Source organism: Coregonus clupeaformis, chromosome 18 (genome assembly GCF_020615455.1).
Source record: "Coregonus clupeaformis isolate EN_2021a chromosome 18, ASM2061545v1, whole genome shotgun sequence".
NCBI classification, from domain to species: domain Eukaryota; kingdom Metazoa; phylum Chordata; class Actinopteri; order Salmoniformes; family Salmonidae; genus Coregonus; species Coregonus clupeaformis.
In genome coordinates this window covers 41165394-41309572 of record NC_059209.1, presented here as the reverse complement: position 1 = coordinate 41309572, position 144179 = coordinate 41165394, and the positions used below count along the sequence as shown (strand labels likewise).

At 44.9% G+C, this 144179-nt stretch overlaps 2 protein-coding genes across 2 annotated transcripts in view; both read right to left on the bottom strand.

Moving 5' to 3' along the window:
* LOC121530792 (E3 ubiquitin-protein ligase znrf3-like) overlaps window positions 1–15458 on the bottom strand; it is a 140155-nt gene extending 124697 nt beyond the window's left edge. The window contains exon 1 of the mRNA XM_041836028.2: window positions 14983–15458. Coding sequence (XP_041691962.1) covers window positions 14983–15213 — 231 coding nt within the window. The 5' untranslated portion in view covers window positions 15214–15458. The remainder of the gene's footprint in view (window positions 1–14982) is intronic.
* Window positions 15459–38284: 22826 nt separating this feature from the next.
* LOC121530793 (kremen protein 1-like) lies at window positions 38285–132671 on the bottom strand. Its single transcript, XM_041836030.2, has 11 exons — window positions 132281–132671; window positions 86001–86163; window positions 71374–71465; window positions 56540–56664; window positions 52580–52733; window positions 51568–51677; window positions 51279–51374; window positions 50990–51116; window positions 44371–44586; window positions 40648–40732; window positions 38285–40256 (listed from the first exon to the last, which is right to left on the bottom strand). The coding sequence occupies exons 1-11, from the start codon at window positions 132360–132362 to the stop codon at window positions 40097–40099; spliced, it is 1410 nt and encodes a 469-aa protein (XP_041691964.2). The 5' UTR covers window positions 132363–132671; the 3' UTR covers window positions 38285–40096.
* Window positions 132672–144179: the final 11508 nt, after the last annotated feature.

Genomic DNA, 144179 nt, shown 5'->3' with positions numbered 1-144179 from the left:
ATACTTTCTGCTCAGGCAGTACATTCATGTGGTTTACACCCGCAGCACAGCCAGACAGCAGCCTTTCACCCTCCCACCCTGCCCTGCCTGCCACAGGCCCTGCCCTGTTCAGGGTCCAAAACTGGAAAAGCAGGCAGGCAGGCAGGCAGGCAGGTAGGCAGGCAGGTAGGTAGGCAGGCAGGTAAAAAAAAATGTTTTTTAAATATTGTAAAGTGGTTATCCCACTGGCTATAAGGTGAATGCACCAATTTGTAAGTCGCTCTGGATAAGAGAGTCTGCTAAATGATGAAAATGTAAATGTAAAATGTAGGTAGGCAGGCAGGCAGGCAGGCAGGCAGGCAGGTAGGCAGGTAGGTAGGTAGGTAGGCAGGCAGGCAGGCAGGCAGGCAGGCAGGCAGGCAGGCAGGTAGGCAGGTAGGTAGGTAGGCAGGCAGGCAGGCAGGTAGGCAGGTAGGTAGGTAGGTAGGTAGGCAGGCAGGCAGGCAGGCAGGCAGGCAGGCAGGCAGGCAGGTAGGCAGGAAGTGGGGCTTTAGTGTGGAGTAGTATTTGTTGGGGTGAGAGGGGAGGGGAAGAGCAGTAGAATCACACACATAATCAAAGGCGCTTCATCGAAGCCTATCGGGCAGTAAATGTGGGGGATTGTGGGAAGGCGGTCATGGGGAGTAGAGGATGTCAGAAAACCTCATGTCTCTTAGGTATTCATCTGAAGAGAGAAAACCTATTGGTCTGTCACAGGGGTTTTAACACAATGACAGATGTGTGAAGCCAACAGACGTATATTCAAACTGAACTAAAAAAATATTTTTTTCCCAGATGAGTAGTCTAATTTCTCACTCTCAAGATCTGGGACACGTCACTAACATGAGCTCCTAGGAGGAGGTGGAGAGGAGGAGGTTGGGGTGGGGGAGGAGAGGAGAGGAGGATGAAGTAGGAGAGGAAGAGAAGGGGTGGGGGAGGAGAGGAGAGGAGAGGAGGATGAAGTAGGAGAGGAAGAGAAGGGGTGGGGGAGGAGAGGAGAGGAGAGGAGGATGAAGTAGGAGAGGAAGAGAATGGGTGGGGGAGGAGAGGAGGAGGACGGAGAACAAGGAGGAAGAGGAAATATCTTCCTCCTGTTCTCAGGGGAGACAGATTAGGACAGAAAACAAATGAAGCATCAGCAACTCAACCCAGTCTGGTCTAACCAGCAAGCCCCAATCCATCATCCCTCTGGCCCCATTGTGGAAGAGCCTCCCTGGCTGGGTCCCACTCATTACTGGAACCACCACCACCACCAGCCCCTAGCTCAGATAATATCAGTATCGAGGGCTTCCTCCACCAAATAATCCCAGATAATTCCATCTGGCAGGCCTGTAGATGAGCCTTACACCATGGTAGTGTGTGGGAGAGAGAGAACAATGTCCAAGCTGTGACAGAGGATGTGTCAGCCTTTTGGTTAGTGCAGATCCTATTAATACCAGGGGTGAAAGTAAGGCGGTACAGTAAAGAGTGGAGGTACGGCGTACCAGTAAAACATGAGCCTATCACAATAATGAAAACAACATTTAAAGAAAACTATAGGATATAACACTTTTTTTATCAGAGACATGAAAAATGAGCGAATGGACTTGAAAACAGGTGGTCTAGCCTACGCTCCAAAATGCGATGTGGTTCGACGAGAACACTGACATGTTGCCGAAGGCAAAGATGAATGGCCGACAACGAGACACGTGCGGATAGCAGTGGACGCATAAATTCTAGCCTAATGACAATCGCTAAATGTCATTACACTTTTTGGTGTTTTGTGTAACAGATGTCTCTTTCCATTCACCACTGTTTGGAGGCTGGAAATATGTTGCAACTGGATGAACATGCGCAGGTAGCCTAGTATAGGATCCCTTTAAAGGGATTGTTTGACAATCAGATGAAAACATCATGACTGGTTGTGTTCATGCCACAATAAAAAGGTAACACAATTAAATAACAAATCGTTACAACTAGGCTCACAGAGATCCTATTGAATTTTAATAGGGATTCTATAAATGTATACGTAATTCTATGATTAGGACCATAACCATTTTTGGTGCACTCGTACCGGGAAGAAATTAATTATAATTTCAACCCTGAATAGCACTATGATACTTTAATCTGGGGAAGGATGGATGGAGGCACAAAGCCAAATCATTCCTTCCACTGAAAAATAACTATAGAATACTAATAACAGTCCCGTGTAGCTCAGTTGGTAGAGCGTGGCGCTTGCAACGCCAGGGTTGTGGGTTCGTTTCCCACGGGGGACCAGTATGAAAAAAATGTATGCACTCACTAACTGTAAGTCGCTCTGGATAAGAGCGTCTCCTAAATGACTAACATGTAAATGTAATAAGCCTGGAACACAGAAATAGCATCAAGGGACTTCCGTTAGCCAAACTGGCTTACTATAATAAACTGATATGACAGAGCAGGGAGTAACAATAGAGATATGTGTTGTGATGATGATATTGTAATAAGTTCTTCTCCTTACACAGCGAGTAGAGGTTAATGTAGATCAAAGGAAAGCAGTGGTGAAAACCTCAGAAACCTAAGGCCCTATTCCAACTATGACATATGTAGGAGAGTCTGAAGAGCGGGGTGGCGAAAGAAAATCTAACTTTTTCATTGACATTACATCCTTCCCTTCCCTTAAGTCGTGGCTGGCAACACGACATTCTTGGTCCGCAGCTCAAATTGACCGTAAATATCACAGTAAGCACAAAACTATTCAACAATGACAGATGAAAAGGCCTACACCATGAAACCCTGCATACAGAGTTGGTTAGGTTAGCCTGCTACCAGATCAGGGAAAAACTCTGTGCCCCAGATAATTTTTTAAAAACAATTTCTCCCCCACCACTCTAGGACCTGTGTACCACCTCTGAAACTACCACACAATGTTAAAAATGAAAAAAACATCCTATTTGTATGATCTACATTTTACATGTTTGTGGTGGTGGAGGATGGGCCTCCATACTTTTACATGGCTCAGTGCAGCCGGCAGCTACTGCGACAATTTCAGAATGTAACAGGATGCTACTGCAATCTCAGGTAAAAACTCAATAAAACAAGTCTCAAATGTTAGGAAAATGTCTATACATTTCAGCTGTTTCAAAAACATTGCTCTGCTATTACCATTGATACCGTAGGAGTGTTGGCTCAATGAGACAATTCTGTTCACACTACCCTGCTTCAAGGGGGGCAACTGTCGGGCGAGTGTCGTGTACTACCTCCGAAGGTAGCGATCGAGACGTAGCAAGTACACGAGTTTACACTTGAGTAATATGTGTAGCAGACAGTATTTTTAGGGAAAGCGTTGTAAGTGTGAAGGGGCTCTAATAGGTTGGTGTAAAGGATGTAATGATGTACACAAAGATAGACCTTTGAACCCCGTGTTCTTGAACCCGAGAAAGTGGGACAGATTTGTGATAAGGCTTCACCGCTCATGAAAAATGTGAGCAAATCAGGGTAATGTGCGCAAAGTGCATGTGCGTGTGTGTGTGTGTGTGTGTGTGTGTGTGTGTGTGTGTGTGTGTGTGTGTGTGTGTGTGCCTGCTGCACACAATGAGAGTGTTTGTACATAGACACAGCCAGACAGACAGAGCAGCAACTCTACACGTGTCACAGCTACCTTCCCTTCCCCAGTAAGTCCACAGTCTATCAGTCTATCTATCTACCGGTGGGTAGGAGCATAACTAATGGAGGGCTGTTATGGACCTTCCTCCATTAGTCAGCACATTCCTGACCAACAGAAAAGCCTGTCTCTACCTCCGCTCTACCTGGGCCAGCCACGGAGCAGAGGGAGAGTATTGTCATCTCCCTACTAACCCCAACTCTTGTCCCCTCGTAGCCCCCCAGCCTTTGTTTTCCAGCTAGACCCTGTGTCAGTGGATAGAAATGTGGGCTGTGAGGCAGGCAGGCATGCGATGGTCTGGCCCTCTCAGCACGCCAGTCATCAAAAGACCCAATGATGGGGCTTTTCAGAAGTTAATACCACCCAGTCCCCAGTCTCAGTCAGCTCGCTGTGGTTCTGACTCAAAACATCTGCATTTCAATCATAATAAAAGTAGAGGGTAATGTAAGCTGCCAGCCTGACACACATATTTGAATATATATTGTGTGTAACTGTTGATTATTTTGTTCTTATGCGTTATGTGCATGAGTGACTCAAATCAGGATGGAGTATCCAATACCAGAATGCCATCTATAGGCGGAAGGTAGCTTAGTGGGTAATAGCGTTGTGCCAGTAACAGAAAGGTCGCTGGTTCTAATCCCCGAGCCGACTAGGTGAAAAAAATCTGTCGATGTGCCCTTAAGCAAGGCACTTAACCCTAATTGCTCCTGTAAGAGCGTCTGCTAAATGACAAAAATGTCAATGTATTTTCTGTGGCTGGCTTATTCACTGGTCTCTAAATCACACAGCATGTCATCTTCTTCACAGTTCCTTGACAAGGCATAAACACCTCCTGTAACATCAGCAGCGTGTCAAAGATAGGAGGACACAGAGCCGAGCACTTCATCATACAAATCAGACAGAAAAAATACTCGATCATGGTTCAAGGAGAGAGCAACGCAGGAGATGTGAAACCTCTGGGAGAGGCCTTAGAGGAGGAGAGAGAAGCCAGAGCTGCTAAGCTACTATATAGACACTCTCTCAAATAGCTGCTGGGGCCACCAGTACCAACATGCACTTATTCCAGGTGGTGTACACATGTGTATATACAAATACTGTACACACATACACCGAGAGACAGAAGGTGAGAAAGAGGTGAACAGAGAAACGAAGAGGGTGATTTTGGAAGATACACAGAAAGTGAAAGAGAGAGGAAGAACCAGAAATGTCCCCCAGGTTAGGTTGTTGGTTAGAGGGAGGAAGAAAGAGAAATGTGAAAAAGGAGAGACACAGAGAGGAGGCAGAACAGGAGGGTGAGAACAGGAGGAACCAGAAATGTCCCCCAGGTTATGTTGTTGGTTAGAGGGAGTCGGCAGATGAAGGACAGAGCGGAAGGTATCAGCACACCCAACAAGAAATGAGCAGTTGGACTGATTTAGGACATCATGACACCTTAGACATCCATCACAAGCCCAAGGTGCTTTGGGACAGGCCATGATGTAACATACAGATACGGAGTCCTGATTTGTGACATGGAAAATGTACCAGTACACGTTTGTTGTGAGGATAAGGCAGAGTTATGTCCTGGTTCATAGTCTGTGTGTATGAGCCAACTCTAAGTCAAAGTCATGAGCCAACTCTAAGTCAAAGTCAGAGAGAGAGAGAGAGAGAGAGAGAGAGAAACAGAGAGCAAGAAAGAAAGACGCAGCCTCAAATGACTTTGGCTGGAAGTTGAAAGTGGAGCAGGGTGGCGGTTAAAGAGACGATAGCACTTAAAATACAGCTGCCACCGTGAAACCAATAAATGGAGAAAGTAGACGAGCAGGGCAGGGTTAACCTTTTAAACCCTATAGCTGAACAGAGCTAGCTTCTTTTGTACTGCTACTGTTGCTTGGCGGCAGGTGGGGCGGTAGGGCGGCCGGCACGGGGCTGGGAGGGGTCCTGTGTGTTCCGGGCACCTCCCGTCCCGTCCTGTCTGGGCCCCTCTTGGGGTTTCCAACAGAGACAAGCGCTGCCTGGATCCCTCAACCATGCCAAGCTCTCATTATAGTCTGAATGCAGCAGGACATAACTCCAACTCCAGCTCCAGCCTGCCTGGCCTGCTCTCTCACTTTCTCTGTCTCTGAGTTGAGAAGACAGTAGGTATAGGGTCCAGTATATCGGCTTGGGATCTTCATTTTCTGACTTAGTTGGTAAGCTACTGTATAGACATCATGAAGGTCAGACTAATATACTGTATAGACATCATGAAGGTCAGACTAAGATACTGTATAGACATCATGAAGGTCAGACTAAGATACTGTATAGACATCATGAAGGTCAGACTAAGCTACTGTATAGACATCATGAAGGTCAGATTAAGATACTGTATAGTCATCATGAACGTCAGACTAAGCTACTGTATAGACATCATGAAGGTCAGACTAAGATACTGTATAGACATCATGAACGTCAGACTAAGCTACTGTATAGACATCATGAAGGTCAGACTAAGATACTGTATAGACATCATGAAGGTCAGACTAAGATACTGTATAGTCATCATGAAGGTCAGATTAAGCTACTGTATAGTCATCATGAAGGTCAGACTAAGATACTGTATAGACATCATGAAGGTCAGACTAAGATACTGTATAGACATCATGAAGGTCAGACTAAGATACTGTATAGACATCATGAAGGTCAGACTAAGCTACTGTATAGACATCATGAAGGTCAGACTAAGCTACTGTATAGACATCATGAAGGTCAGACTAAGATACTGTATAGTCATCATGAAGGTCAGACTAAGATACTGTATAGACATCATGAAGGTCAGACTAAGCTACTGTATAGACATCATGAAGGTCAGACTAAGATACTGTATAGACATCATGAAGGTCAGACTAAGCTACTGTATAGACATCATGAAGGTCAGACTAAGATACTGTATAGACATCATGAAGGTCAGACTAAGATACTGTATAGACATCATGAAGGTCAGACTAAGATACTGTATAGTCATCATGAAGGTCAGACTAAGATACTGTATAGTCATCATGAAGGTCAGATTAAGCTACTGTATAGTCATCATGAAGGTCAGACTAAGATACTGTATAACCCAGGGGTACTCAACTCTTACCCTACGACAGGGTTCTTCAATTCCGGTCCTGGAGGGCCGAAACACTTCTGTTTTTTATTTCTACCTGGTAGTTAATTGCACTCACCTGGTGTCCCAGGTCTTAATTAGCCCCTGATTAGAAGGAGAGGATGAAAAACAGAGGTGTTTCGGCCCTCCAGGACCGGAATTGAAGAACCCTGCCCTACGATGTCCGGAGCCTGCTGGTTTTCTGTTCTACCTGATAATTAGTGCCACCTGGTGTTCCAGGTCTAAATCAGTCCCTAATTAGAGGGGAGAATGAACAAAAGAAGTGGAACTGGCTTCGAGATCCAGGGTTGAGTTTGAAGGGTGTAGGTTATCCACATCCAAAGAAATGACTCCCTCAATGTAGAAATATCATATCAACAACAGTGGTTGATATTTGATGCGGTATAATGTAATACAGAGCCCTAGATTCTCAGCTGTCTTTCTTTCCTGTCACTTTATTTCACGGGAAGTTTGAGTCTTTCCAAGGAGGAAGTGAGACGAAAGTCACATATTCTCTCTGGTTCTGGTTTGAAGACACTAGGAGTTCCATCTGGGACCGACGGACGCTGCCGCTAACACTGCCATGTCCCAGCCTGCCTCGGTTCTTGCCTCAGTCCCTGTCTCAGCCTCTGACTGACTGTCTCTGCCTCAGGCACTCTCCCTCTGCCTCTGGATCTGCCTCTTAACTCTGACTCTCCCTGTCCCCGTCTCAGCCTCTGTCCCTGCCTCTAACTCTCCCTAACTCAGCCTCTGTCCCTCTCTCTAACTCTGACTCTCCATCCCAGCCTCTTCCTCTAACTCTGACTCTCCCTGTCCCCAACTCTGACTCTGTCCCTGCCTCTACTTGTTCCTCCAGCTCCTCTCTCACACATGTTGCTGACAGCACAGCCCTGCTGCAGGGAAATCAGAGGCAGCTCTGCTCTGCTCAGGCCATGTGATGAGATGCAGGCGGCTTCCCTCGCTGGGCTAAAGGAACAGTCAACAGACAACTTGGCCTGGAGAGAGAAAATATGGAGTTGATAGGAGATACATATGGTGAGCAGATGCCTTCATTTCAACCTCCTCAGCACCAAGAGGCTTAATAAACAGGGAAAACCAATGGTGACACTGGTAACTGCAGGTATAATGCATTATTATGCAGTTATAATGCATTGTAAGACTTGTTATAAGCATATGACCCCCTTTATAATATTTTATTATCATCTCATAATGACTAAGGCCTGATCTGCATGGGAGGAGGAGCTACTGATCCTACTTCCTGGTTTGGGATGACATTTACTATAGGATGCACAAAGGGTTACTAGACCACCACCAGTCCCCATAGAGACACTTATATTTTTCCATGTCTGTCATGCCACTGCACTGACTGATTGATATTGTGCTGAATTAAAGTGTTGCTATGGGGACTGGTGGTGGTCTAGTAACCCTTTGTGCATCTTATAATAAATATCATCCGAAACCAGGAAGTAGGATCAGTAGCTCCTCCTCCCATGCAGATCAGGTCTTAGTCCAAAATGGCACCCTATTCACTACATAGTGTGCTACTTTAGACCAGGGCCCTGTGGTGGTGATGACTAATGATGATTCCATACAACTGTGTAAATATCGGTTGGCATGGCGATTGCAAACTGTCTGTCGCCTGGATCTTTCTTTCCACCTGGGAAAATCAGGCTGGGAGTTGGTAGTGGTGGGGGTTGTGGGGGTGGGGTGGTCATGCCATCATGGCACCGTGTCACGGTGTTAGCCATTGTCAACACTGCAGATGAAATGGAGCCGATGAAATGACACACTGCCACTTGTTTACACCACGGTTCGGAGTTACACGCCATCACATTCACATTCAGACAATGCCTCTTGTAGCAGGGTTCGATGTTATATACAAATTCATAACCCCACACCGTATTCAATGACAATGAAGACAACCATCGCAAACTAGTCAAAACTGCAAACCCAAAACATGAAGCGACAATGCCTTATAGCGACGTAGCTCTTCATTGTATAACAATGGCTCTGTCTACAGTAAACCCATTGTTTCACAACACTTCACACTAGTTGAAGTTGAGGAGGCAATGAGTATTTATTTATTTTTTATTTTTTATTTCACCTTTATTTAACCAGGTAAGCCAGTTGAGAACAAGTTCTCATTTACAACTGCGACCTGGCCAAGATAAAGCAAAGCAGTGCGATAAAAACAACAACACAGAGTTACATATGGGGTAAAACAAAACAAAGTCAAAAATACAACAGAAAAAAATATATATACAGTGTGTGCAAATGTAGCAAGTTATGGAGGTAAGGCAATATATATATATATTATATATTTAGAGTGTCCTAAATCCTACATTCTATGTTCTAATTCTATGTTCTACCTTCTAAAGTCAGTCAGCAGTCACAGGGGAGCTGCCCCGCTTGCAGAGAGAGAATAACCCATGCAGTTTGACTCGCTGACACAGAGGGTGATTTAAAGAGACATTGATTACCTCCCTATTATGTAGTCAAATTGCAGGCAATCAGGGGACTGGGAGCTGGACTGGCTGATGGGGAGGGAAGGAAAGGCTGAAGGTTCTGGCGTCCCGTCCACAGAGTCATCTCACTTCCCTATTAGCAGAGCAGAGCAATAAGCAAATTGATTTCATTTATTATTTTTGGCCCCTGGCGGCACATAACGTTTTTCTGCACTCTTCAGGCAGAGCTGAAGGGGTGTTCGCTTTGGGGAGCAGGGGAGTTGGTGGTGGTTGTGGTTATAGTACCTCGAGGTCTGGAGACCACTGTACATAAGAGGTAGAGTAGAGCAAGCCCCGAGGGGCCTATTCAAACCGCTGGAGCTGACTGTCTGGGCCTGCCTGCCTGCCCTGGCCGACTCAGCCCTCCAAACCTCTGGAAACCACCGCTCAGCTCAGACACATAGGCCTCCATTCACACTGACTGGGAGAAAGCTGAAGGTCAAGGCCTCCATTTACACTGACTGGGAGAAAGCTGAAGGTCAAGGCCTCCATTCACACTGACTGGGAGAAAGCTGAAGGTCAAGACCTCCATTCACACTGACTGAGAGAAACCTGAAGGTCAAGGCCTCCATTCACACTGACTGGGGGAAAGCTGAAGGTCAAGGCCTCCATTCACACTGACTGGGAGAAAGCTGAAGGTCAAGGCCTCCATTCACACTGACTGGGAGAAAGCTGAAGGTCAAGGCGTCCATTCACACTGACTGGGAGAAAGCTGAAGGTCAAGGCCTCCATTCACACTGACTGGGAGAAAGCTGAAGGCCCAAACACAGACAGTGGAGTGGCTACAGAGAGAGGGCACTGTGGCAAATGCACAACAGGGACAGTAGTGAAAGTATTTAGGAATGTTTATAACAAGTCTTACAATGCATTATAAGTGCATCGTAATGCATTAAACCTGTGGGTACATCTGCATTGCTTGTTCTTTGGGGTTTTAGGCTTGGTTTCTGTATAAGCACTTTGTGACATCTGCTGATGCAAAAAAGGGCTTTATAAATACATTTGATATGATCATGACAGAAACATAATTAGGCCTGGTGCACGCAACGCTTGTCCCATTGATGTACCTACATGAGTAGGGTTGAATGGCGGGAACCCGGTTACTGAGATTTACCGCCCAAAACCACTCCCTTTTCCCGGGATAAATAACTGTATGAAACCTTTAAATTATAATAAATTCTTTATATGAACAGCATCGTGTGAAATGGAACCGTTAAATGATATGCAATGTCTAAATCTGTCTTCTCTACGGCCTCTACATGATGAATCAATGCTCAGGGTGGGGACAGACAGCCCATCTCAGTATGGAGTGCAGTTCACAATGCATGTAGTGAAAGTATTTCACTTCATCATGGTAACTTATTTTCTTGTGACAGGTAGGTCTACATTTGCTGCAACATAGCCTATTCTACAGTAATATAAAGACCCAATGGCTTTCGGGGGTCACCTTGTTTCTTTTAAATTGTAAAGATTTGTATTTTTAATTGCAGCTGCAGAGTTTTTAAACAGCCTATCTCGAATATCATTGCTTTAAATCAGTGCACGCTCGAGCACTATCTCGCAGTCTCTCTCTCCATGAACTCCATTCAAATTGCATACACAATAGATAATCCTGTTCTAGATTGATATATAGGCCTATATATAGTTGTCCTAGCCTACCTCTTTCAGGTAATACATTCAATGCAGTATTAGCCTTATATTTAGCTAATTAATGATGGGTTATGCATAATACGCTAACTTATAGCCTCTGTCGCTTGGGCAATACGCAAGCACCTGTGCTCCGCTGTCCTCTCCTTAAAAAAACACTCCTTAGCTCTTGGAGTCCCATGCAGGAAAAGCTAGACTAGAATAGCTTGCTGGACAATTTATTTTAGCATTTCTTATACCAATAGACTATTCAAAAAGGGACGCAAGATCTTTTTTGATTAATGTTAAATATAGCAGCCAATAGAACTCACAGGTAGTTTGAAAGAAGAGCGAACGCCCGATGGCGGTAGGCTACAGCAGTTATTTATTCAGACCCATAACCATTCAGTCTTCGTGAAAAGAAGTGAAAGCCTTCTGCCTCTAATTCTAGTCCTATATTTTTCAAGGATGTCATTAGAATGAAGATACGGACAACAAAACATATTTAATGTAACTGTTGAAAGCGAGGAAGGAATGAAGCATCAATAGATAGAGAAAGAGGAGGTAGGCTAATAACATTAGGGAAAATATTATTAAAAAGGTGTATATGCTTCAGCCTACTAATTATAGAAATAGGCCCTATTAAATGTCAAAATGTAAATCTAATTCGCTAGCCTATACTTGTAACTTTGTAGGCCTCATGTGCTGCACTAGAATCACATGTTCTCTTCCTGCTTTATCATGGTTAGAACGAGGTGTGTAATTCCAGTCCATATAATACAGTATAATACAATACAGTACAGTAATAAAGTCCACACTCAAAAAGATTAGCCTACTGGAGCTAGTTTCATTTATTTACCCAAGAGAGCATATAGCTAGCTACATCTATGGGATTTTCTGTTTTTTCTGTTGTGCGTAATGTGCAGAAGCCTATATCATATACTGTATGTATTGGATAATGGCACAATCATTTGGTTTTTTGGGGGGCTTAGGTACATTACATTTCGTTAATATGGGGCTCATAAAATGTATTTAATATAGGGCTCTTCAGGCTCAGGTAGCATCAGGTTAGAATGTTCATGCTGATCAAAGCTTTAATCAAATCCAGACATTTATATGCTTTATAATGATTTAGAATGACACATAACAAATATAGTTTCAAATTCCATTACTTTTTCAATTAAAAAATACAATCACAGGGTTGCCATCTATTTTATTCAGAAAGATATACTAACAGCAACTAGTGAAAAAAAAAAAACTGTTTGGAAGTAGTGATTTTGTGTGTATTGGACAAACTGTCCCTCTTCTTTATATAGAAGGACAGAAAATAGGAGTGGTCAGAACACTATGTTAGCAAAGAAAGCAAATCTAAATAGATGTGGTTTTCAATGTAAAGCTGAGGTCTGACATTTCTGTGTGGTTAGCAAGCCAAGCCAAATGGCCAACCAACGCTTAGTGTATAAACAGCCAAACAGGATCCATTTCTGTGCTAAATATCCTCTCTCTTTTGATCCTGACTTTCTCCCGCAACATGCTACTTTCATTGTAAAATATGACAACTGGTTGCCATTTTTATGAAAATACACTTGTGAATGCACACGCGGACACACACACACGCACACGCGCACACTTCAATCAAGTTCTCCTCAGGAAAGCATTTACTCTCCTGTGGCTCTGTATTGTAATTTCACAGTATGCGTTAGAAAGCAGTACACGTCTTACTGACAGACGTCATTATAGATTCCTGTGACGATCCTAACAGGACCCAGATATGGTACAGCCTATATGAAGATGAATGTGCAAACAACTCACCCTGTTACTTCATTAAACATGTAGGTCAGCACAAAAAGAGTCATTATTGAATCATCTTCTCTGCCTAATCATGGTCATATGTACTGTAGCCGTGCTAATCACCACTAGGTTGAGGCCTAAGGTTTATTACTACACTATGAAATAATCCTATAGGTTTTGATCAATGTTAAAATATTATAAGTAGTAGTCTGTCATGTTGTTTTCTTTAATATAATGAACATTCATTCTATTCCACAATTACAAAAAAAAAAAGCACTGCCTCCTCCCACTCCAGACATTGAACAGAGTGTGATGGTCTCAGTCACTCCATTCGTTACCCAGGCCACACTTCAGCGGGCTTTTAGGCCAAGCTTGACAATTATCCCCACTAGCACTGGCCTTTTCAAACTTCATACAGTCACTGCATATTCGCCAGTTAACAAATTCAACTTTTATTTAGAAGATAACTGGTTCAGAGAAAGTTTCCTTCTCCCGGTATAGCTTTCAAAATCAGCACCGAGAGTAATAGACCACATTGCCCCGTTTTCATGTAGGCTAGAGCAGGGTTGGAGGGGGCCGTGGCATGGGCTAACATCACACGGCGTCAGGCTTGGACAGCCATCAAAGGCTTTAGTACACTTACCCGATGGTGCTTACGGGAAATGATTACGCACATGGTTAGTGAAGTAGCTGTGGACTCTAGAACAACCATACCTAAACTAAGTAGGTACTGGCTACACTAAAATGGTATATCCTTGTTATTCCAGAACGCTCAACATTCTACAAGTGAATGCCCCGGGATAGTTTGTAGCATTTTTATGTTGTTACAAAATATCCGCACACAATCACTAGCCTAGTCCTGCTTCAAAGACATTGTCTGTGTGGAAGATTGATACAACGTAACTTCACAGAGAGACTGGACCGTATCTGTACAGAGTTGTTTGAGTTCCATTGGTTGAACTGACGAAACTAATAAGTCAATTATGAAAACAAACAATCTTCCACCAACTAATTTGAGCCTGAAATGATCTATGTCACCTGAATCAAATCATGTAACGTTATTGGACATAAAGTTTCATGATTAGTTCCAGACAATATTTGATGGAGCTGTGACCAACTAACCATGATCTCTATCAAGTGTAACTCTGATCAGGTCATGATGATGTCGTAGTAAATATATTATGTTATAGCTTGGTCTGGCTAAAATTTTGTGCATGACCCATCTTGTGTTGGGCCTTCGGATTTAATACAATGGACAAAGACTTCTATCTTGTCGGCCTTGTCAGCAGGTGGCTAAGAACAACACCCACGCCATAGGTCTCTCAGTCCTTCCAACTCACGAGTTCTCCCATGACACACACAAACACAAACACACACACACACACACACATTATTACTGATAACACACGCACACACAAAATCCCCTCTTTCGGCTGAACATTTTCCCAAAACACACACACACACACACACACATTATTACACACACACACATTATTACTGATAACACACGCACACACAAAATCCCTTCTTTTAGGCTGAACATCTGAAGACAGACAACCCGACTCAGAGCCAATGCAATGGAAGTGACCTCGCCCAACTCATCAGGACCAATCAGAAGATCAGAACTCCTAGAATCAACCTACTTTATTTTATTGTATAAAATGTCAGCACACAATGTTTAGGGCGCGCTCTCAGATATCTCCCTACGAGATTGACGGACGGGTCCGTGCACGCTATTTACAGATATCTTTACCTCTGAATAAACTGCCTTATATTATACAATTATCCACCGTGTCCGAAAGTCTCTACTTGGTCTCCGTTCTCCAGTAAACTTGTTTTATCAACAATGAACAACTCGTATGCTTTTCCTGGGTAATAACTATATTAAAAAACATTATCCAAAAAAAAAAAAAAGGTTATTGAATGGATATGCCATGGCAGATTGGGGTTAAATGTGAGCTTTTATCCAGAAAAGTGCACTGTTAAAAAAATAAAAAAATAAAAGGTTATTGAATGGATATGCCATTGCAGATTGGGGTTAAATGTGAGCTTTTATCCAGAAAAGTGCACTGTGAATGAGTTCCACAAGATAGAAGCCATCTTGTAACCACACATGCTAGTACCAATCTCTCTCTCTCTCTCTCTCTCTCTCTCTCACACACACACACACACACACACACACAGTAAAGCTACAACTCACAAAGTTTTAGAGTAGAGCAAGAAAGTAGGATGAAAGCCCAGGCTCTGCCGAAAAGCATGCCGAGCTGCGGCAACATATTGGACATGTCATCCCCACAACTGAACTGAGTTTTACATACTTGTACAATCTCGCCCTCCGCGCTGATAGTTGCCCCTGCCTTTGAGAATCGTCCTTGCAACCCCGTCGTGTATGTAGTATAATCTCCATTTGGACTGGACTCAAACAGCACTACTTCCACAAAAGCCGTATCCTTGGTGAAAACCGTTCCAATAGAAGTGGTGACCACGATGATCACCAAGACCACAGAATCGGCTACACACTCTAATCTTCTCCTTGGTAAAATCATCATCTTGCCGGTTGGATATGCGCAGATCGGAACATAATTTCCAAGGGTGATTAGGTGATGGTGCTGAAATTGAATCTGAAGCGAGATCGATGCGTCAAAAGAGCGCCGTGTTTTCGCAACTGTGCAACGAAAGCTGTGCGTGTTTATTTCACCATTGCAGCCTTGTCAATTACATTGCTTGCTTCTTAACGCTCCCTCTCTTTTCGCCTCCCTCCCTCTCTCTCTATTTCTCACTCACCCCTCTCTCTCTCCAGCGCTACAAAGCCGATCTCCCTTTGATCTCCAAACACGTGATTTTTTGTGTGTTTTTTTTCAACCAAAAGGGTTATCCCCACCCACCAATGTTCCTGACCCTCTACTTTCCACTCCCTACTCTCAAGTGCCAGCACTCTGTTAAGGACGCACGGCGCATTCACTTGGGCTTTAGGCGGTATAAATCGAGAAGTAGGCTATACCTCGAATTGAAGCCAGGTAGCCAATCATTCTATCAAAAGTGGTACATTTGGGCAGATATAGCCTAATAGAGGTTTGCTTTAGCTATGGACGTGAGATGTAATAGCCAACATGGTTAAGCTATTCATAAACACTGTTAGGTTGTGTCTTGTTGAAGGGGTGATTCGCTCTTGACTGGCTATCGAAACTCCTTGCTTTCGCCAAACGCGACGCCACAGTTTAGGAAAGATTCGCTCAGGATCGAAGCTCTTGAAGATAGGAACGACCTTAAAAGAACCAGTACCCTAGTCAAAACACTTCATTATTTAACCCGGCTATTTTTTCTATCTCCAATCCGATATGTTTACCTCTCGGTTAGAACTGTATCTATTTGTGTCACCGGGCATTACATTAATGATCCATCTGCCCGTATTGTGAGATAAAGAAATTACAAAGTAGCCTGTTGTTTCCGGTGGGTTTTTGTTGTGAGGAATGGATGCAGCATGCTGGGTGTGGATGTTAGTATTTAATAAACAAAAAGCACAACTTAAGCCTACACTTTATGAATAAGCCTTTACAAATTCTTATAAATGTTTAAATGTTTTGATAAATTATTTTAAAAAAGTATTAATGCTAAGGATTATCATGCTAAATGTTTATACATGTTTACAAATAAAGAAATACACTGAGTTTACAAAACATTAGGAACAGGGATGCTGGTCCATGTTGACTCCAATGCTTCCCACAGTTGTGTCAAGTTGGCTGGATGTCCTTTGGGTGGTGACCATTCTTGATACACACGGGAAACTGTTGAGCGTGAAACATCCAACAGTGTTGCAGTTCTTGACACACTCAAACCAGTGCGTCTGGCATCTACTACCATACCCCGTTCAAAGGCACTTAAATCATTTGTCTTGCCCATTCACAAGTGGATTTAACAAGTGACATCAATAAGGGATAATAGCTTTCACCTGGATTCACCTGGTCAGTCTGTCATGGAAAGAGCAGGTATTCCTATCCTAATGTTTTGTACACTCAGTGTACGTAGTCTATTTATTAACGATTTACAAATAGTTTATTAATGCTAATTTCATGAAAAGTATTATAAAGTGTTAGGTATTTCACAAACTGGTGCGTTTCAATTAGCTTGTGCAGTAAACTGTTAAACAAACATTTTGTTATTTTGGCTTTATTAACGTAATGTGCATTACAAGTTCACAAATCCCCATGTTGTCAGTCTTTGGTCTAGCTGCATTCCTCTCATCTTCAAAGGGTTCTTAACCTCATTTATAAGACTGACACATGACAGGCTAATTACACATCATTTCAGTAATTCTGAGAAACAGCTGTCACAGGTGTTTAAAGCATCTTAACAGTCATTTGCAACTGAAATAGATGATTCTCTCTGTGTGTGTGTGTGTGTGTGTGTGTGTGTGTGTGTATGAGCGTGTTATTTGCAACATAAATACATAATCATTGGTTTGGTGCAGGAGAGATTTATGCACAATATTAAGAATGTAAAGGGTTTCGAGTTTTGCATAAAATGTTGTACACACTATTAACAATTGACGTGAGAAAAATATTGAAAACCATAACATATATATAACAACTATTACACAAAAATGGGTAGAGGCAAAGCATAAATAGGGAGTATTTAGTCAACAGTCAACAGTCAACCAGTCTGACAGAGAAGATTTGAATTAAAGAGTATTTTAAAATGACAAAGATATTTCTGTGAACAATATACACTGAGTGTACAAAACATTATTCGTCAGAGCATGGACTCTACAAGGTGTCGAAAACGTTCCACAGGGATGCTGGCCCATGTTGACTCCAATGCTTCCCACAATTGTGTCAAGTTGGCTGGATGTCCTTTTGGTGGTGGACCATTCTTGATAAACACGGGAAACTGTTGAGAGTGAAAAACCCAGCAGCGTTGCAGTTCTTGACACACTCAAACCAGTGCGCCTGACACCTACTATCATACCCTGTTGAAAGGCACTTCAATCTTTTATCTTGCCCATTCACTCGCTGAATGGCACACATACACAATCCATTTCTCAATAGTCTCAAGACTTAAAAATCCTTATTCCCCTTCATCTACACTGATTGAAGTGGATTCAACAAGTGACATCAATAAAGGATCATAGCTTTCACCTGGATTCGCCTGGTCAGTCTATATAATGGAAAGAGCAGGTGTTTCTAATGTTTTGTACACACATTGTATAATGGTGTTAACACAGAGGACCAGTAATTATCTGGTGTCTTGAATCCTTTATCCAGATAGACTTTGAGAGAGAGAGGTGTTTGTTTGTGTGCTACATGGGGCATGGCAGTGCCTGGGTGCTGGAGATACAAACACACAGAGAGAAGAGAAAATAGAGACAGAGAGAGACAGAGAGAGAGAGAGAGAGAGAGAGAGAGACAGAGAGAGAGAGAGAGAGAGAGAGAGAGAGACAGAGAGAGAGACAGAGAGAGAGAGAGAGAGAGAGAGAGAGAGAGAGAGAGACAGAGAGAGAGACAGAGAGAGAGAGAGAGATAGGTGTTTGTTTGTGTGCAATATGAGGCATGACAGTGACTGGGTGCAGGAAACACAGCCTGGGTCACAAAATAACACCCTATTCACTGGTCAAAGGTAGGACACTATCTAGGTAATAGGGTTCCATTTGGAACACAGAGAGGCTTGTTTTAAAACAGACAGATATCGTATGTATAATTTCAGTGTCTGAATCAGAGGAGTACTGTGCAGCATTGTGTTTTTTTCATTAAACAAAATAGAGGCCTACAAAGGTTACACTACTTATAACATAAAGATATTTACACATAAACCAAAGTCGTCGTTAGCTATTTTGTAGTACATCTGAAGTGGTCAAAATCACTTAATTATGAAATATTTATCTTCGTTCGAGAGCCCCTCAAAATATTTATATGATCTTTAAAGGAGGTTTAGCAGCATCCATCCACTACATGGATGGTCTGTGTCGATACAGTGTTTGAAGTGTTTCCCTCATATAAGTATTTGTGAAGACTGTTTTGATATACTCTGTCTGTCATGGATTGTATACATAACTGAAGTTATGGGAAATGTTCTCCTAAACAATACAGACGATGTAGGTAGCATGATCATTTTTGACAAGCTACCAATGATGCCATCAGATCACAACATTATCAATGAAAGAGTAGACAAGGGGAACTTGTTTTGTCAATAGAGATCGCTACTCATAAGGGTGGATTGGAGTTTTTATATCAAGCCTGCCCTCAGCTGGTTAGAAAAAAACCTGCAAGCACAATAAAATGAGCCCTTGGTTGCGCACAATAATCTCTCCTTCTCACTGAAGTGTGCACTTGTTCACCACTCCCCACAAATGTAAAAGCATTGGAATAGAGTTGGAATGGGCTAGTTTCCATATCTATACCAGTCATTTCCTTTCAAATCAATGAAGGGAAGTGAACAAGTGCACACTTAAGGAGAAAGGAAGCGCCTTTCCCCCTCAAGAGACTGAAAATATTTGACATGGGTCCCCAGATCCTCAAAAAGTTATACAGCTGCACCATCGAGAGCATCCTGACCGGTTGCATCACCGCCTGGTATGACAACTGCTCGGCATCTGACCGTAAGGAGCTACAGAGGGTGGTGCTTATGGCCCAGTACATCACTGGGCCAAGCTTCCTGCCATCCAGGACCTATATACTAGGCGGTGTCAGAGGAAGGCCCAAAACATTGTCAAAGACTCCAGTCACCCAAGTCATAGACTGTTCTCTCTGCTATCGCACGGCAAGCGGTACCGGAGCGCCAAGTCTAGGTTCAAAAGGCTCCTTAACAGCTTCTACCCCCAAGCCATAAGACTGCTGAACAATCAATCAAATGGCCACCCGGACTGTTTACATTGACCCCCTTTGTTTTTACACTGCCGCTACTCACTGTTTATTATCTATGTATAGTCACTTTACCCCTACCTACATGTACAAATTACCTCGACTAACCTGTACCCCCGCACATTGACTCGGTACCGGTACTTCCTGTATATAACCTCGTTATTGTTATTGTATTGTGTTTTTTTTTTTTTTTTTTACTTTAGTTTATTTAGTAAATATTTTCTTAACTCTATTTTCTTAAAACTGCATTGTTGGTTAAGGGCTTGTAAGTAAGCATTTCACGTTGAGGTCTACCTAAACCTGCTGTATTCGACGCATGTGACAAATACAATTTGATTTGATTTGATTTGAGGAACTATTATTGGAATGCACCCCTAAACTAATCCCCTAGGAAGTGAAGCTGAACAACTGTTATATAAAACCAATATGGCAGCTGCTCTAACATACTTTATACCTATCCAATCATGTCAGATCTACACAAGTGCTTCTTCTTCTTCTTCTTCTTCTTCTTCTTCTTCTTCTTCTTCTTCTTCTTCTTCTTCTTCTGTCCTCTCTCTCTCCATGGGCTGTGCTTGGGAATAAACTCCCCCTGCACCCTAACAGGAATCAGCTGGATCCTCCAATCAGCTCAGCTAACTGTGTTTACTGCAAATGTCACTGTCAGGAGAGATGGTTGGGTTGGTCGCTTAGAAACACTTGGCAGTCTATGGCCATGGTATATTTTACTAGCGCCACCCCGACCTATGGGCGGTAAATCATTGAATCTGATTCATTTGATTCAATGCAATTAAATCTTTGAGGACTGCAACCATAGAAATACAATTTATTTATGCTTATTAATAGGCCATTGTCAACTTCCCATCTATGGTTATTTTGCTCACAGCTGATTGCTCACTGTCAACCTGTTTACATATTAATACAACTTGGGTCATGTAAATTTATAAAAAGGTCCAGCTTGTTTCCATTGATCATCCTTGAGATGTTTCTACAACTTGATTGGAGTCCACCTGTGGTAAATTAAATTGATTGGACATGATTTGGAAAGGCACACACCTGTCTATATAAGGTCCCACGGTTGACAGTGCATGTCAGAGCAAAAACCAAGCCATGAGGTCAAAGGGATTGTCCGTAGAGCTCCGAGACAGGATTGTGTCGAGGCACAGATCTGGGGAAGGGTACCAAAAATGTCTGCAGCATTGAAGGTCCCCAAGAACACAGTGGCCTCCATCATTCTTAAATGGAAGAAGTTTGGAACCACCAAGACTCTTCCTAGAGCTTGCTGCCCGGCCAAACTGAGCAATCGGGGGAGAAGGGCCTTGCTCAGGAAGGTGACCAAGAACCTGATGGTCACTCTGACAGAGCTCTAGAGTTCCTCTGTGGAGATGCGAGAACCATCCAGAAGGACAACCATTTCTGCAGCACTCCACCAATTAGGCCTTTATGGTAGATGGGCCTGACGGAAGCCACTCCTCAATAAAAGGCACATGACGGCCCGCTTGGAGTTTGCCAAAAGGCACCTAAAGACTCTCAGACCATGAGAAACAAGATTCTCTGGTCTGATGAAACCAAGATTGAACTCTTTGGCCTGAATGCCAAGCGTCACATCTGGAGGAAACCTGGCACCATCCCTACGGTGAAGCATGGTGGCAGCATCATCATGCTGTGGGGATATTTTTTAGCGGCAGGGACTGGGAGACTAGTCAGGATCGAGGGAAAGATGAATGGAGCAAAGTACAGAGAGATCCTTGATGAAAACCTGCTCCAGAGCGCTCAGGACCAAAGACTGGGGCTAAGGTTCACCTTCCAACAGGACAACGACCCTAAGCACACAGCCAAGACAAGGCAGGTGTGGTTCAGGGAGAGAGAGAGATGGTGTGTGGTTCAGGGAGAGAGATGGTGTGTGGTTCAGGTAGAGAGAAAGATGGTGTGTGGTTCAGGTAGAGAGAGAGATGGGGGGGCTTTTACTCTCTCAGCTCTAGCTCTGCGTTGTATCTTTAAATGCATTTCACTTTTCAAACAATTCATAACCAAATATTTGAGATTTTGAAGTATTAAGCATTTTGAGATGGATCTGCCCCGGGGTGAACACTGACTTTGAAGTGTAGATTAAGGGGAGTTATTTCAATAGGCCCTAATTCCATAGTGAACACACACACTCACACACACACACACACTCACACACACACACACACACTCACACACACACACACACACGCTGTGGGACTAAAGTTGAAACTGTCTGGGGGGATGGTAGGAGGGAAGTGGAGTCTTCACTGTGTGTGTGTGTGTGTGTGTGTGTCACGATCGTCTAGAACAGGAGACCAATGCGCAGCGTTGCGAGTGAACATAGTATATTTATTAAATACTCACACGAGCAAAACAAACAAACAACGAATCCGTGACGTCTGTGGTACAACACGCACACACCGAACAAAATCCCACAACCCGAAAGGAAAACAGATAGATTAAATATGGTCTCTAATCAGAGACAAACAGCCGACAGCTGACAATTCGTTTGCCTCTGATTGGGAGTCACACCGGCAAACATAGAAAATAAACCACCTAGAACACCCACCAGAGAAACCGAAACACACAGAATGAACACACCCTGGTTCAACATAATGAGTCCCCGAACCAGGGTGTGACAGTACCCCCTAAAGGCGCGGACTGTGACCGCGCCTAAATACGAAACAAAACAGGGAGGGCTGGGTGGGCATTCTTCCTCGGGCTCCGGCTCCGGGCTTGATCCCCACTTCCTCTCCAACCCCCAAAGTACTCCTGGTCCTGTCCAGCCGCTGGCCGGAGCCGGACTGACGACACGCGCCCTGGCTTGGTGCGTGGAGCAGGAATGGACCGGAATGGGCTGGCGCACGCACACCACTGACTTGGTGCGGAGAGCAGGGACGAGCCGACAGGGCTGACGAGACGCACCACAGACTTGGTGCGGGAAGCTGGCGATGGGCCGGACTGCTGACGCCGCACCGTATCCGGTGCGAGTGGCCGAACAGGCCGGGTCGGCTGGCGACGCGCACCCATCCCTGTGGCAGTGCCGGAACCCAGGCCGGGTCGGGCTGGCGACGCCGCACCGTATCCCTGGTGCGAGTGGCCGAACAGGCCGGTCGGGCTGGCGACGCGCATCGGATCCTTGGTGCGAGTGGCCGGAACAGGCCGGGTCGGGCTGGCACACGCCACCGTATCCCTGGTGCGAGTGGCGGAACAGGCCGGGTCGGGCTGGCGACGCGCACCGTATCCTTGGTGCGGGGAGCAGGCACAGGCCGGGCTGGGCTGGGGACGCGCACCACAGGCTCCATGCGAGGAACAGGAACAGACAGGACCGCACTGAGGACACACCCCCGGCCCTACACGGGATCAGGAACGGGCCGGACCGGACTGGTAACACACCCCAGTACCCTTGGCCGTGCCTCTACACCTTCCTTCCCCTTCGTGACCAGTGGCCCCCTTAACCTGGCGGCCCTATCTGCCAACCTCCTGCACTCCTCCAACCCGTACACCTGCTGCCCCGACGTCGTGAGCCCCCCCCTAAAAATTTTCTGGGGGTCTCTCCTCCCCGCGGACCAGGCCTCCATCATTCTCGCCCAATTCTCGCTCCTCTGTTTCCAATTATCGCCCTTCAGCTCCTGGACACGCTGCTTGGTCTGGTCTTGGTGGGATTTTCTGTCACGATCGTCTAGAACAGGAGACCAATGCGCAGCGTTGCGAGTGAACATAGTATATTTATTAAATACTCACACGAGCAAAACAAACAAACAACGAATCCGTGACGTCTGTGGTACAACACGCACACACACCAACAAAATCCCACAACCCAAGGAAAACAGATAGATTAAATATGGCTCCCAATCAGAGACAAACAGCCGACAGCTGACACTCGTTTGCCTCTGATTGGGAGTCACACCGGCAAACATAGAAAATAAACCACCTAGAACACCCACCAGAGAAACCGAAAACATAGAATGAACACACCCTGGTTCAACATAATGAGTCCCCGAACCAGGGTGTGACAGTGTGTGTGTGTGTGTGTGTGTGTGTGTGTGTGTGTGTGTGTGTGTGTGTGTGTGTTCACAACAAACAGCAAGATAAAGTCAATGGGAAATATTTGCAACCTTATACCAGAATTACCTTTTTTCTAATTCCCCTGGTAAGTCTTTCTTCCTTTCCTGAGGTAACTTGAAGTGACAAGTAATCAGACATTATTGGATCCATTCACGCAATGTAGCACATTGAACATGATTCAAATCTGGCCTCATTCGGTCTTCACTGTGTCAGTCAGGTCTGCAGAGCTCTTTGTACTTATAACACCAAGAGGCTACTTAATAAGCTACTACTTTCTTGATTTGGACACAGACAACCGGCCAGTTACAGGGATTTGGACACAGACAACTGACCAATTACAGGGATTTGGACACAGACAACCAACCAGTTACAGGGATTTGGACACAGACAACTGACCAATTACAGGGATTTGGACACAGACAACTGACCAGTTACAGGGATTTGGACACAGACAACTGACCAGTTACAGGGATTTGGACACAGACAACTGACCAGTTACAGGGATTTGGACACAGACAACTGACCAGTTACAGGGATTTGGACACAGACAACTGACCAGTTACAGGGATTTGGACACAGACAACTGACCAGTTACAGGGATTTGGACACAGACAACTGACCAATTACAGGGATTTGGACACAGACAACTGACCAGTTACAGGGATTTGGACACAGACAACTGACCAGTTACAGGGATTTGGACACAGACAACTGACCAGTTACAGGGATTTGGACACAGACAACTGACCAGTTACAGGGATTTGGACACAGACAACTGACCAATTACAGGGATTTGGACACAGACAACTGACCAGTTACAGGGATTTGGACACAGACAACTGACCAGTTACAGGGATTTGGACACAGACAACTGACCAGTTACAGGGATTTGGACACAGACAACTGACCAATTACAGGGATTTGGACACAGACAACTGACCAGTTACAGGGATTTGGACACAGACAACTGACCAGTTACAGGGATTTGGACACAGACAACTGACCAGTTACAGGGATTTGGACACAGACAACTGACCAGTTACAGGGATTTGGGAACTGCACTACTACAGTTAAAAGGATTGGGGAGATTTCCTTACTCACCAAGAGTGTCAGAGGAATCCCAGGGAGCGAGGGAGGGAGCAAGGGAGGAAGGGGCCAGCCAGACCAGACAGACCTATAGGCTCTGGACCAATGAACACCACACTCCTCCCCTTTCTTCCACTGCCAGAGTAAACACTAAATTAATACCAGCAACATTTAGTTGTTTCCAACTGTGTGCTGGTGGTAATGATGGGGACAGGCAGGGACTGGGACTGGGCTGGGGATGGATGGGACAGGGCTGGGGATGGATGGGGCCGGGCTGGGGATGGATGGGACAGGGCTGGGGATGGATGGGTCCGGGCTGGGGATGGATGGGACAGGACTAGGGATGGATGGGACAGGACTAGGGATGGATGGGACAGGTCTGGGGATGGATGGGACAGGGCTGGGGATGGATGGGACAGGGCTGGGGATGGATGGGACAGAGCTGGGGGGCAGAGGAAAAGGTTCCAGTAATTTCAGAATTACAGTGTTCTAGAATTTTGGAATGGAGTCTTCACACCTCTATGTTACTCCGGAGAGGTGTTCTTTAACCCTGGTCTGGGACACCCATAGACTGTGCAGGCTTTTGTTCCAGCACAGCACTAACACACCTGGTTAAACTCATTAAGAAGTGTGTCAGAACGAAAGTCTGCACACCCTGTGGGTCTCCTTTCAGGAACTGAACAACATTCTGCTCTGAAGTCAATCCAGCCTGTAGGGTTGGAGATGATGAGAGGACATGACACAACAAATCAACTGTGGGATATCCTCCCTGTGACCTTTCCTCAGGCTTATAGGCCACAGCTTTGAGTTTGGACTTCTGGGGATATGCGATATCTACTGTTTTACGTGTAATATGTATGCATTATACCTGTCGACTCTAAGTAATCGTTACCAGATTTTAGGACTACTGTTTTAAGTGTGATATCTATATCCTATAGGGTGAATGGTAGCTTCCACGATCCCCTAAACTGGTGTCAACTTATTCCTCGGGGTGCCATTCATTGGATTTCAGAAACTACTGACAGCTAGGCTCATCTAGGATGATTTACTGTCAATTTAGCACATCTGAACCCCTGGTCTCCTGCAGGTTAGTAGTATTAAACCATTGATCTGCATGGAAGAGAAGACGCTTTTACTTTTTCAACTCATTATATTGTATAGGACTAATATACAGTACATCTTAGCACTGCGCTAATATGATACTCAAACTGACACTAAGCAATGTATTTCCACTGAACGACTGCACATTTTAAACAGCGGTATAAAAATGTAATACTGGCCTCAGGATCCTGTGATGAGCAGCCAGACGTGTTTTTTCTCTGGGTCTCTGAAGCCACTATCATCTTTAAGAAATATATATATTTTATTCATCTGTTGTCATTCTATTGTTTTCCTGTAAAGTGTATTGTGATTTTAAGCACGCTTTCAATAAAGTTTTATTTGATTGATCTGTACACAAAATGTGTGTGGCTCAGTGGTATTTCGGTCAAGTTTCGGCAGCAGGGGAACTTTTAACGTATCAACCCATAACTTTCAGAGTGATCATGTGCTCTGTAGTGATCAGAGTGTAGTTTCTCAGTTGACCAGATGTGGGCAGTATGACTCAACTCTTCAGACAGGAGGACTGGCTATCAAGATGGGGAGAAGAAACCATTCAGAATCTCTCCAAATCAGACATTTTAATATTTCTACTACCTAATTTGAGCAAGGGGTAAACAATATTGTGAACCATGAAAGAAGAATAACGTTTTCAGGCATTTGCTTTTTATTGTAAAAAAGGTTGACACTTATTACAAGAAATTATGATCTCTTCACTAAGTGCGTCCTATTTTAAGTGCTTCCTATTTGGCCTGTACATTCTAGAGGACCTGTGACCAAAGTTTGGGTTCATACTGTTGATTTCTTTAAACCCAAACCCCAAAATGAGAGAAACCTGCTATTTTTAATTGTTTTATTTTTAAAAAATTGTGTGTCGGCCAGTAATACAAATCTAAATTGTATCCATTTTAAATTCAGGCTGTAACACAACAAGATGTGCCTTCAGAAAGTATTCACTCCCCTTCACTTTTTCCACATCTTGTTGTGTTACAGCCTGAATTTAAAATGGATACCATTTAGATTTGTTTTACTGGCCTACACACATTTTTTACAAATGAATTAAAAATGAAAAGCTGAAATGTCTTGAGTCAATAAGTATTCAACCCCATTGTTATGGCAAGCCTAAATAAGTTAAGGAGTAAAAATGTGCTTAGCAAGTCACTGAATAAGTTACATGGACTAAGTCTGTGTGCAATAAGTGTTTAACATGATTTCTGAATGACTACCTCATCTCTGTACCCCACTCATACAATTATCTGTAAGGTCCCTCAGTCGAGCAGTGAATTTCAAACACAGATTCAACCACAAAGACCAGGGAGGTTTTCCAATGCCTCGCAAAGAAGGGCACCTATTGGTACATGGGTAAAAGCAGACATTGAATATCCCTTTGAGAAAGTTATTAATTACACTTTGGATGGTTTATCATCCTTCCTTGCTGGAGAGGAAGGAAACCGTTCAGGCCACCGCTTTCACCATGAGGCCAATGGTTACTTTAAAACAGTTACAGTTTAATGGCTGTGATAGGAGAAAACTGAGGATGGATCAACAACATTGTAGTTACTCCACAGTGCTAACCTAAATGACAGAGTGACAAGAAGGAAGCCTATACAGAATACAAATATTCCAAAACATGAATCCTGTTTGCAACAAGGCACTAAAGTAAAACTGCAAAAAATGTGGCAAAGAAATTAACTTTATGTCCTGAATAAAAAAGTGCTATGTTTGTGGCAAATCCAACACAACACGTCACTGAGTACCACTCCTCATATTTTCAAGCATGATGGTGGCTGCATCATGTTATGGGTATGCTTGTCATCGGCAAGGACTATGGAGTTTTTTAGGCAAAATTCTAGAGGAAAACCTGGTTCAGTCTACTTTCCAACAGACACTGGGAAACAAATTCCCCTTTCAGCATGACAATAACCTAAAACAAGGCCAAATATACACTGGAGTTGCTTACCAAGATGACAGTGAATGTTCCTGAGTGGCCTAGTTACAGTTTTGACTTCAATCGGCTTGAAAATCTATGGCAAGACTTGAAAATGGCTGTCTAGCAATGATCAAGAACCAACTTGACAGAGCTTGAAGAATTTAAAAAAGAATAATGTGCAAATATTGTACAATCCAGGTGTGGAAAGCTCTTAGAGACTTACCCAGAAAGACTCACAGCTGTAATCGCTGCCAAAGATGATTCTAACATGCATTGACTCGGGGGTGTGAATACTTATGTAAACAAATATGCAAACATTTCTAAAAACATGTTTTCACTTTGTCATTATGGGTGAGAAAAAAACAAAACAATTTAATCTATTTTGAATTCAGGCTGTAACAACAAAATGTGGAATAAGTCAAGGGGTATGAATACTTTCTGAAGGCACTGTAGATGTTCCATTGTACACACCTGACAGATACATAAATACAATAAACAAATCATTTAGTGGGTCAGCGTATCCAGTGGTGTAGTGGAGGGTAAACGCATGTAAAAGCTGTTTACCTACCTTTATTTTCTTTTGAGCGAGCGTTTACCTATTTATCGCAGGGAAATGCATTGTAAGTACAAGGAGTGTTACTTCCTTCACTGTGATCAGCGTTTACCCACCTTTGTTTTAACCACTACATCACTGAGGGTTTCGATATATTTTGCAGTGGAATCTGCTAGGGTTTCAAACCTCATTCATACACTGTCTCCCTGGGACTTCACTGGTCAGAGTTCTAGGGCACATTCAATAAGCAAACTGTGACATATAACTAATGCGATTCCTTCCTCTACATGTTAGTGAGGCACGTTTCTTCTAATATATTTATATCCGATTCCGAACGTTCCACATTATTGTACCTTGCTGCAAACAGGCCAGGGTCCATATATAAAGATGGAGTATCATTATAACAGCATTGTCCTGGTGGAGGAGTGAAGCGCTGTTCACCTCACAGCTTGAAGCCAGAGTGAAGGGCCACCACTCCCCCTGAAGCCAGAGTGAAGGGCCACCACTCCCCCTGAAGCCAGAGTGAAGGGCCACCACTCCCCCTGAAGCCAGAGTGAAGGGCCACCACTCCCCCTGAAGCCAGAGTGAAGGGCCACCACTCCCCCTGAAGCCAGAGTGAAGGGCCACCACTCCCCCTGAAGCCAGAGTGAAGGGCCACCACTCCCCCTGAAGCCAGAGTGAAGGGCCACCACTCCCCCTGTCAGGTTGTGGTAGCAGACAGAAAATAAGCCTGCCTCCTCGATCATCCCTTTGATCGTCCCCTGTAGGAGGGAGAGGAGTGAATTCAGTAAAACATACAGAAAATAAGCCTGCCTCCTCGATCATGCCTTTGAAAGCCTCCTGTAACAGGGAGAAAGGAGTAGGGGAAGGAGTTTAGTAAGCAGAGAGACGGACCAAGCAGAAAGCAGTCAGTGGCCATCTCATTGCCTGCAGTATCTGTGGTGTGTTCCAGGATCCACCTGCCTGGCGGACGACCGTCGTCAAACGTTTCACACTCTTAAGCCAACCTGAGCAGTAGAGTATTTCCATTTTCTTCCTGAACCTCTCCACCAGGTACCGGTAGGACTTCCAGTCGCCAGCAATCACCTCCGCTAGCACAGGGATCGTCTGAAAACTGTACGCATCATAGAGCCTGCATGGAGATGACATAGGTTAAAGTATTAAACAATGCTATATTTGAAATCAATGAGACTGGGTCATTTGCTAGCAGAAAATATACCAACAAGTTGAGACAGGCAAAACAGTTTAGTGACATTAAATAATGGTTGTCTCCGGTGTGTTTATTCAAAGACAACAATCCAATTAATTTCTTAGTTAGATACACTACATTCATGGTATCAGCGGTGCTTGACTTGGGCAGGAGTTGTTCGGAGCGCAATATCGGGACCAACAATTTTTTTATAAAACAAAGTAGCCTATCAGCCCGGATTCACACACAGCGGGGGAAAAAGGTTGATCAAAGCAGAATGAAGGCGGGATCTGCACTGAACAGCAATGGAGAGTTAATATCCTGATTCCACTTTGTTCCATAATTTTTTTGCCTGCTAGTCTGTGAATCCGATGTAGGCAGTGTGTGCCAGTTCAAAATTGAGCATGCGCAGATTAAGAATGTGCCAGCCTGAATGCGTAGGATGAGATGTTCCATGTCCAGGGTTCGTACGGTCATGGAAATCCTGGAAAAGTCATGGAATTCTAATATTGTGTTTTCCAGGCCTGGAAAAGGTTTTGGGAAAACACTAAAATCATAAAAGCTTTGGAAAAGTCAAGGACATTAGTTTAATACTTTTTGTTAATGTAATTCATGAAGGCACACTTCTTAAATATAGGCTATTATCAATCACGTAAAAATCTACAAATCAGCCATGATCAGAATGACTCTTCAGTCTCAGTGTGTGCCAGTGGGCCGTTGACTGAGGAAAGAGCGCTAGGCATTTCAGCAGCAGGTAGCCAATAATGATACAGACTAACTATATAACCAATTCAAAACATAACTAGCCAGGCTACAAGCTATCTCACTAGTGAACTATTTGTGAATTATTTGTGAATTTCTGTGAACATAGTCTAATGGACCGACTTGGAAAGACAGCTCCTGCACCTCTTTCATCCCAAGTCAAGCACTGGGTATCAGATAAATCATTTGAAAGCAGTTGGAAGCAAGTCCCCGCAGCAATGTTCCAACATCTAGTGGAAGCCTTCCCAGAAGAGTGGAGGCTGTTATAGCAGCAAAGGGCGGACCAACTCCATATTAATGCCACTAGATGTTGGAGCATTGCTTTGAGGACTTGCTTCTATTTAGCCACAAGCATTAGTGAGGTCGGGCACTGATGTTGGGCGATTAGGCCTGGCTCACAGTCGGCTTTCCAATTCATCCCAAAGGTGTTCGATGGAGTTGAGGTCATGGCTTTGTGCAGGCCTGTCAAGTTCTTCCACACCGATCTCGACAAACCATTTCTGTATGGACCTCGCTTTGTGCACTGGGGCATTGTCATGCTGAAACAGGAAAGGGCCTTCACCAAACTGTTGCCACAAAGTTGGAAGCACAAAATCATCATTGTATGATGTAGCATTAAGATTTCCCTTCACTGGAACTAAGGGGCCTAGCCCGAACCATGTAAAATAGCCCCAGACCATTATTCCTCCTCCATCAAACTTTACAGTTGGCACTATGAATTGTGGCAGGTAGCGTTCTCCTGGCATCCGTCAATCCCAGATTTGCCTAGACGTTTCCACTTCACAATAACAGCACTTACAGTTGACCGGGGCAGCTTTAGCAGGGCAGGAATTTGACGAACTGACTTGTTGGAAAGGTGGCATACTACGACAGTGCCACGTTGAAAGTCACTGAGCTCTTTAGTACGGGCCATTTTACTGCCACTGTTTGTCTATGGAGATTGCATGGCTGTGTGCTCGATTTTATACACCTGTCAGCAACGGGTGTGGCTGAAATAGCCGAATCCACTAATTTGAAGGGGTGTCCATATACTTCTGTATATATAGTGTATTTCTCAATTTGAATGACATTTATCAAAAACTCTTATACCAACAATACATTGCGGTGTTGACATCAAGAAAGGAACAGCCTGCTGGTGGCTTCAGTGATGGAGGCGAATCAGGTAAGTAGGTACTAAAGTGCCCAAAGAGTTTTGTCATGTCATGTTGCTAGTAGATGATTAAAAAACAAAGCTATCTAAGTACACCGGGCCATGCAAAAGGAACTGGCCCACTCGGATCTAGCATGGTGTTTGGGGATGGAATAAGCTCGCTAGCAAGCTACAAGAACTCCATCAACGCTGCACGTTTTGCAGAAAGATATTAATGGTCAAATGCCAATCGGATTAATGTAATTGTTTATTTCAAGGAATGTCTTTATTTTTGCTGAACTGCCTGATCTTCATTGGCCAATATAACTTGCAGGATGTCATGGTAGCCAATGTTTGCGTTAGCCATTGTACCTGGATTTACTGTTACTGCTGCTAGTAACGTTAGCATTCAGGTTAGCATGTGGATAGCTATAGCTACCATCGACCAACAACAGAGTTTTAGCATTTTGGTTATAGACGTTCCAATGTCTACTATGATGGTAAAGTTTTATCTTGATTTTGTGTAACAGTACGATAAATGCTGATGTGCTGAACTGCTAATAAGTGATGTTTTTCAAGGCTGCTTGTGGTTAGCTAGTAGGGGTAAGCCAGCAGGGGTGTAAAAGGGGCTATGCTAAAAGCTTGTGCCCTGTATAAGTGATCACAAATATTTTAGCTGATACAGAATAAAGAAATGACAAAATATTTTTTCAAAAGCAATGAGGACTCGGTATGATGTGGGTCTTTGCCGTCTTATGTGGACAGTGGCTTCACTCCTGCTGTGTGTCTCATGTGTTCTTCTTTTCACTTTTTCGAACGCTTTTCCGACATGACTTTGGTCAAATTCGGATAAAATATACATTTCTCCCAAAATACAAACTTAAAATGATGTCGTATTGGGACATTTAGTTGGAAGGATGAAACCAATCAGAATGTTTAACAGCAACCTAATTCTGCAATCTTCCCTTTAAATTAAATCTCCACCTACCACTACTGACGCCCATGCTCTCAGCTTTCTGTTTGCCCACTTTGAGCATCTCCTTGATGTCACAGACTCCGGCCCTGGACTCCCGGGCCTCTGCCTCTCTCCCCTCTGTGGGGGACATGTATGTAGCTGGTTGAGATCCTGCCACAGAGGGGTCTGGTTGGAGCTGGCCGCACGCACGCACGTACACACATGCACGCACAATTACACACACACATACACACGCACGCACAATACACACACACATGCACACGCACGCACGCACAATTACACACACGCACAATTACACACACACATGCACACGCACGCACAATACACACACACATGCACACGCACGCACGCACAATTACACACACGCACAATTACACGCACGCACCATTACACGCACGCACAATTACACACACGCACAATTACACGCACGCACCATTACACGCACGCACCATTACACGCACGCACAATTACACGCACGCACAATTACATGCACGCACAATTACACGCACACACAATTACACGCACGCACAATTACACGCACGCACAATTACATGCACGCACAATTACACACAAGTACAATTACACGCACGCACAATTACACACACGCACAATTACATGCACGCACAATTATACGCACGCACAATTACACGCACGCACAATTACACGCACGCACAATTACACTCAAGTACAATTACACGCACGCACAATTACACGCACGCACAATTATACGCACGCACAATTATACGCACGCACAATTACACGCACGCACAATTACACGCACGCACAATTACATGCACGCACAATTACACGCACACACAATTACACGCACGCACAATTACACGCACGCACAATTACATGCACGCACAATTACACGCACGCACAATTATACGCACGCACAATTACACGCACGCACAATTACACGCACGCACAATTATACGCACGCACAATTACACGCACGCACAATTACACGCACGCACAATTACACACACGCACAATTACACGCACGCACAATTACACGCACGCACAATTACACACAAGTACAATTACACGCACGCACAATTACACACACGCACAATTACATGCACGCACAACTACACGCACGCACAATTATACGCACGCACAATTACCCACACACACATTATGTTCTATCCTGAAGCGGACCTAAAATTAATTTCCATTCAAAATCCTATTTTCCCTAACCCCTAAACCTAAACCTAACCCTTACCATTACCCTAACCCTGACCTCAACCTGTAACCCAAAACCTTAACCAAAACCTAACTCCTAACCCTAACCCTAACCACTAACCCCTTACCCTAACTCCTAACCCTAACCCTAACCCTAACCCCTTACCCTAACCCTAATTGTAACCCTAACCCTAAACCTAACCCCTAAACTTAAAATAACCTTTGTCTTCATCGGGACGTGGGAAATATCCCCTTGAGGGAGAATTTTCCTTGTTTTACGATCCTTGTGGAGGCTTTTGGGGATTTTAGGTCCCCAAACGATAGAAAAACCAACACACACATACACACACACACACACACACACTGGTTTTATAACCCAGATCACTAGAAACATGCTGCGATTTCGTACGTTTGAAAAGTTCCTGAGAACGTCGATATATGCCTTCCTCTGCGCTCCCCCCACCCAAAATGAAAAACTATTGCCCAGCACTGGGACCGAATTAGTGACGCTCGGAGCCAGAGCGCGCTGCTTAAACCACTGCACTATGGCAATTCACAATACTCTAGCAAGCCGCAAGAATACTGTGAATACTGATTATACTTGACGGCAACACCACGTTGTTTATTCTTTTTTGTTTTAAGCCTTCCCCAAACCATGGCCCATAACCTTAAAGGGTTACTTTTAGGTATTGATTCTGAGTGGTTGTTTTAACCTTGTAACCACGCTGAATTAATTTGTCAAAAATAGAAACGAATCCATAATACCTTGAATTTATAAAGGAAACTAAGAGATCTTGTTGTTATAACCCTCCCACTCTGACTTCTTTCCCGCTTTATGTTTTAGTACTGGAAGTGGTTCATCTACAAACCCCTTTCCTCTTCTTCATGGTAACAGGACACCCGAGTCCATTGTCTCCATTGTTGGGTTAATTACAGGCTAGGTCTCAGGTTTAGAGGGAGAAGCTGGCACCAGTCTTGTCTCATGGCCTCTGCTACAGTGAAGGTGACGGGGAATATGAGGACAGGGCCATTGCCATCCCATAGGGATCCAGTGGAACCAGAGAGAGAGAGAGAGAGAGAGAGAGAGAGAGAGAGAGAGGGAGAGAGAGTCTCAGGATTTGTGTTACAGTCTAACAATAGCCAGCTAGCACCAATGGACCAGTGCAGAGATACAAGGCAAGGAGGGTGTCTGTAGTCTGGGACTGTGTGACAGCGAGGGGTTCAGTCTCTTTCACCTCTCCTTCTCCCTTTCTCCATCTCTCTCTTTTAATGAGAGGTCAGTGTCACAGACCCCCCATGCTATTCTGAGTTAATACAGCTTGCTACAGACTATTGTGTTCATTCTTCTGGGCCTACGGGGAGAGAGTGACAGAGAGAGAGAGAGAGAGAGATGTTTAAAACTTTAAGAAGAGGTACTTTATGATAGTAAAACGTCATTGAAGGTTTACTGTGGGTGTGTTCATGTTTATCTGCTACTATATTTCCCCCTTTGTCCATCATTTACTATCTCCACTGTTAGATTCTTATGTTTCTTTGCAGCTCTCTTTGCGTGTAGGCTACATAACCACGGCCTAGTTAAGTACATTGGTTGGAAATCCAGAGAGTGAACTAAAGACCCATATATTCTTTCTTCCTAAAATGAGTAGGGTGTGTCTTGTATGCTGGATTGATAGACCAAGGTCAAAAAATCAAGTCTCAACATTGGGATAAGAAACATGCATACAATATTTATTTAGAAACCACATTAAATTAAGACTACAAAGGTACTTCACTTATACAAAAGACTATATTCCAATTCACATACAAAATAACAATAATTTACTGTATAAATTTAAATTTCACTATTTAATTTACATTTTTCATGAAAACAATGTTTAGTATTCCCCCCAAAACCCATTTTTTCCCCCCATATCACATAGGACTGCTCGTTTCATGACCAGAGTACCGTGTAGGGTTACAAAATTCTGGTAACTTTCCCAAAATGTGCAGGTTTTCCAGAAATCATGGAGGATTCCGGATTTCCTGCTTACTCCCCCCTGATTCAGGGAATCTTCCAACCGGGATTTCTGGAAAACGTATGAATTTTGCAACCCTAGTACCGTGTAACATTTGGATGAACAACAGATAAAAAGAAGAGACAGCTTCCATTATTATTATAAGTTACTGTGGAATTGTCCAGTTGACTGGAGGACAGGGGAGAGAATGGAGTTGGTATTTTTCACCAGGCTATCCAAAAAGATATGGCCTTGTTAGATTTACACTGTCAGATTAGGTTACTTTCTATGTTTAACAAGGACTCCTCTCTCTGATCTCCCTCATACACACATTCACTCCTTCTCTTTCTCTCTCTCTCACACATACACACACACACACACACAAACACACACACACAAACACACCCTCAAACACAGTCTCCCTTCCCCTCTCTTCCGCCGTCTTTCTACCGCTCAGCATGAACTGCTCTGAACAGCACAGACCCAGGGGCATGTGCTCTTTCTTGTCTTGCTATAATTAACATGAGTTCCAGATGAGCAGACAGCCAGAGTAAAACATGAGGTCACCCAGCAGACAAACATCAGAGGAGAAAATCTGAAAAGTTCCCTGCATTGTGAGGCGAAGCCCTCTTATTAAATCACAGTCACACCTAGGCTAATCCTATCCCTCATTCCAATGTGTCAATGACTGCATCCCAAATGGCACCCTATTCCCTATATAGTCCCCTACTTTTGACCAGGGCCCATAGGGAATAGGGTGGTAGTGCACTATAGATGGAAAAGGGTGACATTTGGGGCACAACCACTACAGTTTTGCATATAAACTGTGACCCTTTTGTTGCAGCAAGTCCTCTAAATGTAACGTTTACATTTGCAGTTTGGTTTCCAGAACAACAGAACTGTGTAAGGTTTAAAATGGTTTTGGTTTCCAGAAGAGATAAGAGCCAAATTGGATGAAGTACTATTTATCTATCACTATACAACTAGAGGCAGATGCATGAACGTTTTGGACCATATTAATCAGCTTTGACTGTTTTTCTGATTGTTGGGAAACACAAACTGAAAAGTGCTCAACCCATAGAAATAGAATTCTAACATTATTAAAAATATAAAACACAACATAATATATATCTCATCTTTGTATGGTTTAACCTCCAAATTTGCTGTATGCCAGGGGCACATTAATGCATTGTGACCTTTCACGTGTCCTCAAAGGTCACAGAAACACACTGAACTGCAACAGTGACGTTAACCTGCTGTCTGCTAACACAGTGGACTATCAATGAGTGCTTTTATCCATTCATCCCATATTATTTGTGGTTTAGCTGAGAGTTGAGTGAGGTTGTTTGGGTCTGCTGTGCCCTCTGAATGTGGGAATCTGAAGCTGCTGACTATGGGGGAAATAACCCTCCAGCCGCCGAGGTAAGTTGCAGTTGATGAGTAAGTACAAAAACGACTGATGAATTTCGCCATTGCTTTGCTGAGACATGAAATGAAAAAGCAGGACATATGTCACATTGAATTGCACAATATAGAACAGGATTTACCCCCTCCTTGTAATCAAATGGCAACATTAGGAGAACAATATGTTCAGTAATGTCCAAGAGGACTACACACAAGAGCACATAGAAAAGAAAAGGGGGAGGGGGGCGGGGAATTAAGCAAACATTTATTTTCAGTCTCACCCATCCTACTGTAATTCCCATTGACATAGTCTGTCATAGGGTGACATAGTCTGTTATAGGGTAACATAGTCTATTTTAGGGTGACATAAGTCTGTCATAGGGTGACATAATCTGTCATAGGGTGACATAGTCTGTTATAGGGTGGACAAAGATCACAACTAATAGACTCAGAAACACAGGGAGGAGGGGGAGAGGGGGTAGAGGGAGTGGAGAGGGGAGGGAGAGAAGCCTACAGTAGCAGGCTTGTAGAAGATCCTTAAGGCACTTAAACACAGAGTCTATGTGTTCCAAATGGCACCCTACTCCCTATATATTACACTACTTTTGACCAGAGCCCTATGGACTATTTGGGACATAGCTAGTCAAACCAGATCAGAACCACCAGCTGAGCGGAAGAGAGAGAGAAAGAGAGAGAGAACCTCTGAGCGTTTCAAAAACTATTTTAAAGGTCACGAACAGTCAATATGATGTTTTTCATCAAATTTGATGATAATTGGATGAAACCAGATCAAAGTATGATGACCAGGGCCTCCCGAGTGGCGCAGTGGTCTAAGGCACTGAATCGCAGTGCTAGAGGCATCACTACAGACCCGGGTTCGATCCCGGGCTGTATCACAACCGGCCGTGATCGGGAGTCCCATAGGGCAGCGCACAATTGGCCCAGCATTGTCCGGGTTAGGGTAGGGTTTGGCCGGGGGGTGCTTTACTTGGCTCATCATGCTCTAGCGACTCCTTGTGGCGGGCCGGGCGCCTGCAAGCTGACCTCGGTTGTCAGTTGAACAGTGTTTTCTCCAACACATTGGTGGCTTCCGGGTTAAGCGGGCGGGTGTTAAGAAGCGCGGTTTGGCGGGTCATGTTTCGGAGGACGCATGACTCAACCTTCGCCTCCTGAGCCCGTTGGGGAGTTGCAGTGATGAGACAAGATCGAAATTGGGGAGAAAAATACTAAAGAAAAAACAAAAAAAGTATGATGACGAAGTATGAAAAACGACTGTTGCTTCTACATTGATCATAAAGTTACTGCTCCCCTCCCCATGTCAAACACTTGGATTCAGGAGGCGGGATTATTAAGGGAATAGGGTGACATCACCCTAACTCTCTCATTTTAATACACCAATGGTAACATGATATTCTCTTACCTAATTTAAATAAGTACCGCCTTGTAACCAACATCGGAGAAAGTGTGTTTGCAGAGGGGAATGGTTTATATAGCTAGATAGATACTCTACTGGAGCCATAATTTGACTGTAGGGTATCAGCAAATATAATTAAAAGTTTACCCTATTCATCTATGGAAAATATAATTATATGTCTCCCCTTTCATCTGTGTCTGGTGTTAGCTAATTACTGGCTAGCTAGGTCTTCAGCTAGCAGGGAATAAAAGGGGGGAGGGTCTTTCAAAACTCTGACGCAGTTGTCATGTCAACACATCCGTCAGTGCTGCTGTGAACCGCATCACAAGATACATGCCAAACGGGAGAGGTATAAACCATTTGACATCATTGATGCAATTTCAATGTTGTTTGAGTTGCTTTGTGTAACATCAAATTAGCTTGAGATGATTTTACTGCAACACTGTTCATTGCATTCAAGTTTCTTGACATAGGCGTTTCAAAGAGCTGTCAAGTCAAGGCGAGCTCATGAATATATGCTCCCCACCCACTCAGCCTTCCTCGTAGTTAGCCATCCACAAGCCTTTCTATCCCCACAAATATTATGGGTGATATTTTAGTCACTCAAAAGGCTATTTTACATGGGAATCAGAATGACTGTTCGGGACCTTTAAACAGCAGTTGTTAAATTACACCCCACCCTCCTCCCCTATCCTCTACCTTTCTACTCCCTCGGTTTCCCTCCTTCTTCCCTCTCCCCCCTCCATCCATCATGGGAGAGACTTCTGATATGGTTTCCTCCAGAGGCAGTGTGGGAGAGAGAGAGAGCGAGGGAGCGAGCAAGTGTTCTTTTTTTATCTTCATTTATCTCTCTTTTTTTGTTGTTGATTTGGTTATTCATGCCGGGCATATGCAGCAACCGCACACACTTTCTTTCTTTGTGACTTACTCATGGTATCGATTCTCCTGGCTCCAGATAGAACAGGTGTATCACCTCAGGAGGAGAGGGACTCTCTTCTCTCTATATATCTCAAACACAGAGCTGCTGGCTGGCCTACATAACACAACACGGTCACAGGTAACTCAATGCTATCTGAGAGGAGAGGGGGTTCCCTTTCAGGCTGTCTGGCTGTTGTGGTTCAATAACTGCCGATTGTCCATAGTGGTATTAATTGTACTGAGTTAGAGTTACATGTACTGTAATATGAAGGGGTTGGTGTCCTCGTCCCTTGATAATGATCAGGATTCAACCCCCTTTTTCTATGTGAGACACCAGTTACAGTCACTGATAGGGAATATGCATGGCTCCCTTTGTTGTTTGCAGATTATTAAAACAAGGAGAGATGAGTAGTCTGCCATTTTGTGCCCCACTGGGACACAGTTACAATGGAAGGCCTGCATTCTGGAGGAGTCCTGTGGAAACTGGAATCTGCTTTGGCCCCAGCCAACCACTGTCTCTAAAGGAGGACTTCAATGATCTCTCAGACATCCATGGAGGGACAATGGAAGTAGAACCCCAAGAAGATGAGTGCCCTGCAGTAAAATGTCCACCTTGAGCTGTTTGTACATCTACTCTCCTCTCCTGCCTTGTACACAGCAGACACAGACAGCCCTGTCTGGACCATTTGGTAGTAGTCACTCAGTGAGTCAGTGAATCAGTCATTAGTTAGCATGTTAGCTTTGTAGCTCAGTGCCCCATAGAGTCTCATTGGTTTGGGGCGGCTAGCTCTGTGGCTTGCTCTGGTAGGGTAGGCCCCGGTACAGGGTTTAGTACTGATGGCGGTAGTATACCAGGCTGCAGTTCCCTAGTTGCCCACCAGAGGGCTGAGGTCTCCGTGGTGGTTCTTTAGCTTCTTCTTGAAGAGAGAGATGGTGGAGGGCTGGTAAAGGATGATCCAGGGCTCAGACCCAGCACTCTGGCCGCTGCAGCTCTCTGAACCACTGATGGTCGGGATGTTGGGAGATCTGGGAGAGAGGAGGGGGAGAGAGGGGGGAGAGGAGGAGAGAGGGAGAGGGAAAAGGTGATGGGAGGGAAGGAGGGTGAAGGAGAGAGAGAGAGAGCAAGAGAGAGAGAGAGCAAGAGAGAGAGAGAGAGAGAGAGAGAGAGAGAGAGAGAGAGAGAGAGAGAGAGAGAGAGAGAGAGAGAGAGAGAGAGAGATAAATAAATAAATACATGTGGCACAGAGAATAGTAACATTAGGTTATAAATCCCACTAGCGTGTGGCTCTTACAGCCTTAAAAAGACATCACTTGGCATCAACTATACTTCTATTACACTCTGAGGCATTAGTACAATACAACTTTACAACTTTACAGCCCATAAGTTACAGTGAACAACAGGAAATGTAATCCTTACTTGACTGTGATATGCAGCAGTAGTTTGGTTACCATGACTATGACTGTCAGAGTCAGGAGAGCAGCCAGAGTGTAGATGGTCCACTCTGTCAACACAGAAACATAGAATTTGAGTTTGAGGAATACATACCAGTTAGGAAGAACCATATCAACCTCTAGAGAATCTGGAGGCATTTTATAGAACCTCAGATCAGAAAGATATACAAGGGGGCTATAAATCAAAAAACAGTCTGGCAGATCTAGACCATATGAGTTTGTACAGTCCTATAATGCTTGTACTGCCAGCACACATGTTATCCTAAAGACCTTTCTCAGAACATATTCCGACTGTAAAATATTAGCACACACGTTATTATATCAGCGTTATACAGTACCAGTCAAAAGTTTGAACACACCTACTCATTCAAGGGTTTTTCTTTATTTTTACTATTTTCTACATTATAGAATAATAGTGAAGACATCAAAACTATGAAATAACACATATGGAATCATGTAGTAACCAAAAAAGTGTTAAACAAATCAAAGTAAATGATATATTTGAGATTCTTCAAATAGCCACCCTTTGCCTTGATGACAGCTTTGCACAATCTTGGCATTCTCTCAACCAGCTTCATGAGGTAGTCACCTGTAATGCATTTCAATTAACAGGTGTGCCTTGTTAAAAGTTAATTTGTGGAATTTATTTCCTTCTTAATTCATTTGAGCCAATCAGTTGTGTTGTGACAAGGTTGGGGGGGGGGTATACAGAAGATAGCCCTATTTGATAAAATACCAAGTCCATATTATGGCAAGAACAGCTCAAATAAGCAAAGAGAAACTACAGTCCATCATTACTTTAAGACATGAAGGTCAGTCAATACGGAACATTTCAAGAACTTTTAAAGTTTCTTGAAGTGCAGTCGCAAAGACCATCAAGCGCTTTGATGAAACTGGCTCTCATGAGGACCGCCACAGGAATGGAAGACCCAGAGTTACCTCTGCCGCAGAGGATAAGTTCATTAGAGTTACCAGCCTCAGAAATTGCAGCCCAAATAAATGCTTCACAGAGTTCAAGTAACAGAGGGGACTGTGTGAATCAGGCCTTCATGGTCGAATTGCTGCAATGAAAACACAATTAAAGGACACCAATAAGAAGAAGAGACTTCCTTGGGCCAAGAAACACGAGCAATGGACATTAGACCGATAGTAATTTGTCCTTTGGTCTGGAGTCCAAATTTGAGATTTTGGGTTCCAACCACTGTGTCTTTGTGAGACGCGGTGTGGGTGAACGGATGATCTCCACATGTATATTTCCCACCGTAAAGCACGGAGGAGGAGGAGTTATGGTGTGGGGGTGCTTTTCTGGTGACACTGTCTGTGATTTATTTAGAATTCAAGGCACACTTATCCAGCATGGCTACCACAGCATTCTGCAGCGATACGCCATCCCATCTGGTTTGTGCTTAGTGGGACTATCATTTGTTCTTCAACAGGACAATGACCCAACACACCTCCAGGCTGTGTAAGGGCTATTTTACCAAGAAGGAGAGTGATGGAGTGCTGCATCAGATGACCTGGCCTTCACAATCCCCCGACCTCAACCCAATTGAGATGGTTTGGGATGAGTCGGACCGTAGAGTGAAGGAAAAGTAGCCAACAAGTGCTCAGCATATGTGGGAACTGTTGGAAAAGCATTCCAGGTGAAGCTGGTTGAGAGAATGCTAAGAGTGTGCAAAGCTATCATCAAGGCAAAGGGTGGCTATTTGAAGATTCTCAAATATAAAATATACTTTGATTTGTTTTTTGTTTACTAAATGATTCCATATGTGTTATTTCATAGTTTTGATGTCTTCACTATTATTCTACAATGTAAAAAATAGTAAAAATAAAGAATAACCCTTGAATGTCAATATATGGCTCAGGTCACACACCTCCTTCATAACACGTTATGTACATGGTGAACAATAACATGTTAAATACATCCATGCATATGTCATGAAAACATAGTGACACCACGTACAGTGCCTTGCATTTTTCCTATTTTGTTGCATTACAACCTGTAATTTAAATTGATTTTTATTTGGATTTCATGTAATGGACATACACAAAATAGTCCAAATTGGTGAAGTTAAGTGAAAAAAATAACTTGTTTCAAAAAAGAAAAGCCCCTAAATAAGATCTGGTGCAACCAATTACCTTTAGGAGTCACATAATTAGTTGAATAAAGTCCATGTCCATGTCACATGATCTCAGTATATATACACCTGTCCTGAAAGGCCCCAGAGTCTGTAACACCACTAAGCAAGGGGCACCACCAAGCAAGCGGCACCATGAAGACCAAGGAGCTCCCAAACAGGTCAGGGACAAAGTTGTGGAGAAGTACAGATCATGGTTGGGTTATAATTTTTTTTTTGGGAACATCCCACGGAGCACCATTAAATCCATTATTAAAAAATGGAAAGAATATGGCACCACAACAAACCTGCCAAGAGAGGGCCGCCCACCAAAACTCACGGACCAGGCAAGGAGGGCATTAATCAGAGAGGCAACAAAGAGACCAAAGATAACCCTGAAGGAGCTGCAAAGCTCCACAGCAGAGATTGGAGTATCTGTACATAGGACCACTTTAAGCCGTACACTCCACAGAGCTGGGCTTTACGGAAGAGTGGCCATAAAAAAGCCATTGCTTAAAGAAAAAAATAAGAAGACACGTTTGGTGTTCGCCAAAAGCCATGTGGGAGACTCCCCAAACATATGGAAGAAGGTACTCTGGTCAGATGAGACTAAAATTGAGCTTTTTGGCCATCAAGGAAAACGTTATGTCTGGCGCAAACCCAACACCTCTCATCAACCCGAGAACACCATCCCACAGTGAAGGATGGTGGTGGCAGGGACTGGGAAACTGGTCAGAATTGAAGGAATGATAGATGGTGCTAAATACAGGGAAATTCTTGACGGAAACCTGTTTCAGTCTTCCAGAGATTTGAGACTGGGACGGAGGTTCATCTTCCAGCAGGACAATGACCCTAAGCATACTGCTAAAGCAACACTCAAGTGGTTTAAGGAGAAACATTTAAATGTCTTGGAATGGCCTAGTCAAAGCCCAGACCTCAATCCAATTGAGAATCTGTGGTATGACTTAGAGATTGCTGTACACCAGTGGAACCCATCCAACTTGAAGGAGCTGGAGCAGTTTTGCTTTGAAGAATGGGCAAAAATCCCAGTGGCTAGATGTGCCAAGCTTATAGAGACATACCCCAAGAGACTTGCAGCTGTAATTGCTGCAAAAGGTGGCTCTACAAAGTATTGACTTTGTGTTATAGTGAATAGTTATGCACGCTCAAGTTTTCTATTTTTTTGTCTTATTTCTTGTTTGTTTCACAATAAAAAATATTTTGCATCTTAAAAGTGGTAGGCATGTTGTGTAAATCAAATGATACAAACCCCCAAAAAATCAATTTTAATTCCAGGTTGTAAGGCAACAAAATAGGAAAAATACCAAGGGGGAATACATTCACAAGCCACTGTAGCTATACCAGGGAACCCTATAGGAGAAAGCCTTCTGTTAATCTAAAAGACTACAGTAAGTATTACCAATGCACTTTGTTAATGTACAGCCCTATGACAGAAGCCTCTGTAGTAGAAATAGTACAAACCGCTATTAGAGAGATCCGAGAGGTAGAAAAGGTATGGTGAGAGAGAGAGACGGAGGGAAGGCTGGAGAGAGATGATGGTGTCTACATACTAGAGGTGTGTCCGTTGGTCCCGTTGGGTCCGACCCACTGACCTGGCATGTTGTGGTCCGATTTACCAGGACTGGATGTTATCACGTAGAGGATCTGTGAGGAGCGACCGTTAGTCTTCTCCGTTACTCCCCCAAGCTGAGGCTCCACCGTACTGGTGTCCTCTTCCTCCTCCTCCTCTTCCTCATCCATAGGTCTGGTGTCCAGGCTTCTCAGAGCTGAAACAACAACAAACATCAGAATGTTTCCATGTGTCTACCCGTGGCTGCTACTGTGTTTGTCTCCCAACCAGGAACACTTGGTTTTCTTCATGTCAAGACTTGGATGTCTAAATCAGGAAAATGTTGAGTCCTTGGCCTGACTTACCTCTACCATGACTGGTGGACTGACTGAATCTTTACCATGACTGGTGGTCTGACTGAATCTTTACCAGAAGTTAAAGTTTTCTTTATTTTTATCACACTACTTAAACAGAGTGATGTTTCCCACATTTGCTACAACAGAATGCCGCGTTGCCGCTGCTTCAAACCTCGGCTCGGCCGAACATTCTTCAGACGTAATCTGAGAGCGTTTATCCTCCTCAACAGAGGGGGAAATTACCATAGCACCACTCAGCACCCTATGGATGTAGTAACATACTGTTTGGAATTAACATTTATCCAGCTTAGCCTCAAGGGCAGTCTCTCTCTTTCTCTCTCTCTCTCTTGCTCTCTCTGTATATATCTCTCTCTCTGTAGCTCTCTCTCTGTAGCTCTCTCTCTCTGTATCTCTCTCTCTCTCTATGTATCAATTCAATTCAATTTCTATTTAAGGGGCTCTATTGGCATGGGAAACATATGTTAACATTGCCAAAGCAAGTGATGTAGATAATAAACAAAAGTGAAATAAACAATACAAAATGAACAGTAAACATTACACTCACATAAGTTCCAAAAGAATAAAGATATGTAAAGTGTCATATTATGTCTATATACAGTGCTCCCATCTCTCTCTCTCTCTCTCTCTCTCTCTCTCTCTCTCTCTCTCTCTCTCTCTCTCTCTCTCTCTCTCTCTCTCTCTCTCTCTCTCTCTCTCTCTCTCTCTCTCTCTCTCTCTCTCTCTCTCTCTCTCTCTCTCTCTCTCTCTCTCTCTCTCTCTCTCTCTCTCTCTCTCTCTCTCTCTCTCTCTCTCTCTCTCTCTCTCTCTCTCTCTCTCTCTCTCTCTCTCTCTCTCTCTCTCTCTTCTCTCTCTCTCTCTCTCTCTCTCTCTCTCTCTCTCTCTCTCTCTCTCTGCATGCTGGGAGTGTTTGGTGCATGCTTGGAATTGTATGAGCGAGTGTCTGGAGTTAGATCGACTGTGTTTTTTTTCTTGTTTCCTTTTCTTGGTGGTTTTCCTTTTTCTATGCATGATTAAGGTCATTATTTTTATGTTGGTAGAATTAGGTATATTGTATTTCTTGTTGGAATTGCCCTGGTTTTGGTGGGGATGGCGACCCACATGGGGATGCGGTCCCTGTCACTTCGGCATTGGCTTCAGGTGTGTTACTGAAACTACTGTCACTGTGGAGATGTTTCTGGTCGCTGTAGGAGAGAAGGTAGGCTATGAAAATGTTGCTTATGCGTCGCAGATTAATAAAGCCGTGGTGGTCTTTCATAAAGAAGAGCGTCTTGTCGATTGGATGGTTGAGCATGACGTACTTCTTAAAGGTATGTTTATTCAAGTTACGCCGCTTTTTTCTCCGTCAACAAGGGTAACGATTTCTCTATGAGCTATTGGAGTGCGAGTTATTGCAGTTTGGGAAGTTTAAAATCAAATCAAATTGTATTTGTCCATGCGCCGAATACAACAGGTGTAGACCTTACTGTGAAATGCTTACAAGCCCTTAACCAGTTTAAGAAAGAGTTAAGAAAATATTTACTAAATAAACTAAAGTAAAACAACATTTTCTTTAAAGAAATAAAAAGTAACACAATAAAATAACAATAACGAGGCTATATACAGGGGGTACCGGTACCGAGTCAATGTGCGGGGGTACAGGTTAGTCGAGGTTATTTGTACATGTAGGTAGGGGTAAAGTGACTATACATAGATAATAAACAGTGAGTAGCGGCAGTGTAAAAACAAAGGGGGTCAATGTAAATAGTCCGGGTGGCCATTTGATTAATTGTTCAGCAGTCTTATGGCTTGGGGGTAGAAGCTGTTAAGGAGCCTTTTGGTCCTAGACTTGGCGCTCCGGTACCGCTTGCCGTGGGGTAGCAGAGAACAGTCTATGACTTGGGTGACTGGAGTCTTTGACAATTTTTAGGGCCTTCCTCTGACACCGCCTTGTATATAGGTCCTGGATGGCAGGAAGCTTGGCCCCAGTGATGTACTGGGCCGTACGCACTACTCTCTGTAGCGCCTTACGGTTAGATGCCGAGCAGTTGCCATACCAGGCGGTGATGCAACCGGTCAGGATGCTCTTGATTGTGCAGCTGTAGAACCTTTTGAGGATCTGGGGACCCATGCCAAATCTTTTCAGTCTTCTGAGGGGGAAAAGGTCTTGTCGTGTCCTCTTCACGACTGTCTTGGTGTGTTTGGACCATGATAGTTTGTTGATAGTGTGGACACCAAGGAACTTGAAACTCTCGACCCGCTCCACTACAGCCCCGTCAATGTTAATGGGGGCGTGTTCGGCCCTCCTTTTCCTGTAGTCCACGATCAGCTCCTTTGTCTTGCTCACATTGAGGGAGAGGTTGTTATCCTAGCACCACACTGCCAGGTCTCTGACCTCCTCCCTATAGGTTGTCTCATCGTTGTCGGTGATCAGGCCTACCACTGTTGTCTCTTCAGCAAACGTAATGATGGTGTTGGAGTCATGTTTGGCCACGCAGTCGTGGGTGAACAGGGAGTACAGGAGCAGACTAAGCACGCATGTCTCATAATATTTACATTCATTCCCAACATGTCTGCTGTCTGAAACAAGTAAAGTCAGGATTGAGACACAAGCAGGAGGGGATTGGCTGCCAGTGTGGGGGTCAGACTCTGACCTTACAATATTGTTTTTAGCAGAACAAAATAAGAGAAGGATAGGAAGTATAGTTTTAGTGTGTGAGCGTGTATATGTGTATATGTGTGTGTGCGTGTGTGTGTGTATGTGCATGTCTCTGCAGGTGGTTCGGTGGGTGGTTGTGTGTGGGTGGTTGTGTGTGTGCATGTGTGTGCAGGTGGTTCGGTGGGTGGTTGTGTGTGTGTGTGCGTGCGTGTGTGTTTGTGTGTGTGTGTGCATGTCTGTGTGTGCAGGTAGTTCGGTGGGTGGTTGTGTGTGTGCGTGGGTGTGTGTCTGTGTGTGCAGGTGGTTCGGTGGGTGGTTGTGTGTGTGTGTGTGCGTGTGTGTTTGTGTGTGCATGTGTACGTGTGTATGACTTCCAGCCCTGTAGGCTCTTTAACGCTTTAATGTCAACCATATCAACTAACTCAGAGAGAGTAGTGCTGAGTGCTGATGCCTTAAAGGACCTGAAACAATAGTGGATGTTTACAACAGTTTGGTCTATACAGAGAATTGCTATTTATCCGTAAATACTTTGATTCTATTATGATGAGTGTGTAATAAAAAATTGGGTTCAGATTGAGAGGTGATGTGTACAACAATAGAGAATTGTCACGCCCTGGCTCTTGGGACGCTTGTATGTTGAGCCAGGGTGTGAGTTTTCTTTGTTTGTTCTAGTTTTGTATTTCTATGTTGGCCAGGGTGGCTCCCAATCGGAGACGGCTGTAGCTCGTTGTCTCTGATTGGGAGCCATACTTAGGTAGCCGTTTGGCATTGTTTTATGTGGGATCTTGTTCCAGTATAGGTTTGTGTTAGAACCGAGGACGTCACGTTATCGTTTTTGTTCGTGTGTTCATTCTAATAAAAATAAGTATGTTCGCAAATAACGCTGCGCATTGGTCCACTGTTTCCAACGATCGTGACAGAAGATCCCACCAAAACTGGACCAAGCAGCGTGTCCAGGAGCCATCGCCAGGGGAATCTCTAGCGGATCTCCTTTGCCACCTCGACTGGGTCAAGCCATGTGAGGAGGAGAGAGGCTGGACTTGGAAGCAGAAGGGTGAAAGTCTGGCGAGAGCTATGGAGGCCTGGCCCACAGGGAGGAGAGACGCCCAGAAATTTTTTAAGGGGGGGCTCACGCCGTGGGACGCACGGGGGCAGCAGGAGGCCGCCAGGTTACGGGAGTCACTGGTCACCAGGGGGAAGGAGGATGTAGAGGCACGGCGAGAGGCACTGGGGTGTGTTGCCAGTCCGGTCCGGCCCGTTCCTGATCCCCGCGTAGGGCCAGTGGTGTGTGTTCCCAGTGCGGTCCGGCTTGTTCCTGTCCCTCGCACCGAGCGGTGGTGCGCGTCGCCAGCCCGGTCCGGCCTGTTCCTGCCCCTCGCACCAAACCAGTGGTGCGCTTCGTCAGCCCGGTCCGGCCCGTTCCTGCTCCCGCACCAAGTCAGTGGTGTGCTTCGTCAGCCGGTCCGGCCCGTTCCTGCTCCCCGCACCAAGTCAGTGGTGCGCCCGTCAACCGGTCCAGCTTCGTTCCTGCTCCCCGCACCAAGTCAGTGGTGCGCTCGTCCAGCCCGGTCCGGCCCGTTCCTGCTCCCCGCACCAAGCCAGTGGTGCGTGTCGTCAGCCCGGTCCGGCCCGCTCCTGCTCCCCGCACCAAGTCAGTGGTGCGCCCGTCAGCCCGGTCCGGCCCGGTTCCTGCTCCCCCACACCAAGCCAGTGGTGTGCGTCGTCAGTCCGGGAACAGCCCGTGCCTGTTCCACCGGTGCCTGGTCCGGCACCGGTCAGCTGCTCCACGCCGGAGCTAGAGCAATCCGCTCCACCAGTGTTCAGCCCAGCTCCGGCCAGCAGGGCCAGACCGGACCAGGGGTACTTTGGGGGGTTAGAGAGGGAGTGGGGATCATGCCCGGAGCCGGATCCGCCGCCAAGGCGGAGTGCCCACCCGGTCCCTCCCCTGTGGTGTTTGGTTGGCGCGGTCGGAGTCCGCGCCTTTGGGGGGGGGGGGTACTGTCACGCCCTGGATCTGGGGACGCTTGTATGTTGAGCCAGGGTGTGAGTTTTCTTTGTTTGTTCTAGTTTTGTATTTCTATGTTGGCCAGGGTGGCTCCCAATCGGAGACGGCTGTAGCTCGTTGTCTCTGATTGGGAGCCATACTTAGGTAGCCGTTTGGCATTGTTTTATGTGGGATCTTGTTCCAGTATAGGTTTGTGTTAGAACCGAGGACGTCACGTTATCGTTTTTGTTCGTGTGTTCATTCTAATAAAAATAAGTACGTTCGCAAATAACGCTGCGCATTGGTCCACTGTTTCCAACGATCGTGACAAGAATAAAGATAATTATGTTGTATTGATTTTCACGGATGACAAACAAAAACATTACAAATGAATGGACAATAACAACATGTCTAGATAAAACCAATGCTTGATATGCAACGACACGCACCCTGTGACTAGAAAAACAAAACATTTAAATATGCAACACCAATATCACCTGCAGCTGTGAGGCATTGGCTAGCAAATGAGAAGAGAAAAGGTTCCTACCAGCATCTCCCCTGCCTGTCTCCCTCCCTCTACCTCTCTCACTGTGTGTGTGTGTGTGTGTGTGTGTGTGTGTGTGTGTGTGTGTGTATGTGTGGTGTACACGTGTGTGTGTGTGTGTGTGTGTGTGTGTGTGTGTGTGGTGTGAATGTGTGTGTGTGTGTGTGGTGTGTGTGTGTGTTTGTGTGGTGTGTGATGTGTGGTGTGTGATGTGTGTGTGTGTGTGTGTGTGTGTGTGTGTGTATGTGTGTGTGTGTGTGTGTGTGTGTGTGTGTGTGTGTGTGTGTGTGTGTGTATGGTTGTGTGTCTTCAGTAGAGCACAACATTAGTCTAGATGATTTAACAGCGGGCGGGTGGGTGGGTCGACGGACGGGCGGACGGACGGACGGACAGGTGGCGTGGTTGCTATGCAAAACCCTGCCATTGACCTAGGATACCAGGATGTGAGCCTGCACCTGTTCATGCAAATTATGGCTCCCAGAGATAAATGAGAAATGTGTGTCTTCATGTGGTTCAGTCGGTGTGCTGCTGGGATTGAAATCATTCAGAGAGAGAGAGATGTCTGGAAATGATTATCTCCTCTGCTATCTTAGCTACTATAACAACTTGCTTTGTTTTTGTACAACTGTTACAATTGTTTTGTGACAATTGTTTTGACAACCTCAAAACAACCTCTGTGTGGGTGATATCATGTTGATGACCAGATTTGAGAACAATACTTTAAACCTACTCCTGAACTGACAGGGAGTTTGAATAGAACTTCACCCTGGTGATTTTACTAGTAAAAGTCGACCGCAGAGTCCCTTCCTACAGTGTGTATGTGTGTGTGTGTGTGTGTGTATGTGTTTGTCTGTGTGTGTGTGTCTGTGTGTGTTTGTCTGTGTGTGTCTGTGTGTGTGGGTGTGTTTGTGTGTCTATGTGTGTCTGTGTGTGTGGGTGTGCGTGTGCGTGTGCGTGTGTGTGTGTGTGTGTGTGCGTGTGTCTGTGTGTGTGTGTGTGTGTGTGTGTGGGTGGGTGTGTGTGTGTCTGTGTGTGTGTGTGCGTGTGTGTGTGTGTGTGTGTGTGTGTGTGTAAACCCACCTTGATACGTGACAGCAAAGCCCTGTGCCTGGTTGGTTCGGTCTGAGTAGAAGTAGAGGACAACGAAGTCTCCAGTGACGTTGACCAGCTCCCGGGGAGGGGAGCGGCCGTCAAACCTCGCCACCACCTGATCAATCAATCAATCAAACGTTATTTTTTTAACGTATAGCACGTGTCATACAAGGTAGCAATACAACGTACTTCACAGCACAAATACATAAATGCAATGACTAATAGAGATAAATAAAACCTATAGGAGATAATAGAATGGAAGGTTTTACCAGCTGACCTGGTTGGTGTAGCCATTCAGTAGCTCCACCATATCCGTCTGGTCCGAGATGTCAAAGAAGGTGAAGTTGAACAGGATCACGGAGGCCCCAGGGACCTGATAACAAATCATATATATTATTAATGCAGCTTTATATCGTTATATAGCTTTTCTGAAACCCGAGGGACGATTTACAATTGGCAAGAAACTGAAAAACAGACGCAGCATTCAAAACAAAACAGCAAACTATTGGGATATTGGGCTAGGAGAGAGGCCAATGACAGTAGGAGAGTCAACAACCAAGATGTACCTGGACAGTCCAGTAGCAGACCCTCCCGGCCCCGTACTTATCAGGGAAGTCAGGGGAGTAGACCACCCCAGAGGGGGCAGAGTAGTTACCCCCACATGCCCCCACTCGAGCTGGAGGAGTTAATCAGAGGAAAATAATTTACTTAATAACGGTTTAATTAGTGACATTTGCATTGTGCAAGCTTTATAAGTCTCTCAGATAAGTGTGTTTATGTTGTTATAGTCTATAACTGTTATGTACTCTGTTGTGTATTTTATGTTTTGTGTGGACCCCAGGAAGAGTAGCTGCTGCATGTGCAACAGCTAATGGGGATCCTATTCGACTAAACTAAACCCTCTCATACAACTAACCCTATTGACTCATATGGTGTCCGAGTTATTATAGAAACCTTTCCATATAGAAACCACATACAACAGACTCTCTCAATGACACAGAGTGGAATGAAGAGTTTTCAACACATAGTGGAAAGATGAGGATCGAACAAGGCACATTTGATCATTGTTGTAATTATGTTCAGCTGTGAAATCAGTCTCTCATTATCTAACAGTTGTCTGCCATAAACCTGATGCTTGTGTAGCCTATTAAACAGAAATGTAGCATGTATTGTTTAGCCAAAATCAGCAAACCGTTTTATGACAACAAAGGGAGAGATGGAACATTCTCTTCACATGACTCTTCTAATAAGTACGTTTTGAGAGTGGTGATGTGATCCTTCCATATTGGGTTATTCACTTCTTTCCAACGCTGGTTCTGAGAGAATCCATTCAATGGTTTGTGGAGTATTGACATTTGTCAGTTTACTGGAGTGTCATCTTTTGAAAATACTGTTATTTTCTCCATGCACCTGCAAATACTCCACTTTGTACACATTAGGTGAAGCACCATATAACTATATTAAGCACCATAGAAGCACCGGTGGGAAGTTGTAGTTGGTTTAGATCATGTGTAGGGACCAGACCAGAGCAAACTGTCAAACATGTACATAGACCGAAGCAAATCATGTCCTACTCACTGTCGAAGATGATGACCCATCCATCTCCCCCACAAGGCTGGGTGTGGTCACCGAAACACACATGGTTGCATTCCATGCTGGGCGCCTCGCCATGGCGATGCAGGTCCAGGTCGTTGCCACAGAAACAGGCATAACCCGACTCCATTCCAGCAAGCTTTGGAACAGAGAGAGACATGCAAATCAATCAACAGATTAGAATTTAAAATCAAACTTGATTTGTTTAGCACTTGTGTAACTCTTTACAAGAGGGTCAGGCCTTCCCTTGACAAAGTGTAGTGCTGCACTGAGAAATAAATAAAGCAACAACAACAAAAAACTTGAGGAACCAGATTTTAGAGGGGAGCCTCAACCTCCATAGTCCAATCCTTATGGAATGATACTAGTGCCAACAGAAATGTCATGTGAATCCAATCACTCCATAAAGTCTGGATAGCAGATAAGCCGGAGCAAGACAGAGATGTCACATGATCACAGATACAGTACCATCTAATGTTAATAGGTTTTCAGAATGATTCCATAAAACTCCCCCCAAAAAGATTAGTTTTTTTTCTGTACAGAAATGAAGTGATTTTGAAGTGTCTATAACCATCAGGCGTTTGATGATAATAATGTGGTGCTGTTTAGTTCAGTGCTTCGGGACAAACAGAAACAGTCACCGACTTTGGATGTGTCCCAAAAGGCACCCACCCTATTTCCTACGTAGTTCACTACTTTTGACCAGGGCCCTATAGGTCAAAAGTAGTGCACTACATAGGGAATAGGGTGTTATCTGGGATGCAGATTGACTCTTTGAGTACCATCTAAACATCAAAGATCTATCTCCGTGGAGGGCTAAATAAACCAGCCTGAAATAGCATGGCCATCAAACCACTTCACCGTCATCTCTTAGTCAAACACAGTAAACATTTCCTTAAGCCGTGCTGCAGTGGGCTGCATTAGAATGAGGGAAAGAATTACAGGATACGTCCCCAATGGCACCCTATTCCCTTAGTGCACTACTATTGACCAGAGCCCTATGTGCCCTCCTCTCCCAGGGCCTTGGTAGTACGCTACAAAGGGAATAGCGTGCCATTTGGGACGCCCAAGAGACAAAACTCTTTAAACATGTTGAACTTCCTTTCAGAATTCAGATGTAACCTAGTCATGCTCAGCACAGAACACACACACACACACACACACACACACCACACACACACACACACACCACTGCTCCATTGTCTCCCATTAAAAGAGGACATTGTGTAATGAATTTATACGAAGGTACGGCATCACTTTCCCTCATTCTGAAAATGTTCTCATGAAGCTGGAATTTATATAGCCAGGCTCCTCTGTGTATGTAGCCATCCTCTCTTTCTGTGTGGTGTGTGTGTGTGTTTGTGTGTTTGTGTGTGTGTTTGTGTGTGTGTTTGTGAGTGTGTCAGTCCCTCTCCACAGATGACACTGATGTGATGTGATATGATGTGATGTGATGTCAACAGCCTGAGACCGTCACGTCTGCCTGTCTTAACTGACTACACTATGTCAAACAACCATATCGAATCATTTAAAACGCTGTGCTGTGTTCCAAACTGACTACACTATGACAAACAACCATATTAAATCATGAGTTAGTCAGACAGTCAGTGATTAAGAAGCCCCCTGCAAACATTTTCTGCTCGCTAACCAGAGGAATTCACGTTGGGTTTTCATCCGAAGTCGTTTCTCTTTTACCTGATAAGTATGTAATGATGAAGCAGTGATTCATGTCACACAGCCATTTGGTTTGGTTCGGTTGGCAGAGTTGGATACACACACACACACACACACACACACACACACACACACACACACACACACACACACACACACACACACACACACACACACACACACACAGGCAGGCACACACAGGCAGGCACACACAGGCAGGCACACATGTACGCACGAGACACACACACTTTGGAGAGGGACTGTCACTGCTCATCAGTGCAGAGGGGGTCTGAGAGCTGGGTCTGACGCAGATCCAACCGAATGTGTTCACACACAACACGAACACCTGCCTCTGTTCAGTGTAACCATGGTCAGTAGACAATAGAAGGCCAGTGTAACCACAGTCAGTAGACAATAGAAGGCCAGTGTAACCATGGTCAGTAGACAATAGAAGGCCAGTGTAACCACAGTCAGTAGACAATAGAAGGCCAGTGTAACCATGGTCAGTAGACAATAGAAGGCCAGTGTAACCATGGTCAGTAGACAATAGAAGGCCAGTGTAACCACAGTCAGTAGACAATAGAAGGCCAGTGTAACCACAGTCAGTAGACAATAGAAGGCCAGTGTAACCATGGTCAGAAGACAATAGAAGGCCAGTGTAACCACAGTCAGTAGACAATAGAAGACCAGTGTAACCATGGTCAGTAGACAATAGAAGGCCAGTGTAACCATGGTCAGTAGACAATAGAAGGCCAGTGTAACCATGGTCAGTAGACAATAGAAGGCCAGTGTAACCATGGTCAGTAGACAATAGAAGACCAGTGTAACCATGGTCAGTAGACAATAGAAGGCCAGTGTAACCACAGTCAGTACCCAATAGAAGGCCAGTGTAACCATGGTCAGTAGACAATAGAAGGCCAGTGTAACCACAGTCAGTAGACAATAGAAGGCCAGTGTAACCACAGTCAGTAGACAATAGAAGGCCAGTGTAACCATGGTCAGTAGACAATAGAAGGCCAGTGTAACCATGGTCAGTAGACAATAGAAGGCCAGTGTAACCACAGTCAGTACCCAATAGAAGACCAGTGTAACCATGGTCAGTAGACAATAGAAGGCCAGTGTAACCACAGTCAGTACCCAATAGAAGACCAGTGTAACCATGGTCAGTACCCAATAGAAGGCCAGTGTAACCATGGTCAGTAGACAATAGAAGGCCAGTGTAACCACAGTCAGTAGACAATAGAAGACCAGTGTAACCATGGTCAGTAGACAATAGAAGGCCAGTGTAACCATGGTCAGTAGACAATAGAAGGCCAGTGTAACCATGGTCAGTAGACAATAGAAGGCCAGTGTAACCACAGTCAGTAGACAATAGAAGGCCAGTGTAACCACAGTCAGTACCCAATAGAAGGCCAGTGTAACCATGGTCAGTAGACAATAGAAGGCCAGTGTAACCACAGTCAGTAGACAATAGAAGACCAGTGTAACCATGGTCAGTAGACAATAGAAGGCCAGTGTAACCATGGTCAGTAGACAATAGAAGACCAGTGTAACCATGGTCAGTAGACAATAGAAGGCCAGTGTAACCATGGTCAGTAGACAATAGAAGGCCAGTGTAACCATGGTCAGTAGACAATAGAAGGCCAGTGTAACCATGGTCAGTAGACAATAGAAGGCCAGTGTAACCATGGTCAGTAGACAATAGAAGACCAGTGTAACCATGGTCAGTAGACAATAGAAGGCCAGTGTAACCATGGTCAGTAGACAATAGAAGGCCAGTGTAACCATGGTCAGTACCCAATAGAAGGCCAGTGTAACCATGGTCAGTAGACAATAGAAGGCCAGTGTAACCATGGTCAGTAGACAATAGAAGGCCAGTGTAACCATGGTCAGTAGACAATAGAAGACCAGTGTAACCATGGTCAGTAGACAATAGAAGGCCAGTGTAACCATGGTCAGTACCCAATAGAAGGCCAGTGTACCCATGGCCAGTAACCGTGATCAGTACCAGTGAGACCATAAATTATCAGCTGCTATGTGTCGTCGTCTGATGCGTCGCTGAATTCATTTTGAAACGTGAGGATGGTTATAAACACAGAAATACAGAGTCTAGAAAATAAGAAAGAATGCATTACTCCCAATATGACCATTTGCCATCAGGAATGATCAATAAACCATTGTCAAATCTGACTTAAAAGTAGTGCACTATGTAGGGAATAAGGGTGCCATTTGGGACGCTCAATGCATCCTACATAGTGTAGTGTGTCTTACTGTGTATCTCTGTTTGCGGCAGAAGCTGATGCAGTTCTGGATGGTGAGTTTGTTAGAGGTCTCACTGCTCCCAGTCAGGGTGGGAGGGTCGCCACTGTCCTTAAAACAGCCTAGGTTGCCAGGCACTACAGGAAACAGAGAGGAGAGCAGGGGTTAACTATATAGTTCAGTATGACTTTTTCTTCCATACTAACAATCACACGCTGCATTTGGCATTTACTACAAATCCCATGATGCGTCTGTGTGGTGTAGCACTTGTTTGAAATCAACCAATCCCACAGAGATCATACACTTAATTTGCCTTGAGCCATATGCCATATGAGCTGTATGTATGGGCTTATAGAACAGTGGTCTTGGGGGAGCCAAATGTATGCCAGGTTTTGTGGATCATATAAACTACACTTCCCATGAACCACCTGTCTCATAGCACAGGTGTCAACTCAAGACACAGAACATTGGCCCTCAGAGCCAGTCCCCTGTAACCTGGTCAGTCTCGTGGCTCTGTTGAAGGCTTTCAGGTTTTATAAATTGGGATTAATACTTCTTCTCTACACCGGCTGGCCAGACTCCAGATACATACACATGCATAAACACACACACACACAGGCACGCACGCACACGTGCGCACACACACTCACACACACACACACTCTGAAACAATATACATCACACTGGAATTCTCTGGCTTCTGTTTGAGATTGGGGAGGATGAGGGTGAGGGGGGGAGAATAATTAGGGGGAAGGGGGGGAGGAGGAGAAAGAGGAGGAGGGAGGGGGGAGGAGGAGAAAGAGGAGGGGGGAGGAGGAAAAAGGGCCTACACCATGTGTTGTTGAGAGAGAGAGAGAGAGAGAGAGAGAGAGAGAGAGAGAGAGAGAGAGATGCCTCAGATGGTGTTGGTGTAAGGATGAAACACGAGCAGGGAAAGCTGCAAAATGCCAGCGTTGGGTGTTCACTAACCAATCTGCATCCCAAATGGCACCCTATTCCCTATTTAGTGTACAACTTTAAACGGTTAAAAGTTGTACACTATATAGGGAATAGGGTGCCTTTTGGGACGTACACCAAATGTCCTGGTCCAGGACAGGGCGGTTTTCTGTCTGGACCGCTCTACACCCTGCGTCTCGCCCACGCTCACTGACCGCGGTCCGACCAAACTGTTGGCCGAAGGGCTGTGACGGGATGGACAGGCATATTGCGGAGTGTTTGATAGACAGTATGTGAAAACGGAGAGAGAGAGAGAGAGAGAGAGAGAGAGAGAGAGAGAGAGAGAGAGAGAGAGAGAGAGAGAGAGAGAGAGAGAGAGAGAGAGAGAGAAAGAGAGCACTAAGTGAAGGAGAAGAGGACACATGCTCCAGACACACACACACAGCGAGAAGCAGCACAGCAGACTGGAGGAATTTGGAGGGAGATTAAGTGGCGAGTTAAAGACAACATGACAGTAATAGAGATATTTGGAGTCTTGACTAGATACTTCATGCTTTCCAGAGAGAGGCAGGTAGAGGTTGAGACATTAGGTTAGCAGCCTAGGTATTCTTGCAATGCAGACAAAGCAACAACAACTGACACAACGATTGAGTTCAGGGGTGTCTGTCTGTCTGTAACAGGGTAAGACACCTCTGGAGAAGGGGCCGAAAATAAACTGAGAGCAGGCCTAAACACACTCAGGGACCTGCAGGATTTGGCTTTTTCGTTAAAAAAAAATTACATCTAGCAGACACTCTTATCCAGAGCGACTTACAGTAGCAATTAGCAATTAGAATTAGTTTCTCTCTCTCTCCTCCTCCCATGTGCCACGCCCATAAGACACTGCCATGAGTATTTATACATGAGAGAGAGAGAGAGAGAGAGAGAGAGAGAGAGAGAGAGAGAGAGAGAGAGAGAAAGACAGAGAGCGAGAGAGAGAGAGAGACAGAGACAGAGACAGAGACAGAGACAGAGACAGAGAGAGAGAGAGAGAGACAGAGAGATAGAGAGAGAGAGAGAGAGAGAGAGAGAGAGGCGAGAGAGAGAGCAGAGAGAGAGAACAGAGAGAGCGAGAGAGAGAGAGAGAGAGAGAGAGAGAGAGAGAGAGAGAGAGAAGAGAGCGCGCGAGAGAGAGAGAGAGAGAGAGAGACAGAGAGAGATAGAGAGAGAACACAGAGAGATAGAGATAGAGAGAGAGAGAGAGAGAGAGAGAGAGAGAGAGAGAGCCGAGAGAGAGAGAGAGAGAGAGACACAGAGAGATAGAGAGAGAGAGAGAGAGAGAGAGAGAGAGAGAGAGAGAGACAGAGAGAGATAGAGAGAGAGACACAGAGAGATAGAGAGAGAGAGGACAAGAAGAAGACGACAATTACTTATTAAACAGTTAATCAGCCAGCCTTTCTAAACTAGCTGCCAAGTGCTAACAACCTGTAGGACTCATTCATGAGGGGGAACAAATATCTACAGCAGCTCTCTCTTTATAAATATATTTTTATATAAGTTGACATGTGTCATTTCGGCAACTTTGAAAAAAAATACTTTATATCGGAGTTGGGCGTCTTGTCATAGAGATAGAGGCCTCACCATGGATATAACCCGTTTTAGCATGGATATTGCCATTGAGGGCTTCCACCATTTTAAAGTAGTCAACTGGGTAGGGATTCAATAAGTTAGGAGCAATCAGCCAATGAAGAAGAAGAACATTGACTACTTTAAAATGGCGCTGCCCATGCTGTCACAGACGCTATAATGGCACAGATACAAAGATTAGTCCTCTATCTATGTCTATGGCCTGTTGTTCACACGCATATAATATGCCATTTAGCAGACGCTTTTATCCAAAGCGACTTACAGTCATGCGTGCATACATTTTTTTGTGTATGGGTGGTCCCGGGGATCGAACCCACTACCTTGGCGTTACAAGCGCCGTGCTCTACCAGCTGAGCTACAGAGTATGGGCAGGCATAAGCTACGGACAACTAACACAATTGCATTTTATCAATGGCAATTTGAATGCACAGAGTTACCGTGACGTGATCCTGAGGCCCATTGTCATGCCATTCATCCGCCGCCATCACTTCATGTTTCAGCACGATAATGCACGGCCACATGTCGCAAGGATCCGTACACAATTCCCGGAAGCTGAAAATGTCCCAGTTCTTCCATGGCCTGCGTACTCACCAGACATGTCACCCATTGAGCATGTTTGGGATGCTCTAGATCGACGTGTACGACAGCGTGTTCCAGTTCCTGCCAATATCCAGCAACTTCACACAGCCATTGAAGAGGAGTGTGACAACATTCCACAGGCCACATCAACAGCCTGATCAACTCTATGCGAAGGAGATGTGTTGGGCTGCATGACGCAAAGGTGGTCACACCAGATACTGACTGGTTTTCTGATCCACGTGTCCCATATTTAAAGGTATCTGTGATCAACAGATGCATATCTCTATTCCCAGAAATACACAGATTAGGGCCTAATGAATTTATTTCAATTGACTGATTTCCTTATATGAACTGTAACTCAGTAAAATCTTTGAAATTGTTGCATGCTGCATTTATATTTTTGTACAGTATAGTAATACATTAATTATTTTGAAAACATTACAAAGCATGCTCATCTGTGTTTTTGTGTTTTGTTGATGTAATTTTAGCAGAATATTTTTTGGGGGGCTGGTAAAACATCTGAGTGGCTGGTAGATTTTTAAATCTACCTGCCACAGTGGCTGGTGGACCAAAAAGTAAATGTTATGCCTTGGTACCAATACTGAGTCGATGTGCAGGGGTACGAGGTAACTGAGGTTGCTATGTACATATAGGTAGGGGTAAAGTGAGTTAGTGCAAAAAAGGCTCAATGTAGATAGTCCGGGTAGCCATTTGATTAGCTATTTATCAGTCTTGTTTAGCAATCTTATGGCTTGGGGATAGAAGCTGTTCAGTCTATGGCTTGGGTGGCTGGTCTTTGAAAAAGAAAAGGAGAGCCGCACACTCTAGGAGCTCAGACGCAATAATTTAATGGCTGGAGTCTTTGACCATTTTTGGGGCCTTTCCTCTGACACCGCCTGGTCTAGAGGTCCTGGATGGCAGGGAGCTCGGCACTAGTGATAGACTGGGCCGTACCCACCACCCGTGTAGCGCCTTGCGTCGGGTGCCTTGCAGTTGCCGTACCAAGCGGTGATGCAGCCAGTCAAGATGCTCTCAATGGTGCAGCTGTAGAACATTTAGAGGAAGCCACATCTTTTAAGGCACCTGAGGGGGAAAAGGCACTGTTGTGCCCTCTTCACATCTGTGTGGGTGTGTGTGGACATTGTTAATTCCTTAGTGATGTGGACACTGAGGAACTTCAAGCTCTCAACCCACTCCACTACAGCCCCATCGATGTGGATGGGGGCATGCTCGCCCCTCCGTTTCCTGTAGTCCACAATCAGTTCCTTTGTCTTGCTGACGTTGAGGGAGAGGTTGTTGTTGTCCTGGCACCACACTGCCAGGTCACTGACCTCCTCCTCTGTTGGAGTCGTGCGCGGCCACGCAGTCGTGGGTGAACAGGGAGTAAAGGATAGGAGTAAACACGCACCCTGAGGGGGGGCCCCTGTGTTGATGTCAGCGTGGTGGTGGTGTTGTTGCCTACCCTCACCGCCTGGGGGCGGCCCGTCAGGAAGTCCAGGATCCAGTTGCAGAGGGAGGTGTTCAGTCCCAGGGTCCTGAGATTGGTGATGAGCTTGGAGGGGCCTATGGTGTTGAATGCAGAGCTGTAGTCAATGAACCGTATTCTTACATAGGTGTTCCTTTTGTCCAGGTGGGTGAGGGCTGTGTGGAGTGCAATAGAGATTGCATCATCTGTGGATCTGTTGGGGCAGTATGCAAATTGGTGTGGGGTCTAGGGTTTCTGGGATGATGGTGTTGAAGTGAGCCATGACCAGCCTTTCAAAGCACTTCATGGCTACAGACGTGAGTGCTATGGGTCGGTAGTCATTTAGGCAGGTTACCTTGGTGTTCTTTGGCTCAGGGACTATGGTGGTCTGTTGAAACATGTAGGTATTACAGACTCGGCCAGGGACAGGTTGAAAATGTGAGTGAAGACACTTGCCAGTTAGTCAGCACATGCTCAGAGTACACGTCCTGGCAATCCGTCTGGCCCTGCGGCCTTGTGAAAATTGACCTGTTTAAAGGTCTTACTCACATCGGCTATGGCGAGCGTGATCACACAGTCGTCCGAAACAGCTGGTGCTCTCATGCATGGTTCAGTGTTGCTTGCCTCAAAACGAGCATAGAATGCGTTTAGCTTGTTTGGTAGGCTTGCGTTGCTGGGCAGCTCGCGGATGGGTTTCCCTTTGTAATCAGTGATAGTTTGCAAGCCCTGTCACATCCGTCGAGCGTCAGAGCCGGTGTAGTAGGATTTGATCTTAGTCCTGTATTGACGCTTTGCCTGTTTAATGGCTTGTCGGAGGTCGTAGCGGGATTTCTTATAAGCGTCTGGATTAGTGTCCCGCTCCTTGAAAGCGGCAGCTTTAGCCTTTAGCTCAGTGTGGATGTAGATGTTGCCTGTAATCCACGGCTTCTGGTTGGGTTATGTACGTACGGTCACCGTGGGGACGACGTCGTCGATGCACTTATTAATGAAGCCGGTGACTGATGTGGTAAACTCCTCAATGCCATTGGATGAATCCCAGAACGTATTCCAGTCTGTGCTAGTGAAACAGTCCTGTAGCTTAGCATCCGCTTCATCGGACCACTTCCATGTGCGTGGGTGTTTCAAAGACAACTCTTCAGGACTGCCCCCAACACCAAATCACAAAAAATATGTCTAGACCCTTCTATAACATGACATTTACATAACTAAATAGAGATTTTAAAACGTCTCCTTTCAATTTGATAAAAGCATCTGCTAAATTAAATTTTTGTTGTTGTTGTTTTAACAGGGTGTGCCTGCTGCCTCACCAGGATGACGTGATGACCCTGGATGACAGGGCACAGTGTTGAAACTGACCTGACCAACCCTGGTGGGTACAGACAGAGCCTCAGTGAATAGCCACAATGCCACACGAAAACAGACAAAACAACATGCAGACCAACCAAAACAGACAAAAACACAGACAAAATAGACAGGCAGACAGACAGACAGACAGACAGACAGGGAAGCAGACAGGGAAGCAGACAGGGAGGCAGACAGGGAGACAGGCAGGGAGGCAGACAGACAGGCAGAGAGGCAGGGAGACAGACAGACAGACAGGGAAGCAGACAGGGAGACAGGCAGGGAGGCAGACAGACAGGCAGAGAGGCAGGCAGGGAGACAGGCAGGCAGGGAGACAGGCAGGCAGGGAGACAGGCAGACAGGGAGACAGGTAGGTATACAGGGAGCTAGACAGGAAGGCAGGGAGATAGGCACCACGTGGTGACTTTGGTTACACAATAAGATGAAACGACTGGTTTGGTTTCATGTTCTAGAACCCACTCTCTCTCAGCTTGCTGGCTGCCCGGAGGCAGAACCGTCTCCCCAGAACAGAAGAGGCATGTTTTCATCTGTCTTCATTGTAGATGCCTCGCTCTGAGCCCTTTTCTTCTCTAAATTTTCCCTCTATTCAGAAATACAGTGTGTCTATCTCTATCTATAATGCCAGGGCAGAAATAGAGCTGCATTCGATATGGGCGAAGCTCGCAGCAAGCAAGAGAAGTTGGACACACACACACGGCACAAGGATAGGTTACCGGGCAGGCAGGCTGCACCAATCCAGACTGGAAGACAGCAGACAAAAACAGGCAGTCAGGCAGGGGGCGAGCAGGACTATGGTGGCAGTATCCCATCTGCCTGCAACAAAGGCTGGCCTCAATTCACATGAGATAAGGAATCAGCTTATTGCTTACTCCAGCCTGGGGAATGGGTGGATGGATGGGCGGGCCTGCCTGCCCCCCTTTGACACAACCAGCCAGGGGAATGGGTGGATGGATGGGTGTCGGCCTTACCCACTCTGACACAAAGGTGGGGGATCGGTCTGGTCGAGACATTCATGGATAACTGGACACTTGTGTGAAATAGGTCAGTCGAAAGAGAGCGAGAGCGAGAGCGAGAGCGAGAGCGAGAGAGAGAGAGAGAGAGAGAGAGAGAGAGAGAGAGAGAGAGAGAGAGAGAGAGCGCGAGGGAGAGAGAGAGAGCGAGAGAGAGTGGGAGAGACACACCACAAACCATAGCTGTCTTTTCAGCAGGCCACGCATTGTTGGTTGGGTTAATGGGTCCTTTAGCCATTTGGCCTCCAGAGTGAGAGGTCTGAGTGGGCTTGAGTCCTTTAGCTTGAATCACACAGAGGAGTAGGAACCCCATACAGCCTCCGAGGGCAAGTATTCATAGAGCGTCTGAGAATAGGAGTGCTGATCTAGGATCAGTTAAGATGTTAGACTACAATAATAAATACGTGTAAATGGACAGGGGGTACCTGATCCTAGATCAGCACTCCTACTCTGAGACACTTTATGAATGAAGCCTCCAGGTCCCTCTCTACATAGTTGGTACTGGGACACACAGTACAGTAATGAAGGGGAAAGGAACTCTGCAGCATACACCAGGCCTAAAGAAGTATTGGGCTTGATGTATTGGGCTAGATCTTTTCAATACTATTGTGAATAAACATGCTCCCTTCAAAAATTGAAGGGTTAAAGGTAGATTGAATGTCTGGTACACTCCGGAATTATCAGAAGTCATTCATAAAAGAGATTATGCTTGAGTCAAGGCTTGGAACACAGGCTTAGGCCAGGACTGGCAAGCTTTTAAGCAACTGAGGAATCATTGTGTAAGACAAATCAGAAAGGCTCAATTTGATTGTAATGGGAATCCGGCTAAATTCTGGAAAACTGTCAAATCCCTAAAGGGTTCTACTTTCTCCTCTCTGCCACAACAAATTAATTCAGACACTGGCCTCATTATGAAAAAACTGCTAAGCTAATTCGCAATGATATTGGGCTGGATGCAGATAGGGGAAACCTGCCGAATGATCAGAGAAATGTTAGTCAAAGCTTTTTTCCCCAGCTATTTACATAAAAATAAGTCCTGGATGCTTTTCTAGCAATAGACAACAAGAAATCCACAGGAGCTTAAGTGCTTAAGTGTGCAGCGCCCATCATTGTTGGCTTAATAACACACATTTAAAATGTAACATTGTTATCAGGAAATATTTCTAAAGTATGGAAATCAGCTCTTGTGCTGCCACTCCATAAGGGCAGGATAGATCTTAATAATTATCACCCCATTTGAAGGCTTCCTTGTCTGGCTGAGATCCTTGAATCCTTGGTAAATGTACAACTTTGCTCTTTTTTATCTGAGAAATGTATTTAGAATGTAAACCAATCAGGGTTTAGGCCTGGGCATAGCACTATTACAGCAAGCACTTTAGTTGTTAGTGATCTTGTCAATGCTTTAGACACTAACATGAAATGTGCTGCTTTGTTTGTGGACTTGTCAAAAGCTTTTCATACTGTTGATCATGCTAATTTATTGAACAAGTTGTCCTAGATAGGCCTGAGCTCTGACGCCTGTTCATGGTTTCATGATTATCTTTGTGACAGAACTCAGGCCATCATGATCTGAATTTCTTGATGTACATAAAGGTGTACCACAGGGGTCGATTTTGGGACCTGTTTGCTTCACTATTTATATAAACACCATTGGTCAATCTGTTAAAAATTGTAAACTTAATCTATATGCGGATAATACTATTATGTATGCTATTGCCCCAACTGTTGATCTGGCTGTGTCAAAACTACAGTCATATTTTATAGTTTTGCAGGAATCCCTTGCTGATTTAAAATGTGTACTTAATACGGGCAAATCAAAATACATGTTGTTTTTAAACTCTCATAAGAATGTTTCAGATTATCTACATGTTCACTCATTAGATGGTTCTCCAATCGAACGTGTTCCCGCATATAAATACTTAGCCATTTGGATTTATATGGATTTTACGTTTAAAAAACAAATAGATGAGCTGGTTAAGAAGCTAAGATTTAAAGTTGGCTTTTTATACCGAAACAGATCGTGCCTTTCTCTAAGCAGTAGGAAGCAGAATATTCAGTCAACCTTTTAATTTATCAAAGTGCAGCTGCTACTACTCTTAAATATTTGCATGCCATCTACCATAGTGTCCTTCGTTTTGTTACAGGTGACAGTTTTGATACTCATCACTGCATCCTGTATCAAAAGGTTGGCTGGGCTTCGCTAAAGACCCGTAGATCTCTACATTACTCCCTTTTTGTTTACAAGGCCCTACTTCATAAACTTCCGTCTGATCTAGTTTTGCTGTAGAAGTATAGACACCAGAGTTGCCTAACCCGTTCACAGGATACATTAACTATTGGGGTTCCTTGGGTCTCCACAGAGCTAGATAAATCTGCTTTTAGTTTTAATGCACAATATTACTGGAACAAAATTCAAAATACATTTCATCTTGATGTTCTGGTCCTTTTGGGCAATTTAAAGCATTGATTGGGGACTTATTTGTGGAGGAATGCAACTGGTTGATTTGTAATGTTTTATTTGTGCTTCCCCTGACTGTGTTTTTGTATTTTAATGTGTGTGTATATATATATATATATATATATATATATATATATATATATATATATATATATATATATATAGAGAGAGAGAGAGTGGGGGAAAAAAGTATTTATTCAGCCACCAATTGTGCAAGTTCTCCCACTTAAAAAGATGAGAGAGGCCTGTAATTTTCATCATAGGTACACGTCAACTATGACAGACAAATTGAGAAAAAAAAATCCAGAAAATCACATTGTAGGATTTTTAATGAATTTATTTACAAATTATGGTGGAAAATAAGTATTTGGTCACCTACAAACAAGCAAGATTTCTGGCTCTCACAGACCTGTAACTTCTTCTTTAAGAGGCTCCTCTGTCCTCCACTCGTTACCTGTATTAATGGCACCTGTTTGAACTTGTTATCAGTATAAAAGACACCTGTCCACAACCTCAAACAGTCACACTCCAAACTCTACTATGGCCAAGACCAAAGAGCTGTCAAAGGACACCAGAAACAAAATTGTAGACCTGCACCAGGCTGGGAAGACTAAATCTGCAATAGGTAAGCAGCTTGGTTTGAAGAAATCAACTGTGGGAGCAATTATTAGGAAATGGAAGACATACAAGACCACTGATAATCTCCCTCGATCTGGGGCTTCACGCAAGATCTCACCCCGTGGGGTCAAAATGATCACAAGAACGGTGAGCAAAAATCCCAGAACCACACGGGGGGATCTAGTGAATGACCTGCAGAGAGCTGGGACCAAAGTAACAAAGCCTACCATCAGTAACACACTACGCCGCCAGGGACTCAAATCCTGCAGTGCCAGACGTGTCCCCCTGCTTAAGCCAGTACATGTCCAGGCCCGTCTGAAGTTTGCTAGAGTGCATTTGGATGATCCAGAAGAGGATTGGGAGAATGTCATATGGTCAGATGAAACCAAAATAGAACTTTTTGGTAAAAACTCAACTCGTCATGTTTGGAGGACAAAGAATGCTGAGTTGCATCCAAAGAACACCATACCTACTGTGAAGCATGGGGTGGAAACATCATGCTTTGGGGCTGTTTTTCTGCAAAGGGACCAGGACGACTGATCCGTGTAAAGGAAAGAATGAATGGGGCCATGTATCGTGAGATTTTGAGTGAAAACCTCCTTCCATCAGCAAGGGCATTGAAGATGAAATGTGGCTGGGTCTTTCAGCATGACAATGATCCCAAACACATCGCCGGACAGCGAAGGAGTGGCTTCGTAGAAGCATTTCAAGGTCCTGGAGTGGCCTAGCCAGTCTCCAGATCTCAACCCCATAGAAAATCTTTGGAGGGAGTTGAAAGTCCGTGTTGCCCAGCGACAGCCCCAAAACATCACTGCTCTAGAGGAGATCTGCATGGAGGAATGCGCCAAAATACCAGCAACAGTGTGTGAAAACCTTGTGAAGACTTACAGAAAACGTTTGACCTGTGTCATTGCCAACAAAGGGTATATAACAAAGTATTGAGAAACTTTTGTTATTGACCAAATACTTATTTTCCACCATAATTTGCAAATAAAATCATAAAAAATCCTACAATGTGATTTTCTGGAAGAAAAATCTCATTTTGTCTGTCATAGTTGACGTGTACCTGTGATGAAAATTACAGGCCTCTCTCATCTTTTTAAGTGGGAGAACTTGCACAATTGGTGGCTAACTAAATACTTTTTTCCCCCACTGTATTCGGAAAGAGACACTTTATGTGTATTCAGACCGTTGACTTTTCCACATTTAGTTACGTTACAGCCTTATTCTAAAATGGATTAACACATTTTTTCCCCTCATCAATCTACACACAATACCCCATAATGACGAAGCAAAAACATGTTTTTAGAAATTTTTGCAAATGTATTACAAATAAAAAAACTGAAATACCTTATTTACATAAGTAGATCCTTTGCTATGAAAAAAATAAATAAATAAAACATGCCATTTAGCAGACGCTTTTATCCAAAGCGACTTACAGTCATGTGTACATACATTTTTACGTATGGGTGGTCCCGGGGATCGAACCCACTACCCTGGCGTTACAAGCGCCATGCTCTACCAATTGAGCTACAGAGGACTACAGACTCGAAATTCAGCTCAGTTGATCCTGTTTCCATTGATCATCCTTGAGATGTTTCTACAACGTGATTGGAGTCCACCTGTGGTACATTCAATTGATTGGACATGATTTTGAAAGGCACACACCTGTCTATATAAGGTCCCACAGTTGACAGTGCATGTCAGAGCAAAAACCAAGCCATGAGCGCCGAGACATGATTGTGTCGACGCACAGATCTGGGGAAGGGTACCAAAAAATGTCTGCAGCATTGAAGGTCCCCAAGAACACAGTGGCCTCCATCATTCTTAAATTGAATAAGTTTGGAACCACCAAGACTCTTCCTAGAGCTGGCTGCCCGGCCAAACTGAGCAATTGGGGGAGAAGGGCTTTGGTCAGGGAGGTGACCAAGAACCCCATGGTCACTCTGACAGAGCTCCAGAGTTCCTTTATGGAGATGGGAGAACCTTACAGAAGGACAACCATTTCTGCAGCACTCCATCAATCAGGCCTTTATGGTAGTGGCCAGACGGAAGCCACTCCTCAGTAAAAGACACATGACAGCCCGCTTGGAGTTTGCCAAAAGGTACCTAAAGGACTCAGTCGATGAGAAACAAGATTCTCTGGTGTGATGAAACCAAGATTGAACTCTTTGGCCTGAATGCCAAGCGTCACGTCTGGAGGAAACTTGGCACCATCTCTACGGTGAAGCATGGATGTTTTTCAGCAGCAGGGACTGGGAGACTAGTCAAAATCGAGGGAAAGATGAACGGCGCAAAGTACATAGAGATCCTTGATGAAAACCTGTTCCAGAGCGCTCAGGACCTCAGACTGGGGCGAAGGTTCACCTTCCAACAGGACAACGTCCCTAAGCACACAGCCAAGACAACGCAGGAGTGGCTTCGGGACAAGTCTCTGAATGTCCTTGAATGGCCCAGCCAGAGCCCGGACTTGAACATCTCTGGAGAGACCTGAAAATAGCTGTGCAGCGATGTTCCCCATCCAACCTGACAGAGCTTGAGAGGATCTGCACAGAAGAATGGGAGAAACTCCCCAAATACAGGTGTGCCAAGCTTGTAGCGTCATACCCAAGAAGACTTGAGGCTGTAATCGCTGCCAAAGGTGTTTCAACAAAGTACTGGGTAAAGGGTATGAATACTTATGTAAATGTGATATTTCAATTTCTAAAAACCAGTTTTTGCATAGTCATTATGGGGTATTGTGTGTGGGTTGATGAGGAAATAAAGGCTGTAACGTAACAAAATGTGGAAAATGTCAAGGGGTCTGAATACTTTCTGAATGCACTGTGTATATATATATATATATATATATATATATATATATATATATATATATATATATATATACATATATATTTTTGTGTGTAATGTGTATATTTATGTTGTATCATACAGGGCACATTTGGAAAAGAGACCTAGGTCTCAATATGTCTTCCCTGTTAAAATAAAGGATTAATAAAAATGTCATGAAATAATTAAGGACATGCCAGTAGAGAACAGGGGGATACCTAGTCAGTTGTACAACAGAATGCATTCAACTGAAATGTGTCTTCCGCATTTAACCCAACCCCTCTGAATCAGAGAGGTGCGGAGGGCTGGCTTAATCGACATTCACGTCTTCGGCACCCGGGCAACAGTGGGTTAACAGCCTTGCTCAGGGCCAGAACAACAGATGTTTACCTTGTCAGCTCAGGTATTTGAACTAGCAACCTTTCGGTTACTGGCCCAACGCTGCTACCCGCCAGGCTACCCACCGCCCCAACATGCCAGTAGAGAACATGCCAGTAGAGAACAAGCCAGTAGAGAACATGCCAGTAGAGAACATGCCAGTAGAGAACATGCCAGTAGAGAACAAGCCAGTAGAGAACATGCCAGTAGAGAACAAGCCAGTAGAGAACATGCCAGAAGAGAACATGCCAGAAGAGAACATGCTAGTAGAGAACATGCCAGTAGAAGAGAACATGCCAGTAGAGAACATGCCAGTAGTAGAGAACATGCCAGTAGTAGAGAACATGCCAGTAGTAGAGAACATGCCAGTAGTAGAGAACATGCCAAAAGAGAACATGCCAGTAGAGAACATGCCAGTAGAAGAGAACATGCCAGTAGAAGAGAACATGCCAGTAGAGAACATGCCAGTAGAGAACATGTCAGAAGAGAACATGTCAGAAGAGAACATGCCAGAAGAGAACATGCCAGTAGAGAACATGCCAGTAGAGAACATGCCAGTAGAGAACATGCCAGTAGAAGAGAACATGCCAGTAGAGAACATTCCAGTAGAAGAGAACATGCCAGTAGAGAACATGTCAGAAGAGAACATGCCAGAAGAGAACATGCCAGAAGAGAACATTCCAGTAAAGAACATGCCAGTAGATACCATGCCATAAGAGAACATGCCAGTAGAGAACATGCCAGTAGAGAACATGCCAGAAGAGAACATGCCAGAAGAGAACATGCCAGTAGAGAACATGCCAGTAGAGAACATGCTAGTAAAGAACATGCTAGTAAAGAACATGCCAGTAGAGAACATGCTAGTAAAGAACATGCCAGTAGAGAACATGCTAGTAAAGAACATGCCAGTAGAGAACATGCCAGTAGAGGACAAGCCAGTAGAGAACATGCTAGTAAAGAACATGCCAGTAGAGAACATGCCAGTAGAGGACAAGCCAGTAGAGAACATGCTAGTAAAGAACATGCCAGTAGAGAACATGCCAGTAGAGGACATGCCAGTAGAGGACATGCCAGTAGAGAACATGCCAGTAGAGAACATGCCAGTAGAGGACATGCCAGTAGAGAACATGCCAGTAGAGAACATGCCAGTAGAGAACAAGCACAGAGGCAATAACACAACACACTGAATGCTGTACTGAGCTCTGCTGAGCTGACTGACTGACAGCTAATTACAGAAATGTAAAAACACAGTGTGACTGACTGACTGACAGTTCACATGGAACAGGCATGCCCGGACACAGCACAGCTGCTGATGGTAGGGAGTTAAGAGACATTCTTCAGGATGATAATAGTTCAGTAAAACGCTTCTGCAGAAGACCTTTAAACGTTTTCATAACTATCTGACACGCCGAGCGACTGACAGAGCCACCGACCGGAGATGAACAGGGCCTCTGGGCTCTCAGGTCAGCCAGGGTGTAACACAGGAACACAGGGCGTTGACTCCAAGACTCTGACGCACACACAAGAACGCACACACACACACACACACACACACACACACACACACACACACACACTCTCTTACTCTGACAGGTGGGTATGTCACAGTATCTCCAGTAGATTCCGTCTTCATGGTCAGCGATGTAACACCATGGCTGGACATCACCGTCAGGGTTCCTGGAGAGGAGAGAGGCAGGGAGGGAGGGAGGGAGGCAGGCAGGGAGGGAGGGAGGGAGGGAGAAAACAAACATAAAAAGAGGTTATGTACCAAAAACTGGAGACTGCATATTAAATACAATTACAGAGGAATGCCTGCTGTGCGGAGATTCATTTCTGAGATTGTTTCTGTGTGTGGTGCCAATCATCCACCTACCGCAGCAACCCCCGCTAGCCTGCTTCAGTTGGTATTTTACCCTGTGTTCTGGCCCTCAGAACTGACTATGCATGTCCAGTAGAACCCAGCGTAGACAGAAGGCTCTCAGACAGACAGAGCGATCGATCGATAGATAGATAGAGACAGACAGACAGGGAGGGAGAGACAGACAGACAGACAGACAGACAGACAGACAGACAGACAGACAGACAGACAGACAGACAGACAGACAGACAGAGGAGGGAGAGAGCGATAGATAGAGAGAGAGAGAGAGACAGACAGAGAGACAGAGAGAGAGACATACAGAGAGAGACAGACAGACAGACAGACAGACAGACAGACAGACAGACAGACAGACAGACAGACAGACAGACAGACAGACAGACAGACAGACAGACAGACAGACAGACAGACAGACAGACAGAGGAAGGAGAGAGCACACATATCTAGACAGGGGCTTTGAGCAGGTGCTGGTTTCTGTGCATTTTGGTATACTGTCTGTGTGCTACCAAGTGTATTTGTTAATGGTAATACATCACTTACAAAGACTTTGTAAATGGTTTATAAGACATTTATAAACTGTTGATTACACAATGAATAGGTAACAGACACACTTGGGAGTATATTATCGCAGTCTGTGGAACCATTTCTATTAGTGAGTTGCATGAGGCAACCATAAAAACATCCCAGGTCAATGGAAGAAGGCTCGTCTTTAGGAGCACTACTCTTCTCCTTTTCTCTGACTGTTATTGCCTGAGACATATTCCCCCGGGCCTCAGCTATCCCGTTCCAGCCCTATTGTGGGGTGAATTCTGAAGGGCGTTTCCATTGCTTTTTTCTTCTCCTATCAAAAACACTTCCTCTCCTTTCACAGCACAGAAAAAGGTTATTGAGTGAGGGACAGAGGAAACTTTAACCTAGGGATGAAATTGAGTAACTGTAGGCATTAAGGTCTTTGTTTGTCCTCCGTTAGGAGAAAATGATCCCTCTCTTCATCCTAACCATGGGCTCATCTCCCAAATGGCAGCCTAGTCCCTATATAGTGCACTACTTTTATAATAATAATAATAATAATAATAATAATAATAATAATAATAATAATACTTTTGACCAAGGCCCATAGAGCTCTGCCCAAATGTAGTGCACTATGTAGGGAATAGGGTACCATTTAGCACTTTGTTTATTTTATCCATTTAAGGTTGAATATTTTCCCGGTATTTTACAAATGTTCCATTTCGAGAATAAATCACTTTTCTCCCGGGTAACCCGGTGTTTCCCGCCAAAACCGGAAGTGTCATTCAAAAGCATATAAAGCATATAAATAGGCCTATGTCTGGATGTGATTAGAGCTTTGATCAAACATTCAAGTCTGATGCTACCTGAGCCTGATGAGCCATACATTAAATACATTTTATGAGCCCAAGCCCAAAAACGCCCAAATGATTGTGCTGTTGTACAATACACACAGTATATGATATAGGCTACTGCACATTACGCACGACAGAAAAAACATAAAAGCCCATAGATGTAGCTAGCTATATGCTCTCTTGGGTAAATAAATGAAACTAGCTCCAGTAGGCTAATCTTTTTGAGTGTGGACTTTATTACTGTACTGTATTGTATTATACTGTATTATATGGACTGGAATTACACACCTCGTTCTAACCATGATAAAGCAGGAAGAGAACATGTGATTCTAGTGCAGCACATGAGGCCTACAAAGTTACAAGTATAGGCTAGCGAATTAGATTTACATTTTGACATTTAATAGGGCCTATTTCTATAATTAGTAGGCTGACGCATATACACCTTTTTAATAATATTTTCCCTAATGTTATTAGCCTACCTCCTCTTTCTCTATCTATTGATGCTTCATTCCTTCCTCGCTTTCAACAGTTAAATTAAATATGTTTTGTTGTCCGTATCTTCATTCTAATGACGTCCTTGAAAAATATAGGACTAGAATTAGAGGCAGAAGGCTTTCACTTCTTTTCACGAAGACTGAATGGTTATGGGTCTGAATAAATAACTGCTGTAGCCTACCGCCATCGGGCGTTCGCTCTTCTTTCAAACTACCTGTGAGTTCTGTTGGCTGCTGTAACATTCAGCAAACAAGAGCATGCATCCCTCTTCGAATAGTCTATTGATATAAGAAATGCAGCAAAAATGTCCAGCAAGCTATTCTGGTCTAGCATTTAGACATTGCATATAATTTAACAGTTCCATTTCACATCATGCTATTCATATACATAATTTATTATAATTTACTGGCTCCTCGCAGTTATTTATCCCGGGAAAAGGGAGCGGTTTTGGGCGGTAAATCTCAGTAACCAGGTTCCCGCCATTCAACTCTAGTACCATTCCCTAAATATGAACCCCTGGAGGAAATCAGTGCCATTCCCTAAATATCAACCCCTGGAGGAAATCGGTACCATTCCCTAAATATGAACCCCCGGAAGAAATCAGTACCGATACAGTAGAGCTACAGGGGTAACTACAGGTAACTGCCAAAATAAAGGAAACACTGACCAAAGTCACATAGAAAGTTATAGATATGTCATTCTCATTGCAAGCAAGTCTAAGAAGCAGTAGATCTGTTCTATGTGCACTATTTCTATGCTTCCCGTTCTTACGTTTAATTTTTGCGTCTTTTACTTTCAGTTTTGTACCCCAGGTTAAAACAGCTGAAAACACAATACTTTTGGTTATGTCAAATATATTACTGAACAAAAATATAAACACAACATGCAACAATTTCAACGATTTTACTGAGTTACAGTTCATATAAGGAAATCAGTGAATTTAAATAAATTAGGCCCTCATCTATGGATATCACATGACTGGGCAGGGGCGCAGCCATCGGTGGGTCTGGGAGGGCATCGGCCCACCCACTTCGGAGCCAGGCCCAGCCAATCAGAATGAGTTTTTCCCCACAAAAGGGCTTTATTACAGACATAAATACTCCTCAGTTTCATCAGCTGTCCGGGTGGCTGGTCTCAGACGATCCTGCAGGTGAAGAAGCTGGATGTGGAGGTCCTGGGCTGGCGTGGTTACACGTGGTCTGCTGTTGTGAGGCTGGTTGGACGTACTGCTAAATTCTCTAAAACAATGTTGGAGGCGACTTATGGTAGAGAAATGAACATTAAATTATCTGGCAACAGCTTTGGTGGACATTTCTGCAGTCAGCATGCCAATTGCACGCTCCTTGATATGCCACACCTGTCAGGTGAATGGATTATCTTGGCAATGGATAAATGTTCACTAACAGGGATGTAAACAAATTTGTGTACAACATTTGAGAGAAATAAGCTTTTTGTGCGTATGGAAAAATTCATATATTTTGTTTAAACTCATGAAACATGGGACCAACATGTCGTGATTCGTGAGGACAAACATGTCGTGATTCGTGAGGTCCCTGGTAATTCCCAGCCCTAGTTAGTAAAGAGAAAGTGGAGATGCACTGCCTCTGTGTGTGTGTGTTCCAACTACTTTGTTTTAGCTGTGATGTAGCTAGCTGCTAGCCAGTGTGTGTTTTAGCTAGCTGCTAGCCAGAGTGTGTTTTAGCTAGCTGCTAGCCAGTGTGTGTTTCACCTAGCTGCTATCCAGTGTGTGTTTTAGCTAGCTGCTAGCCAGTGTGTGTTTTAGCTAGCTGCTAGACAGTGTGTTTTTAGCTAGCTTCTAGCCAGTGTTTGTTTCAGCTAGCTGCTAGCCAGTGTGTGTTTTAGCTAGCTGCTAGCCAGTGTGTGTTTTAGCTACCTGCTAGCCAGTGTGTGTTTCACCTAGCTGCTAGCCAGTGTGTGTTTTAGCTAGGTGCTAGCCAGTGTGTGTTTTAGCTAGCTGCTAGCTGTTACCTGCTGGCCGCTGTTCAACATACTTTTCTTTAATAACCATTTTCCAAGTGCCCCTAATCATAAAATGTATGATAAACTTTAAAATCTCTGGCACAGCGTAGCCATAAAAAGCACTGAATCGTCAACATCAGAGGGGAGAAAACCTGCAGCACGGAACAACACTGAGCTGGGCTAGAAAAAACATGATTTTCTGTGCTATTAGCAAGCCACTAGCCTGCCTGCGCTTCAGACCTGGGTTCAAACACTATTTTAAATAATTTCAAATACTCTATCTGTGCTTGTTTGAGCTAGCCTGAACCAATAGAAAAGTTACAAAAACCCCGCCCAACTTGTACTCTAAGCAGACTGAAACAAATGTTCAAAGCATTTGAAAGATTTCTAATAGTATTTGAACCCAGGTCTGCCTGCGTTTAGCCACACACTCAGAAGCCCCAGAGAAAGATGAAAGCTGAAAATCCCCTTGGAAAATTACTGTGTGTAAAACTGCTGAGGAGCTGAAGAGGGTTTGAGAGGCTTGTTGTTTGGGTTTTGAGGTCAGGAGAGGATCAGAGACTGACTGTCAATTTCCCTCGAGAGCAGAGGTCTCTTTTAGCCGACTAAAAGATCTGTCTGTCGCTAAATCAGTGTTCAATAGTCACTGGACTTTGCTCTATTGCATATAACAAATATGTATGATTCACATACAATGATGCTGAAGCAGAACCTGAGCAATTAAAAGTGTTGCGGACATTGAAGTACATTCAATTATGTTGAACACTGTGCTAGCCTATCGATACAGTACCTATCGATACAGAGTTCGCACATAAACGTATGTCTTCCAACTCCACAGCTCCTTGATGCTTTACCTCACACCTCAGTTAATGTAGACCTGACAACAGTCAGGGAGATTCAATTACTATAAACATGAGTCGGACAACTCACCCTGACATCATGGCCATTATCAGCCTTGTAGGAGAAGGCTGTGGGCCTATAGGTTACTATACTACTGTATACTACACTGGACACCCATAACTTACACACTGTGGCTACAGTATGTTCAAAATTAGCTTTAATTGACATTTACGTTATCAATAAAGTGACACCTCTTTTCACCTGCAAACTGTGAGCACTGTGCTGTAACAATATGCTCCGGCATTCTGTGTGACAGTCAGTGTCAGTATTTGAAATGCGTTGAACACGGTCTCTGTCACTGAAGTCTCTCAGGAGAGACGCGAGAGCTCCTGACCTTTAGTGCAGCTTTGCTCTCCTTTTCTGGGATTAATTTGACACTGGGCTGTTTTACGTCCATCTATAAAGATTAAATGTGACGGCTATTAGGGTGCTGTCGGCACACCGCCATGGAGCCACAGACCTCTTTCAACTAAATCAGTATGGGGAAAAGCCAACAATGGGATGGGAACACGGTTTACGATTCCCCTCTCGTTCCTCGTAAGTCCACCCCCATTCCACCTGCTTCTCTTGTCCAAGTCCCTCTCACTCACTCACTCACTCACTCACTCACTCACTCACTCACTCACTCACTCACTCACTCACTCACTCACTCACTCACTCACTCACTCACTCACACACTCACTCACACACTCACTCACTCACTCACACACTCACTCACTCACTCACACACACAAGCAAACACTTCGCTAACCCGTCTATATCCGATCTGTGCTGTGAAGCCTGTGTTAAAAGTAATGACATGTAATGATTCCTGGCACTAGATTTGCATCTGTGCTTTGGTCTCAGCCTCAGCCTTGCTCTGGTCTCAGCCTTTCTCTGATTTCAGCCTCAGCCTCGCTCTGGTCTCAGCCTCAGCCTTGCTCTGGTCTCAGCCTCAGCCTTGCTCTGGTCTCAGCCGTGTTCTGGTTCGTATAAAACCTCCCTTGGCTCAGGAATCAGATGGACTGTCACACCCCTCCTCTACTCTCCCTCTCTCCCTCTCTTTCTCTCTCTCTCGCTATCCCTCGATCTCTCTCTCTCTCTCCATCTGAATCTTACCCCCTACAGTGCCACTCCAAATCCAGCCCTATCCAGCCACTTCCAGATGAGGCCCTATCCAGCCACTTCCAGATGAGGCCCTATCCAGCCACTTCCAGATGAGGCCCTATCCAGCTAATTCCAGATGAGGCCCTATCCAGCTACTTCCAGATGAGGCCCTATCCAGCCACTTCCAGATGAGGCCCTACCAGCCACTTCCAGATGAGGCCCTATCCAGCCACTTCCAACACATTAAAGATTTACGCCAGGAGAGAGAGAGAGAGAGAGAGAGAGAGAGAGAGGCAGAGAGAGAGAGAGAGAGAGAGAGAGAGAGAGAGAGAGAGAGAGAGAGAGAGAGAGAGAGAGAGAGAGAGAGAGAGAGAATACTGGATATTTGAATTTGAATTGAAAGATGTAAATGAAGAATTTTACTATTCAAATGTGATGGACAGAGAGCCTTCTCCATATAGTGGGGACTCTAGAAACTCACACACACCACACACACCACTATCACACACCACTATCACACACCACACACACCACTATCACACACCACTATCACACACCACTATCACACACCACTATCACACACCACTATCACACACACACCACTATCACACACCACTATCACACACCACTATCACACACCACTATCACACACCACACACACAAACACACGCACACACCACACACCACTATCACACACACACCACTATCACACACCACTATCACACACCACTATCACACACCACTATCACACACCACTATCACACACCACACACACAAACACACGCACACACCACACACCACACACCACTATCACACACACACCACTATCACACACCACACACACAAACACACGCACACACACCACACACCACTATCACACACCACACACACAAACACAAGCACACACACCACACACCACTATCACACACACAAACACACACCACACACCACTATCACACACCACACACACAAACACACACACACACACCACACACCACTATCACACACCACACACACAAACACAAGCACACACACCACACACCACTATCACACACACAAACACACACCACACACCACACACCACTATCACACACACACCACTATCACACACCACACACACCACACACCACACACACCACACACCACACACCACTATCACACACACAGACAAAGAGACAGAGGAGGGAAGAGAGAAACTGAGATATCCTTACTTTCTCCTCTCCCTCTCTCCCCCACTCCTCCATTATCACATTCCCTTAGCCTGGCAATAACAAAACAGTGTGTAACTGTGTGTCTGAGCCACTCGTAAATGCCATCGCTCATCTACTCACAGTGTGAAGTAGACTCTCCAGTCCACAGAAGACACAGAGAGAAAGAGACCTCCCAAACCTTCCATAATAAAGCCATCACCTACAGAGAGATGAACCTGGAGAAGAGTCCCCTAACCAGGCTGGTCCTGGGGCTGTGTTGACAAACACAAACAGACCCCACAGAGCCCCAGGACAGCAACACAATTAGACCCAACCAAATCATGAGAAAACAAAAAGATAATTACTTGACATATTGGGAAAAAAATACAAAACAACAGAGCAAACTAGCTATTTGGCCCTAAACAGAGAGTACACAGTGGCAGAATATCTGACCACTGTGACTGACCCAAAATGAAGGAAAGCTTTGACAATGTACAGACTCAGTGAGCATAGCCTTGCTATTGAGAAAGGCCGCCATAGGCAGACCTGGCTCTCAAGAGAAGACAGGCTATGTGCACACTGCCCACAAAATGAGATGGAAACTGAGCTGCACTTCCTAACCTCCTGCCAAATGTATGACCATATTAGAGACACATCCTTCCCTCAGATTACACAGACCCACAAAGAATTCGAAAACAAACCCAATTTTGATAAACTCTCATATCTATTAGGTGAAATGCCACACTGTGCCATCACAGCAGCAAGATTTGTGACCTGTTGCCACAAGAAAAGGGCAACCAGTGAAGAACAAACACCATTGTAAATACAACCCATATTTATTTGATTTATTTTCCATTTTGTACTTTAACTATTTGCACATCGTTACAACACTATATGTAGACATAATATGTGTAATATTTACTGTTTATTTAACTTTTGTTTATTATCTATTTCACTTGCTTTGGCAATGTTAACATACGTTTCCCATGCCAATAAAGCCCTTAAATTGAATTGAATTGAGAGAGAGGGAGAGAGGGAGAAAGAGAGAGCGAGAGAGGAAGAGAGAGCGAGAGAGAGAGAGGAAGAGAGAGCGAGAGAGAGAGAGAGAGAGAGAGAGAGAGAGAGAGAGAGAGAGAGAGAGAGAGAGAGAGAGAGAGAGAGAGAATATGTTGATTAAAGCTAACCCAAACAAGACTAGAATATATGATTTATTTTGCAGATTCTGGAAATGTGTCTTTTACCTTCAACCGACTACATTAATGAAGAGGTGAGTTAGGCTGAAACATGAACTGTTTATTGTGCTAGGATCACTTAAAGGAGGTAGACTCCAAAAAAATGAAGATGTCCTTTTTCAAATTGCTTGTCAAGAGTAATATATTTTTTATGTGCAGTGGGGTAAAAGCCTTCCCTTATCCTCTCTGGCTGTGCCCCAAACGGCACCCTATATTCCCTGCATAGTGCACTACTTTTGACCAGAGCCCTATGGGAAGCAGTGCACCATATAAGGAATAGGGTGCCATTTGGGCTGCAGACTATGTATCACGGTCATAAATCACAGGAGTCCCAATCCAAGCAAAGCGAAAACAAATCCGTCCTTGGCCACTTCAAAGCATTGTTGCTTTATGACTTTATGGCCACGACTTAGACTTAGGAAATGTTTTGAAAGGGATTTTAAGTGGTGGGGAAATACTACATCTATTTTGTATATATATGGCACTTAGCTACTTACAGGAAATCTCTCAAGATCAATGGCCATGACTTAGTCTTAGGCAATGTTTTAAGTTTTTTTTTTATGTGGTGGTGGGTAAATACTATTTTTAATATCTATGATATCTATGCCACTTACTGGAAGTCTGTCTGGATCAAAATGATGGATAAAAGACTACACAGTAATAGGAATATACTGTACAATTTGAATGTTAGCTATTGGGTTCAATGAGTTTACTGGGCTGTAGCCCTATGTGAGTGTTGTAGGTTTGTGCAGCTGCTGCTTTCAAGGAGAGGAACACTAATCCGGACACTTATAAGAAATCCCACTATGACCTCAGACGAGACATCAAACAGGCAAAGTGTTAATACAGGACTAAGATCAAATCCTACTACGAACTATCATGGATTACAAAGGGAAACCCAGCAGCGAGCTGCCCAGTGACGCGAGACCAGACGAGCTAAATAGCGTCTATTCTCACTTCAAGGCAAACAACACTGAACCATGCATGAGAGCACCAGCTGTTCCAGACGACTGTGTGATCTCGCTCTCCGAAGCCGATGTGAGTAAAACCTTTAAACAGGTTAACATTCACAAGGTCGCAAGGCCAGACAGATTACCAGGATGCGTACTCAGAGCATGCGCTGACCAGCTGGCAAGTATCTTCACTGACATTTGTTATTGTGAGGTGGAAACGTCTAGGAGCAACAACGGCTCAGCCGCGAAGTGGTAGGCCACACAAGCTCACAGAACGGAAGCGAGTAGCACGTAAAAATTGTCTGTCCTTGATTGCAACACTCACTACCACGTTCCAAAATGCCTCTGGAAGCAACTGCCTCTGGAAGCAACATCAGCACAAGAACTGTTAGTGGGGAGCTTCATGAAATGGGCTTCTATGTCCGAGCAGCCGCACACAAGCCTAAGATCACCAATCGCAATGCAGAGCATCTGCTGGAGCGGTATAAAGCTCACCGCCATTGGACTCTGGAGCAGTAGAAATATGTTCTGTGGAGTGATGAATTACGCTCTACCATCTGGCAGTCCGACGGACGAACCTGGGTTTGGTGGATGCCTGGAGAACGCTACCATAGTGACAACTGTAAAGTTTAGTGGAGGAAGAATAATGGTCTAGCGCTCTTTTTCAAGGTTCGGGCTAGGCCCCTTAGGTCCAGTGAAGGGAAATCTTAACGCTACAGCATACAATTACATTCTAGACGATTCTGTGCTTCCAACTTTGATGCAACAGTTTGGGGAAGGCCCTTTCCTGTTTCAGCATACAGAAATGGTTTGTAGAGATTGGTGTGGAAGAACTTGACTGGCCTGCACGGAGCCCTGACCTCAACCACATCGAACACCGTTGGGATGAATTGGAACGCCGACTGTGAGCCAGGCCTAATCGCCCAACATCAGTCCCTGACCTCACTAATGCTCTTGTGGCTGAATGGAAGCAAGTCCCTGCAGCAATGTCCAACATCTAGTGGAAAGCCTTCCCAGAAGAGTGGAGGCTGTTATAGCAGCAAAGGGGGGACCAACTCCATATTAATGCCCATGATTTTGGAATGAGATGTTCGACGAGCGGGTGTCTACATACTTTTGGTCATGTAGTGTACATGTTTCAAGCAGCCCACCATAGTCCCTGTGCCCAAGAACGCCAAGGTACCTGTCTAAATGACTATCGCCCCATAGCACTCACATCTATAGCCATGAAATGCTTTGAAAGGCTGGTCATGGTTCACATCAACAGCATCATCCCAGACACCCTGGCCCACTCTAATTCGCATACCGCCCCAACAGATCCACAGATGACGCTATCTCTATTGCACTCCACACTGCCCTTTCCCACCTGGACAAGAGGAACACCTATGTGAGAATGCTGTTCATTGACTACAGCTCAGCGTTCAACACCATAGTGCCCTCCAAGCTCATCACTAAGCTCAGGACCCTGGGACTGACCACCTCCCTCTGCAACTGGATCCTGGACTTCCTGACGGGCTGCCCACAGGTGATGAGGGTAGGCAACAACACATCCGCCATGCTGACCCTCAACACGGGGGCCCCTTAGGGGTGCGTGCTCAGTTCCCTCCTGTACTCCCTGTTCATCCCACGACTGCGTGACCGTGCACGATTCCCAAACCATCATTAAGTTTGCTGATGACATGACGGTAGTAGGCCTGATCACAGACGACGATGAGACAGCCTATGGAGAGGAGGTCAGTGACCTGGCAGTGTGGTGCCAGGACAATAATCTCTCCCTCAATGTCAGCGAGACAAATGAGCTGATCGTGGACTACAGGTAACGCAGGCGGAGCACACTCCCATCCACATCGACGGGGCTGTAGTGGAACGGGTCAAGAGCTTCAAGTTCCTCGGTGTCCACATCACTAAGGAATTATCATGGTCCACACACACCAACACAGTCATGAAGAAGGCACGACAACACCTCTTGCCCCTCAGGGGGCTGAAAATATTTGTCATGGACCGTCAGATCCTCAAAATGTTCTACAACTGCACCATCGACAGCATCTTGACTGGCTGCATCACCGCTTGGTATGGCAACTGTCAAAGACCCCAGCCACCCAAGCCATAGACTGTTCACTCTGCTACCGCACGGCAAGCGGTACTGGAGCGCCAACTCTGGGACCAAAAGGCTCCTGAACAGCTTCTACCGCCAAGCCATAAGACCGCTGAACAGTTAATCAAATGGCTACCTGGACTACCTGCAATGACCCTTTTTTTGCACTGGCTCTCTTGCACTGACTCTACCCACACATACTTACACTGACACTCCAACACGCACCCACATACACACACACACACACACACACACACACACACACACACACACACACACACACACACACACACATGCATATTGATGCCACACACATACACACAAATACGCACATGTATATATTACCTCAACTACCCCTTACCTGCACATTGACTCAGTACCGGTACTCCTTGTATATAGCCTTGTTATTGTTAGCTAGTTTCTACTTTATTTGCACATTTCCGTTCTTTTTAACTCTGCATTGTTGGGAAATGGCTCGTAATTTCACGGTAAAGTCTACACCTGTTGTATTCGGCGCATGTGACAAATATTTTTTTTTATTGCATTATGTTACGTGAGTGTACCTAACAGCAAAGTCTATGAGGTCGTAGGCCTTTGAGTGCTGTGTAAGTGCTGTAGCTATGTAAGTGTTGTATATGAGTGTCAGACAACGATGGCGGGAGTTGTGCTATCCAGGCTAGGTTTGGGCGGTATACCGTATATACCGTAGAATGGGTTATTTGGAAATAGCCACAGGATGGTTTTTCAATACCGTCAATACCGTTGAAACAACTTCTTTTTAAGTAAATACCTGCAGTCAACTGGTGCAATATGTTAGGAGATAAAGAAGATCACGTTCATCATTTCACCTGTTTTTCATTGGGCAGATTCAATTATGTTGAGCCTCAGGGCACCGGTCTATGACCTGTGACGTGAACGGGCAAAAGCGGTGAGGGAGGAGTTACCTTCTCAAATCGAACAGTAATCTGCGCTGCTCGGTCATGTTGTCAACAAAGCAGTATTGTACATCGTCCAGAAACATACAACCTCTCTTTTCCATCAAATATATGTTTGAATTTTCAAACTAGTTTTCATTGAGAAGGCAGATAAAGCGTTTTTTAAATCAAAAGCAATCACTTTTGCATGTGAATCCTACTCATTACTCCACGTGCTCCTACGTTACTTTTTGCTTTGAACGGGGCACCTGGCTCATGCCTGGGAGGCAGCCCGGTTCCAAAATGAATGCAATCAACTTTCACCCAGTGCGAAATACACCTACCTGGGCGCCTGGTAGCTTAGTGGTTAAGAGCGTTGTGCCAGTAACCGAAAGGTCGCTGGTTCTAATCCCCGAGCCGACTAGGTGAAAAATCTGTCGATGTGCCCTTGAGCAAGGCACTTAACCCTAATTGCTCCTGTAAGTCGCTCTGGATAAGAGCGTCTGCTAAATGACTAATTATTATAATTATATTAATCGAATTCCCTCATTATGAAGCTTACCGGTAGTCCCAAGTCACGCTGTGTTTGTTTACGATGAGAGACTCGCTGTTGTACAGCACACGCTAGGTGATCTATTTACAGTATGGAATTCACAACTAAATGTTTGCCGGCTAGATATCGTATAACTATTAAGTTAACTGTCTAAAATGTGCTAAATGCTCTGCAGTTTTGCATTTGGTTAGCTAATTTAGTAGCTAGTTAGCGATCTAGCTAAGTGGTTAGCTTCTTCCAAAATCAGCCTTGCTGTCTAATATTTGTTTTGTCTGTGCAGTAAACTGTATAACTTTATGAGCTGGGATGTCTGTCCTGCAAATAGTTTAGGTCAGAGACTGTATAAAATGTTTGCAATGCACTCGTTAGCGTTTAGTTAGCATTCTCTATGGGATCATTGCTAACCTTCGGATTACAGCGTCTCAGTGGGGATGGAAAATACCGCCCCTTGTGTTCAGTGCCGTTATTACCGAATATCCCGGGAAGGTCGGTATGAAGGTATGACAATCTGGATACCACCCAAGGCTAATCCAGACACAGCCCAGACACTGTGGTGTCCCCTGGCATTCCCTAGAGGTCTTTGCTTGTATAAACTCTGTTCAATATTCACACGTGAATGTCTGAGAGGGTCAAGGAGGAAACACACACACAAACGCATGGACACGCGCGTACGCGCACACACACATACACGCATGTCATACAGTACACACACACACATGTACACACACACATGCTGAGAGGGTTCTGTGTCAAACCAGTCGAAAGGGAACCTCTCCCCTGACTGCAAAACATGTCTCCATTCACTTCTAAATACTTGGACACATTTTAAGAAAAGTCTAAGTCAATGACATCATATACAGTATCTATGCTGTATGCACCAGAAGTGACATCACTACTTGTATCATCAGATGGTGCTTTCAACACAAATGGGAACTCTGGAAAAAAACGAGGTCAAATCATGACGTCAGTGATCTTGAAGTAGGAAAGTCGGACCTCTAGAAAGATGCTCAAGTTTCCGACTTGGAATTCCGAGTTGGATGACGTTTAAAAAATGTTTTCCTAGTTGTTTTGAAAGCAGCAATACAATAACAAGAATCCCAAACTGGTCCATTCCTCTCTGCTCTATGATGACATTGGGGTGCTATTGTATGCGCTTCTGCTAGACTTTCGATACTCATTTTGGGTGTCGTAACGGTTTATATTAAGGTGCAGGAACACCACAATACTTTCGAGCTAATATTCTTTAAGAGGTGCAGGAGCACAAACAGTAGAAGAATGTAGGTGAAGGTCCAGTGAATGAGATCTGACCCCTCCTTTTTCTTTTTTGGGATAGTCATCTTGCACAGGAGGTTGGTGGCACCTTAATTGAGGAGGACGGGCTCGTGGTAATGGCTGGAGCGGAATGGGTGATATGGTAGCAAATACATCAAACACATGGAAGCCAATCCATTTGCTCTGTTCCACCCATTACTATGAACCGTCCTCCCCTCAGGAGCCTCTACTGTCCTTGGGTAAGATGGTTTTTTTCTGAGCACCAGTACAAGCTTCAGCTTGGGCTCCAAAGCGGGCCTCACCTGCAGTAGTTGTGGCTGCCAAGACCCCCCTCTCCATTGGGGTACTTGAGGGTGTTGTAGGGGTGCTGGAAGGTTTCGTTCCAGAAGAGGCAGGGCTTGCCCCCCAGGAGGCTCGTCTGGTTCTGCCAGCCCCTGTAGTCCTCTCCGTTGGCTGTGTAACATTCTAGCGAGAGAGAGAGCGAGAGCGAGAGAGAGAGCGAGAGAAAGAGAGAGAAAGAGAGAGAGAGAGAGAGAGAGAGAGAGAGAGAGAGAGAGAGAGAGAGAGAGAGAGAGAGAGAGAGAGAGAGAGAGAGTATTAAACAAGTGTTCACTGTGTTATTTGAAAAGGAAATCATCTCCCAGATATCACTATTTCTAAAACAAGCCATAGAAAGTTGGTTGCAATTTCAATTTAATCCTCCAGAAACGACAGAACAAATAATGCAACAAATATTGTGGTTAAACTCAAATATACTTACAAAATGTTTAAAAAAGGTATAATCTTTGTAAATGATATCATCGGTAGGACTGGTGGAGTTATGTCGCACATGCAGCTAACAAAAACATATGGAAATGTCTGCTCTACCCAAAATTACAACCAAATAATTGCAGCCTTACCGCAAAAATGGAAGAGGAAAGTGGAAGGAGGAGAAAGTAAGGAACTTGTCTGTCGGCCTTGCATTAAAGAACATAATTGATTAAGGAAAACTGTGATAAATAAAAAAGTATATCAGTTTCATTTAAGGACCAAAGGATTGACAGCCATCCCATATAGATTGCAAAATAGTTGGGAAGAGATTTTTGACGTACCGATCCCATGGCATAGTGTTTGTGAACTGATACGCAAAACGACACCGGACTTAAAACTTAGAATCTTTCAATTTAAATTATTATATAAAATTCTTGCTACCAATAGAATGTTATTTATATGGGGGATACAATCTTCCCAGCTCTGCAGATTTTGCTGCGAAGAGACAGAATCATTAGATCATTTGTTTTGGTACTGTCCATTTGTAGCTTGTTTTTGGACACAGGTCCAGGAATGGCTAAAGGATTGCAATATTTACCTGGAGCTAACCCTGCAGATAGCACTACTGGGTGATCTGAAAAGTCATAGTCAATCGATCAATAACATAATAATACTATTAGCAAAAAAAAATATTTTCAATTCACAATCTGTAGAAACAATGAGAATAGAAAGGTTCAGAACTTTTGTAAGACATCACAGTACCGTTGAAATATATATGGCAAATAGAAATCCTATATGGATGGTGTTAAAAGATAGATGGGAGGTGTTGAATGGAATTGAAGGATGGGACTAATAACAACTAACAACAAACAATAACAAGATAACTAATAATGTAGGCACGCTGTGTCCATAATAAGTATATAGGTTGTAGGTTGGGAGCTTTTGGGAAAGAGCACAGTTAGAAAGATATGGCATATAGAAGCAAAACGGATGGACATCATGAAAATGATCGGAGAGGTTGAGAGTAGAAGAAGTTCAGGAGAAAGAACAAACAAAATGTAATTATTGTAAAATTGACTGTGTCCATAAAATGTAGATAGTGGGTATGGGCTGGAAGTAGAGGCCTAGGCGTTGTTGTTCAGTAGTTTACTCCAAGTGGGGAAAGGGTGGCGGGGTTGGAAAGTAATAAAGGGGAATATATAACTTAACTTTGCGCCAATTTAAGTTAGATTTGACAAAGACAATCACCATGCCAACATGTTCTGATTGAACTGTACTAAAAATCTTAATTTTTTCTAGTAAATCAGTCGTAATTCAGATTATCATAGTTCATATTTGCTGTCCTTTTAGTTTTCTAATGTTGACCTGGGTAGGTTCTAGGTAATGCTGAGCTTTTAAATGAACCTTCTGCTGCAAAGGTTTAACAGTAGGCTAGCAACAGGTTCATAGACATTACAACCAGGTTGAATCTCTCAGGCAGGATGAAAACGACTACATCGACTATGATCTTTTGCTAGTTACAGCCACTTTCACCATGATCCTTAGCATTTTTTGTGTGACATTCAGTCCAAGGGGCCAGGGTTCCGGTCTAGAAGCACGGTTTCGACTGCTCCTACAGTTTTCGCTTCGGTACTGCAGTTTAACTGACACCCGGCCCAGAAACGCCCGGCCCAGAAAGACAACTTCCATACGGCCACATACAGAAGTCAGATTAGAACATTCCTAAAGATACACTATATTCATCACCTTTATGCACAAAGTCCCCAGATCCTGCATGGGTCCCCAGATCCTCAAAAAGTTATACAGCTGCACCATCGAGAGCATCCTGACCGGTTGCATCACTACCTGGTATGACAACTGCTGAGCATCCAACCGTAAGGCGCTACAGAGGGTAGTGCGTACAGCCCAGTACATCACTGGGGCTAAGCTTCCTGCCATCCAGGACCTATATATTAGGTGGTGTCAGAGGAAAGCCCAACAAATTGTCAAAGACTCCAAGTCTAGGTCCAAAAGGCTCCTTAACAGCTTCTACCCCCAAGCCATAAGACTGCTGAACAATTAATCAAATGGCCACCCGGACCATTTACATTTACACTGCTGCTACTTGCTGTTTATTATCTATGCATAGTCACTTTACCCCTACCTACATGTACAAATTACCTCGACTAACCTGTACCCCCGCACATTGACTCGGTACCGGTACCCCCTGTATATAGCCTCGTTATTGTTATTTTATTGTCTTACTTTGTATTTTAATTTTTCACTTTAGTTTATTTAGTAAATATTTTCTTAACTCTATTTCTTGAACTGCATTGTTGGTTAAGGTCTTGTAAGTAAGCATTTCACGGTAAGGTCTACACCTGTTGTATTCGGCGCATGTGACAAATAAAATGTGATTTGAAAACATCCATTCAATTATTCAAATAATTGGCGCTGAGGTCGATATTTTTTTCATCACTCTCAGCCAGAGACATTCAAATGTTATATTCATCCAACGTCCGCCATATTTTCTGATGAAGTGATGATGTCGTCGCTGCTCCCTGTGCACACTGAGTGCTAGTGTGTATGTGATGTTGGCCCGTATAAACCGGATGCAACCTGCATATAGATGGTCCATGAATTGGCGTATGCGAAAGTGAGTAGATTACCTTGAAAACAACAGGCGGACATCTTGGACACAGTCTCCAGTTCTTATTGTACCTTAGTGATTCAGCCCCATTCAGCAATATGGAGCGTTTCAAATTCAAATACTTCCGGCTTCATGCCGTTTTCCATAGGAATACGTGGATGACTTCAGCACTATCACTATATACTGATTTTAATGTGTATGACATAAAAACCTGTTTCAATTAAACACCAGGTCTAAATGAATTGTTTATGAGGTTTAAGGCTTGATTTGTTACATTAAATAACTCAGTAATGACTCAAAAAAAATGATGGCCAGTAAGAAACTGCTAGCCATTGGCTGCTAACAGCTGAGAACTGCTAGCTAACTGGCAAGCACAAAAACAGTCAACAACTTCGAGAATGAAGACCCCTAGAAATCGTGGTATCCCCCTCTTAGTGGCGAAAGTAAGACCTGACGAAAATGCACAGTCAAAGAGGAGAAGAATGATTCTGTCAAGGAAAATAGAAAACAGAAAAGTGACATAGTGTGTAAATGATAACACATTAGCGCAGGAAAATAAGAAATGGATTAAAAATGCTGGAAATTAATGTTTGATTTAAACAATTAACTTTGGAAAATGAGCAAAAGCTGTGTGCATTAAGGAAATAAAAACGGGCTCCATGTTAAACCAGGAGAAGCCACCAATTCCTTTCAGTGTCAAGTTAAAGTGTTTTGTAATTAAATCCGTTGAGGGCAGGCGCCACTGTTCATTCATCTCTACCCACGATCCATCAGCGGCCTGACCTGACAGGCTGCACCCCTAGTAAGGAGCTGGGGGGGTGTAGAGTTTCAGTAATTATGATGCCACTCTATTGTCTGTAAACTGTAAACGGCTCCTCTCCTCGCCCTCAGTGAATCAATTCTGCCAGTGTCTAGGAGCAGCTCAGTATCAACCAGGCATCATCAATCTACCCAGAGACTCGGTGAAGAGGAACATGACTTCATAAAAAGTAGCAATCCAGCTTAATAGTATTAGGAGACGTGTCACGCTCTGAGACGTGATGCGGCCCGTGTATGGGGAGTACAGAGAGAATGAAAACAGAGATGATATCAGCTATCAGTCTGACATTCAGAGGACAGATTAAAAGGTTGTCATGCTGTGCATGTATTTGTAAAGTAATGTAGTGTGTGTGTGGTGCAGGAGTGTTTGGGGGCCAGTGCATTTATGAGTCACTCGTATCCCAGACCAATCACATCCTGTCTGCTTTATTCTCTGCTCCCGTTGTCTCAGACAGACAGGCAGGCAGGCAGACAGACAGACAGACAGACAGACAGGCAGGCAGGCAGGCAGGCAGACAGGCAGGCAGGCAGGCAGGCAGGCAGGCAGGCAGGCAGGCAGGCAGGCAGGCAGGCAGGCAGGCAGGCAGGCAGACAGACAGGCAGGCAGACAGGCAGACAGGCAGGCAGGCAGGCAGGCAGGCAGACAGACAGACAGACAGACAGACAGACAGACAGACAGACACACAGACAGACACACAGACAGCACTATGCAGGAAGTGTTGAGGCAGAGGCTCGCATGAAAAACAGGCCATGTCTCTGTCCTTCAAACTGGGCCTTCTCCTCACACACTGAGTGTAGATCGATTACAACGACTAAAGTTATTGTGCCTGCTTCACAAAGCACTGGATCAGAAAAGGAAAGATAGAAGCCCAAAGTGACTTTGTGAAATATCTCCTCTCTCCTCTTCCTTTGGTAAACTTTAGTGGAAGTTTACTGTTCAGTGTACGACAAAGGTTTTTGGCTCTGCTCCTGCTGCTGTTGCCACAGTCATATCCCTGCTGTCTGTGGAGAGGCTAGCTAACTCTTGCAGGATGAGATGGTAAATATGGCAGCATTTTGCTAGCGGCTGGGCCGGGGGCTTGATGTGGTCTGGAGGCACAATTTTCCTGTGGTGGGAATGGGAAGTAGCAGATCTGCAGGGACTTAGAGAAGTGAGGCCATCATAAAGATGAATGGACAGTTTAAAAAGGCCTGCGGAGCGGAGAGGAGGGAGGGAGGGAGCGCCATGCACACGTCCTTCAAAACAAAAGTCCAACCCGCTGTAGGCTGGGAATACGATGGAAGATCCAAAGACCACTTACAACTAGGTCCCCAACCCAAATGGAACCATTTTCTCTATATAGGGCACTACTTTTGACCAGGGCCCATCAAAGTGTCCTCTGACCTAATTCCCTTCTCTGTCAGCATGTGACCGTGCCACTTGTGTCACATGATGAGGGCCTTTCTTGTGGTGGCATCACTGCCTGATGGGAAACAGAACCAGAGACCACGACCGCATGAAAGACAGAAAGCTAGAGAGAGAGAGAGAGAGAGAGAGAGAGAGAGAGCGAGAGAGATCCTACAAATAGAGTCCGGGAAAAAGGAGGAGGATGGAGGACTCGCCCCAAACCTCAACCAGCGAAGTGGTACTCTCTCAGGATCCCACACAAACCTGAGAAACAAGAGCAGAGTCTTAAAAAGGAAAGAGAGCAGGATAATCGACTGAGCTAATCGCCCTGTTATTATATTTGTCAGGATTAATTACTTCCATACTGATTCTTCAAATAGTGCTTGTTGGCAAGCGATGGAGGGAGAGAGAGAGGGAGACAGACAGAGACAGAGAAAGAGAGAGAGAGACAGAGACAGAGAGAAAGAGAGAGAAAGAGAGAGAGAGAGAACGAGAGAACGAGAGAGAGAGAGAGAGAGAGAGAGAGAGAGAGAGAGAGAGAGTTGGGAGCTGGTGTGCTTGGCCAAAGACCTCTATTTTCATGTCATCTGACCATAGCACAGCCTGTAGTTTGATAAACGGCATTGGCACTTGGGTTGGAGCCGGTGCTATGGTCAGATGACATGAACATAGAGCTCTTTGGCCATGCACACCAGTGGTGGATTTGGCATTGAAAAACAGAAGCATATGCAGAAAAGTACCTCATACCTAGAGTAAGATATGGTGGTGGAGCATTCATGTTGTGGGGTTATTTTGCTTCCACTGGTCCTGGGGCCCTTGTCAAGGTCAACGGCATCATGAACTTTACCAAGTACCAGGACATTTTAGCCAAAAACCTGGTTGCCTCTGCCAGGAGGCTGACACTTGGCTGCAAGTGGATCTTCCAGCAAGACAAAAACCCCAAGCACTAATCAAAATCCACAAAATAAATTGACCACAAAAATCTACATTTTGCAATGGCCATCTCAGTCTCCATTGAATCCTCTGGTTTGAATTTGAGGGCAGTCCGTAAGTGCAGACGAAGGATATCAAGGAAGCTTCTGTCTAGAGGAATGGTCTAAGATCCCTCCCAATGTGTTCTCCAATCTCATAAAACATTTTAGAAAAAGGCTCAGTGCCGTTATCCTCGCAATGGGAGGGAGCTAGAGTATTGAAAAGAGGGGTGCGCACAATAATATACACTGCTCCAAAAAATAAAGGGAACACTAAAATAACACATCCTAGATCTGAATGAATGAAATAATCTTATTAAATACTTTTTTCTTTACATAGTTGAATGTGCTGACAACAAAATCACACAAAAATGATCAATGGAAATAAATTTATCAACCCATGGAGGTCTGGATTTGGAGTCACCCTCAAAATTAAAGTGGAAAACCACACTACAGGCTGATCCAACTTTGATGTAATGTCCTTAAAACAAGTCAAAATGAGGCTCAGTGGTGTGTGTGGCCTCCACGTGCCTGTATGACCTCCCTACAACGGCTGGGCATGCTCCTGATGAGGTGGCGGATGGTCTCCTGAGGGATCTCCTCCCAGACCTGGCCTAAAGCATCCGCCAACTCCTGGACAGTCTGTGGTGCAACGTGGCGTTGGTGGATGGAGCGAGACATGATGTCCCAGATGTGCTCAATTGGATTCAGGTCTGGGGAACGGGCGGGCCAGTCCATAGCATCAATGCCTTCCTCTTGCAGGAACTGCTGACACACTCCAGCCACATGAGGTCTAGCATTGTCTTGCATTAGGAGGAACCCAGGGCCAACCGCACCAGCATATGGTCTCACAAGGGGTCTGAGGATCTCATCTCAGTACCTAATGGCAGTCAGGCTACCTCTGGCGAGCACATGGAGGGCTGTGCGGCCCCCCAAAGAAATGCCACCCCACACCATGACTGACCCACCGACAAACCGGTCATGCTGGAGGATGTTGCAGGCAGCAGAACGTTCTCCACGGCGTCTCCAGACTCTGTCACGTCTGTCACGTGCTCAGTGTGAACCTGCTTTCATATGTGAAGAGCACAGGGCGCCAGTGGCGAATTTGCCAATCTTGCTGTTCTCTGGCAAATGCCAAACGTCCTGCACGGTGTTGGGCTGTAAGCACAACCCCCACCTGTGGACGTCAGGCCCTCATACGACCCTCATGGAGTCTGTTTCTGACCGTTTGAGCAGACACATGCACATTTGTGGCCTGCTGGAGGGCATTTTGCAGGGCTCTGGCAGTGCTCCTCCTGCTCCTCCTTGCACAAAGGCGGAGGTAGCAGTCCTGCTGCTGGGTTGTTTAAGTGTTCCCTTTATTTTTTTGAGCAGTGTATATATTGTGATGTCACGAGAGGCTGTGTCCTGGAGGGACGTTACATCCCCCTGAGATGGCTGCAAACCCAGACAGCTATGGCTCCATCTGCTGGTATGGTCGGGAACTCCAACCCTCTATGGCCAATCTTCCCGCGCAGCTGAAACCAATCAGGAGCTGATGAGCTGAAGGTTTGTTGAAGGGAAGAGACACGGTCTCCAAGCGGGGCTCTGGAGGACAAGAGTGCTGCACGTCCACTTCCATGAGGAATTTAAGGATTTGGAGATACTTACCTTTGGGAAATACTCACCTTTGGGATATATGCACCTGTGGAAATACGTGGGGGACATTTGGAAGGACGTTTTGCTGGGTTGGCCACTAGCTGCAACGTGGAATATAGTAAGACTGGGGAAAAGTTATTTGAGCGAGGGAGAGTTATGATTTTGGATGTGGAAGAGACATCCCTGAACTGTTAACCCTGAAAGAGCCACCAGAGTACAGAATTGTGTTATACTTTCGTTAGTTTCCCAAGACCTTTAATAAAATCCTTGTTTTGGTTGAACCTGGTCTCCTTGCACTACTTGAGCAATCCCGCTGAAAGCTGTGTAGCCTCTCGTGACATCACAGATGGTGGAGAATACGGGCACGCTCAAGCGTTAATAGTGCATGTCAGAGGAGGATACCGAAGGTTTGATCACCCAGTTTTCCAAGTTGGCCGTAGGCTCCCCGCCGACTGAAATGGAGGACATATTGAAAGCCCTTGTTGCTGGCCAGCAAGCCCAGATGCAAGCAAACGTGGCTCTCTTGGATGAGCAAAAGAAAGCCAACCTTCTGAAGGCAGAGGAATTGCAGTTGCAGAGACAGAGGGTGGTCCAAAATACCCGCCCAATAAAGGCAAGTGACTTTATATCTAAGATGGGAGCTACCGATGACATTGAGGCATACCTGCATGCATTTGAGGCCACGGCCACTAGGGAAGCCTGGCCCAAGCAACAGTGGGTTGGTCTGTTAGCCCCCCTTTCTAACCGGGGAATCGCTGAATGCTGTCCGGGACCTGGGCCCTGACCAGGTTACCGACTATGATGCCCTGAAGTCTGAGATCCTCAGCAGATATGGACTCACAAAGTTTGGTATGGCCCAGCGCTTTCACAGTTGGACCTTCCAACCAGACCAACCTCCTCGGGCGCAGATGCATGAACTTGTCCGAATCGCAAGGAAATGGCTGGATCCGCAGAGGAATACAGCAGCGGCGGTGGTGGAGGCCGTTGTGGTGGATCGTTACCTACGCGCCCTGCCTTATGAGGCAAAACGGTTCATCAGTCAACAGGCCTTGACCACGGCTGATCTGACCGTGGAAGCTGTGGAAAAGTACCAGGCCACAGCGGAGATGCTGAATGCTTCCCGAAAAGACCCCAGGAGTGCGGCCCCACCACAAATGGGAAAAACCCGTCCAAAGGACCCCAAGGTCTCGAACCCCGCCGCGTCAGGACTTATCCCGGCTCCAGGGGGAGCCAGAAACCAGGCGGGTCCAAGAAGAGTACACCAGGATGGGGAACCTCGACAGTGTTACCGGTGTGGGGAGATGGGACATATCTCCTGGCAGTGTGGGAAACCAGCCGATGAACCTATGCCCACTGCGGAGTCCTCCAGCTCAGCACCCACACATCGTTTTGCCTCGCTCTTGGGAGTCGTAGATGGCGGCCCAGATCGACCCCCCACCTGCCCGGTAACTGTGAATCACCATGATGTGGAGGCCTTACTGGATTCTGGTAGCCGGGCCACCCTGGTGCGTAAGGATTTGGTGGGCCCAACGTGTCTGACCCCGGGGAAAGTCCTCCCAGTTTCCTGTGTCCATGGGGACACCAGAGAATACCCCATTACTGAACTTACAATGACCAGCACACGGGGAACCATACACACGACGGCGGGGGTGGTTGATTCCCTCCCCGTCCCTGTCCTAATTGGACGAGACTGCCCAGCCTTTTACCCACTCTGGAGAGAGTCTCAGGAGAGGATAACCCGAGTACCTCGGAAACGGAGAGGCAAGACTCATCCCGGGAAGGCTCCGGTGCAATCCTCCGAATTACTCACTCCCGCCCGGGCTCTGATAGGGATGGCAGGTGCCCAGACCGACACAGAGACGGAGCTACAGAATCTGGACAAGGAACTGTCTGGTCTGAAGGCGACCGCTGAGAGGTATCGTTTGTTAAAGCAACAGTTAGACATGAAGACAGAAGAGTTAGATATCCTCCAGGCTAAACTCCAACAGAGCTCCTTCCATAAGCAACAGGAGGAGCTGGAGAGGCTGCGCAGGACCATCGAGGAGTGTGAGGAGACCCTGCGCAGTAGTAAGGAGGTCCAGAAGAAGGCAGAGGAGAAGTACAAGGTGTTGGAGAACAAGATGAAGAATGCGGAGGCAGAGAGAGAGAAGGAACTGAAAGCTGCTCAACAGAAGCTAAACTCTGCTAAAACCAAGGCTGATGCGTTCAGTAAGAAACTCAAGGAGAGACAACAGGAGGCTGAGTCCCTGGTCCTAGAGTTGGAGGAGTTGAAGAGAGAGCAGTCTGGCAAGCACCACGGCAATGCAGACGCCCTCTCCCGGCGTGATGCCTTCTTCGCTGCCTTTACCCCGACGAGGACGTCGGTCCCGAGGAGGGGGATGTGTGATGTCACGAGAGGCTGTGTCCTGGAGGGACGTTACATCCCCCTGAGATGGCTGCAAACCCAGACAGCTATGGCTCCATCTGCTGGTATGGTCGGGAACTCCAACCCTCTATGGCCAATCTTCCCGCGCAGCTGAAACCAATCAGGAGCTGATGAGCTGAAGGTTTGTTGAAGGGAAGAGACACGGTCTCCCAAGCGGGGCTCTGGAGGACAAGAGTGCTGCACGTCCACTTCCATGAGGAATTTAAGGATTTGGAGATACTTACCTTTGGGAAATACTCACCTTTGGGATATATGCACCTGTGGAAATACGTGGGGGACATTTGGAAGGACGTTTTGCTGGGTTGGCCACTAGCTGCAACGTGGAATATAGTAAGACTGGGGAAAAGTTATTTGAGCGAGGGAGAGTTATGATTTTGGATGTGGAAGAGACATCCCTGAACTGTTAACCCTGAAAGAGCCACCAGAGTACAGAATTGTGTTATACTTTCGTTAGTTTCCCAAGACCTTTAATAAAATCCTTGTTTTGGTTGAACCTGGTCTCCTTGCACTACTTGAGCAATCCCGCTGAAAGCTGTGTAGCCTCTCGTGACATCACAATATATATATATTTTTTAACCTCTTTCTCTGAGCAATTGTATTAGTATAAAAGTATATAAATTCCCCATGTAGATCAGTATTTGTATTATTTATTTTAAACAGTCTTTTTTGCTCATCTTTATCAAGGGTGCCAATTATGGACCCCACAGTACATCTAACCTCTGCCTTCATCTGTTCCATGCTGCTTACCGCTGTTAGCTGCAGCCATTACTCTGCCAATACTGTTCTGCTGCTCAATACTAATGGCATGCTAACCAGCAAGGCCAAGGCCGTGGAGGGCCAGCTGTGGGCTAGAGACCCAATCTGAAGGGGACCCAGCTGGGACCAAGAGGAGAGGAGGGTGGGGCACTGGTCTGGTTCTCTTTTCTCACCAACAGCATCATCAAACATCAAACACAGTAGTGAGATTTAAGAGGAGGAATGATCAGAGTAGACTACTGCAGGAGGGCACCGCATTCCAGAGGGAAAAAAGTAATACATTTTTACAGATTAAGTGTTACGTTTTATAGAGCTATAGTAACTGATTTCCCATGAGGGGTTTATTATACAGTATTATGAGGGATTTAGATACAGTATTATGAGGGGTTTAGATACAGATTATGAGGGGTTTAGATACAGATTATGAGGGGTTTAGATACAGATTATGAGGGGTTTAGATACAGATTATGAGGGGTTTAGATACAGATTATGAGGGGTTTAGATACAGATTATGAGGGGTTTAGATACAGATTATGAGGGGTTTAGATACAGATTATGAGGGGTTTAGATACAGATTATGAGGGGTTTAGATACAGTATTATGAGGGGTTTAGATACAATATTATGAGGGGTTTAGATACAGATTATGAGGGGTTTAGATACAGATTATGAGGGGTTTAGATACAGATTATGAGGGGTTTAGATACAGATTATGAGGGGTTTAGATACAGATTATGAGGGGTTTAGATACAGATTATGAGGGGTTTAGATACAGATTATGAGGGGTTTAGATATAGATTATGAGGGGTTTAGATACAGATTATGAGGGGTTTAGATACAGTATTATGAGGGGTTTAGATACAGATTATGAGGGGTTTAGATACAGATTATGAGGGGTTTAGATACAGATTATGAGGGGTTTAGATACAGTATCACAGCATGGGTATCAGTGGTTCAGCCTACCTACCTGATAAACTCATCCCTTCCACTTTTTACTGAATAAACTGATTATCAAAGTATCCTTACAAGGGTGAATGGAAGTGCCAACGTGAATGGAAATGTGAGTCCTATGCACACATAAGTGAGAGATCTCCAATCACTGTACCAAAGTCTTCCTCCAATACGATGATTATTCTCCTTTAAAAACATTGTCATTTTGTTAGTGGACCAAATAGGGGAGCAATAAAACCATGAAAAGAATAGCCTCAACAGCCTATAATCCCCACACACCACACACCCCAACCCACCACCTCCCACAGCCCATGCTATGCCAAAAGGGGTTCAGTAGCACCTATAAAACAAGTGTGTGTGTGTGTGTGTGTGTGTGTGTGTGTGTGTGTGTGTGTGTGTGTGTGTGTGTGTGTGTGTGTGTGTGTGTGTGTGTGTGTGTGTGTGTGTGTGTGTGTGTGTGTGTGTGTGTGTGTGTGTGAGAGAGAGTGTGTGTGTGTGTGTGTGTGTGTGTGAGAGTGTGAGTGTGTGTGTTCTAACATGCCTCCTATTTTTATTTCTGCTCACCCTGTTATGGGAAGAGATTAATGATGCCAGTGCTGGGCTACACACACACACACACACACACACACACACACACACACACACACACACACACACACACACACACACACACACACACACACACAGCCCCAAAATCCCCCTTTTGAAGTTTCACTCAGATCGAAAGACAAGCATGAAGAAAGAAAAGTTGTCTCAAGCTGCTATTTGGCCTTCAATTAAAGTGTTTGACTGATGTCGGATAATCTATCAGAAAATATATCAATGGGGATAAAATATCTACCTTTATAACAATCACCGCAGGGTTTGGAATTATGTTTGACAGAACACAGCAGTACAGATGGACTGAGGGTACGGCTGGGGCGGGGTCCGGTCTGGGTATGGCTGGGTCTGGTCTGGGTACGGCTGGGGCAGGGTCCGGTCTGGGTACGGCTGGGGCGGGGTCCGGTCTGGGTATGGCTGGGGCGGGGTCCGGTCTGGGTACGGCTGGGGCGGGGTCCGGTCTGGGTACGGCTGGGGCGGGATCCGGTCTGGGTACGGCTGGGGCGGGGTCCGGTCTGGGTATGGCTGGGTCCGGTCTGGGTACGGCTGGGGCAGGGTCCGGTCTGGGTATGGCTGGGTCCGGTCTGGGTACGGCTGGGGCGGGGTCCGGTCTGGGTATGGCTGGGGCGGGGTCCGGTCTGGGTATGGCTGGGGCGGGGTCTGGTCTGGGTACGGCTGGGGCGGGGTCTGGTCTGGGTACGGCTGGGGCGGGGTCCGGGTCTGGGTATGGCTGGGTCCGGTCTGGGTACGGCTGGGGCGGGTCCGGTCTGGGTACGGCTGGGGCGGGGGTCCGGTCTGGGTATGGCTGGGGAAGGGTCTGGTCTGGGTACGGCTGGGGCGGGGTCCGGTCTGGGTACGGCTGGGTCTGGTCTGGGTACGGCTGGGGCGGGGTCCGGTCTGGGTACGGCTGGGGCGGGGTCCGGTCTGGGTACGGCTGGGTCTGGTCTGGGTACGGCTGGGGCGGGGTCCGGTCTGGGTACGGCTGGGGCGGGGTCCGGTCTGGGTACGGCTGGGTCTGGTCTGGGTACGGCTGGGTCTGGTCTGGGTACGGCTGGGGCGGGGTCTGGTCTGGGTACGGCTGGGGAAGGGTCTGGTCTGGGTACGGCTGGGGCGGGGTCCGGTCTGGGTACGGCTGGGGCGGGATCCGGTCTGGGTATGGCTGGGTCTGGTCTGGGTACGGCTGGGGCAGGGTCCGGTCTGGGTACGGCTGGGGCGGGGTCCGGTCTGGGTATGGCTGGGTCTGGTCTGGGTACTGCTGGGGCAGGGTCTTGTCTGGGTACGGCTGGGGCGGGGTCCGGTCTGGGTACGGCTGGGGCGGGGTCCGGTCTGGGTATGGTTGGGTCTGGTCTGGGTACTGCTGGGGCAGGGTCAGGGTCTTGGTCAGTGTCTGGGCCAGGGCCAGGGTCTGCCTGGCTCCAAGTGGGCAAAGGCTGTGTCATGATTCTTCACCCTTTTCCTAAAGTGTTTACTTCCACCATTGTCAAATCCATGCGAGAAAGTGTGCAAGTCAAGTGCAAATTGACAAGGGTAAATAATCAGGACACAGCTATAGATGAACAAGCATCACCAGTTTGATGTTCAGCTATAGATGAACAAGCATCACCAGTTTGATGTTCAGCTATAGATGAACAAGCATCACCAGTTTGATGTTCAGCTATAGATGAACAAGCATCACCAGTTTGATGTTCAGCTATAGATAAACAAGCATCACCAGTTTGATGTTCAGCTATAGATGAACAAGCATCACCAGTTTGATGTTCAGCTATAGATGAACAAGCATCACCAGTTTGATGTTCAGCTATAGATAAACAAGTATCACCAGTTTGATGTTCAGCTATAGATGAACAAGCATCACCAGTTTGATGTTCAGCTATAGATAAACAAGCATCACCAGTTTGATGTTCAGTATCTTGGCAGAGGGGTGAGGTAGTGAATGATGGGCCTTACACTCTGACCTGAAGGACGTTGAAACAGAAGTGAAACTGAAAAGAAAGACCTGACATACGTCAACACAGAGGACGACATGCCAACATTACACAAGGGAGGACGGTGTGACGTTCAATTACCTACCCCTAGCACTTCCTGTCAGTTTCCTCTAGAATCTCTCTACTCTTCCATCTACTGTTTCAGTGAGACGAAGAGGAAGAGGCATATTTTCCAAACATGATTAAAATAAATATTCTAGGGTTGGTCGGTATCCACATTTTCATATCGTCATACCGTCGTTCTCTCATCCAGGGATGTACGGTATTACCGGTTTAGTACACAAGAGGGCGCCAGAACATGCAAAAAAGCCCATTAGGCATTTATTACCAGAATGCTAAGAAAATTAGCACAAGTAAAGGACATTTCCATGGAGGCTGCTAGCTAAATATAGTATTTCAGTGCAAATTAAAATAAACTAATTGCAAAGACAGGCAATCCAGCTCATAAAGTTACACATATATACGTTTCCCACGGGGGCCAGTATGAAAAATGTATGCACTCACTAACTGTAAGTCGCTCTGGATAAGAGTGTCTGCTAAACGACTAAAATAGTCAATGTCAATATAGGTAGGAGCTACCGAATGTCATTTTTGGTGAGTTTGGACATTTACAAGCAAATGTGAACGAGAGACATTGTGCAAGTGAACAAAGTTTTGACGCATGCTTGTCTGAAGGAAGAACAGTACTGGCTCTGGAGCACCATGTGTACACTGTGTCTGTGTGGAGTCTGGAGTCACTAGGGCATCGGGCCTGCCTTCTCTGCTCAGAGAAGAAGGGGGAGGAGCAGAGAGGAGAAAAAATGCATGTCAATCAAGATAGGGATCATAAGTTGACTACAGGTATTTACTTAAAAAGTCGCTACAAATATTGAAAAACTTCAAATAAATAGTTTCAACGGTATTGATGTGGCCATTTCCAAATATCCCGGTATACAGTATATACGGTATACCGCCCAAGCCATAGCATGGACTCTATAAGGTGTTGAAAGTGTTCCACAGGGATGCTGGCCCATGTTGACTCCAATGCTTCCCACAGTTGTGTCAAGTTGGCTGGATGTCCTTTGGGTGGTGGACCATTTTTGATTCACACTGGAAACTGTTGAGCATGAAAAACCCAGCAGCGTTGCAGTTCTTGAACCAGTGCGCCTGGCACCTACTAACATACCCTGTTCAAAGTCACTTAAATCTTTTGTCTTGCCCATTCACCCTCTGAATGGCACACATACACAATCCAAGTCTCAATTGTCTCTTATTTAACCTGTCTCCTCGCCATCATCTTCACTGATTGTGGATTTAACAAGTGACATCAATAAGGGACCATAGATTTCACCTGGATTCACCTGTTCAGTCTACGTCATGGAAAGAGCAGGTGTTCTTAATGTTTTGTACACTCAGTTTATATACCAGATCAGCCAGGCTTCAGCTCGGAGCTCCAAATCCCATTCCAGATGAGCTCTGTGGTGCAGCTGCGTGTTGGGCCCATTTACCAGCAAACAAACAACCTAAGCTGGGCTTACAGAGAGAAAAACAGAGCCTGACTAATTTGTCTTCTGCTGGGAAGGAAGGGAGGGAACACACACACACACACACACACACACACACACACACACACACACACACACACACACACACACACAGGTTCTTAGTGATATCAAGGCTTGGCTAGCTGTGGAATCTATGGCCTGTGATACGGGACCTGACGTCTCACTGTTACTGCATGGGGGTGTTTTTCCTCCTCTCCTCTCCTCTTCTCTCTTCCCTTCTTTTTATACAACAAAAAACAAGGGAGTAACACGATCCCTACATCAACATCACAAGCCTACCAGACAAGCTAAATGACTTCTATGTGCGCTTCGAGGCAAGCAACACTGAAGCATGCATGAGAGCACCAGCTGTTCCGGACGACTGTGTGATCACGCTCGCCGTAGCCGATGTGAGTAAGACCTTTAAACAGATCAACTTTCACAAGGCCGCAGGGCCAGATGGATTGCCAGGACGTGTACTCTGTGCATGTGCTGACCAACTGGCAAGTGTCTTCACTCACATTTTCAACCTGTCCCTGGCCGAGTCTGTAATACCTACATGTTTCAAGCAGACCACCATAGTCCCTGAGCCAAAGAACACCAAGGTAACCTGCCTAAATGACTACCGACCCATAGCACTCATGTCTGTAGCCATGAAGTGCTTTGAAAGGCTGGTCATGGCTCACATCAACACCATCATCTCAGAAACTCTAGACCCACACCAATTTGCATACTGCCCCAACATATCTACAGATGATGCAATCTCTATTGCACTCAACACTGCCCTTTCCCACCTTGACAAAAGGAACACCTACGTGAGAATGCTGTTCATTGACTACAGCTCAGCGTTCAACACCATAGTCCCCTCAAAGCTCATCACAAAGCTAAGGACCCTGGGACTAAACACCTCCCTCTGCAACTGGATCCTGGACTTCCTGACGGGCCGCCCCCAGGTGGTATGGGTAGCCAACAACACATCTGCCATGCTGATCCTAAACAAGGGGGCCTCTCAGGGTGCGTGCTTAGTCCCCTCCTGTACTCCCTGTTCACCCATGACAGTGTGGCCAAGCACGACTCCAACACCATCATTCAGTTTGCCGACGACACAACGGTGGTTGGCCTGATCACCGACAACGATGAGACAGCCTATATGGAGGAGGTCAGAGACCTGGAAGTGTGGTGCCAGGACAACAACCTCTCCTTCAACGTGATCAAGACAAAGGAGATGATCGTGGACTACAGGAAAAGGAGGGCCGAGCATGCCCTCCATTCTCATCAACGAGGCTGTAGTGGAGCAGATTGAGAGCTTCAAGTTCCTTGGTGTCCACATCACCAACAAACTATCATGGTCCAAACACACCAAGACAGTCGTGAAGAGGGCACGACAAAGCCTATTCCACCTCAGGAGACTAAAAATATTTGGAATGGGTCCCCAGATCCTCAAAAGGTTCTACAGCTGCACCATCGAGAGCATCCTGACTGTTTGCATCACCGCCTGGTATGGCAACTGCTCGGCCTCTGACCACAAGGCGCTACAGAGCGTAGTGCTTACGGCCCAGTACATCACTGGGGCCAAGCTTCCTGCCATCCAGGACCTCTATACCAGGCGGTAGGCCCTCAAAATTGCAAAATATTCCAGCCACCCTAGTCATAGACGGTTCTCTCTGCTACTGCACAGCAAGCGGTACCGAAGTCTAGGTCCAAAATACTTCTTAACAGCTTCTACACCAAAGCCATAAGACTGCTGAAAAGTGAATCAAATTGCTACCCGGACTATTTGCATTGATACCCCCCCTTTATTTACGCTACTGCTATTCGCTGTTTATTATCTATGCATAGTCACTTTACCCCTACCTACATGTACATATTAACTCAATTACCTCGACTAAACTGTACCCCCGCACATTGACTCGGTACCAGTACCCACTGTATATAGCCTCGTTATTGTTATTTTATTGTTGCTCTTTTATTTTTTTTACTGTAGTTTATTTAGTAAATATTTGTCTTAACTCTTATTTTTCTTAAAACTGCATTGTTGGTTAAGGTCTTGTAAGTAAGCATTTCATGGTAAGGTCTAAACCTGTTGTATTCGGCGCATTTGACATATAAAATGTGATTTTATTTGATTTTGAACTAGCACTCAGAGATGTGTGATAAGCAGATGCAGAACATGGATTAATCTGTATACCCACAGCATTCCTTTATTCTCTCTCTCCTTTCTCCCTCATCTCTCTCTCTCTCCCTCCCCTCTCTCTCTCTCTCCCTCCTCTCTCTCTCTCCCTCCTCTCTCTCTCCCTCCTCTCTCTCTCTCCTCTCCCTCCTCTCTCCCTCTCTCCTTCTCTCCATCCTCTCTCTCTCCCTCCGTCTCCCTCCTCTCTCTCCCTCTCCCCTTCTTTCCCTCCTCTCTCTCCTTCTCTCCCTCATCTCTCTCTTCTCCCTCTCTCTCGCTGTCTCTCTCTCTCTCTCTCTCTCGCTCTCTCCCTCCTCTCTCTCTCCCTCCCTCCTTCTCTCCCTGTCTCTTTCTCTCTCTCGCTTCTTCACTCCCTCCATCTATCATTCAGACGCACTTACTGTAAGAGAGTGCAAAAAGGGTGCTACTTTACAAAGGGTGCTATTTTAATCAGCCGAGCCGAGCGGCTGTGTTTTAAGATGCATCCGATGTGGAGGACGGGATGGGGGCACCCAGACACAGACTGCATTGTTCCAACTTCCCTGTGGTAGGGGCTGTGTCATTGTGCCCGTGTCATTCATTCATTCAGTCTCACACACTCTGTTCTCCACAACAGACGGATGTCTGCCCACTAGCCGCGTGTGTTTGTGTGTGTGTGTGTGTGTGTGTGTGTGTGTGTGTGTGTGCGTGTGTGTGTGTGTGTGTGTGCACGACCAGCATTACCCAGTATTTGAAAGGCAGCAATCAATCTAATAATAACTGTAAGCCTGCGATTTCTACAGTACAGATCTCTATGGAGATGCTTGTTTATTTTCCTGGCATTCTGAATGAAAGCAATTTGTGAAAAATAAAAACAAGCTCAGCAGGTGAATCCATCTTCAGACAATTACAGCTGTTACAGTGACAACTCCTACATATACATTGAGCCACACAGTTGGTGTATCGATAAAGTGAGCTCCTACAATCATCTTGGCAAACTTCAACTCTCCTTCCTCCCCATCAGACATTCAAAGGTTAGCACTTTCATCTATTTTTCAGAGATATCCATCAAACCACTCTCTCTCTCTCTCTCTCTATCCAAACCCCACACCCCTGTGTACCTCTCTATCCAAACCACTCTCTCTCTCTCTCTCTCTCACTGACAAACCCCACACCCCTGTGTACCTCTCTATCCAAACCCCACACTCCTGTGTACCTCTCTAGCCAAAGCCTCACAGCTACATCACAGATTTGGCCGCTATCACTAACACACCTCCCAAAGAGAGAGAGTGAGAGAAAAGAGAGAGAGAGAGAGAAAAGAGAGAGAGCGAGGGCCAGGGAGAGATAAACAGAGGGCCTGAACTGAGGTGAGGCAGGTGTAACCTGCCATATAAGTGCTCTGAAAAAAACAATGCAACCACTCACTTCCTACCTGGTATTCTGTTTACTCAAGTACCAATAACACTAATACAGATATTATTAAGCAATATTATTAGAATGCTATTTATGTGGAAAGAACGTGAAGCATTGAGGATTTAATGAAACCAAGCACAACCCAAAGAGAGAACGTATTATGATGAATTCCCCAATATGTTGTTGTAAGACGTTTGACAGTTTGAGAGAGGAAGTAGTAAGGAGATCCCTCGGGAGGGAGAGACAATAGCTTGGCATTGTGGGTAGTGATGATTGGAATACCTCTCAGAACCCAGCAGCCAGCAGAGTGCCCGCCCATCACTGTGGAGGAATATCAAATCAGTGTGTGAGTTTTGTAGCCAGTTGGCTTATTAACCCTAACCCTTACTTTGGAATCATTTTTTTTTCAGATGAGATCAGAAATAGCATGAAGTACATGCTGGAAATTGGACTTAATTTGATCAACACTTCTGAGGATGTCATGATTAGGCGTAATTGGAGCAGACCAACATTGGATTTTGTTCACCCTTTGGGCAGATGACATCATTACATGGACTTCAGAAACCTTCAGTATGCTTGAGCCATCTAGAACACATTTTTTCTAGCTCCATAGTTTTAGAGCAATATCAATTTACCCATTTTCTGCGATAACGATAAATCAGCAGTAAATTACGATCAATAACAACAAATACAACAATAAAAACATGTTTTAATGGACACTTACAGTGGGGGAAAAAAGTATTTAGTCAGCCACCAATTGTGCAAGTTCTCCCACTTAAAAAGATGAGAGAGGCCTGTAATTTTCATCATAAGTACACGTCAACTATGACAGACAAAATGAGAGAAAAAAAATCCAGAAAATCACATTGTACGATTTTTAATGAATTTATTTGCAAATTATGGTGGAAAATAAGTATTTGGTCAATAACAAAAGTTTCTCAATACTTTGTTATATACCCTTTGTTGGCAATGACACAGGTCAAACGTTTTCTGTAAGTCTTCACAAGGTTTTCACACACTGTTGCTGGTATTTTGGCCCATTCCTCCATGCAGATCTCCTCTAGAGCAGTGATGTTTTGGGGCTGTCGCTGGGCAACACGGACTTTCAACTCCCTCCAAAGATTTTCTATGGGGTTGAGATCTGGAGACTGGCTAGGCCACTCCAGGACCTTGAAATGCTTCTTACGAAGCCACTCCTTCGTTGCCCGGGCGGTGTGTTTGGGATCATTGTCATGCTGAAAGACCCAGCCACGTTTCATCTTCAATGCCCTTGCTGATAGAAGGAGGTTTTCACTCAAAATCTCACGATACATGGCCCCATTCATTCTTTCCTTTACACGGATCAGTCGTCCTGGTCCCTTTGCAGAAAAACAGCCCCAAAGCATGATGTTTCCACCCCCATGCTTCACAGTAGGTATGGTGTTCTTTGGATGCAACTCAGCATTCTTTGTCCTCCAAACACGACGAGTTGAGTTTTTACCAAAAAGTTCTATTTTGGTTTAATCATATGACATTCTCCCAATCCTCTTCTGGATCATCCAAATGCACTCCAGCAAACTTCAGACGGGCCTGGACATGTACTGGCTTAAGCAGGGGGACACGTCTGGCACTGCAGGATTTGAGTCCCTGGCGGCGTAGTGTGTTACTGATGGTAGGCTTTGTTACTTTGGTCCCAGCTCTCTGCAGGTCATTCACTAGGTCCCCCGTGTGGTTCTGGGATTTTTGCTCACCGTTCTTGTGATCATTTTGACCCCACGGGGTGAGATCTTGCGTGGAGCCCCAGATCGAGGGAGATTATCAGTGGTCTTGTATGTCTTCCATTTCCTAATAATTGCTCCCACAGTTGATTTCTTCAAACCAAGCTGCTTACCTATTGCAGATTCAGTCTTCCCAGCCTGGTGCAGGTCTACAATTTTGTTTCTGGTGTCCTTTGACAGCTCTTTGGTCTTGGCCATAGTGGAGTTTGGAGTGTGACTGTTTGAGGTTGTGGACAGGTGTCTTTTATACTGATAACAAGTTCAAACAGGTGCCATTAATACAGGTAACTAGTGGAGGACAGAGGAGCCTCTTAAAGAAGAAGTTACAGGTCTGTGAGAGCCAGAAATCTTGCTTGTTTGTAGGTGACCAAATACATATTTTCCACCATAATTTGCAAATAAATTCATAAAAAATCCTACAATGTGATTTTCTGGATTTTTTTTTCTCAATTTGTCTGTCATAGTTGACGTGTACCTATGATGAAAATTACAGGCCTCTCTCGTCTTTTTAAGTGGGAGAACTTGCACAATTGGTGGCTGACTAAATACTTTTTTTCCCCACTGTACTTTACATTAGCAGAAGGGCTCTAGAAAAATAAAAACCAGTGCCAAGTAAGACAACTGAGAGGGTAGCCTATGATTCAGAAGTATGCTATTTCATCTAACATATCCAGGAAGTGCATATCCAGGAAGCCATTTGAATGTGCAATCTGTTAAAATATGATCCAGAATTATCAGATTTATTTTTGGCACTTCAGAGAATTTGCAGACATCTTTGTGCATATTGGCCTATAGGCTATATAATTCACCACCTGAGGAAGTGGGAACTCAAAACATTTAGCTAGATTGTTAACTCTAAATATGATATTTTCACTAGATAGCCATGTAGGCTAATTGATTAATCTATCAGTAAATGTAGGCTAATGTCCTACAAACCTTTTTAGCGCTAGACCTAGGCGCATCAAAAACCAGACTACACAGCCTACTCTGGTTGTAAAGTGGTTCCATGAACTCAATATTAAGAGGTGAGAAATACATTATATAAAGCTGTGACTCTCCTCTCTTTTACTATCCTTACAAGGATAGTAAAACAAGGAAAATTCAGACAAAAGGAGACATTTCGCCGGTCCCCACGAGCAAAAAGGCTATTTTAGGCAACAGTAGTTGCTTTTAAAACTGTATTTTTTCTGCAATAGCATTTGAGCAAGATGTCATATGCTTGTGCTTCTCGGAATGCATCTCTCCCTCCTCCATGCGCACAGTGGGGAGAGGGAGTGAGAGTCAGCAGTGGACAGCGAAACAGGGACAGGCAGATACTTTCATGGCAGGAATCAACATAATGCCTATATTACTGTTGGACAAATAATGGTTTTAGAACAATCTACAGGAATGTTGTGAAGCAAAATCAGCGAAAATTACCGACATAAGCAAAATGCTTCGGTAAGAGGAAGGCAATGTCTGTGTCTGTAATTTTTGGTTTATCGTCCCAGCTCTAACTCAGAGTGTTCCTATACCACCATAGTTCTAGAACACAGTTTTTCTACCTCCATAGTTTAAGAACTCAGAGTGTAACTATAGCTCCATAGTTCTAGAACTCATCAACTGCTAGTTCTAGAAGTCAATAGTGTTTCTAGCCCCATAGTTATAGAACTCAGTGTTCCTAACTACTGGTTCTAGAAGTGAAGAGTGTTTCTAGCTCCATAGTTCTATAACACAGTGTTCCTAATTGCTAATTCTAGAAGTCAAGAATCGTAGTTCTAGAACTCAGAACACATAGTTCTAGAACGTTTCGTCAGAGTGTTTTGGGAGCAGTGGGTCCATGTGTGGAACACAGCCATGGCCCATCTGCATCCAATGACTCTCTTCTAGCAGAATGGAACTCGTGGAGAGAAAGAGAGTGGCAAGCACATCAGAAAAATCCCTGCATGTTTGTTTTGTCTTTCTTTGTAAACTACAGATGGAAGTATTGGCTAAATCCCTTGGCTAAGTCCCCCATTCCTCCGACTGACTCATCAGATTTCATACACATCTAATCCGATTCCATCTAAGAGAAACGAAAGAACCTTGGCTCTGCTACTGTATGATGGTGAGAGAGAGAGAGCAGGCCTACATTTCACCTTTATCTCTCCTCACTAAATCCCTTATCTGATGTGGCCCTTTTAAACATTTTCAAAAAGGACCACAACATTTTACATTTTAGTCATTTAGCACAACATTTAGTGAGTGCATACATTTTCATACAAAAAGACACATTCATCTGTACTTCTGGATTGTTCTCCGAATTCTCCTTGACTTTGAGATTTTCTCTAAATACGTTTAATGCGTGCTGTTTTATCTTCCTGATTGCCGCGGTCAGCCAACAAGCGAAGGGCATATTACCACCATATCAAATCACAAAAGACAGACACACAATTCGTGAACAAAACACACAACACAAGGTCCAGGACACAAAAACCCAACGCACAAAGCTGCCAGACAGCACAAGCAGGAACTAAAGCAGCATCAGCCATTTAGCCTTTTACTAAACCATCTCTACTTTCTGGTCCCGACTTGGCTTGTGTGTGTGTGTGTGTGTGTTTATGTGTGTGAGTGAGTGTGTGTGTGTTTGGTTTTACTATCCTTGTGGAGACCAGAAGTCCTCACAAGAATAGTAAAACAAGGAAAATTCAGACAAAAGGAGACATTTCGCCGGTCCCCACAAGCAAAAAGGCTATTTTAGGCTTAGGTGTTAGGGTTTGCAATTAGTGTTAGGGTTACAATTAGGAATAGGGGTTAGGGGATAAGGTTAAGCTTAAGGTTAGGGTTAGGATTAGGTTAGGTTTAGGGAAAATAAGAATTGTTTGGTCCCCACAAAGATAGCAAAACAAACATGTGTGTGTATGTGTATGTGTGTGTGTGTGTGTGTGTGTGTGTGTGTGTGTGTGTGTGTGTGTGATTTAATGTGGTTGGTGTGGCTCTGGGAAGCTCTTCTGTACAGAGAAACAGATGTGTCCAGTCAAAGGGAGGGAGAGAGGGCATCCCAGTCCCAGTACCACCGCTGTCCCTGAGAAAGAGGATCCATTACAGGGATCTATTGAGGGCCCAGTGGATCTAGTTTCATGGCATCGGCCGTGTGTGACCGCCAACGTGATGGTGCCACGTAGAGGCGTTTGGAGACACACAAACTCACACATACACACACACATCCAACCTCCTTGTTGTTCACCTCAGAGATCTGTACCTGTATTCACCTCTAACAGAACACAGGGGTTGTATCCCAAATGGTACCCTATTCCCATAGGGCTCTGGTCAAAAGTAGTGCACTATCTAGGGAATAGGGTGCCGTTTGGGATGAATACAGGGACAGACATTCAACTAAATCAGGGACTCTCGTCCTGTCAGCTCGGGTTTCAAGCCCATTCAGTTTCAGTCACTTTCAAAGAGCTTCAATGCCTTGCGATGGGATATCATTGGCTCAATGCCTAAACGACTTACAGGGTTAAGACCTGGGTTGTAAAACAGAGATCCAGGAACCAAGATGTCCCTAAAGGTCTCCAAGGTTCAATAACTTACATAAATGATTGTGTCTGTTGAGTTCACACAAGATCTGAGAAGGGTGCAATTGCGGCCTGCAATTCAGGGTGTTCCTGCATCTGCAGGAACCCCTCTTTATACTTCTAGGACAGCTAGGACAGGTGGGAGGCGTGGGCGCTCCAGTGCAGTAGGTGGCGTTAATGCACAATAACGTAGGACGCCAGCCGATAAACCCCACAGAAGAAGGGGTGGGGGCGACAACGGTAGCTAGCTAGCCTACACCGGTAGACAGTGTCCTTCTTCCCCGCCTGTCGGGCACTGTTTTCCCACAGTTCTGTTAAAGACGGCGAGGGCAGGTGTTCGGCAGGCGGGAGCGAAGGACACTGTGTGCTAGCTTAGCCAGCTAGTCCGGGAACACAGTAGGCTGGAGGCTAGTTAGCTAACACACGGTGCCGCCCCTGCTATGCTAGCGGGAGGCGGGGGCGACCGGTAGACAGTGTCCTTTGCCCCCCGTCTGTCGGGCACGGTTTTCTCCGGTACACAGCAGGAAATCCCACATGCAAGAACGCCCTGAATTGGGGACTGCAGTTGCACACTGTTGCAGAACTTTGATTCAGTAGATATGGGTTGTAATTTGGCTGGAGCGGTATACCGTGCATACCGTATACCAGGGTATTTGGAAATAGCCACGGGATGGTTTTTCAATACTGTCAATACCGTTGAAGCAATTTCTTTGAAGTTTTTCAAAAACATTTTAATATTTATAGCTACTTTTTAAGTAAATACCTGCAGTCAACTTTTGCAATACGTTAGGAGATAATCGTGTTCCGATCGTGTTCTTCATTTCACCTGTCACATTATTTAACATTATGAAGCTTACCGTAGTTCCCTAGAACAGTTGAGCCGGTCACATGTTTGTTTGTAAATAGCATAATGGGAGAAAACGGGAGCAGGTGAGTCCAGCTGTGTATTGACAGGGGTCACGTTTTATATTGAATGTCACCAGTGTTTTTTTGCTTCAATAGAGTGATCAGGGACGTGCAACTTATAGTTTTAATTCACTAAACATACATTGGTGCAACACATTCGGCAGAAAATAGCTTCAGTTTAATCAGATGATAACAGAAGTGCAATGCTTTTTGGCTGGCAGCCACACAAGTAAATGAGCTTACAACGCATAAACGATGCATGGCCATCATCTAATGTTTCTTCATAGAAAGAATGTAGTCAGCTACATTTCCTAATGTTTTGCATGAAGTTAATCTTGCATTTTACCAGAGAAAAGCAGGCTGGCTACACCGAGAAAGGTATCTGAGAAAAGCAGGCTGGCTACACCGAGAAAGGTATCTGAGAAAAGCAGGCTGGCTACACCGAGAAAGGTATCTGAGAAAAGCAGTCTGGCTACACCGAGAAAGGTATCTGAGAAAAGCAGGCTGGCTACACCGAGAAAGGTATCTGAGAAAAGCAGGCTGGCTACACCGAGAAAGGTATCTGAGAAAAGCAGGCTGGCTACACCGAGAAAGGTATCTGAGAAAAGCAGGCTGGCTACACCGAGAAAGGTATCTGAGAAAAGCAGCTCCACATCAGTCAGAGTGCTGTCTGCAGATAGAAGACCCTGAATTCTCATCAGAGTGGAGAAGTGCAACTCAAGCACAACATTAGTCTGAAGCCGAGCAGAAATACAATAAGAAGCATTTTAGATCTGCGTTTATAAAACACAGCAAGATATTTCTTATGAGTTGTTTATTTTTTTCCTGCTTGAAAAAACGCAGTGTTAAAGTGACCCCTAAGTTTAACTTGCTAGTTATCTAAGTAAGATGCTGAATGAATAAGGTGACAGGGCATCATATTGTGTTACCTTTCTGCCGTGTTTGAGAACTCGAAGCCCTTTGGAGTTATCTTGATTCTGTCTTTTTTCTCCTCTCTGTTCTCGGCCCTTCTGCTCCTCCCCCTTCTTCTTCAGGCTCGTTGCCCTAGCGACTCCAGACTCCACACAGACACAGAGTGTACACATGGTGCTCCGACCCGTTGCCCTAGCGACTCCAGACTCCACACAGACACAGAGTGTACACATGGTGCTTCAGAGCCAGTACTGTTCTTCCTTCAGACAAGCATGCGTCAAAACTCTGTTAATTTGCACAATGTCTCTGGTTCACATTCACTTGTAAATATCCAAACTCACCAAAAATGACATTCGGTAGCTCCTACCTATATATGTATAACTTTATGAGCTGGATTGCCTGTCTTTGCAATTTGTTTATTTTCCATTTGTGCTCATTAGCATATTTAGCTAGCAGCCTCCATGGAAATTCGCTTTTACTTGTGAGAATTTTGTTTGCATTCTGGTAATAGGCGCCCAATGGGCTTTTTTGCGGTTGGTTTTGGCGCCCCCTAGTGTACTAAGCCGGTAATACCGTAAATCCCGGGATGAGAGAAGGACGGTATGACGATATGAAAATCTGGATACTGCCCAACCCTAGTTGTCATAGCCTTATCTTTACAGTGCACTCCCCACCTCCCACAATCCACTTAACTTTGTCCTGTCCACTTAGCTAAGTCAAAGTCAACTCCTTCCCTTGTTCATGTCTATGTTCAGTCTACTTAGTGGTGTCCACTCTCTGTCCTCTCCACGCCTTGCCTTGTTAACAGTAACACTCCAGTCCTGCCCACTTAGCTATGTCCATGCTCTATGCTGTCTAACTTGTCCTGTCCATTCCTCCTTGCCTTGTACACTCCCCAGTCCTGCCCACTTACTCCATATGCTGTCTACTCCTTGCCTTGTCAACTCCCTGTATGTCCACTCCTTGCCTTGTACACTCCCCAGTCCTGCCCACTCAGCTACGTCCACTCCTTGTCTTGTTAACTCCCAAGTCCAGTCCACTACTGATCCCTGCTGTCCACTTGTCCTGTCTGTCAGTGGGTATTTCCTGCAACTGCAGGAGGGGAAAGGCGACAATTAGATTTTTCGACCGCAAAATGCCTGCTGGGCCTAAATCAAGCCAGGCCCTGCTGCTGCTTCAGGGAAATTACTCTCCATTTATTTAGAGAGCCTGTAACTTCCTTTGGTGTGTGTGTGTGTGTGTGTGTGTGTGTGTGTGTGTGTGTGTGTGTGTGTGTGTGTGTGTGTGTGTGTGTGTGTGTGTGTGTGTGTGTGGTGTCTATGTGTATTTAGAGAGGCTAAGCCTGTCATTCCTCTGGAGCAGGGCTGGTACAGAGAGCTGAGCTATGTCCCAAATTGCACCCTATTCCCTACATAGTGCACTACTTTTGACCAATGCCCTATGGCTGCAATTTGGGACACAACTCAGAGACCTCAGTGGCCGGTGGCTGGGGACCAAACACAACCCTTGTATAAAAAAACTGGAGTTCACACACACACACACACACACACACACAGGTCATGCCCTGTCCCACACACAGTAAGCATTCTATATCCTGACATGATGTTATTGGTTACAGCCCTCAACCCTGGAGCTATATGTGATGCCGCTAAAACACATGGTTGGGGATTTGGTGCTGGTCTGGTGATTATAGTGGGTTATGATGTTGTAACCATATTATGTGTTTACACCAGAGAGAAAAGAAAACAGGTCATTTGACCTCATTAACAACTACATGAAGTCTTTAGTAATAATTTCCTAAAAGGGGAAGCAAGCAAAACAAACAATTGGTTTCGGGGTTTTACCGGGAATATAGAACCACAGTGTCTGACATCATTTTAACTTTCTACCTTAAAAAAATACTCACTAGGAACAATTAGAATACAATACTCAACCAGTGGAACGCGGTCCGGATCCGAACCCAGAATGGGGGTCAATACGGACCGACCAAAAATCTAAATTCAGTCGGGCATCCACCCCTGGTATCATATGAACACACGAGACATGGCAAAATGTGTAGAATTAGCTTTAAAACTGCAACATTTTCTCTCTGCCAACAAGAGGGTTGTGAACAGTTTGGGGTCGCGTGGGTTGTGAGGTGGGGATAAGTTACAACGCCGATTAATGACAATATCCATCCGGACCTTTGTCATCTAACAAATGTGTGACCGCACATTCTCAAACAGTTATTGAGTAACAAAGAACTATTAGAATAGCAATGTGTGTTCTCTTCATATCAACAGCTGATAACAGCGCATTTTGATTTAAACTCATTATATGAATCTAAAAGCTTAGGCACATCAACCACATTTCCCTTCAGATTAATTAAATTGCATTCCGATAATGAAAAACAATTGTTAGTTGTAGGAGTTGATAGAATTCTCAGAAAACACGGGGCGGCTCTACGTGATCCCATTACTGTTCTTTAGGTATCTGCCTTTACCCTGAGCTGCGTACGCCACGACTTGGAGTGTGTTCAGTCTGATGGCCTAAAACAAAGGCTGTGTCACATAGGGCTCTGGTCAAAAGTAGTGCACTATGTAGGGAATAGGGTGTTATTTGGGACACAGGCAGAGAGAATGTCAATGGGAAATGAGAGGAAATGAGAGGTGATGCTCCTCATGCATTTATAAGAAAATGTCAAGGTGCACAAGAAGACAGGGCCGAAGAGGAGACCACTGCTGCTCATGCATAATGGCATTCAAATAAGAGAAGGGTTGAGGAGGAATTGAGAGAGTGGTTGAGAGAGGAAGAGGCAGAGAGAGAGAGGCAGAGAGAGAGGCAGAGAGAGAGGGGGAGAGAGAGACACAGAGAGAGAGAGAGAGAGAGAGAGAGAGAGAGAGAGAGAGAGAGACACAGAGAGACACAGAGAGAGAAGGGGAGAGGAAGAGAGAGGGAGAGAGAGGGGGGGAGACAGAGACAGAGACAGAGACAGAGACAGAGACAGAGACAGAGACAGAGACAGAGACAGAGACAGAGACAGAGACAGAGACAGAGCAGTGTAGATGTTGATGTATGGAGCAACAACAGTACAGCTACAGTTTCAAAGGCAGGATACAGTTTAAATTGGACATGTCCAGATACATTCACAAATCATCCCTGATTTTTTTTATTTTTTTTATTTCACCTTTATTTAACCAGGTAAGCCAGTTGAGAACAGGTTCTCATTTACAACTGCGACCTGGCCAAGATAAAGCAAAGTAGTGCAATAAAAACAACACAGAGTTACATATGGGGTAAAGAAAAAAAACATAAAGTCAGAAAATACAACAGAAAATATATATACAGTGTGTGCAAATGTAGCAAGTTATGGAGGTAAGGCAATAAATGGGCTATAGTGCAGAATAATTACAATAGTATTAACACTGGAATGCTAGATGTGCAAGAGATTATGTGCAAATAGAGATACTGGGGTGCAAAAGAGCAAATTAAATAACAATATAGGGATGAGGTAGTTGGGTGGGCTAATTTCAGATGGGCTGTGTACAGGTGCAGTGATCGGTAAGGTGCTCTGACAACTGATGCTTAAAGTTATTGGGGGAGATAAGAGTCTCCAGCTTCAGAGATTTTTGCAATTCGTTCCAGTCATTGGCAGCAGAGAACTGGAAGGAATGGCGGCCAAAGGAGGTGTTGGCTTTGGGAATGACCAGTGAGATATACCTGCTGGAGCGCAGACTACGGGTGGGTGCTGCTATGGTGACCAATGAGCTAAGATAGGGCGGGGATTTGCCTAGCAGTGATTTATAGATGGCCTGGAGCCAGTGGGTTTGACGACGAACATGTAGTGAGGACCAGCCAACAAGAGCGTACAGGTCACAGTGGTGGGTAGTGTATGGGGCTTTGGAGACAAAACGGATGGCACTGTGATAGACTACATCCAATTTGCTGAGTAGAGTGTTGGAGGCTATTTTGTAAATGACATCGCCGAAGTCAAGGATCGGTAGGATAGTCAGTTTTACGAGGGCATGTTTGGCAGCATGAGTGAAGGAGGCTTTGTTGCGAAATAGGAAGCCGATTCTAGATTTAACTTTGGATTGGAGATTCTTTATGTGAGTCTGGAAGTTGAGTTTACAGTCTAACCAGACACCTAGATATTTGTAGTTGTCCACATACTCTAGGTCAGACCCGTCGAGAGTGGTGATTCTAGTCGGGTGGGCGGGTGCTAGCAGCGTTCGATTGAAAAGCATGCATTTAGTTTTACTAGTGTTTAAGAGCAGTTGAAGGCTACTGAAGGATTGTTGTATGGCATTGAAGCTCGTTTGGAGGTTTGTTAACACAGTGTCCAATGAAGGGCCAGATGTATACAAAATGGTGTCGTCTGCGTAGAGGTGGATCTGAGAGTCACCAGCAGCAAGAGCGACATCATTGATATACACGGAGAAAAGTGTCGGCCCAAGAATTGAACCCTGTGGCACCCCCCATAGAGACTGCCATAGGTCCAGACAACAGGCCCTCCGATTTGACACACTGAACTCTATCTGAGAAGTAGTTGGTGAACCAGGCGAGGCAGTCATTTGAGAAACCAAGGCTATTTAGTCTGCCAATAAGAATGCGGTGGTTGACAGAGTCGAAAGCCTTGGCCAGGTCGATGAAGACGGCTGCACAGTACTGTCTATTATCAATCGCGGTTATAATATCGTTTAGGACCTTGAGCGTGGCTGAAGTGCACCCGTGACCAGCTCGGAAACCGGATTGCATAGCGGAGAAGGTACGGTGGTATTCGAAATGGTCGATGATCTGTTTGTTAACTTGGCTTTCGAATACTTTCGAAAGGCAGGGCAGGATGGATATAGGTCTGTAGCAGTTTGGATCTAGAGTGTCACCCCCTTTGAAGAGGGGGGATGACCGCGGCAGCTTTCCAATCTCTGGGGATCTCAGACGTTATGAAAGAGAGGTTGAACAGACTAGTAATAGGGGGTTGCGACAATTTGCGACTAGTTTTAGGAAGAAAGGGTCCAGATTGTCTAGCCCAGCTGATTTGTAGGGGTCCAGATTTTGCAGCGCTTTCAAAACATCAACTGTCTGAATTTGTGTGAAGGAGAAGCGGGGGGGCATGGGCAAGTTGCAGCAGAGGGTGCAGAGTTGGTGGCCGGGTTAGTGGTAGCCAGATGGAAAGCATGGCCAGCTGTAGCAAAATGCTTGTTGAAATTCTCGATTATTGTAGATTTATCGGTGGTGATAGTGTTTCCTAGCCTCAGTGCAGTGGGCAGCTGGGAGGAAGTGCTCTTATTCTCCATGGACTTTACAGTGTCCCAAAACTTTTTGGAGTTAGTGCTACAGGATGCAAATTTCTGTTTGAAAAAGTTAGCCTTTGCTTTCCTGACTGCTTGTGTATATTGGTTCCTAACTTCCCTGAAAAGTTGCATATCGCGGGGGCTATTTGATGCTAATGCTGTACGCCACAGGATGTTTTTGTGCTGGTCAAGGGCAGTCAAGTCTGAGGAGAACCAGGGGCTATATCGGTTCTTAGTTCTGTATTTTTTGAATGGGGCATGTTTATTTAAGATTGAGAGGAAATTACTTTTAAGGAACAACCAGGCATCCTCTACTGACGGAATGAGATCTATATCCATCCAGGATACCTGGGCCAGGTCAATTAGGAAGGCCTCCTCGCTAAAGTGTTTTAGGGAGCGTTTGACAGTGATGAGGGGTGGTCGTTTGACCGCGGACCCGTTACGGACGCAGGCAATAAGGCAGTGATCGCTGAGATCCTGGTTGAAGACAGCTGAGGTGTATTTAGAGGGTATATTAGTCAGGATGATATCTATGAGGGTACCCATGTTTAAGGATTTAGGGTTGTACCTGGTAGGTTCGTTGATAATTTGCGTGAGGTTGAGGGCATCTAGCTTGGATTGTAGGATGGCTGGGGTATTAAGCATATCCCAATTTAGGTCACCAAGCAGTACAAACTCAGAGGATAAATGGGGGGCAATCAATTCACATATGGTGTCCAGGGCACAGCTGGGGGCTGAGGGGGTCTGTAGCAAGCGACAACAGTGAGAGACTTATTTCTGGAAAGGTGGATTTTTAGAAGTAGAAGCTCAAACTGTTTGGGCACAGACCTGGATAGTATGATAGAGCTCTGCAGGCTATCTCTACAGTAGATTGCAACTCCACCCCCCTTTGGCAGTTCTATCTAGACGGAAAATGTTATAGTTGGGGATGGAAATTTCAGAATTTTTGGTGGCCTTCCTGAGCCAGGATTCAGACACTGCTAGAACATCAGGGTTGGCAGAGTGTGCTAACGCAGTGAATAACTCAAACTTAGGAAGTAGACTTCTGATATTTATGTGCAAGAAACCCAGACTTTTGCGATTACAGAAGTCAACAAATGATAGCTCCTGGGGAGTAGGAGTGATACTGGGGGCTACAGGGCCTGGGTTAGCCTCTACATCACCAGAGGAACAGAGGAGGACTAGAATAAGGATACGGCTAAAGGCTTTAAGAACTGGTCTTCTAGTGCGTTGGGTACATAGAATAAAGGGGGCAGATTTCCGGGTGTTATAGAAAAGATTCAGGGCATTATGAACAGACAAGGATATGGAAGGATATGAGTAAAGTGGAGGTAAACCTAAGCGTTGGGTAACAATGAAAGAGATAGTATCTCTAGAGGCATAAATTGATTCGGTCTCTGAGTGTATGGGTGGAGGGACAAAGGGGCTAACCAAGGCAGGTTCAGCTAGGCTGGGGGGTCTACAGTGATATAGTACAATTAGAAATAACCGAAACAACAATAAACTAACCATGTTTGGGCTGAGGCTAAACATAAACAGGATGTAGTACCGTAAAAAGGAACAGTCCAGCAGATATCAGCTGTATAGCTGAGTTATCACAAGGTCCGGTGGTGAAGCGCCAGTGAGCAAGAGGCCACGGCTAGCGTGTGCTACGTCCGTTTTGTTGTAGCCAGCTGGTAGCGACGGAAAAACTGATATGTTCTGGGTCGACAACGCGCAGTGCTGACTGTCCGAATATCCGGCGATCAATGTCCAGTGATTAAAACCAATCCCGCGGAAAAAAAAAAATCAAATGTTCTGGGTGAAACACCGCCAGCTGTGGCCAATAGCAAGTAGCTAGTTCAGTAGCTAGTTCAGTTTAGTGAGTAAGCGTGTGCTAACGGGCCAGGGCTAGCAGATGGATGGAATCTTCGTGGTTACGTCGTAACCACATCAGACGATTTCGTCGGCAGACCAGTCGTGTAGGATCGGCGGGGCTCCGCGTCAATCCTAGGTGGTCCCGTCCCAGTTGATAGAGAGGTAGATAGCCGGGAGATGGGCCTAGCTCAGGTTGATTAGCCAGACCACAGCGTCCGTTTTGTTGTAGCCAGCTGGTGGCGATGAATCCGGAGTTAAAGGTCCAGTGAATCAGTGATTCCGGCGGAAGAACTGATATGTTCTGGGTCGATAACGCGCTGTGCAGACTGGCCGAATATCCGGTGATCAATGTCCAGTGATTAAAATTAATCCTGCGGAAAAAAATCCTATGTTCTGGGTGAAACACCGCTAGCCGTGGCTAATAGCAAGTAGCTAGTTAGCTGGCAAGCTAGTTTCAACTGGAGATTCTAGATTCTGGATAAAAGGTAAGTCAATAATAGAATCCGTTCCACATTGAGTGAGGCAGGTTGCAGGAAAGTATATTTTGTAGAAGGATGAAAAGTCTGATAGGGAAATATGTACGAAAAATACAAAAAACTGGGTATTTACAGGCTATTTACAGACACACGACAGAAACAAGACTGCACTACTTCGCCATCTTGGAATGTGATTGTTCTTGACCTTGGTTGAACACAGACATGTCCAAAAGTAAGGGTGTGACCGTATTACCGCCACACCGGCGGTCACGAGTCATGACGGCAGTCAAATTCCATGTGACCGTTTAGTCACGGTAATTAGGCTTCTCCAAGCTCTGATGCTGCTGATGGTCATTAGTAGCCTACCAAACTTGCTAACTGCCTGGTACTCAGCACTCTATTGTCCCTCTAATCACTCTGACATCAATGCAAATGTATTCAAAAATATAATCAAACACTTAATGAGAGCCCATGAACTCATGTTTTGCAACATTTCAATAGGCTATGCAATTTACGTGAGAAAACAGAGTGATGGCCTCTATTAAAAAGAGGAGGATCCCATCAGCTTTCTATAGGCTAGGCCTACTATATTTATTTCTCAAAATTCATAATATTAAGCACATTACTTCTCTTTACAACAGGGCCCCGTGTAGCTCAGTTGGTGGAGCATGGCGCTTGCAACGTCAGGGTTGTGGGTTCGATTCCCACGGGGGGCCAGTATGAAAATAATTGTATGTACTCACTAACTGTAAGTCGCTCTGGATAAGAGCGTCTGCTAAACGACTAAAATGTAAATGTAAAATGAGTATAGCCTACCTGGCTGGCATGGACCACGGGAAACGTGGCTTCATTCGCTATTTAAGTGCATAGATTACATTTATTTTTTCCCCTGCCTCTGTTTCGAGACAGGTGCATGATAATGCTCCATTCTAAATGAAAACAAATTGCACACATATTATTTAGTATGTAAAGACAAGATTAAATCAAGAACAGTCTGATTGGTGACAATATTAGCCTATCACTTGTGAATGATATATTATCACTTGTGAATGATGCCCAGCTTGTGTGCAGTAAGTAAAGAAACAGTACATGCCTTTGTTTTGCCGACTTTTTCAAATCATAGTCGCACACCTCATGTAGCCTAGCCCATAGGCCTATATGTTTTGATAAGGTTTGTATCACATCTAAAGTGGCCAAATAACTTCTTAAAATTAAGTACATTAATCTGCTTTAAAACGGGTGTAGAGCCTAACTGGCATACATACGCAGCGCGTGAGTTTCAAGTTTGGGGAAGATAATTTTCACCATAAAAATGCACCTTTATAACAAAAGCATTACATGCATAATCGCATTTGCGGTCACTTTGGAGAATGTTGTTTTCCTGCTAATTGATTGCATTTTGGAACATTCACGCTTGTAGCCTACTGCCGCATGCGCATTGTGGCGCTTATAATGTGAAGAAATAGCCTAATAGTTTATCAACATTTTAAGCTAAACATTCTGATCTGTTGAGTCAGCCTCATTGCTTAAATTTTTTTAATGCTAGTGGTTGTATTAATGTGGGATCTATCACATCCCACAACTGTCCCAGACAAGGTTTGGAATATTTATTTCTCGCACAGAATATAATAGGTCAACTTTTGTATTTTGGGGGATAGTAGATTGATGTAGGCTAGTGCTTTTTCTGTTCGTTAGGCCTACTCATCTTGTTGGCTGATGAAAAGTACATCTGGACAGTTCTTCCAATATCTTCAATATGCGCCTCGGAATTGGATAAGGACACGCGCTGTTGCGTCCAAGATGTGTTCACTTGTAGCCTGTGAGAAAGAACCGATCACGTGACGGGCATTGGCTAATAGAAATGGATCTATCTGAGAGAGCCATGTGAGTGAGAGGTGCTTCGGAGAAAGCAGCCGGGAGAAGGGAATTACAATTATTATATTCAGCCCAAGGGCACAACGGCCACTGGCCGCAAAAGGCATGGATTTTTTAGGGGGCATTACGGCCACACAAAGGGGATGCCGCTGGGAAATTTGAGGCATTGTGCTTGTCAAATTGTGAATGAGAGACTGATGAAGTGTGTACAGCCTGCGCAAAAAAACTAAGCAGAGCTCATGCCTTTCATGCAAATTTGTTCAAATCATCAAATCATCATTAGAGTTGCATCATGCAGCCTTAGAATGTATTACAAATGGGATTAAATTTGGAGCGGCAGGTAGCTTAGTGGTTAAGAGCATTGTGCCAGTAACCAAAAGGTCGCTGGTTCTAATCCCCGAGCCGACTAGGTGAAAAATCTGTCGATGTGCCCTTGAGCAAGGCACTTAACCCGATTTGCTCCTGTAAGTCGCTCTGGATAAGAGCGTCTGCTAAAAATGTAAGGTCTGGGGAGTTTCCTGGCCATGGACCCAAAATGTGGATGTTTTGTTCCCAGAGCCACTTAGTTATCACTTTTGCCTTATGGCAAGGTGCTCCATCATGCTGGAAAAGGCATTGGTCGTCACCAAACTGTTCTTGGATGGTTGGGAGAAGTTGCTCTCGGAGGATGTGTTGGTACCATTCTTTATTCATCGCTGTGTTCTTAGGCAAAATTGTGAGTGAGCCCACTCCCTTGGCTGAGAAGCAACCCCACACATGAATGGTCTCAGGATGCTTTACTGTTGGCATGACACAGGACTGATGGTAGCGCTCACCTTGTCTTCTCCGGACAAGGTGTTTTCCGGATGCCCCAAACAATCGGAAAGGGGATTCATCAGAGAAAATGACTTTACCCCAGTCCTCAGCAGTCCAATCCCTGTACCTTTTGCAGAATATCAGTCTGTCCCTGATGTTTTTCCTGGAGAGAAGTGGCTTCTTTGCTGCCCTTCTTGACACCAGGCCATCCTCCAAAAAGTATTCGCCTCACTGTGCGTGCAGATGCACTCACACCTGCCTGCTGCCATTCCTGAGCAAGCTCTGCACTGGTGGTGACCCGATCCCACAGCTGAATCAACTTTAGGAGACAGTCCTGGCGCTTGCTGGACTTTCTTGGGCGCGCTGACGCCTTCTTCACAACAATTGAACCTCTCTCCTTGAAGTTCTTGATGATCCGATAAATGGTTGATTTAGGTGCAATCTTACTAGCAGCAATATCCTTTCCTGTGATGCCCTTTTTGTGCAAAGCAATGATCACCTGTGTTAACGAGAGAATCACTGAAATGATGGCAGCTGGTCCTTTTGTGGCAGGGCGGAAATGCAGTGGAAATGTTTTTGGGGGATTAAGTTCATTTTCATGGCAAAGAGGGACTTTGCAATTAATTGCAATTCATCTGATCACTCTTCATGACATTCTGGAGTATATGCAAATTGCCATCATCAAAACTGAGCCAGCAGACTTTGTGAAAATTAGTATGTGTCATTCTCAAAACTTTTGACCACGACTGTAGACTATGGGTGGAAGCCAGGAAATGCTAAATGTGTTTATGTTAATTAATGGTAAATTACCGAGACAGGCTGTTATTTGCTTGACAATCACCGGCTGACAAAATGTCATGACCGCCACAGCCCTACACCTAAACATTGTTTATGTCTTCCAGTCTTGGCATTTGAGTGTTCGGCACACACACACACACACACACACACACACACACACACACACACACACACACACACACACACACACACACACACACACACACACACACACACACACACACACACACACACACACACACACACACACACACACACACACACACACACACACACACACACACACACACACACACACACACACACACACACACACAAACAGTGTTGAAGCGGGCAGATGCTGGACAGCTTAATTCTATGTTGTCTACCAGAGGAGAAGAGAAGAGAGGAGGATAGGAGAGCTGCCTTGTCAGATCAGGGTAGACTAACTCTGACACATTGAACGTGACACCACCTTCTCTATTCTCGCTTCTCACAACACGCTTTACATAACAATCACATCTGTCATGTCCAATCACCTCACTACCCTGTGGCACAGAAAGAGAGAGAGGAGCTGCTCACTTCGCCTCCTCCTTCTGCTCCACTACAGCACCTCTGACTTCCATACGAGACAGGACGGGGCCTGTGGCAGAGAGAGGAGAGGAGAGGAGAGGAGAGGAGAGGAGAGGAGAGGAGAGGAGAGGAGAGGAGAGGAGAGGAGAGGAGAGGAGGAGAGGAGAGGAGAGGAGAGGGGAGCTGCTCACTTCGCCTCTTCCTACAGTCTGTGAATCTGACTCTGACACCGGACAGGAAAGAAAGAGGAAGGGGGAGAGAGAGAGAGAGAGAGAGAGAGAGAGAGAGAGAGAGAGAGAAAAGTGAGAAGTAGAGAGACGCAGCGTCTCTGACTTTCTGACACAGGAGAGGAGGACAAGAAGACAGGAGGACAGAGCTGCTTTGAATCCTAGGGTAACAGGAGCGGTGATTTGCACAAGGTGATGGAGGGAGGGTAACATTAATTGGGAAAGAGAGAAACTGAGAAAGGGAAAGGAGGTGAGACAGAAAGAGAGAGAGAGAGAGAGAGAGAGAGAGAGAGAGAGAGAGAGAGAGCATGTCAGAACAGCATGTCAGAAATCAGCTCAATGTAATTGAAGAATCCATAGACTAACCACTTCTGGGAAAATTGGAAAACCCTAAACAAACAACAACACGAAGAGCTATCTATCCAAAACGGAGATGTATGGGTAAACCACTTCTCCAAATATTTTTTGCCCTATAACAAATAAAAAAATATACATGATCAAATGCAAATCTTAGAATCAACTATTAAAGACTACCAGAACCCACTGGATTCTCCAATTACATTGAATGAACTACAGGACAAAACATTGTATATAGACATAATATGGCATTTGAAATGTCTTTATTCTTTTGGAACTTCTGAGTGTAATGTTTACTTTTAATATTTACTGTTTATTTCCCTTTTGTTTACTATCTACTTCACTTGCTTTGGCAATGTTAACATACGTTTCCCCATGCCAATAAAGCCCTTCAATTGAAATTGAATTGAATTGAGAGAGATGGAAAGGAGAAGTCAGGAAGAGCTGAAAGAGAGAAAATAACTGAGAGAGTGACAGAGAGAGACAGACAGAAATAGAGAAAGACAGACTGACTGAAACAGGGCTCCTTATCGGGAACATCACAGCTACAGCTTCAGGTACAGCTAAACTAGGCTAAGCTCAAATCTGCTGTGGACGTACAGCATTTACTGTGATGCGGCCTCCGCAGAAGTCAGAGCATTCCTTACTACTTGCGCTTCGCGGAGCAGAGCCGTTGTGAAGGAATTTGTCAAGGAAGTGAGTTTGTGTTTAAACAGGACCTCCCGCCCTCACCTACCGTCAACCAATCATGTCAATGCAGAGCTATACAGAGCCCTCCGCACTGTTACAACATTTGGGAGGCGCTCGGCGATGTGGTACGGAGTTCGATTTGGCCTCCACAAGCCTACGGAGGCTCAGCAATCAAACCCCCCGTACGGAGCCTCCAGATCGCATTGGTGGAGCAAGCATTAATTAGCTTTCAGGCTCGGTAATATATATATATATATTACAAATTTTTTTTTCTGTCTTTTTATTTTTTTTTGGGGGGGGGGGTCATTTAGCAGACGCTCTTATCCAGAGCGACTTACAGTTAGTGAGTGCATACATTTTTCATATTATCATAATGAAGACTGTGTGTGTAATAATGGGCTCCGTCTGTCTCTCCATCTCTCACTCTGCGGTTGCCATGGCAGCCTGTCCCAGGGCGTCGGCCGTAACTTCACCTCTGCAGAGCACCATCCAGGAGTCAACAGGAAGTAGCTGCTTGGTCAGCGGCTGGACGAAAAGCCACATGACACAGACCAAAGTTTTCTTCTGTTTCCCACTTCCAGCCAAACTCAACTACCTTTCAGCCAAGTAGAGGATTCTATCTGAACTCTGGGCAGCCGTTGCAAGTCAGGGGCATGCTGCGGAGTACTGGGGGTGTAGGCAAAGTAAGGAAACACTCTCAATCTCCCCTGTCTCTCTCTCTGTTTCTGTATGTCTCTCTATCTCCCCTCTCGCTTTCTCTCTGTTTCTGTATCTCTCCATCTCCCCTGTCTCTCTCTCTCTCTCTGTTTCTGTATGTCTCTCCATCTCCCCTGTCTCTATTTCTCTCTGTTTCCGTATGTCTCTCCATCTCCCCTGTCTCTCTCTCTCTGTTTCCGTATGTCTCTCCATCTTCCCTGTCTCTCTTTCTCTCTGTTTCCGTATGTCTCTCCATCTTCCCTGTCTCTCTCTCTCTGTTTCTGTATGTCTCTCAATCTCCCGTCTCTCTCTCTCTGTTTCTGTATGTCTCTCAATCTCCCGTCTCTCTTTCTCTCTGTTTCTGTATGTCTCTCCATCTCCTCTTTCTCTCTCTTTCTCTTCCCCCCTTTTACCCTCTGCCTCTCATAAGTCCTAACAAAACCTCTCCAAGCCCCAATCCTTCTGTCTCTATTCATGCAAACACATTGTTAGCATTGCTAACAGCACTGCAGGCCTGATTCCCCTTTCTGTAACGCAGAAGACAACAGGCTAACATAGCTAGCAGACCCTAGCAGACCCCAGGGCTGAGTCCAAAGTGGCACCCTATCCCCTATATAGTGCACTACTTTTGAACAGGGCCCATAGGGACTAGGGTACCATTTGGGACGCACACCATAACTAAACCGCTAATGCCCAGCCCACTCTCTCACTGTGGGGTGCCAGCCAGGGAAGACTGCCCTGGAACCATATGGGTGTTAGTTTAGTTATTGTGTTGTGTTTCCCTGTTGAGGTTAACAACAGGGCCATGGTACTGGACTGATTATACATGACAGATGAGAGGAGAGGAAGGTAGGAGAGGAAAGAGAGAGGAGGGGGAGAGGAGAGAGAGAGGAGGGGAAGAGAGGAGAGGAAGGGAGGACAGGGGAGGAGAGGAGGGGAAGGGAAGAGAGGAGAGAGAGAGGAGAGAGAGAGGAGGGAAAGGGAAGAGAGACAGAGCGAGCGAGCGAGCGAGCGAGCGAGCGAGCGAGAGAGAGAGAGACACAGCTGCACACACACACATACTAAAGCACACCACTCCCCATACATTCAGTGGTTCGCCAGTGTCTGCTGAACAGAAGCCCGTCTGGGGAAGAGTTTAGAGGATGAGGGCCGGAAAAAAGGACCACAAGGGCCACCGCCCAGAACCCCCTGACACTCCCTGTGCTGAGAGAGATGGGATACACACACAAACTGGAGACACACACACACATTCCACCAACCCTAAACCCCCACGCCTGTTTCCATCTATCACTCCATCTCCATCCCTCCATCCTTCCATCCTTCTGCGGTCTGTCATTATCCTCAAAGAGGACCCAGCCCCTGAGCGGCTGGGGGGTTGTGGGGGCTGTAGGGCTGGGGGAGGGAACACCTGGGCTGAGGTGGGAGGAGAGGGTAGTGGAGGGAGGGAGGGAGGGAGGGAGGGAGGGAGGGAGGGAGGGAGGGAGGGAGGGAGGGAGGGAGGGAGGGAGGGAGGGGGGAGAGGAGGGGAGTGGGAGAGAGAGGAGCTGAAGGGGGCAACACCTGGGTTGGAGGGGGGAGAGGTGAGGGGAGAGGAGGTGAGACATGGGGGACAAGTGAGGGGAGAGGGGGTGAGAGAGTGGGGAGAGCGTTGGGCCAGTAACCGAAAGGTCCCTGGCCGACTGTCGATGTGCCCTTGAGCAAGGCACTTAACCCTAATTGCTCTTGTAAGTCACTCTGGATAAGAATGTCTGCTAAATGACTAAAATGTAGATCATGCATTTGTCTACATCACTAGAGACTTCTTGGCAAACCCACATCACCAGGATGTATTTCTGACAGGCCTGCTGCTGCCTGGCCTTTTTCATCAGATATTCCCGAACCGATCTTCCATTTATCCTCTCTCCAAATGTCACAGACCCCCTCCAATCAGAATCAGGCTTCTGCCTGAAAACCGATCCGCATGCTATTTATGCAAATGTTTTCACCAATGCAATTGGAAGAGATTGAGGCTGATTCACAGGAGAAGACAAAACCGCAGTTTGCAGTTTGTTTTGAAAATTGTTTTTCACAACTCGTTAATAGCAGTTGCATTCTCCCCCCGCCAGCAGAGATAGTGATGCCTCACTATAGTCTGCTACAATATAGTTCTACTATAATTACTGTAGTATAACTATAATAGTACTTCTATAGTACGATTAGGTATTCACCAAACCTGAAATCCTTGCACCAATTTGAGAAACACAGATGACACTAAAATAGAAATAAAATAGGAATTGAATTGAATAGAATAAAATAGAATAGAAACATGTAAGGTGATGTCAACAGTCTGTTAAGCTGTGTGTATTTAATAATGCCAGTCAACCTGGTGTGATTTAAGAAGAGGATGTGGTGTGTTCGTCAGAGCAGCGCTGCAGGCCACAAATCTCCAAAAAGTTAAGGCCATCACAAATCCCCCGAACACCGACGCCAACAACAGAATCATTCACTGCAGCTTATTCTCAGGGCCCGACACACACACCCCGCGAACGCAAACATTACCAGCTTTCAGCACCAACTCAATTACACCTTCACTGTGACAGCTTTGACATGAAACGACTTCCATTTGAGTGTACGTGTGTCAAGCGCTTCGGCGGCAGCCAAGTGAACGCTCTCTCTTTCCATCTCTCTGCGCTGGGCCCTCAGTTGTTTGGAGAGGAGAATGGTGTGTGGGATTCCAAGCGGCTGAGCCCATGTATAAAGCACTCAGAGACACACTCAGCTCAGTGAACCATGTGTGCCTTCCAAATGGCACCCTATTCCATTTAAAGTGCACTTATTTTGACCGGGGCCCTATGTAGCGCACTATAAAGGATCCATCCATGGTGATGAGGAGACAGAGGTGACGAGGAGTGTTTAAGCCTCAGGTATCTATTTCCCTTCAACACCTAGCACACATTAGGCCTGCAGGTATAAGTAACTAGTATATTTAATGAAACAAAAATATAAACGCAACATGCAAAAATGTCAAAGATTTTACTGAGTTACAGTTCATATAAGGAAATCAGTCAATTGAAATAAATTCATTAGGCCCTAATCTACGGATTTCACATGACTGGGAATACAGATATGCATCTGTTGGTCACAGATACCTTAAAAAGAAGGTAGGGGCGTGGATCAGAAAACCAGTCAGTATCTGGTGTGACCCCCATTGGCCTCATGCAGCGCGACACATCTCCTTCGCATAGAGTTGATCAGGCTGTTGATTGTGGCCTGTGGAATGTTGTCCCACTCCTCTTCAATGGCTGTGCAAAGTCGCCAGATATTGGCAGGAACTGGAATATGCTGTCATACACGTTGATCCAGAGCATCCCAAACATGCTCAATGGGTGAAATGTCTGATGAGTATGCAGGCCATGGAAGAAAAGGTGCATTTTCAGCAATCCAGGAATTGTGTACAGATCCTTGCGACATGGGGCTGTTCATTATCATACTGAAACATGAGGTGATGGCGGCGGATGAATGGCACAACAATGGGCCTCAGGATCTCGTCACAGTATCTCTGTGCATTCAAATTGCCATTGATAAAATGCAATTGTGTTCGTTGTCCGTAGCTTATGCCTGCCCACACCATAACCGCACTGCCACCATGGGGCACTTTGTTCACAACGTTGGCATCAGCAAACCGCTCGCCCACACGACGCCAATCTCAAGTTTTGAGGGAGCGTGCAATTGGCATGCTGACTGCAGGAATGTAAAACAGAGCTGTTGCCCGATAATTTTATATTCATTTTTCTACCATAAGCCACCTCCAATGTCATTTTAGAGAATTTGGCAGTACGTCCAACCGGCCTCACAACCACATTGTGTTGTGTGATAAAACTGCACATTTTAGAGCTGCCTTTTATTGTCCCCAAGACAAGGTGCACCTGTGTAATGATCATGCTGTTTAATCAGCTTCTTGATATGTCACACCTGTCAGGTGGATGGATTATCTTGGCAAAGGAGACAAGGAGACAAGAGAAATAATACCCAATATCTATATACCCAATATCTGTATAACCAATATCTATATACCCAATATCTATATAAACAATATCTATATACCCAATATCTATATACCCAATATCTATATACCCAATATCTATATAACCAATATCTATATACCCAATATCTATATACCCAATATCTATATACACAATATCTGTATAACCAATATCTATATACCCAATATCTATATAACCAATATCTATATACCCAATATCTATATACCCAATATCTGTATAACCAATATCTATATACCCAATATCTATATACCCAATATCTGTATAACCAATATCTATATACCCAATATCTATATACCCAATATCTATATAGCCAATATCTATATAACCAATATCTATATACCCAATATCTATATACCCAATATCTATATACCCAATATCTATATACCCAATATCTATATACAGAGGGTATATAGATAATCTACAGTTTACATATACTGAAGGCCTATGGTACTGTGGATAGGGTTTTTCTCTCCATCACAGCTTAACGAGGGGGAATACCATAGCTTTAAATACATTGTTAATACATACAGTAGGTACACATGGGAGCACTTACACACGTAGCTCAGATGGCCAAACCTCTCATTGGAATAGTTAAGGAAAAAAAAGGGGAAAGCTTGAGGACGTTTAGACATGAAACACAACACAAATAACAGCCTGAGAGAAGTTTGGTTTATGTGGTTGTCATTATTAAATTATTCAAATAACTATACTCTTTAAAAAGGGTCTTATTAATTTCACAACCCCATAAACCAACCCAAATTTGAATTTGTAACATTATTTTTCCTGTAAAAAAAAAAAAAAACTTGTTTTATAATATCTTTGTTTTTCGTTTTTTACTATTTGATTATATTACTCATTGTATATCATGCCTGCTCTAAGTCTGGTTTTGGGGTGGGGCTCTGTTAGAGCATGGGGGGGTTGGGGGGGTTTGATTTGGGATCTGTGTGTTCTGCCCTCTACCTGTTCTGTCTGTTATCTGTATAATCATAAAAAAAATGCCACAAAATACATTTTTAAAAGGGTCTTATTTTGAAACGGAATAGGCTACAGTTCCCTGCAGTGTTATGTTCTGTGTTTCAGCCTGAATGGAAAATTGAATTTGGCATGTTGGATATCTGACTGTGTATTACAAGGAAGGCTTCAAGTTCATGTTCTGGAAGGGGGGAATCCGGGTGTCACCATGGGGTGTTCACATTTTATTACAATGTAGCCAACTGAACTAATTCATAAGGAATTAAATAAACAACAGACTGACTCATGCCTGCTGTCTGTCAACCCACAGCCTTGGACAATATTGCATCATTTGCCCACTGTATTATAATGATTGCATAATTGAGGTATAGCCTTTATAGAATCATGTATATATTACTTTATAACGTCAAAGAACGAACACTTCTGTGGTGGGCAATAAGAAAGCACCATCCATCAACAATAGCCTTTATTCATAATAAAATGGACGTAGGCCAATTGTCCATTAAAAAATTTAACCAGTGACAGATAGCAGCCTTTCTGCATATGCTATGATTTACAGTAGGTTACAAAACATGCCAGTAATGACAGGTCGAGAGACGCATAGAAATATTGCTATGTGTTCTGTTCTGTTCTATGCTACAGTAAACTATGTGCAGCGCAAATTCAGCATAAATTACATTTTAAAAGAATTTCACACGAATAGCCCAATATTTCCATTGAGCGCCTTGCGAGGAAATTCTCTGGTGGCTCAAACAAAGTACGCATTGTAGTAGTCTAACTTTCAAAGGCTTCTAGCCGATGTGTTGGATAAATAAACACACAAGGAAAAGAAACAACAGCATAAAAAGGTTTCTGATCAACTTACCAGTGTCGAACTGTCTCGAAGCGGTCGAAGATAAAGAACCAACTAGTAGAAGGGCAGCCGTGATTGTCAAAAATGAATCCATCGCTCAAGTCTTGAGAGAGAAGGAGAGCGAGCGAGCGAGAGAGAGAGAGGAAGCGAGAGAGAGACAGAGAGAGCGGGTCTTGTCTTGGGTAGGTTACGGTCGTGTTCCGTGCGAGGAGTGTTCGGAACTTCGGACACAGGTGAACTGTTGTTCTGAACGCAGCCTGGTGCAGACTGATGCGGCCAGTCGTTTTGTGTGGAGGTGTCGTTCCAAGTCCGCGTCAGAAGTCTGAAGCGAACTCCAAGGCAGGCAGGTCTAACCACACACAAACACACACACACACACATATACACACACAGACACAAGACAGCAACAAGGGATCCTATTTCCAATCATGTGACAGGAAATAGGGTCAATGGATTCAACCTGCAGCATTGGGCACGGAGATAGAGAGAGAGAGAAAGAGAGAGATAGAGAGAGAGAGAGAGAGAGAGAGAGCGAGAGGGAGAGAGAGAGACAGAGACAGAGAGAGAGAGAGAGAGCAAATAGAGAAAGAGCAGAGTGTGAGAGAGAGAGATAGAGAGAGAGAGAGAGAGAGAGAGAGAGAGAGAGAGAGAGATGAGTGGGAGTCATTGAGGGATGGGTTTGCATGTCAGCGTGGTATTGAGCGCCTCAGTGCAATAGTAACACATTATTAAAGTCTACAAATGTCTTATAATCCATAAACCAAACCGTGTAATAACATTGGTTCAAATAGGTCTACCTTTATTTTAACAGGTTAGGAAGATGATTGAGAAGTTATGAGATCACATTCTCAGTTACAACAACAATGACCTAATTGCATGGAAGCTGGGAATGGTTAGGTATGAGGGGCCAGGTTGGAACCCAGCCAGGAGACAGGAGTTAACACCCCTACTGCGATAAATGCCTTGGGATCTTCAGTGTCCAGTGACACTCCGGACCTTGGCTTATCATTATCAGCCGGACTCAGAAACTCATAGAAACCAGAAAATCTTTATACACTGAAACTCTGTGAAACTCTGTGAAACTCTCTGTTCATGACACAGCTACTACCACTTTGACTGTGAGTAACTGATGTGATGTCACGAGAGGCTGTGTCCTGGAGGGACGTTACATCCCCCTGAGGTGGCTGCAAACCCAGACAGCTATGGCTCCATCTGCTGGTATGGTCGGGAACTCCACCCCTCTATGGCCAATCTTCCCACGCAGCTGAAACAAATGAGGAGCTGATGAGCTGAAGGTTTGGGAAGGGGAAGCACAGTCTCCAACCTGGGCTCTCTGGAGGACAAGAGTGCTGCCGTCCACTTCCATGAGGAATATAAGGATTTGGAGATACTTACCTTTGGGAAATACTCACCTTTGGATATATGCACCGGTGGAAATACGTGAGAGACATTTGGAAGGACTTTTTGCTGGGTTGGCCACTAGCTGCAACGTGGACTACAGTAAGGCTGGGGAAAAGTTATCTGAGCGAGTGAGAATTATGATTTTGGATGTGGAAGAGACATCCCTGAACTGTTAACCCTTAAAGAGCCACAAGAGAACAAAATTTTGTTCTCTTGTGGCTCTTTAAGGGTTAACAGTTCAGGGATGTCTCTTCCACATCCAAAATCATAATTCTCACTCGCTCAGATAACTTTCCCCAGCCTTACTGTAGTCCACGTTGCAGCAGTGGCCAACCCAGCAAAAAGTCCTTCCAAATGTCTCTCACGTATTTCCACCGTGCATACCAAAGGTGAGTATTTCCCAAAGGTAAGTATCTCCAAATCCTTATATTCCTCATGGAAGTGGACGTGCAGCACTCTTGTCCTCCAGAGAGCCCAGGTTGGAGACTGTGTCTCTTCCCTTCCCAAACCTTCAGCTCATCAGCTCCTCATTTGTTTCAGCTGCGTGGGAAGATTGGCCATAGAGGGGTGGAGTTCCCGACCATACCAGCAGATGGAGCCATAGCTGTCTGGGTTTGCAGCCACCTCAGGGGGATGTAACGTCCCTCCAGGACACAGCCTCTCGTGACATCACACTGATTATTTCGGACAGTCTGTGGTCTGAAATGAGAGAATCAGTGTGAGGATGAATGGATAGAGAGAGGAGACAGTTATTCTAATTTCAAAGAGTTTCTTCTCTCACAATACTGAGCATGCTATAGTTCGTTCCTGTCAGTTACCCTCAGGGTGGGCCAGGATGAAACCATGACAGTCAAGGATCCTGGCCAGGATGAAACCATGACAGTCAAGGATCCTGGGCAGGATGAAACCATGACAGTCAATGATCCTGGCCAGGATGAAACCATGACAGTCAATGATCCTGGCCAGGATGAAACCATGACAGTCAAGGATCCTGGGCAGGATGAAACCATGACAGTCAAGGATCCTGGGCAGGATGAAACCATGACAGTCAAGGATCCTGGCCAGGATGAAAGCATGACAGTCAAGGATCCTGGGCAGGATGAAACCATGACAGTCAAGGATCCTGGCCAGGATGAAAGCATGACAGTCAAGGATCCTGGCCAGGATGAAAGCATGACAGTCAAGGATCCTGGGCAGGATGAAACCATGACAGTCAAGGATCCTGCTCCATTTTGAGACACAGTGGGACATCATTTGGTAGTCTCCATATTATTTGTGGTATTGAAAAAGTAGCTTATACTCAAAAAAATAATAATTCAGAACCTATTTTTAGAAGCAAATAAAAAGCTTAGAATAGAGTTAAAACATAAAAGTGCCTTTAACTTTTATTCAACCCGTTTCACCATTTATACGTTAGTAATCAGTTATCATGCTGAAAGGGTGCAAAAAGCTCTAGTAATTCTAATAATTCTGCTCCCTTGGCCTTCCTCCCTTCTTCCGAAACTGTGTGTGCAGAACAGCACCCTCATGTGTTCGACATAATATCACCATTAGGAAGTATTAGCTGTCCTCTGCTCTGACGGACACCTGAATGCACACACACACACACACACACACACACAAACACAGTCAGAAAACAGTCAGGACCCTAAAATAGAATAGCCATTATGATCTCACCAACCCAACCTCACCAACAGAAATATGACATAGTTGCCATAACCCACAGGGCTGGCTGGTTGGTAGGGTGGTTTGGGAGGGGGACACTACAGCACACTGGGAAAGTAATAATCCATGGTGACGCGTGCCCTTTGGAGACATGTCAATGACAAAGTAGCCTCAAGCTGCTTCATGGCCATTATAAGGCCACACTGCCTCCCAGGGCACATTTCAGTGTTGACTTAAAGAGTAGATGGCTACATATACCGTATGATTCATGAATATATATACACTACCGTTCAAACGTTTGGGGTCACTTAGAAATGTCCTTGTTTTCGAAAGAAAAGCACATTTTTTTGTCCATTAAAATAACATCAAATTGATCAGAAATACAGTGTAGACATTGTTAATGTTGTAAATGGCTATTGTAGCTGGAAACGGCTGATTTTTTAATGGAGTATCTATTATAGGCGTACAGAGGCCCATTATCAGCAACAATCAGTCCTGTGTTCCAATGGCCCGTTGTGTGTTTGCTAATCCAAGTTTATCATTTTAAAAGGCTAATTGATAATTAGAAAACCCTTTTGCAATTGTGTTAGCACAGCTGAAAACCGTTGTGCTGATTAAAGAATCAATAAAACTGGCCTTCTTGAGACTAGTTGAGTATCTGGAGCATCAGCAATTGTGGGTTCTATTACAGGCTCAAAATGGCCAGAAATAAATAACTTTCTTCTGAAACTCGTCAGTCTGTTCTTGTTCTGAGAAATTAAGGCTATTCCATGCGAGAAATTGCCAAGAACTGGGCAAGAGGACAAATACATTAGAGTGTCTAGTTTGAGAAACAGACGCCTCACAGGTCCTCAACTGGCAGATTCATTAAATAGTACCCGCAAAACACCAGTCTCAACGTCAACAGTGAAGAGGCGACTCCGGGATGCTGACCTTCTAGGCAGAGTTGCAAAGAAAAAGCCATATCTCAGACTGCCCATCTTAATCTTTTCTTTTTATTGGCCAGTCTGAGATATGGCTTTTTCTTTGCAACTCTGCCTAGAAGGTCAGCATCCCGGAGTCGCTCTTCACTATTGACGTTGAGATTGGTGTTTTGCAGGTACTATTTAATGAAGCTGCCTGTTTCTCAAACTAGACACTCTAATGTATTTGTCCTCTTGCTCAGTTGTGCACCGGGGCCTCCCACTCCTCTTTCTATTCTGGTTAGAGCCAGTTTGCGCTGTTCTGTGAAGGAAGTAGTACACAGCGTTGTACGAGATCTTCAGTTTCTTGGCAATTTCTCGCATGGAATAGCCTTCATTTCTCAGAACAAGAATAGACTGGCGAGTTTCAGAAGAAAGTTATTTGTTTCTGGCAATTTTGAGCCTGTAATCGAACCCACAATTGCTGATGCTCCAGATACTCAACTAGTCTCAAGAAGTCCAGTTTTATTGCTTCTTTAATCAGCACAACAGTTTTCAGCTGTGCTAACATAATTGCAAAAGGGTTTTCTAATGATCAATTAGCCTTTTAAAATGATAAACTTGGATTAGCAAACACAACATGCCATTGGAACACAGGACTGATTGTTGCTGATAATGGGCCTCTGTACGCCAATGTAGATATTCCATTAAAAATCAGCCGTTTTCCAGCTAAAATAGCCATTTACAACATTAACAATGTCTACACTGTATTTCAAAACAAATCCAATCAAATTGTATTTGCCATATGCGCCGAATACAACAGATGTTTACATTACCGTGAAATGCTTACTTACAGTCCTTAACCAACAATGCATTTATTCTTTCATAAAAAAAGTAAAATAAAACAACAACAACAAAAAAGTGTTGGGAAAGAAAGAGCATTAGTAAACTAAAATAACAATAGGGAGGCTATATACAGGGGGGTACCGGTGCAGAGTCAATGTGCGGGGGCACAGGTTAGTTGAGGTAGTTGAGGTAATATGTACATGTGGGTAGAGTTAAAGTGACTATGCATAAATAATTAACAGAGTAGCAGCAGCGTAAAAAAGATGGGGTGGGGGGGGGGGGCAGTGCAAATAGTCCGGGTAGCCATGATTAGCTGTTCAGGAGTCTTATGGCTTGGGGGTAGAAGCTGTTGAGAAGCCTTTTGGACCTAGACTTGGCGCTCTGGTACCGCTTGCCGTGCGGTAGCAGAGAGAACAGTCTATGACTAGGGTGGCTGGAGTCTTTGACAATTTTGAGGACCTTCCTCTGACACCGCCTGATATAGAGGTCCTGGATGGCAGGAAGCTTGGCCCCAGTGATGTACTGGGCCGTACACACTACCCTCTGTAGTCGTCATCGATGCACTTATTGATGAAGCCAGTGACTGATGTGGTGTACTCCTCAATGCTATCTGAAGAATCCCGGAACATGTTCCAGTCTGTGCTTGCAAAACAGTCCTGTAGCTTAGCATCTGCGTCATCTGACCACTTTTTTATTAACCGAGTCACTGGTGCTTCATGCTTTAGTTTTTGCTTATAAGCAGGAATCAGGAGGATAGAGTTATGGTCAGATTTGCCAAATGGAGGGCGAGCTTTGTATGCATCTCTGTGTGTGGAGTAAAGGTGTTCTAGAGTTCTTTTCCCTCTGGTTGCACATTTAACATGCTGGTTGAAATGAGGTAGAACGGATTTAAGTTTCCCTGCATTAAAGTCCCCAGCCACTAGGAGCGCTCTGGATGAGCGTTTTCCTGTTTACTTATGGCCTTATACAGCTCGTTGAGTGCAATCTTAATGCCAGCATTAGTTTGTGGTGGTAAATAGATAGCTATGAAAAATATAGATGAAAACTCTCTTGGTAAATAGTGTGGTCTACAGCTTATCATAAGATACTCTACCTCAGGCGAGCAAAACCTTGAGACTTCCTTATTTAGTATTTGATTTTGTGCACCAGCTGTTGTTTACAAATATACACAGATCGCCACCCCTTGTCTTTCTGGAGTCAGCCGTTCTATCCTGCCGATGTAGCGTATACTGTCAGCTGTATGTTGTCCATGTCGTCGTTCAGCCACGACTCTGTGAAACATAAGATATTACAGTTTTTTATGTCCCGTTGGTAGGATAACCGTAATCGTAGGTCATCTAATTTATTTTCAAATGATTGAACATTGGCTATTAGGATTGATGGAAGAGGCAGTTTACTCGCTCACGGTCGGATCCTTACAAGGCACCCCGACCTACGTCCACGATATCTCCGTCTCTTTCTCCTGCGAATGACGGGGATTTGGGCCTTGTCGGGTGTCTGTAGGATATCCTACGCGTCCGACTCGTTGAAGAAAAAATCTTCGTCCAATACGAGGTGAGTAATCGCTGTCCTGATATCCAGAAGCTCTTTTTGGTTATAAGAGACAATGGCAGAAAAATTATGTACAGAATAAATTACAAATAACGCGAAAAAACACACATAATAGTACAATTGGTTAGAGGGCTGTAAAAATGTCTGATCAATTTGATGTTATTTTAATGGACAAGGACATTTCTAAGTGACCCCAAACTTTTGAATGGTAGTGTATATATATTTTTTAAACCAAACAATTATTATTAAAGCTTCAATATGTAACTTTTTGGGTGATCCAACCAAATCCACATAGAAATGTGTGTCATAGTTCTGTCATTCTCATTGAAAGCAAGTCTAAGGTAGATCTGTTCTATGTGCGCTATTTCTATGCTTCCCGTTTATGCATCTTTTACTTTGGGTTTTGTCCACCAGCTTCAAACTGCTGAAAACAATATTCTTGGTGATGGAAAATATATTTCCATGTATTTCATATTTATTTAGATGGTACAATGATTCTCTACACTGTACTTGCTTGTTTTGTCACATAAACTGAAATTAGGTGAACTATTTGAATTTTAGCAACCAGGAAATGGCGGAGCGATTTCTGCATAGTGCATCTTTAAATATAAAGAGTCCATATCGACTATTCTGCCTAAGGCAAACAGAATAATGTTTTTTCATACAGTAATATTAAAAGACAGAGGAAGGACAGTAGCATTGTATATTGAGTTCCTTAAAATTATCTGAGCATTCTCTGTGTACCATTTTCCTACTCTTCATCTTCAGACAGAGGAGACTGATGATAAGCAGTGAGCAGCCTTTGTCTCTCCTCTCCTCTCCTCTCCTCTCCTCTCCTCTCCTCTCCTCTCCTCTCCTCTCCTCTCCTCTCCCTCTCCTCTCCTCTCCTCTCCTCTCCTCTCCTCTCCTCTCCTCTCCTCTCCTCTCCTCTCCTCTCCTCTCCTCTCCTCTCCTCTGTGTGTGGGATCATGTTGTTCCTCTCTGTCCTGTCTGTACACGCTGCCTGGTTCCATTCCTTGTAGTCTACTGAAGTTCTAGTAACCCTGCTCTTTGTCTTTCATCCTGCACTCTCCTGATGAAACACTGTATGCACTTTTTACATGCATACATGAAATGTGCACTTTAGGGTTCAGTGGGGTGGGTGTAGACTAGTTATATCTACAGACGATCTGGAGAGGGGTATAGTGATCATTGCAATAATATTTCAGTGAAGTACTATATTTCTGAAATGATATTATATTTCTGAGGTGAAGTCTTAGATAGCGGACTCTCATTGGTGTTTATATTCTAGAATGTGCCTTACGAGTTGGGAATAACCTTGTGAAGGAGAAATATGCATAACATGAATACAAAAATGTGTAATGGGCATTTGTAAATGCAAAGGCATACATATGGAATGTTCTTATTTCCTGTTGGCTAAAGATGAGAAATGTCTAGTTTGATGAGCCGTGGGGGGGGGGGAGAAAGCGAAAGAGAGAGTGAGAGAGAGCAAGAGAGAGAGAGAGAGAGAGAGAGAGAGAGAGAGAGAGAGAGAGAGAGAGATCAGGAAGAAGTATGTGGCTTCTTCAAAAGAACAGAAAGATTAAACTGTGTTTTCCAGGAAGTGTTAGCAATAGCATGAAATTGAAAATAATTACAAACTCAATCATATTTCTTCATAGTTTGGCTAATACAAAATGTGCTCAAGTTGTCCCCACTCCACCCTCCTTTTGACTACATGTTTGAGTCACTGTTTTGCTGTCGGCACAATTCCAACTAATCGCCAAAAGTCTCTGACACTGAGTTACTACATTAATTAAAACAACAACACAGAGTTACAGAGTCCCATTCCCCCAGTGTGTGTGCACACAGAGTTACAGAGTCCCATTCCACCGGTATGTGTGTGTGTGGCATGTCTGTTCTACTCTTCTCTCTGGGGTCACTGTGAGTCAACATAATTACCCAACACCACCAGGCCATCTGGTTGTTGTCTTTAGTGTGTAGTACGTGGTGTTTATGTGTGTGTATGTGTGTTTATGTGTGTGTATGTGTGTTTTTGGTTTTACTATCCTTGTGGAGACCAGAAGTCCTCACAAGAATAGTAAAACAAGGAAAATTCTGACAAGTGGGGACATTTCACCAGTCCCCACAAGGAAAAATGCTATTTTAGGCTTAGGGGTTAGGTATAGGGTAAGGGTTAGAATTAGGTTTAGGGTTAGAATTATGGTTAGGGGGTTGGGTTAGGGGTAGGGTTAAGGACAAGATTAGGTTTAGGTTAAGGGTTAGGGTTAGGGGTGAATCAACATAATTACCCAACGCGACCAGGCTATCTGGTTGTTTTCTGTAGGTGTGTGTGTGTGTGTGGACGTGTTTAACTATTCTTGTGGGGACCAGCAGTCCCGACAAGAATAGTAAACGAACAAAAATTTGACCAACTGGGGACATTTTGTTTGTCCCCACAAGGTCAAATGCTATTTCTAGGGTGTGTGAGTGTAGTGTGAGTGAGAGAGAGAGAGAGAGAGAGAGAGGAGAGAGAGAGAGAGAGAGAGAGAGAGAGAGAGAGAGAGAGAGAGAGAGAGAGAGAGAGAGAGGAAGTGTCTGTAGTGCATCCAGAACCATTATGACTCTACTATAGTAACTCTTATAGCTTCTCCACGGTCTATAGGATACCAGTCATTAGTGGGAAGACACACTGTCGTGTCATGTGTCAGTCTGTCCCCCGGTGAAATGCAGGGGTCCTAACTGACAAATGATCCCCTCCGGCCCTCTCTCTAACCACCTCCCCCACCTCCCCTTACCACCTATCCCTCATAGCTCTCCTCCTCTCCCTCCCTCCCCATAGGCCCCTGAGCCTGCCCCTGAGCCTGCCCTCGTTCAAAGCTAAGAGATAAAAGGTAGGGTTTACACACCTTAGCCACCTGCACACAACCAGCATGCCCCCTTCCTCCTTACACACACGCAATCAAACAAACACATGCACGCACACACACACACACATACACACACACTTTCGCTCTGTCTTTCACACAAACCTTCAAGCACATTCGCATGCACGCACGCACTCACTCACACACAGACACGCACTCACTCACACACAGACACACACTCACTCACACACAGACACACACTCACTCACTCATACACAGACACACACCCACTCGCACACAGACACACACTCACTCACACACAGACACACACTCACTCACACACACACTCACTCACACACAGACACAGACCCACTCACACACAGACACAAGGTAGTCATCCATCTCCCTCTCTACCTCCGAGGTCTCTAATTAGCATTGGGGTGACACCCTCTGGAATGCCTGGTTATTAGAGAGAGAGAGAGAGATAGACAGAGAGAGAGATAGAGAGAGAGAGAGAGAGAGAGATAGACAGAGAGAGAGAGAGAGAGAGAGAGAGATAGACAGAGAGATAGACAGAGAGATAGACAGAGAGATAGACAGAGAGAGAGAGAGAGACAGACAGACAGACAGACAGACAGACAGACAGACAGACAGACAGACAGACAGAGAGAGAGAGAGAGAGAGAGAGAGAGAGAGAGAGAGAGAGAGAGAGAGAGAGAGAGAGAGAGAGAGAGAGAGAGAGAGAGAGACAGAGAGACAGAGAGACAGAGAGACAGAGAGACAGAGAGATGAGAGGCAGGACTCTTACAGGACAGTTTGGGGTTAATCTCACATCATATCACTTACCTGACCTGGACTGCTGATATCAGCTCAAATCTTCAAGTTATAACAGAGGAGGTTTGACTAGACAAGAACACAGGAGGTTTGACTAGACAAGAACACAGGAGGTTTGACTAGACAAGAACACAGGAGGTTTGACTAGACAAGAACACAGGAGGTTTGACTAGACAAGAACACAGGAGGTTTGACTAGACAAGAACACAGGAGGTTTGACTAGACAAGAACACAGGAGGTTTGACTAGACAAGAACACAGGAGGTTTGACTAGACAAGAACACAGGAGGTTTGACTAGACAAGAACACAGGAGGTTTGACTAGACAAGAACACAGGAGGTTTGACTAGACAAGAACACAGGAGGTTTGACTAGACAAGAACACAGGAGGTTTGACTAGACAAGAACACAGGAGGTTTGACTAGACAAGAACACAGAGACTAGTACATATTTGGCTACAATTGCTATTCCTTGTAGCTCTGCTTGCCAAAAGTCAATGCTCTCTACTCTCTGATTTCAAAGATACAATGCTGGTGAAGGGAATAAACTCCTTGGAAACTTGTAAATGCAGTGGCGATATAGTGCCTTCGGAAATTATTCAGACCCCTTGACTTTTTCCACATTTTGTTACGTTACAGCCTTATTCTAAAATTGATTAAATTGTTTTCTTTTCAATCTACACACAATACCCCATAATGACAAAGCCAAAACAGGTTTTTAGAATGTTTTGCTAATTTATACAAAATAAAAAAACAGAAATATCACATTTACATAAGTATTCAGACCCTTTACTCAGTACTTTGTTGAAGCACCTTTGGCAGCGATTACAGCCTCAAGTCTTCTTGGGTATGACGCTACAATCTTAGCACACCTATATTTGGTGATTTTCTCCCATTCTTCTCTGCAGATCCTCTCAAATTCTGTCAGGTTGGATGGGGAACATTGCTGCACAGCTATTTTCAGGTCTCTCCAGAGATGTTCAATCGGGTTCAAGTCCGGGCTCTGGCTGGGCCACTCAAGGACATTCAAAGACCTGTCCCGAAGCCACTCCTGCGTTGTCTTGGCTGTGTGCTTAGGGTCGTTGTCCTGTTGGAAGGTGAACCTTCAGCCCAGTCTGAGGTCCTGAGTGCTCTGGAGCAGGTTTTCATCAAGGATCTCTCTGTACTTTGCTCCGTTCATCTTTCCCTCGATCCTGACTAGTCTCCATGCTGCTGAAAAACATCCCCACAGCATGATGCTGCCACCACCATGCTTCACCGTAGGGATGGTGCCAAGTTTCCTCCAGACGTAAAGATTGGCATTCAGGCCAAAGAGTTCAATCTTGGTTTCATCAGACCAGAGACTCTTGTTTCTCATGGTCTGAGAGTCTTTAGGTGCCTTTTGGCAAACTCCAAGTGGGCTGTCATGTGCCTTTTACTGAGGAGTGGCTTCCGTCTGGTCACTCTACCATAAAGGCCTGATTGGTGGAGTGCTGCAGAAATTGTTGTCCTTCTGGAAGGTTCTCCCATCTCCACAGAGGAACTCTAGAGCTCTGTCAGAGTGACCATCGGGTTCTTGGTCACCTCCCTGACCAAGGCCCTTCTCCCCTGATTGCTCAGTTTGGCCGGGCGGCCAGCTCTAGGAAGAGTCTAGGTGGTTCCAAACTTCTTCCATTTAAGAATGATGGAGGCCACTGTCTTCAATGTATCAGACATTTTTTGTACCCTTCCCCATATCTGTGCCTCGACACAATCCTGTCTCGGAGCTCTACGGACAATTCCTTTGACCTCATGGCTTGGATTATGCTCTGACATGCACTGTCAACTGTGGGACCTTATATAGACATGTGCGTGCCTTTCTAAATCATGTCCAATCAAATTAATTTACCA

Coding starts and splice junctions, on each gene's coding strand:
- LOC121530793 (XM_041836030.2), bottom strand. CDS start 132,362: ATGGATTCATTTTTGACAATCACGGCTGCCCTTCTACTAGTTGGTTCT. Junction 56,665..71,373: donor TGACATACCCACCTGTCAGA/GTAAGAGAGTGT, acceptor TGTTTCCTGTAG/TGCCTGGCAACCTAGGCTGT. Junction 52,734..56,539: donor GCCGCAAACAGAGATACACA/GTAAGACACACT, acceptor TCTGTTCCAAAG/CTTGCTGGAATGGAGTCGGG.